Source organism: Anastrepha ludens, chromosome 5, assembly GCF_028408465.1.
Source record: "Anastrepha ludens isolate Willacy chromosome 5, idAnaLude1.1, whole genome shotgun sequence".
Classification (NCBI taxonomy): Eukaryota; Metazoa; Arthropoda; class Insecta; order Diptera; family Tephritidae; genus Anastrepha; species Anastrepha ludens.
The window spans coordinates 24,765,387-24,897,272 of NC_071501.1; the positions used below are offsets into that span (position 1 = coordinate 24,765,387).

At 39.5% G+C, this 131,886-nt stretch overlaps 2 protein-coding genes across 4 annotated transcripts; one reads left to right on the top strand and one right to left on the bottom strand.

Annotated features, from left to right (window-relative positions):
* Nucleotides 1-11,763: 11,763 nt before the first annotated feature.
* Nucleotides 11,764-15,020, bottom strand: LOC128864018 (zinc finger and SCAN domain-containing protein 2). 2 transcript variants are annotated; one of them, XR_008454644.1, is made up of 3 exons: nucleotides 14,602-15,020; nucleotides 12,302-14,536; nucleotides 11,765-12,229 (listed from the first exon to the last, which is right to left on the bottom strand). XR_008454644.1 is itself a non-coding variant. In XM_054103485.1 (2 exons), exons 1-2 carry the CDS (start codon nucleotides 14,812-14,814, stop codon nucleotides 12,701-12,703), a joined length of 2,049 nt encoding a protein of 682 aa, XP_053959460.1. In that variant the 5' UTR covers nucleotides 14,815-15,020; the 3' UTR covers nucleotides 11,764-12,700. The 2 variants fall into 2 exon arrangements, 1 of the variants encoding a protein (XP_053959460.1); XM_054103485.1 differs by having other exon boundaries at nucleotides 11,764-14,536.
* A 51,203-nt stretch (nucleotides 15,021-66,223) lies between these two features.
* Nucleotides 66,224-121,600, top strand: LOC128864307 (myosin-G heavy chain). Of its 2 annotated transcripts, none has more exons than XM_054103909.1 (8): nucleotides 66,224-66,801; nucleotides 66,885-67,174; nucleotides 100,649-101,235; nucleotides 101,331-101,924; nucleotides 101,994-102,701; nucleotides 112,740-114,348; nucleotides 114,507-114,658; nucleotides 120,547-121,600. In XM_054103909.1, exons 1-8 carry the CDS (start codon nucleotides 66,248-66,250, stop codon nucleotides 121,027-121,029), a joined length of 4,977 nt encoding a protein of 1,658 aa, XP_053959884.1. In that variant the 5' UTR covers nucleotides 66,224-66,247; the 3' UTR covers nucleotides 121,030-121,600. The 2 variants fall into 2 exon arrangements, with proteins under 2 accessions (XP_053959884.1, XP_053959885.1); XM_054103910.1 differs by lacking the exons at nucleotides 66,224-66,801; nucleotides 66,885-67,174 and adding exons at nucleotides 72,271-72,571; nucleotides 73,961-74,247.
* Nucleotides 121,601-131,886: the final 10,286 nt, after the last annotated feature.

A 131,886-nucleotide genomic window follows, 5' to 3' on the forward strand; every position in this document is an offset into this window, starting at 1 on the left:
CTTGACTAAAGCAAGCACGAATTTCCAATATCTTAGTTGATATAGAGACTAGGGTTCAAAGAGCCAACACTACATTGTACACATGCAAAACAGCGATCGGAATCAAATGGGAATTAGCACTTCGTATTATCCAATGGAATATTTGAGCCATCGACTCAAAACGCAAGTTATATGAAACGGCTGATTAAGATCCAAAAAACTGCGTTTCTATGCATCACCGACGCTTTAAGAACTACGCCAAGAAAAGCGATCAAGTTGCTAGTCAACTTTCCTGCTCAAAATCTGGTAGGAAAGCAAGATGTCCGGGCTTCAGAGCTCAGACTTAATAGAATTACGATATGGTGACCCGACGGCTCGGCCGCGCTTCTATTTTGTATACTCTAAATAGGCACAATCAAGAAATCGACTACTCCCTTCCTAAATCCACCTTCAACAAGCTCTTCAAGACTAACATCCCATCAAGAAGAGAGTGGCAAACTCGACTAAACTATGGAAAAATAACTATGGGTAAATAAGTTTGTATACGGATGGATACAAGCTAGAAAATAAAGTCAGCTATGCAGTTTTTTCAAAAGAATTAGGACGAGAATTATTTTTCCGTCTTCCGGACTACTGTAGCGTCCATCAGGCAGAAATCTTAGCCATAAAGGAAGTAACAGTACTTCGATAAGTATCTTCTCAGATAGCCAGGCGGTCATGAAATCAATGGAGGCAGTTATACTAAGATCAAAGGTTGCTCAGGAATGTCTGGCAGCGCAGTCCGTCTTCAAGGTCAGTCTTATAAAGGTTGGGGGACATAGAAATATTGATGGAAATTGCAAGGCCGATGCGCTAGCCAGAAAGCGGCAATATTGGAATTCTTATGGCAGCTTGCAAATCAGGGATAAGAAAACAATATTCTCCAGGAGGTCAAAAGATCATGGAGAGAAGAAAATATTTGCGTACAACCTCACTAATTTGGCCGCAAATAGATACGAAAAGGTGAGGAGAATTGCTGAACCTCTAATGAGAGAACATCTCGAAGCTCGTGACTTGTGCCAGCGGTCATTGCCTGTTAGGCAGGCACTCTTCTAGGCTAGTAGTATTTTCTCATGAATACTGCAGAAGTTGTCATCTGCGCCATCTATCTCTATCTAAGGCTACCTCCATCCACCGCCGCACATTTAGCTTTTCAAAATCAACTTCCACGTCTTCGGGCCATCTCTTTCTGAACTGTCCTCCGAGGGAGAGAAAGAAACAGTGGAACATTTCCTCTATTACCCATCCAGACTGAAATAGAGCAGAGGAAGTGGAGATGAATTGGCCATACTTTTCGAAAGGATCCCGCTGGAATATGCAGACAAGCACTTCATTGGAATCCACAAGGCAGTTGAAAAAAAGGCGCCTTAGGCGCACTTGAAAGATAACTCTCGAAAAATAACTTAAGGCGGTAGGTAAGTCTTTCAAAGAAGTCAAGGACATCGCGAAGAATCATGACCGTTGGGAGCGATTTGTAGGGACCCTCTGCGCCATCAGGGCGGACGGAATTAAGAGAGACGTCCTCCGTAATTGTCCAGCCTAAGCTAGGAGTACAGCAAGGTTGTTAGGAAAACACTATTTGAACTCTCTTACGCAACTATCCGGTGTTGGGAGCGAATGCCAAGCGATCAACCAAATCGGCTAGAAGGGGAAAATGATCGTTGAACCTTCCCCTTACACTAGAAGCCGGTCCCAGTTCGCTGGCAACAGCGGTGCAGTCAACATCGCTCCGCGCGTGAAAGCTGTTTAAAAAGTGTTTTAAGATTTTGCAGTGGCGAAAATGCAGCGATCGTTGGAGCAACGTTACTCGATCAAATTTTGCGTAAAGCTAAACAAAACGAGTACCGAAACCATTGGGTTACTCAAGGAGGCTTACGGGGACCAATCTCTGCCCAGTGCCCAGGTAAAACGGTGGCACAAGTCGTTCAAGGAAGGCCGGGAGGCCGTCGAAGACGAACAGCGATCTGGAAGGCAAACAGACGAGGCATCGTCCAAAAGGAGTTTGTACGTCCAGGATGCACTGTAAACGCGGCATTTTACAAAGAAGTGCTCCTTCGGCTGAAAAACCGCGTTGCTCGGGTTGGGCCCGACCTTGTCAACAATTGGACCCTTCATCACGACAATGCGCCGGCGCACATCGCCTTCCTCTGCACCTCTACATTGACCAAGATGGGGGTTCCGGTGCTTCCCCACCCTCCCTATAGCCCAGGCCTGTCCCCTCCGGACTTCTCCTTGTTCCCGCGCCTGAAAAGAAAGCTGATGGGGAGGCGTTTCGTCTCCATGGAGGCGATTCAAAAAACTGTGACAGCCGAATTGAACGCGATTTCGGCGGATGAGTTTAAGAAATGTTTCCTGCAGTGGAAGCACCGCTACCAGCGGTGTTTTGACACTCAAGGGTCCTATTTGCTTAAAAAAAATAAGGCTCATTACTTTTCAATCAAACCCTGCATATCCATCACTCTTGTTTCTGAAAACGGAGCTGAATGAGGAACTAGCTCTGGTCGCTAGTTCGCAGTCGATATGGGAACCCTCAACCTCGTACAAAATTGCCAGAATTATGCTAAGGGCTTGGAATACGAAAACTGCAAACTTTATTTTATCACTCTCTAGAAACTAGACTGCAAAATATTGGTTGGAGTACAGACGGGAGGGACGCTGTTTCACTCCACATCACGCAACCAAAATGGGATTAGTCCAGATGATGCGTGTAACACATAAAACGAAGCGAATGCTAGGGGTACTTTGGAAGACCTACTTTGCCACTGCCCTGCTCCTTGTAGGACTCAACAAATGTGCCCAATGGATCAACACATTTTTCATTCATGAAAGATGTTGCAGACAAAAAGCTGAACGGCTTGTTAAAACTCGCGAAGACTTGCCTTAAGAACTACCTAAATTAATAATTCGACTCCAAATACATACCACTGATATTACAATGTACCCTAGAGGCCTAAGAGAGATGTTCTTACAGATCAGTTAGTGCTACCTAACCTAACCAAACCTGCAAATAAACTAATTTTCAGAAAATTGTAAGAGCATGTCCCAAATACTTGGATAATTTGACATGGAATCGCTCTAAGATACTCGTATGACCATTGGATTTCATCACTTTTCAACATAGAAACTTCAGTCTTGGCATGCAAGCCCTTAAACTTGAACTTACTGAAAAATTAAACCTAAAGTTTATCTTCAATTTTTGTAAGGTATGTAATGTCAGTGCAAAGTTTCGATTTACTGTTGTTCAATTAATATAAAAAGTCTTAAAAAGTGTTTTTTATTGAATTGACTAAAACTCCATAAGAACGCGTGCCAGGGTCATATTAAGGTATCCGCACCACACAGAGAATGAATAATTGTTTGAAGACGCAACAATGGCAACACGTGGAACAAAACTCAAATGCTTGCAACAAAAACTTCAAGTTGCCACAAAGTGTAAACGGCAATGATTTTTCTCATAACTCACAAAACAAACATCCTCGCAAGCTACGTAGCGCCGCCGTCTGACTCATTGTGTGTTTTTGTGTTCACAGCTGCGATTTTCCACTTAATTTATTTAACACAAAAGCCCAAATTACTTTGAAAAGTCAAACATTAAAAAGTTATGATAAGATAAAAAACAGGATCTTGAGGCTCGGAAGTAAAGTTTGCCTAAAGGTTTTGGTAGTTAAGCATTTGGGGATAAATACCTGTTCTCTGATACCAAAATGTATAACTCTCAAACCTTCGCAAAGTCTGGCAGAGTTAGAATCCGTAGCTATCCACAATAGTTCATCATTTATTAGAGAGACAAAGTGGGTTCATCACATTGAGAATTATACGGGGAATTTAAGTACAAACTCGGAATATCAGAATATACCTGCAGGCCAAAGTATATAGAGCCTTCCACGTTCTCATGAAAAATGGAAGCTACCGTAAACTATCCTAATCTTTCAAACGAGGAATTCAAAGTGCTTGAGCACACCTACTTATGTATGGTGGAAAGAAATTCTACCTTACATCCGTCTGGATTATGGTACCCTACAAAACGTAAAACAAAGTATTTTTTTATAACTGAGTTAGTCAAATGAGCCAAAACTGGCGGAATTGGAAAAGGCAGCAGCAGACAGTAGAAGGACTATGAGGACAGGGTCGTTGTTAGGATTAAAAAGTGAACAAGCTGAGTGTCTACTGCACTGTATTCGGTTAAATCTGCTATAACTTGGAGGTAAGCTGGGCATATTTGAAGGCAAACCCTACTGAGTGATTCTGAAAAAAAAATTATAATATGTATGTAGGTCAGTATTTTTTTTTATTGTATGTATTTTTTTGTTTTATTCTTATTTTTTTATTTTTTCTTTTTTTTAATGAATTTTTTTTTTTCTTGTTTTTTATTATTTTTTTCTTTTTTTATTGAATTTTTTATTTTTTTCTTACTTTTTTATACATTTTTTTCTTTGTTTTATTTATTTTTGTTTTGTTTTTTTGATAATTCGACCTAAAAACACTAAAACTGATAATTACGAACTCTAGCCACCAGTTCTAAACATATTTTTTTGAAAATTTACTATATCCTGCACCTTGAAGGTTTGCGGGAGAGAGCCATACGAACCATACCACTCCTCATTTCATTGAGCAATGCTTTGAATTGCTTAATAAGCTTGAATTTATTGCCAATTTACGAATATGTACCAGAATGCCAAAAACAAAACATTAATTTGTAATTCTTCAATGAATGTTAAAACGCAAGCAGGCAAAGCTAACCGAATTTCCCCTTAAAACTTCTCCTATTTGCCATTATCTGACAGAGAATATCTAGATAGGCAAGCGCTTTTTCTAATTATCTGTCATTTATCTAGTACTAAAAATAGTTGAAGCTCCCTGGAAAAGCAAATCCTTGTTGCTGAATTATCTACGTACACCAGATAAAGAGAACTTTTAAGAAAAAACTTAAGAAAAAAGTTCTCTGCTTGAATACATCAACGCGTGTTCTCCATCCGCCAAACAGAGAATATCCGGAATAAGACTACAATAAATTTATATTTTATTACCATTCTCTGATAAAGCCAGTGTTACACACCTTTCATGGCGACATCTGTTGGTGAAACGCACATCGCTATTTTCTTCTAACTTCCCTTTCGAAATTCTCGATAATGGTGACCAGAGAACGTTCTCTGTGGTGACTGGGCTGAGGTAGGGAACTTGACTAAAAATGGAGATAAGCACAGAACGTAAGATGAAAAGGTGAAAAATTGTGGAATGCATGAAAACAAACCTGAAATAGAGACCGTAAAAAGATGAAAGGGTCAGAGAACGTAGCAGAGATAAAAAGGTGAAAAATTGTGGAACGAAAGAAAATCAATCTGAAGCAATGAACGTAAAAAAAGTTGAAAGTCAGAGAACGTAAAAAACCAGAAAGTCGTAGAACGTAAAAAGGTGTGTAGGCGCAAATATATGGGTCATGAAAAAAACCAATCTGAAATAGAGAACGTAAAAAATAACTGGAGTCCACCTCCGATAAGTTAACATTGCAACAATTATTTAGCAGAGGTAAAGTAAAAAAATATATTATCAACATTTTTTTTGGGCATTCGCAGTAGCAGAAAATTTTAAGTAACAACTAATTTGTTAACTTCGCTTAACCCTTTCGCGATATTGTTGCCATATGGCAACAGTAAACTTTAAAAGGCCGTCAAAACTCTCTTGTAAAAAATATCAACTTTTTTGTTACATATTTTCATAAATTGAAGTTTAATGGTTAAACAGAAATAAAATAAATAATAACCGCCCATTATATATCGGTAATATAACATTTTTAAAGAAAGCCTTCTGGCATATAGCACTTCACTCTGAAATTTGTATTTTGGATTTTTAGATTTTTGAGACATTTTGGGCAAATGTTTTCAACAATTTTTGAATAAAGTATATAGAAAAATTTTCAATCTGTCATTTGGCATATAAATATTTTTTCGCTCGCAGCTTTAAAAGCTGTGCTAATTTTTAAAACTAAGCTTGTTGCCATACGGCAACAAATTTCTCGTAAGGTGTTAACTTGCATTAGATTGCAGAAGAAGTTTATTTGCGATTGAAACTGGTAGCAGAGTGACGTGTTGTTGTTTGCCGAATATTATTTTCAAATATGGCAAGAAAAATTAGCGACAGCGTTATAGAAAAGATTTTGGAGAATTTCGAGGACTCAGATCTCTCAGACTTTGAGAATTCGGAATGGGAAGAAATATTAGAGGATTTATTTAAGGCATTTGACAATAATGAAACTTTTATGATGTAGGAGCTTAGTCGTCAGAGGTAGTTTTGATTACCGCATCGAAAGGGAGGACAATCTTTATGTCATAAGATGGCTTGATGGAGGTGTTGTCCAATTGATTTCATTAATATATGGCGAAGAGCCGCTTAAAAATGTGCAAAGATTTTTAGTTGAAAAAAAGACGAAAGTTGAAATAACTCAGCCCTACATTGTGGCTGTGTACAACAAGAATATAGGAGGAGTTGATAAAATAGACTTCGTTCTTTCATTGTATAGAATATCGATACGGTCAAGAAAATGGACACTTAAAATATTTGACCATTTTATTGACCTGGCCATATGCAACTCATGGCTGGAGTACAGGAAGGATCATGAGGGTAATAATAAAGGCCAAAAGCAGAAACACATGGATCTGCTTGAGTTACGCAACGACATTGCTGATGGTCTGCTAGCGCAAGCAAATAAGGACGCATTTTCTCGCAAACGTGGACGGCCAAAAGTCTCTTTGAATGAAAACATCGACAGTCCATCAACTTCTCGAAAGAGATATGAAACAGCACCATCAGTTTCTGTCCGATGGAAATCAACATTGGGTGGAGTACACTGAGAAAAAAAGCAGATGCAAATTAAAAGGATATTCAGGATTTTCCAGATACAAATGTTCAAAGTGTTCGGTTAACTTGTGTCTACCCAACGGAGATCGCGATTGCTTTAAGGATTATCACTGCAGCGACTAAATTCTTGGTAAGATACTTCTTTCCTTTGTATTATTTTAAGTAATTTTTATAGCTATAGTTTTCTATAATACTTTTTAAGCTAATATTTTATGTTTTTAGTTTATATCCTTGTTCACTTTTTAATATGTATGTACGTGTATATTTATAGTATTGAATGGATTTTTTTATTTTAAATATTTTGTTATTGTTGGAACTTCTGTTTAGAAATCTTGATTTATAAATAAATTGAAATTTTGATGTCAAACCAAATTTTAATAAATGTACGAACCTTTATGCAAAACCCAAAAATAAACTGTTTTTCTTTACCATACAAAACATTTGTTGCCATATGGCAACATTAAAAAAAAAGCACTTAACAAAAAAATAAAAATTTATTTGTATTGTTATTGGTCCTAAAATAAATACTCAGACAAAAATTTGGATTTTTTGGATGGCGCAATAAAAAGATGTAGCGAAAGGGTTAAACATCTAAAAATTATTTTTTTTTTAACTACGACGCCAAATCAATTTCTATAAATCTCTTATTGAATCGACATGCCCAAAATTTCATTCTACAATATATTGAATGGGGAGCTCTCTATACGATTTCATAATATGTACATCAGAGAACTGCACCGGCTCAGTGTAAAACATTCATACGCTTCGCTTGAACAAAAAAAACAGGCCTTTGCGTTCAAACGATCGAACTTGTTCAAATAAGTTATTGTCATTGTTTATTTCAGCTCAATCAAATCATGTGCTGCGTTTTAGCTCTCCGATGTTATCACCAATCGTCTTCATAGCAGCCGTTTCGGGTATTTGCTCGTTCGGCTATACATTCATTTTTTTGAGCAAGAATAAAAGGGCTATAGAGCCAAATGAGCCGGTTTGAACACGTATGATCCCGCATGAGTTTTTGCTTGTAACTAACGATAGCAAAGTAAAAGCAAAATTTTAAAGCAAAAACACTATATTTTCATATTTGTTTTTTTTTCTTAAAACTTATAATAAAACACGAAAGAAAATAATATAAATAAGGAAACATTGCTGAAACCAACTAATCCTTTCAAATACGAAACGCAATTTACAGCGTACATCGTACGCCAACGCTCGTTTGCTCGAACATGTGCTATTTACAATAATGACAATTACTTCTTTGAACAAGTTTGATCGTTTGAACGCAAAGGCCGATGCTAATTTCATTCAATGCTGCTTTTTGTTCAATGATTAGATTTGAGCCGAAGACATTAGATCATACGTGTTGACTGAGCTGAACTACGCGTTCGCCAGCATGAGCTGACTGCACTTGACCAAATATTTTGGTTCAATTGATTGAATGTGAGCAAGAAATTTAGCGTATGAACAACTCAAGAAAACAGTGAGCCATGCAGGTCTCTGATGTACATACAAATGTATGAACGAGAACTGTGCTAAGGCAGGCACTTCTAAGTGCCCACGACAGTCGGTTCTACGTTACTGGAAAGACCCGGATTTATATCCGGCCAAGGACTGTCGTTTCAGCGCTTCGTTATGCTACAACAACAACAACAAGTGGCACATTAACACACCTTCATCCTGATGCCGGTAACGCTTGAGCACGATGACCAAGTGCTTTCGCCTGTTTAGCCAAGGTGTTATGTCACACTGTGCTCATTGAATGGCTTGCAGCCAAGAGGCAATTCGGTTGCTTTAGATCGGCGTTTCCCCAATACCAGGCTAAATTGAAAAGTAACGGTTTCCTTACCGCGGACCAGTAAGATCACAAGAAAATGTGGAGACCGCTGATTGTGGATTGTGCCTTGTCGAGCAGGCAGTCGTACGAATAAGATGAGCACAACAACAATAACAGCAATAGCAATAATAATAAGAAGGGCAGTAGCAAGAAGCAGGTTAAATACCACCTCGCAAGGCTCTGGAAAACGGAGACGTCGCTCTTCCAGGAATACGCTGGCGGGAATGATGGACCCTCTGTCAGCTGGGTAGTTTGTCACAAACCTGCCCTCGATGTTGCCAGACCAACACCAGGTGTGAGCTAATCACCACAGACTCATCTTCCAACTAAGGAAAGTGAGATTACCCTCGAAGACCAGCAACTGCTATCAGCGGTCGGGCTAGTCACCGATCAAGCAGTTCACGTCAAAGATCGCCATCGCCGCGCAACCGGGCAAAGGACACACAAAGGGGCACAGCTATTGATAGCGGCACGTCGGTCTAGTGATCACTGATCAGACAGATTTAGCTCCCGGCAGCGAGAGCGGGCATTTTAGGTCCGAGGACCACGCGGATAAAAGTTCTATGTAAAAAATGCTACAAATTTACGAAAAACCTTTAATATCAATGTTTTTAAGGTTCGATAAGTTAAATACTTACATATATAACATAATCCAGATAATCGCACGATTTTTATTCCAAATTTCCTCCTGCGGCATTTTTTTTATGTTTATATTTTCAAAAATATTTCTCAATACCAAGCTAAAGCAAAAAATACTGCAGATTAACAAACAACCTTTCAGTGAACGTCTTTGCATGCGAACTTCGTTCTTATTTTAGGTGTCAGGCAACATCAACCTCCCGCTAAATTACACAACTTTAACCATAAATTACATAAAAATTGTAAGGCTCCAGAGGGTGCGGTTTTCAATTTTAAGATGGGGATGCAACCCTCAACCCCCCTCTACAACCTTTTTTTTCAAAGCGTGAATGATAGAAACAAGATTGCGCCCATCAGAGATTGCGTGACGTCGCATTAGCTGAGTTGTGCAGTGTTGCCAATCATTTGCAATAAATTGAGTGGTTTTTTATAAACAAAATGCGAAAATTTGTAGTACACATAACAGAAATTAAACTTTCAAGGCAAACAAAGAAAGAGGGAGAGACCCGAGAAAGAATGACAGAGAGAGAGAGAGAGAAAGAATATATATCTAAAAAATTCACAACATTTGCAGAGAATACAAATAGACAAAATTTACAAAAAACGGAGAAGGGTCGACCGGTGTATGTAAACGCCGGACACAAGCCGTGGCAACAACGCGCACTACTCCGAGCGTTTATCATCCGCACAAACGCAGCGATCCCAGAGCCGCAGCAACGGCACAAATTACCGCAAGGCGATTCCAATAAATCCGACGCCGGAATGGATAGCTCTTTATAGTACGCACAAGCACTAGCCAGGAAACGGAAATAAGCGCCAAAAAGTAGGCCCCACAAAAACGCCAAAAAATTGGGGCCACAAAATGCCCCAAACAGTAGGCACCAAGGAAATATAACGCCAAAAAGTAGGCACCAAAAATATATTTCCTACAAGTTTGCACCAACAAACAAGCGCCAAAAAGTAGACAGTGTTATTTTTCACTAGAAATTAGCAACCACAAGGCAAAATTCAAAAACAATAGCCCAAAGTGTATCTAAGATATATAATATATAAGGTATAGCTCTCTCTCTCCTTTTCCTCTATGTTATATCATTTTTCTCTCTCGCGGAACGAAAATGCCCAAAACGTTGCATGGTCGTGAAATTTCCCTCTCCATTCTCGCTCGTCCATCGACGCCTAAGAAGTTTCACTCAAAAAAGAACTGTATTATTAAACAAAAGACGGTTAATCAAAGGGCTGGAATTTATAAAAATGTCTATTTAGCAATTTTTGGCAAACTATAATGTCTTTATTAATGAAACTTGGTGGAGATGTTAGTGAGGTGTTAAGGAACACTCTTTATAACTCCAAATTATTCGGGAAATAATAGTTTCGGAATTATTTGCCTTCAAAATGCCCTCGGGGACTTCACTATAATTTGGCACATTACACTATATATTTTTTTACACTTCACTAAAATACACTAAGTATTCACTCACACGCGTGTTTTTACTTATTTTTATCCTTATATTCGAATTATTTTCATTAAAATAAAATGCAAATGCATTTGTCCATACAATCACTTTCCAATTTTAAACGCGAATGAGAAGAAGATTGGAATGACAACAGTATGGTGCTGCCGGATGCCTGCAAATGAAAACAGAAATTAAGTATTTGAGTTTAGTGTTAATGATGGGGATGGAGTTTATTGTGCCTCCTTACTACATACACGCATATGACATTTTAATTTTGGTGCTCGCGCCCCTCTTTATAATTCATCGACGCCGCCCCTGTACTTCCAATTGTCGTTAAAAAATAAAAAAAAAATAATAATTGGCGCGTACACTTCGGTTAGGTGTTTGGCCGAGCTCCTCCTCCTATGTGTGGTGTGCGTCTTGATGTTGTTCCACAAATGGAGGGACCTACAGTTTCAAGCCGACTCCGAACGGCAGATATTTTTATGAGGAGCTTTTTCATGGCAATTGTCGTTACAGCTATCAAATTTATATTCACACTCTCTCGTCACTGCAGTTGTTGTTGTCGTTGCTAACGTCGCTATTGTCTTCGCTGGAGCTCCTGTTTACTTACTTCCACTATCTTCGCACCTTTCGTTATGCATTGTTTTTGCCCAATAAATTACAGCATTCGCATACGTTTGTCAAACTATTTTCGCTCATTGTATTTTTGTCCTGCTATTTCAGAAAATCATACGATATGTGACCTTCATATTGTAACATTGTTTATGAGAACCCGTTTGTAAAACTGATCGAAGCAATACAATACACTTATAAACCGTAATTTTTGGCTTTTAATTACTTTATTATTTTTGGTGATACGCTTAATATCATTGTTTTTAAGTTTCGGTGAGTTGTATGTTTTTATTTTGAAAAATATTTCTCAATTTTAAATTACAGCAAAAAATACTGCAGTTACACAATGAACCTTCCTCTGAACATCCCGGCATACGAATTTGGTTTTTATTTCAGGTGTATGGCAACACCAACTTTTTGCTAAATTACAGAAATTTAACATTAAATTACTTAAAAACTATAAGCCTCCGGCAGGTGCGGTTTTCAGTTTTAAGATAGGGATACACCCTCCGATATACATTATACTAAATATTTCCCAAACAAAGTCTCTCTGATAAGATTTTAGTGCTAATTAAAATTTATTGGTTCTTATAAAATTTTATATCTTAAAAGTGCAAATTTAATTGTTTACTCCTTTTGAGGTTACGCAAAAATATTACATATTTTTTCTCTCAGCTCTTCTTAGCAGTGAAAACCTTTTTACAGATTTTAAAAGGCGTTTGAATTTACTGAATGCGAATTAAAACCATAGAGGTGTAATTATTTCTTCCGGTCCTCAATCCTTGGTAGACCATAGGGCATCAAGAGGTGCATTCTTAGTAAAAATAAGCAACAAAATACCTGAAACTACTGAGAAACTATAACGATATTTTTACAAAAAGAGTACCTTAGCTTGTGACGTAGGCCACTCCTTATGAATTCTTGTCATCATATTGTCCACTATCAACCTTGATCACAACCACGAAACTCGGTCACACAGAATTTTATGGTCGGCTCTGGAATTTTTATTATTTTATTACAAAATTATAATTGCGCTCTCTTGAGTGTGAGAGTGATTGAATAAAATGTCTCGAAATCGATAGAATTTAGATAATTATAGAAGGAATTTATTTCATGATATATCATGCATACCTATATAATTAAGATAAATGTTGTCTTCTGGATAATAATTGAAAAAAAAAAACCAAACAGTTGACTATGTCTAATTATTAAAACTAACAGTTTAACGTACTGCCTACGTTTCTATAATTAAATGCGATTCATGTGCACGCCAACACTCCTCACTCTATATACCATTACGATCTTCCGGTCGCGTCTCACTATAAAATCCCAGATTCATGGTTGGCACCAGCTGGCTGTAGAACGACATGTCGGCGGCTGATGGTCGATGTTGTGACACTGACATATCTTTTGGCAACGGCACCGGCGGAGGTGGCGGGCAAACGCCAGACGCATTTGTGACTAAATTGATAGCGCCAGCAGTATTGGGGCCACCTGCCAGGCCGAGAATATTACTTGCGGGCGCTCCCCCTATGCCCGATGTGGCACTGATGGCAGCTTGTGTAGCCATAACCGCATTCTGCTGCAGTTCATGCATTTTCATGTGTCTCTCATATTCGTCGCGCTTTGAGAATTGTATGCGACAGACATCACATGGATATTGGGGCGCGTGGAATTCCAATTCGTGGCGTGCGAGTTTCTCGCGCCTATTGAAACCGATGCCGCATTGCTTGCACGTAAAGAGGGTGTCCAAATGTAGTGCCTGATGTCGCTGTAAGTCACGTTCACGTGTGAATGACTTCTGGCAAATCGTGCAGGTGAAATTGCGCGGATGCGATGGCTTATGCGGCGGTGGCTTTGGCATCACCGGACGCTGTTGTAACTGCGCTGCTAGTATGCTATGCTGGCGATATTGATCTTGTGGCGAGGACATATTTGCATGCGGTGGCTGTGTTGATTCGGGTTCACCGTACGGATTAAGAGCAACAACTATATTTTCTGTTTGACCAATCACACCACCACCACCACCACCCTCTTCACTTTTATTATTACCGCTTGGTGGTGTATCATTACTTTGATTGAGTAGAAATTCGGAGTCACGACGTAGGTGCGTTCGCTCGTGCAGGTGTAGTTTGTCTTTACGTGCAAATGTGCTGGGACAACGACTACACTGGAATGGCTTTGAATTGGTGTGTGAACGTATGTGACGCATTAATTCGGACGCACTTGAGAACGAACGCGGGCAGCGCGTACAAACGTGTGGCTTTACACTGCTATGAATGCGTATATGTTTGGTTAAGTTGGTATTGCGTGAGAAGCTCTTTGCGCATACTGGACATGAGAATGGGCGTACACCTGTGTGTACGATTGTGTGTTTCTTCAAATCCGAACGCCGACAAAAACCTTTTTTGCAGAACGCACACACATATGGTCTTTCTGGATCGTGTAATTCTTTGATGTGATAAATCAAATTTTGCCGACTCGATGTGCGTTGTGAACAGAAGCTGCACACGTAAGGCGCTGCACTATCATGTTGTGATTCATGATCCTGACATTCAGATTGCGTTGTAAAAGCCATGTCGCAATACTGACAAAGGTAGGTATTCTTTATCACTATTTCACCGGTAACAAACGAGTCGCCACCTGGCATTGGTGTGCCGGAGGGTGTTGTTTCCGGAGCAGGCAGCGAAGTATCGAATTTTTGCGCTTCTCCCGTTGTTATTGGTACGGATGTCGTTAGCGTATCGGTAAACTCATTTGTTTGCTGCTGTGATAACTTTGATCCTGCATTTGGTGTATTTTGCATTGTGTGTGTGGCTGACGTCAGCTGCTCCTCGGTTTCAGAATCTGATTCCATGGAAAACTCATCTTCCGAACTTTCATAATCTTGATTGGGATCCACTTCGGTGATTATGCAGTCAACTTCAGGCTCAAATTCTCCTGGATTACCATTCAAGCCCGCACGTTGATCGTCACTATCTACTATTTTTTTGTTATGCTCCAGCCAACGCTGCAACTCAGTCTCGCATCTCTGCACATTTTCACGAAAATTGGTGAACGCCTCGATCATTGCAAAACAACGCTGGCAGATACTACTCGGCAAGGACGCTGAATGCTGAAACTGTAACGTTTAATTATGTATATTAATAAAGCGCCAATAAAACGATGAAAAATCGTTTAACATACCTTTACACCCAACAAGTCAAATAGCCGTTCCACCATTGGCATTTTTTTCGATGCACCCTCGGGCAAAGGCGCGTTTTCTGCAGCTGGCTCCAATTCTTCCTCAAAGATATTCACAATCGTTTTATCGTGACGCAAACAAAGGCGGCAGAGTCCAGTGGCGCTGTTCATAGCTGAAGCCTCTGCTGGCGCAACTACCGTCTCGAGATCAACCATGCTATTATGGATACGACAAACTCGTTTGGCGAACAGTTGTTTTTTTCTTTATTATACAATTTTTCGAAATGTTGCTTTGTTCCGAACGGAAGTCATAAGCTCCTAAGATGGATTTTGTGCAGTAAAGTTCCGAGATATAAATTAATTATGCGACGCTCAAAATACGGCAAAATTACGCGAAAAGCAATACAACAGGGTTGCTTAGCGAAACGTAGGGTTGCATTCAAATTGTGTCAAGTGTTCTTATGCCACGTTTACGTCTGACTAATTTCATAACTTATCAAGGGCAATACCTGCTGGTGTGATCTAGTGAGTGGCTATTAATTCTTTAATGGTGTTTAAGCACTGATTTGTATAAAACTAATTTTTAAAAATTAATTTGTAAATATAAAAAATTTTAATTAAGTCAAAAATAAATTTAAGGTTAAACCAAACGATTTTTAACTTGTTTAGCAAGTTCGTTGAAGCAGGCAAATGTTATAGCGGCCGCAGCAGCCAAATGAGTGGTGCGGGACCAGCGTTCGCGTGTGCGTAGGTTCGAATTTTCGTGCATGAAACAGAAAAATTATAGAAAAATATTTTCTAATAGCGGTCGCTCCTCGGTAGGTAATAGCAAACCTCCTAGATTATTTCTGTCATGAAAAAGCTTCCTATAAAAAACAATAGGAGTCAGTTTAAAACTGTAGGTCCGTCCATTTGTGGAACAAAATGAAGACGCATGCCACAAACGGAAGGAGAAACTCGACCAAATACCTAGCAGAAGTGTGCGCGCCAATTATTTATTTTCCATAGAAACTCCTTCACCTCTAAAGTTAATTATTCCTATAAGTTTAAACCAGCTGTTTTCTGAGTTTTTGATATTCGTATATACCGACAAGCAATCATTTTTATACCTAAGAAGTTAAATTATTTGCAGACAATGAGAACGAGGGGACCCTGCATTCTTATATCACGTTCGTAACTCCGAAAACCCAAAACCAACTCAGACTTCATATTGAAGACTAAAAGGTTTTTGATAGTTTCGTTAACAACAGATAACTCACCTATAATTCTCTTAAAAAATATTAATCTATTTGCAGCCATTGTCATATATTCACAAAATCAAATATCTTGAGGTATCTCAACGGGTTCCTTACTATGAGGCATTCTATCTCAGCATCAGAATAGGCCGATCTTGTATAATATTATCTCCCTAATGTCTATGACCTCCCCAAAAGATAGAAGTACTTACACTGTTCTAGGTATACCTAATCCACGCGTTTATTAGCCTCCGAGAACGAGACCAGCCAGGCATTCGAAACGGTGTTCTGTGGTTTCCCCTGCCAGTGGTCGATGGTTATCGTAACAGTTCATTTATTAACTTTCGAAGGGCTTAAGCTGGGTACAGTTGAGACTGTTCTCAGACTGAATCAGAGAAATAATGACTATGATGTCCAGACTCAAAACTATGATGCCCTACTATATACTCATTGAGATAGAGAGTTTAGGTCCGTACGTACCTGTGTAGTTCTATCGTCCATTTTCGATTTATGTGTATACGATTGTGTAAAAATATGTACGTAGGGCAAGAGTTTGGTTCCCAATTCTCCAGTTTTTTTTAATCTGATATTTTTTTAGGAATCTCTTGCCAAAGAAAATTTCTTTAATCATTGAACGGAAAATCATGTCATCAGGGATTCTGCTCACACACATTTTTTGTTACTCCCTGCTTCAGATCCCTTGAAGTTTATAATAACCTTGGTATGGCTAACAAAATTTTTGGATGGAAGAGAAGATAACCGATTGAAATATGTATCTAAACGACTCTTGGCGTATTGAAAACTCACAGCCTTCCAGTTAAGGTAAATTTGAAAGTAAAGAAAGTTTGCTTAAAATTTGTAGGTCTGGTAATATAATATTAGAGAAAAAAATACTCTTACCTCGGGAAATGGGAGAGACACCGCCCACTATTAAGTAAATAAAGTAATACGATTTATTTGAAGTTGGCGCAAAATTAATCATCCCATTTTGTTTTATAATAACTTTTTTACTAAACTAAAAATAAATGATTTTGAGTAATGGAAATCTTTAGTTTGACCTTTACGCACTCTATCGCTTATCTGTTTGTACACTGTAGCTGTCTACTTCACGATTGCCAAATACTCGTATGATTGGCCTTCTACGCCATTTGCAAAAATTACAAATCTTTCGATACGGCGATTAATTTTGTGTAGCCTTGTACAAAACTCAATAGCTCATAATTACTTATACTTTCAATATAATATTTTTTCGATTTTTCTCCGCCAACACAAAGGGACTATAAGAATTTTGTATGTAGGTTTATGATTTGGCCTCTAGTCGTAAATAATTACTTCTTTCTTCCTCTCTCGACGATCAAAATTAACACTTTATGAGGCTCTCATCATACCCGTCCTATCGTATCCCTTAGAAGCTTGGAAGAAGACAGCATTCGATGAGGCGTCCCTTGGAGTATTTGAGAGAAAGATTTTTGGACCCTTGTACTTTGACGACGGCGAGTATCGTAGGCAATGGAACTAGGAGCTACATGAGGCACAGTGCAGCGAATGAAGATCCAGCGGCTTTGTTGGCTAGGTTAAGTCGTCCGAATGGATATACACGTTCCAGCTCTGAAAGTATTCGATGCGGTACCAGCGGTATGTTGGAAAGATCAGGTAGCGATGAACTTGGCTTCACTTGGTGTTTCCAATTGACGCCGGTTAGCACGAGAAAGAAACGACTGGCATGCTTTGTTACACTCGGCCAAAATCGCGTAACCAGTCGAGAAGAAAAAGTTTATGAATTGGCATTACGAAAAAACCATATCCGATCGAACTCATCACTGGAACAAATCTTGACCGATTGACTTGAAATTTTATTTTATTTTATTCATATACCCTTATCATCCGTTATTATAAATTGGAAGTGCAATTGAACTTGCGGTCCCTTCAAATAGGTAGGTAGGTAGGTGAAATGGTTGAAGTGCATGTCTGACACTCCTCTAGTAGCACTGAAGCGCCGTTTTGATACCATTATGAGACCTCCAAAAGGCAGATATCTAGATATAATGGAAGAGATTGATGGGATTTAGGTTGGCGCACTGCCCCAGGCTGTCAAAGAAAGGAGCACCCAGTGATGCTAGTCGATTATGCACGGAAGAAAATGCTCCGCTGCGGCAGAGCCGGCATACCACGGTAAGGCACTTGCTACAGCCGATCTTGCCTGGGCATCGGAGGGGATCTTTAACGACTGGTTATTTAGTCACTACCAGTCATGCACCTCAACACCTTAGCTTAAAGTGCAGACAATATTGTACCGACTTGACTTGGTCGACAGAGCCTTGCTTTGGTTGGGCTCCAAAAGAATATGCATAAGAGTAGATTGAGTTTCTGTTATGTTACACATGGGGCCAACCCCCAAATGCGGAATGACACACAAGCACTTCAAGCAAATGTAAGATTATGCACTGTTAAGTGTTGAACGCTCCAATGACGACAGTGTTCCCATCGTCACGAAGCCGTTTCTGTTTCACTCAGCCTCTTATCGTTGAGTTAACTAAATAAATAACAGGCTGAGGTGTGGTTTTGAGTCGCCTCTTACGACAGTCATCCGTTACCTCGGGCCAATTCTAACCCCCTAACCCGCCGCTTAAAATAAGACTTTGTTGTTTTTTTTTGTTTTTTTTTTTAATAGAATTTTTAATTATTTCATTTTCCCACTGAAAAATTCCCTATAGTTGTTTATTTTTACCACCGTTTCCGTGACCTCTCCTTTCCTACGACTACAGTGGCATTTACTTTGCTACATTATCAGAGCATCATAATTTTCTCAAAGAAAAACGAAAGCACAACTGTGTGGCAGCACCGTGTGGCGTCATGTAGCTGCCTGCCTGCAGGGGTCGCTGTTACTGTATGGCACACAAAACCGTTCAATACCTTTTCCGTTAAGTGCCGGAAATGTAGTGTAGTGCAACATGACAAATTCTTCAGACACATTCCATGGAGCTGCGTGAGGTCTATAATCATTCTTGGAACACGTAGTCCGCATTGCAATGATCTCGTTCAGCAAATGCATTGCACTGCACTGGACACTTCACTGGTAAATGTGTATGAATGTAACAATATTGTTGTCGTATAAAACCGCCTGCACGCCCATTCATTCCATTTCTCATGCTCGCAGGAATGCTGCAACGGTGAATAAGTTAATTGCACTTACATACAAGCATCTTGTGGTATGTACGTACGTATGTATGTAGTTCGCGAACACGACCGATATAGCACAAGAGTGGGCGCGCACATGACTACAGTTATCTATCCATCATATCAGCGCTCGGTAGCCAGTGTTCAGTGGATAGTACGGCAATGCCAATGGACTGATCAGAAGCTGCAACAAGTGGCTGTAGCAAGTGGCCACAAGTGACGCAATTAAATGCTACGCACGTTGTACGCTGCCCAGCCATTTAAGGATTTTGAATTATAATTCGATTAAAATGCTTCACACATAGCCACGATTATGGAGCAAACAGGTATGCCATGGCAGGCACCGCAAGAAATCGAAGCATTAGCGGCAGTATCCTGCTGTGCCATTGCGCACACGTACACACATTCACCATGTATGTATGTGTGTATGCGTGTCTACATCTATAAGAAACCTACATGTCTTCCGTTCATGTGCGCTATCGAAATTGTTGACGAGCGATAAAATTACGCTTTAATGTTGTCACTTTGAGTCAGGCTGTAAATGATTGTCACGTTGTTCTGGAGCATCGCAATTTGGGCAGATGACGTATTACTCAACGCCCAGACGACCGGTATTGTGTATGTGCGTGTGTATTAATGAGCTCGGAAATGTGCATATTGCAAGTAATTAATATAAAATTTTGACTGTTGCAGCGATGACAACTTCATTATGCAAGCGTGAGAATAAAAGATGACAAAGACGAAAAGCGAGCTGACCGTTGAATAGAGGGTGCAAAACACGGTTGAGAGAGCGCACAAGGTTGCACGTATTGCGGTACGTCTTTGGCTCTCAGTGAATTTGATAGAACTGGGTGTTGAGCTGACGTAATTGCATTTGTGCACAAGAGTATTACCTATAATTTTGTTCAGGAAACGGTTGTATGCAAGAGTTCTAAGGAATCGAGATCGATGGATACATATACAAAAATACTAAAATGATCAGAACGATGAGAGGAGTTGATTTAGCCACGTCTGTCCTTCCGTCCGAGCCAATGCAACGTGGAACATACATATTACTCCTTACTCAAGATATGTTGGCGTTGAAAGTGGGCGGAATCGGCCAATAACCAGGTAAATTTATTTAAATTTGGTAGAAGCGGTCTCCGTAGCCGAATGGGTTGGTGAGTGACTACCATTCGGAAGATGTAGATTCGAATGTCCATGAAACACTAAAATAAAGAGAAAAATTTTCTAATAGCGGTCACCCCTCGGCAGGCAATGGCAAGCCCCCGAATATATTTCTGCCATGAAAAAGCTCCTCATAAAAACCTATCTGCCGTTCGGAGTCGGCTTAAAACGTAAGGTCCCTCCATTTGTGGCACAACATCAAGACATACGTCACAAATAGGAGAAAGAGCTCGGTCAAATACCCAAAAAGTGTGTAAGCGCCAATTATACAAGGTGAAGTCCAAAATAAACAAGACGGAGCTAAAATAGAAACGCCAAATGCAATTTTTCGAATAGGTAGCACTCACACGGGGCCATATCAGGCGAATACGGTGAGTGATTGGTGGTTAAAATGCGATTACGAATCAATCACAAGAGTGGGGTTATCATGCGATATGCGCCCGCTTCCTCCTTCACGGTATTCTGGGCGATTTCGAGGAATGCGATGCAACAAACGCTTCAAAACGCCAACATAGAAAATTGCATTGACGGTTTGGCCCATTGGCACGAAATTCTTGTGGACGATTCCCTTGGAATCGTAAAAACAAATGAGCCTCGACTAGATTTTTGACTTCTCCAAACGCGGTTTCTTGGGTTGTGTCTCGCCTGGGTCGTATTCTATACCCTCTTTTGGGTAAATACGTTTTTGTTTTTCATTTGCCAAAAGACTTATGCTGAAAACAGTGAACGACGTAAACGCAGTCCCCTGTCAGCTGTTACGATCAAACTAATGAGAACCCCATTTAAATGAAAAATTCCTTCCTTCCGTATCGTAGTATCGTAGATTTTAACTAAAAGAACGCAGTTGTTCTCTACGGGATGAGTTTTGCTCAGTTTTGTGCTCATTAGGGGTTGCGGTAAGGAGCTGCGTACGTCGGTCACTGTTTTCAGCATGAGTCTCAGCACCTTCCCGTCAGCAGAAAACTGCAAACGGGAATCGTTTCACGCCGGAAAAAGTCTTGGGGAGACAAATGAGGCTTTGATTACAAAGGTTTTCTGAAAGCTACATGCTTCCGCAGTACTCCTAACCTGCTCGCAAGGCAAGGAAGACTTAGACTTGGCTCAAGAACTACCTTCCCCACTATTGGTAGTCGGAGTTATAGCTCCTTCAATCCAAATGTACTACGTAGTTGAAGCAAAGGATAGCGCGAGTCCTCAAACGCTTTAGGACACAGCTAGCGCAGATTACACTGTGCGACAAATTTATGGCATCTCAAACTAATGCGGACTCTTTTAATATTTTCTGAAAGTATACATGCATATATATTTATATCCATCCAGTAATAAAGCAAGTGAAGGATTTGCAAAAGTTAACTCGAATTTTTTTTTGGTCTACTAAAGTTTTCAAGTCTTGGCATAAGCTGTTTTTAAAAAAATGCAAAAAAATTTTAAAATATATTATATATCCGAGAGAAATTACAGGTTAAGAAATATAAAGTAAAATGTCATGGAAATTTTTTTCATAGAACATTTTAACCCATTAGCGACCAATTAAAAGGGTCGTTTTCATTCTTGTTGCCAGAAACCACTTAAAAGAAATTTAGAAAGTCATTAGAGGATTACATTTTTTTACAAAATTATGAATCGGAAAAATTTACTACATGATGACGAAGATATGAAAACTTTAGTAGGCTGTAAAAAAATACGGGCGCACTTTACAAATCTATCGAATATTTTAGTATTTACTTTCAGAAAACGTTTACAAAGTCTGGGCTGATGTCGCTTGTTGCATAGTATTATATTACTAAAACTGTCGGAGGTTACAGTGAATAATTTTCTACCACGATATACGAGGGCTGTTTGAAAAAGGTCGTGCAAAAATAAAAACTGCATAAATTTTTTGGGGTAAACCTTTTTTTATTTTTCCATATAGTCTCCTTTTAGGTTTCTAAACTTCGTGCAATGCTGTTCAAGTTTGTTGATCCCTTCAGAATATAAGGATTTGTCAAAGTCTGAGAAATATCCATTCGTTTCTGCAATCGCCTTCTCGTTTGAATAAAATCTTTTTCCCACCTGCCATTTCTTCAAATTCCGGTACAAATAGTAGTTCGAGGGATCCGACGGAACCAAGTCTGGAGACGTCACGCGACTTCCTTGATTCAAACGAATGCCAAACACAAAGAAATTTACCGAATTGACTGAAACTTGGCGTGTGTTGTTCCAAGGTATGCTACTGACTAAACATAACCTCGATACGCGCCAGTATTGCCATCTCTCTGACTTTGTGCGGACTTTTCAACTGTACGAAAATGCGTGCAATTAAAAATCTTGTTGACTATAGTAAATATCCATCAGTTTTATTTTTAAGTTCAATATTCTGAATCTTCCCCGGCGTTTCTGTATAACTAGGAATTTTTTGAAATCTTCGTCCCTCCTGAAAGAGTCTCACCACAACACCTCTGCATAAAATGCAGCCTTCTTGGTTTGCTTGGACTATTGATTTTTTGTTTTTTATTGAATCATTCTGAGCAACTACAATCAGCGTCGTGCTCTTTTGCAGGTTGGTCGCAAACATTTGTCTAGCGAGTCGCACATTCAATCCGGATTGGCGCAATCGTTCGCACGCATGCGCGGCTCTGAACTTAAATTCGCGTTTATTTAGTTGTGCTTGGTCGAATCGCGGAATACGTAATTGTTTATACTTTGTTTACCCTTCAGTTGTTTATTTTACTGTGGCGTTTTGCTGAACGCGTGGTGGTTTCGTGTGACACTGATTTAAGGCTTACACACATCCATATGCACAGATGTGTCTTTTTAGTGTTGTGCCACCGTTTTGTCTCTTAAAATGCGTCGACATTGATTGTAATTGAAGCGCGGATATAATGTGGTGTCATCAAGTGTTTTGAGAAGGTGATATGTTTTTCCAAAGAATTAAAGTGTATTAAAAATTCATACTGAAATGGAAATGCTGGAGGCGAGATGAAAAAGTGTACATGTATATACATAAATAGTGTGCGGAAAAAAGTGATAGGTTTCATGAAATAAAAATATGGAACAGGCAAAAAATACGTCCATATATAAATTAAATATAATTTACGGCAAAAAATCATCATCTGAATTTTTCAGGTTTTCTTACAATTTTATGGTGCCTCCAAGAAAGCGAAAATAACAGCAGATAAACAAATATTTTATGCTGAGTTTTTAAGAAATCTCTTTTTCTGTTATTCACTTGTTCAAAGGAGATTTTGATTATCATCTTATTCTGAGCAATATCCCCCGGCGGGTCAGCGCTTAGAATTTGCCCGGAGTAAGGTATGCCTGTCGTAAAAGGTGACTAAAATCTAAGATTAACTGGTAGTGTCTTCGGGTACAAGGTCTGATCGAAGACTTAATCTCGGCTCCAGGGGGAACAGAAGCCCTCAGAGTTAGCTCTGACCTGTTTTGGGGGCCGGTCCTTCGCAGAGGCTTTCGTGGTGGCTGTGGTTAATACAGGATTGCTCATATTCGACGGACCCGACGGATTTCGATGACTCTTTGGGCCCATTCCAATCGACGAGGCTTGTCCGCAGGCAACAATCTTTGCGTCAATTGAATCTTATACGGGAATAAATGCAAATCAATGCGGATAATTCGTTGTAAAGTGGTCCGAGCAATGCCCAACTGCTGAGAACGGCGATTTTGGGATGTCCTTGGCGACGCCTTGGTCGGTTTTGATTTGGCCTCTTTGGATTAGGAAGAGCATCACCAGTCGAAAACCTTTCGTACAAACGTTTAATGGTGTTCTTAGAAGGCGCACTTTTCACATTATTTATTTTTTATACGCACGTTGAGTTTTCACAATTGACTTCTTTTGTTAAATGTAAATTTCAACAATTTGGTAGCGCTCGCGTGGCGTGTACTGGTGCATGGTAAAATTTTGCTTGGACTGACGCCTCCAACGCGGTATGTCATTAAGCGATCTAACGTCTCTGTCAAAAGATACAGGGTTGCCAAATGGGTCCGTCGAATATTGGCAACTCTGTACCTACTTAATGTGGAGTTGCATTGCAACTGAGTGCCGGTACCCATAGAATGACCACCGTACCAAGAACTATAAATACTTAGAACAATAAAATAACATTTCGAACAGTAAATTGATACAAAATTAAATGAAAGAAATTTCTTGGGCTGTAATCAATAATATAACTGATCCGTGTGCTTTAGAACACCGTGGGTTTAGAGCGTCGCCGGCAGGTACTCACGTAAAAGCATCGAATGCTGTCCTGAGCGATTTTGATGTGTATTATAAGTCCGAAACGCGGCGATAAGCTAGAGCTCTATACCAAAGACTATAAAAGTTGTCAGATAAATAAAGCACTGAGAGTTATATCGCCTGGGAGGCTTAATATGGAGTTTTGTTTCCTTAAGTTTCCCTAAGCCTGATAAAGAAACGAGGCGTATAGGCCTGGTGGTGAAAGAGAAGAAGTCAACGTACCTTCTGTCATCAAACAAGTTGTCATCGCATTCGTGACTTGACACCCATGCCACCATTGACAGTTGTAATTTTAAGGAAGGAAGGGGCTTCTCTAATTTGCTTACCAGCATAAACACCAAATTCCAAGAGAGAATCTGCTTTCTCAACAAGTTATGATTAGTCAATGTCTCCTCTCGATGGACAAATATCACACTCTGTAACTCTCTCGTCCTGCACGGCGTTACCAGCATAAGGCATAGACGCTTGAACGCTGACAACATCCGACGAGACGTACCAAGGAGTGTTCAAGATAACTATCTGGTGAAAGAAAGAAAATTACCTTTGGTTTTTGGCGACGGAGAATACTGCAGACGATCGTACAATGAGCTATATGAGCTCTAAGGAGGCATAGGCAAAGTGAAGTGAATAAAGATCGCGGTTGAATTATGTGGACCGAATGATTATAAGTACTCCAGCTGTGAATGTATTCGGTGCGGTGGCTGCTAGTCTTCGCAGAGAAAAAGAAGACTTTCTCTCTCTTTTTCCTTTTCTTTGGCGTGGAAAAATCAAGTGGACTTAGGTAGTAGCTTCGTTTGGTTTACTCAACTGGTGTCGGCTAGAACGAGAAAGAACTGAGTGGTGATCTTTGTTGAACTCGGACCAAGGCGAATTTGTTACAGGTGACAGCAATCGCATATAAGTAAAACCCTACATGTATTTGTTGTTGCGTTTGGTGCAACCATCACGACAAAATCAGCAAGCAAATGTAAACATACGAATGTAAACATACCAATCATACAAACAAAGCATATCATTTTGACGTAAGCCATACCTACGGTGAAAAATTCAGCTGGGTGAATGCTGTCACCTTAATAAATCCACCTTGACTCGGACAATATTACTTGAGCGGATATCACGCTAATCAAGAAGGGAAATAGCCATTATGCCCTTTTTCGATTTCGATTTCCTCCTAGACTATTCCTTACCTTCCATTACGTAGACTATTCCATACATTGCCTTGTGTTGTGTTGCTATGGTACCGAATTTCTTGAACAACTCCATCATCATCATAGCATCACAGGTTGGAGTGAACGATTGCTTCCGTTACAATTCGCCTCCACGAAACTCGGTCTTTAGTTTTTTTTTTACAAAGTTCGCATATCTTCTAAGTTCTACATCTTTTTCTCGGCAGTCCTCTGCTTATATCGCTTTGTGGATTTGTTTCGAAGAAAACCTCTTTTACAGTTCCCTCATTGCTCTTTCGTAGATATGGTCACACCATCGAAATCTTCGCGCTCTAATGTATCTGATAACATTTACACCCCTGTTAAGTGTGTCTAACTCGTCATTGTATCGGATGCGGTCTTCAATTCGTACGGGGCCATATATCTTTCTGAGAACCTTTTTATCGAAAGGAATCATTTGATCGACTTCATTTGATTTCAGCACTCAGACTTCGCAACCGTAAGTGACTGTAGGTTTTGTACAACAAGGAAACGTAAAAAGTTTTGCAGGAACATCGTGGGTGTACACCGAAAATATTATAAAAAAAATGAATATATGTATATAGGTATATGATTGTGGATGAGGTAGGGCGCTCAACGCACTACAGTAAAACTATTTTTTAAGAACTTTGTCTGTCTGTCTATTTGAAGGCTCTAAAATCTGCTACGCTATATTTGAGTTCAACTGGAGTTCACTGGTAGGCAGAATAACTTTCTGTGAGAAATCTGTAATCGGAACAACCCAATCGGTCTATATCATTTGTTTTACTTGGCCGAGCCTCTGAAGTAGATCAGCTAAGACCACAAAGTAGTTTCGACATCAGTTGGTCACCGAAAGAAGCTCCTATTGCTAACGCATAGGAGACCGCGTTTCCTGCAATCTCGCAGAGGCCAGTTACATACCTAATGCCGTATCACTGTATCTTTCCATTTGTGGGTCGCCAAGAAAGGGCTGGGTGCATGTTCTCTGGGAATGCCCGATGTGCTCAGACAGAATCTTGAGGTGATGGACGGTATGATGTGAGAGGAGTAATCTCCACCCGTCAGAATATCGAGCTGTTAGGTCAGTATGCGCGTGAAGTATTTAGAGGGCGAAGAATTCAGCTGATTAACTTAAGTTTGTGTAAGCTGTTGTGGGATTTGGGATAGAGTCCAGTCCAGCGCTGTATGGAAGCTCAACTGGTAGTAGTCTTGTTTACGAAGTCTGCCCGGAGACTTATGCAAATCTGGTACCACGGGGAACAGGAGCGCTCGGAGCTTTCATGGAGCTTCTCGCAAGGTTTATGCTAACGCAGAATATGATTGCTCGATTCTCAGCCAGAAATGCGGAATGTCATACGTCTAAGGCATTGAAGAGTTCAGATCCAAGTCAATATATACTTGCACCCGTTTGCTTGTACATTTTTGATAAATCTTTAGTACACAGAAGCGCCCACGGAAATCCTCTCAAAAGCTGGAGTCTCATTTATTCAACCTTCTCGGTGTGGGAATCTGAGAAGGAATGCCCTGCGAAAACAGATTTTTATAGACATTAAACTAAAAATTTGGTACCATTGCATTTTCTTCTATTCAAAATGTTTTCATTTGCCTGCGTAAATTTGGTCCAATTACGGTCTAGCTACTGTAGCAGACTAAACTCCTACCTGTTCAGAAATGACCCCGACATACCCAACATATGTCCAGCATGTGAACATACACCGCACGATACTAACCACCTTTTCACATGCCACATTAAACCTACTCACGAAAAACGCCTCGCCCTCTGGAATTAACCTGTCGAAACAGCACGTTTCCTGGGCCTACCGTTAGATGAGCTAGGCGAAGAGATCCGGTAACTACATTGCACTGTTAGGGTTTAGTAAGTTGCTACAACTACAACAACTGACTATGTCTGAAGGATGTTAAGACGCCTTACCGTATTTTTTGTGAATGCCTTAACCTTAACTGATTTTCTTGAAGAAGATGCCTATCTTATAATTACTAGGAATGCTGTAAGGAAGGACTTGTTTGCCTTTTACGGGAGTCTGAAGTTGCTTTCGGTACTAGGGGTTAGGGACATTATATTGGGTTGCAAAATATCTTTCGCTCAGGCCGCAGCGTTCCTTCCTCCTCATGCCCGCCCATATCTTATTTGAAGGAAAGAACTTTATGCTCAAATCTTTTTAATGTCACATACACACATACGTGTATTTGACCTCTTACTAACCTCTTAGGAAATATTTGAATTCCTTTCTATAAGTCCTCGTCTACACGTCCTTCGTACAAGCAACGACTTAAGTGAAGTGAGTGATGAGTGCTTAACGATTTGCTGAAATGATCCAATTTATTGCGATGACAAGCAACAAATACCACTGCAGCGCGCGGAATTTGCACCGCCAACAAGCCAAAAAGAGAGAGAGAGAAAAAAAAACAAAATTCTGCGCGCGCTGCATTTAACCTTCCGCTATAGTTTTGTACTTACTGGCATATGAGTGGACCCTGAATGCCCATGCAAAATACTCATGCAAACCATGAAACGAAATAAATATAACCATTTTGCTTTGTTTGTCCACATTCTCCCACTCTTCACCGAGGCTGTGGCCACCACTGACCGTTAAAGCGAAACTGGCAATGCCAATGAGTCGTGGCCAAAAAGATAAACGGTGTGACTCGTTTGCTCGTTGTTGTCGCTGAATTTGTCCTAGCGTAGTTTGTCGTGCCGCTTACGTGCTGTACGCGCCGCGATGCGATGTGGCGGCATTAAATCACGCACGCGATATATTGCGCCACCGCTTGTTGGGGGTGCGCGCGAATAGCGGGTGTAGTCGGGTGGCGCGCCAAATTTGTTTGTCCATCTTGAGCGCGAACAGCCGCGTACGCCACACTGCAGTTCGTCAGCACACTAAGTAACAGCGCGCGCAAGTCAGTGCGCGGGTTCATGACAAAGAGAAATGCAACAAGCGACACAAAATGAAGGAATAACTAATGAAAAATTGTTGGAATAAAAGCAGAAATGAATAATTTATTGATGTGATAGCATGGCTGAGTTGTGGGCGCGCGGTTGTGATGCGTGGCGCAAAAGCGCTAATGCTGCTGCCGACTGCTTACGGAATGTTTGGCATGTCAGGGGGCGGGCAGGAGGGTGGTGAACGGTACGCTCTCGCCAATCTGCTGCGCCTGCGTATTGGAAATTTTGAAAATATTTTAATTTATTTTAGTGAAAAAAACGTTGTTGTTGTGCAATGTTGTTGTCTCAACGTCACTATTACGATGCAACGTGCGGTGGCGCGTAAAGCATGGCGTGTCGCAAATCAAAATCGACGCTACTGTGGTTTGCGTGTTCATGGCAGCAGTTGCTGTCGCGCGTTTGTTGTCAACGGTAGGTGGTGTGGTCGGTCACATTGTTGTTTGTTACTGTTGCTTTTCGTGGCGTTGCTACAACATTTCATGATTATTGATAAGCAACCAGCCAGCAACAATGTGTTGCATGCATCCCCACAGCAAACGTGGTGGCAAGTTGGGCGCTATTTTTAATTTCTACACCAGAGATAGTGAGAGAAAATAAATACCGACTGCAAAGTGGCAGATATGCAATGAGAGAGGTAGAGGGCGAGGGAGAGAAGGAGTGAGAATAGGCGCAAAGTGGTGCGCGTATAAAAAGTCAATTTGCCTGCTGTCAATGTGCCAAATATACATATATACATACATACAACCAAAACATATCTGCTCAAAGCGCACGCGAGTCTCTCGTTGACACGGAAAGTGGGCCAGTACGGCAAGAATATTTTCAACTCTGATTGGTGGCCGAATTGAGTTGTGGGAACTGACAACAGCGGCAGCAACAGATTAACGAATTTGCCAAATCGTTAAAACGGAAATGTTTGCTGGTTATTGTTGTTGTTATTATTGGTATTGCTTTGCTTCTCAGCTGGCAGCAAACAAATTGCGTTTGGTGATTTATGTGTGTATGCGTGTATTTACATACATACATACATACACATTTAGACGTTATTTAACAAAGTAACAGATACCTAACCGCGCCCACATTGGCTCCACTTCGCTGCAGCTTAGACCATACTTCTGTGCGCTGACTGTTTGCCCGGCTGCCTGGCTGCCTGCCTGCCTGCTTAAATGCGGCAGAACAATTGGAAATTTCGCCTCGCCTTTGTTTAAGGCTCCAACTTCATGGTCAAGCGCATGAAGAGCTACATATACATACACACATACATGCCTACATACATACATAGTTGTAGGTACAAGCACTGTGGTACAGATACACACATATTTTAACAGGGATTACCTTGAGGCTATTAGCGATTTAGAGGCGATTAATCAAAGAGCCGATCTGAGTAAAAAAGAAAAAGGCAGAGGCTACACTGTAAATTAAAATAACTAGGAGGGAATTTTTTATTATTTTACTATATACCTATACATATAAACACTTACAACATTTTGCGGCAGATTTCTCCTTTCTTCTCTGTACTTCGTACAGATCTTTCGATCGGCAAACTGGGTTTTTAAGGGTTGTGTTAGGGTTTTGGGTTTTGAGGGTTGTGCTAGGGCTATCTTTAAAAGCAGGCTAGACTGGGAGGAGGGGAGACTCTGCATGGACATAGGCACCTCTGTTTTCACCGACGGATCCAAGAAGGAATCTGGAATTGAAAAGGGTGTTTTCTCTAAATTAGCCAATATTTCAGTCACCTTTAAATTGCTCAGAACGCGATCATGCAGGCATGCAAAATGCTAAGGGATCGTTTTTGACAGAGCGACACAGATATCTTTTCAAGCTACGACTAAGTCCTTGTCGTCGCCATATTCCAGCTCTCTTCTGGTCTGCTCCTGTAAAGAGATCAAACGTCTCGAACACGCAGGACACATTTCTCTTATCTAGGCTCCAGGGCACAGGAACAGCAGAGGTCTTCAAGCATGCAAAATTCTTAGTGATCGCTGTTGGCAGGGAAATTTAACTATCTTTCCCGATAGTCAAGCTGCGATTAAGGCTCTGTCGTCGCCATGCTGCAGCTCTCTTCAGATCAACTCCTGTAAGGAGGAGATGGAATATCTCGAATGTGCAGGAAACACTTCTCTTATCTGGGTTCTAAATCATAGAAACATAGAGAGAAATGAAATTGCCGATGAGCTTGTTAGGAAGGGGGCGATCGAAACGACTTCAGGTGTCGCAATCTCAGATCGGTGTCCCCTTGACCGTTGTTGAAACGGTGAAACTGCACAATTTCTTACTTAAAAAAGCGCAAGACAGATGGGCTCTATCTCAAAAACACTTTGGCCTCAGTACGACAGAAGCTGGACGCTTAAAAAGCTGGGAATCCCCAGCCATTCAATTTCGAAACTCATAGCGGTGCTCACCGGCCACTGGGTGATCGACACTCGTGCGGAGATGCTTGAACTTCCATTCAACCCCCATTGCAGAGCTGTGGAGATCCTGCAGAGAAAGAAGCTGTTAAAAACTTTCTTTCCAAATATCCGGGATTGGAGGTTACGCGCTTGAGGTTTCTTAGTGTGTCTTTGGGGGATAGCCAGAGCACAGTTCTCCAGCCTAGATCTCTCTCCTCCATTACATCAATAGCACTGGATGGCTGTGGATGGTTTGTTTTATTCTTCTTTTAAGTTTTGAAATTTTTCGCAGTTAGGGTCTCATCCGTGGCTTTGTTTTCATTTCCATTGCGGAAACTCAAACTCAGCGCACAACCAGATATCCGAGGACAAAACGAAATACCTCCTGTCATCAAACAAACAGTTGCCGCAGTCACGTATCAGTACCCATGCCACTCTTAACAGTTATGATTTCGAGGAAAAAGCAGGCGGAGAAAGACTTTGCTTCACTTGGTGTGTCCACTGGCACCGGTTAGCACGAGAAAGAAATGACTGACACGCTTTGTTAAACTCGGCAAAAATCGCGTAAGTGGTTATCGCGCCAATCAAGAAGAAGAGACGTTAAGTATCGAAATGGCACTCTAGTGCTATCTGTAGGGAGCCTGTAGTACTCTTGCCATCTAACCTTCCTACCTATACACACATACATTAGGGCGGGTCGATTTAAAAATCGCTCATTGCTCTGTGAAAATCGTATTCTAGGGATCAAAATAAGAAACTTTTGCCGAAGGAACCATACCTCTAAAACGAATTCTGATGTCCCCCAATTTGGGTCGAACGAAAAATCCCACTTTGACCCATTTAGAGTGATCCAATCGAGTCCAAATGTATGACCGACCCCCATTAACTTTGGACGGCCGATCCACCCATGCCAGTGGCACACCCCCTGGAACTCCCCTGGGGGGTTCCCCATACATTCATTTCAAAATATCACCATTTTTGGCCTTTACATGAGAAAAGAAACTAAAAAGTTCGACCCAAATCGTAAATAAAAAATTAATTTCTAAGTGTTCCAAGTTTGGCGGCTTAAAACGTTTTCTTTTCAATTTGATATTTATGAAAAGAAACTCTATGTATATAAAGCCCAGACTTTTAGAAAAACTTGGTTTCATCAATTCGTCAGAAAAACTTTAAAACGTAAAAAACTGAAAATATTCTGTACTGCAATATTCAACATATTCTCAGCTCCTATGAAATTCTAAAAAACATTATGCATAGTAAAATTTTGGTAAATGAAGGGGAAGAACAGAAACAAATTAAAAAAAAAAAATATGTAAAAAAAATAAAAATAAATAAATAAAAAGCTGTAAAACAGAAGTAGCACATATAAAAAGACGTTCACAATAACACTATGCAACGAAATCTAACTTTTTTTAAATAACAGTAAATGGCCGAAATATAGTAAATTCAAACAAACAAAAAATATTTTTGTAATATGCAGTGTGTTGAATAACTACAGCACAGGGACTTATTGACTAGTTTTATCGATTTCATCATCCACATCATCATAGCTTTAACCGCGCGAAGTGGCCCAACGCTTCCCTTACTATTGCACTTCATACGTCTCGGTTCATTACAAGGCGTCTTCGTACGTTTATGCGCGCAGGTCGTCGTTCAAATCATCTGCCCACCTTCTTGGTGGCCCTCCACGCATTCTGCTGCTCAAAATGCGAGAGTTTCTTCAATTTTGACAATCTATTTTGCTCCAATTAACTTTAATAATATTCTTTTGAAAATATGGCTAATTTTCCTACGAAAACCATGATTCAAATAATAAAAGGTTTGCTCAGTAAGCAGCTTTCTTGTTTCCTTTGGACAAATCGGCTCCCTTAGCAAGGCTTTGGGTTGCTCAAGAAATGTTTAGTAAAAGTGGAGGAAAAGTAAAATTTGTAGAAAAAAACATTTCAATTTCAAAATGGTCTGCTTACGAGCAGCAACTCGTTCAAGAGTTTGTATTGGTATGGCCAGGACTAGTATGACATGGAATACATTTTGACATACCGCTTAAGTCAGGAAATGATACAGTAATTGAGGCAGACCGAGATCGATACATTAATGGAGAATTTGAAAAGCTTTATTTTTTAAGATGTGATTTTGAAAGAATTTATCCTTTGCACAGAATTAGCATTTTCCAAAAAGTTACAACAGGGAGAATAATTGGATAGTCCCGACGCGGTTAATAACATTACGGGTTTTATAATAAGAAAGTTGGAATTGACGAAACTTGTTTCCAATGAGCGGGTAGATGAAGTGTTCAGAGCCGGCTTAGCAAAACACATTACTTGCTTTCTGAGTATTGCTAAAAAAAATTGAGCTAGTATTCAAAAGTTTTAACGGTACAACTATTCGGCATGAGGCAGTTACTGGGAACAGCTTATTGCGTGTCCAGAAAACGCGTGAGTACAAGAACACGCGTTTTCTGGACATGGAATGGAGTTAGTAATTTAAGAATAATTGTGATTTAGAGTTCAAAACTTCAAACTTAGGTGGGCAAAGCCTAGTAAAATAAGTAAAAATACTTTTACTCTTGCTAGCATTTTTATTAAAAATGATTTAATTTTTTCCACTTTCTTCACCTTCATAAATTCAACCTTTTGTAAGGGAGCGTCAAAAATCTAATGCGACAAGTGAACAAACCAAATTACAAAAATGTTCGCAGATTTTCAAAAAAATTTCAGCCTTTTTAATTTCTACCCCTTTTCTGTGTTGTTTTCCTCCGTATAAAAAAATTTCGCGCATTCGTTATATGGAAAAATTCCCAGGACCGCAAGCAAAAAACAAAAATTGTCAACAGACAAAAACCTTGCATTTTATTGTACCAAAATCCAATGAGTCCTCGAAGAAAAAAAACTAATTGAGTTAACGACACACACTTAAATGAGCTAACGCAATTGGAATTTAATAGCTGAACAAGTTTTGACTTGGTTTGTGAGAATAGAAAAAGGGAGAGAAATTTAGTTTTAATAGAAAGTTTAGAGAGGCATTCGCCCTATGCTTTAAGTAGAATTCATCATCATCATCGTTTGGCGCTACAGCTTCTTGTAAGCTTTGGCCTGCTGAACAGTAAACCTCCATGCTGCCCAATCCATTGCCGCTCTCTTCCAGTTTTTTAGATTAAGCTGTTCCAGATCTTCTCTCACTTCCTCTATCCACTTCGATCTTGGTCTTCTTCTTGCTTTGGCTCTTGCTTTTGCTCTTACTTTTGCTTTAACTAGAACTAGAGGATCTTATAAATACATACTTATATACATATGTTCTGCATCTCTGCGCAGATGTGCGCATTTTTCCGTAGGCCACGCATCTTCTTCTGACCACCAAAGGCAAAAAGCTATGCTCCCCTCATTCCTTCCCGAGATCTTCTTGTTTTCACTTTTGATGAAATTCTTTGAACAATTTTAAAAGAGTTTGATAATTGGATATTAAAAAAAGCAAAATTTCGCAAATTTTGTAAAATTTTTGTAAAATAAAAATAGTTTTTTTCTGAAATTTCCTTAGCATAACCTTTCCATCTACTTGTTTTCTCTTTTTTCGTTTCATGATGTTTCATTTTTTCATTGAACATATTTTCCACTAAAAAAATTCCACATGGTTGTATGAGAAATTTGACTCAATTTATGAGCGAATAAGTATTAAGTGAGTTCTTGCATGGTTAATCGTGGCTAAATTAAAACCTATGCATGTTTCAACATAGCATAAGTCTTTATATATATGTTTTGGTTGCCTTTTTCCTATTTTTCCTGATGTGGGCAACAAGGTCCCATGAGTGAAATGTATACCGGGTTAGGTTAAGTTGACCTGGCTGTATGAAAGGTATCACATAGACCTCCTATTGGTCCTTTGTAGTACTAGATGGACTTGATCTTTACGTTTCTTTGTAGTAGACTGCCGTAGTAGACGAGCCTCCGTCCTTTGCGATTCTAAGTAAGCCTTGAAGCTCAAACCGCCAGAGGCATTCTAACGTCTCAAATTGCAGAGCTCATAGGCATTTCATTCGGGTTCTAGCTAATGTAGGGCAAGAACATAGAAGGTGTTCTAGAGTTTCCTTCTCTTCCAGTTCATTGCAAAATCTGCAGTTGCCGTTGTTTGCGATTACTATCTTGTAATCAATAGATGTGCAGCCGTCTGTCTGTAGCCAGTCTCTCGATGGCTTCCCTGATCTTAAGAACGTTTTTCAATGAAATGATCTTATGAGTTTATTGCCTTTATCGCTGCTTGACTATCAACGTATATAAGTATATTTGTTTTAGAGTTACTCGATGCCTTTGCGAATGCTATTTCTGCAGCCTTTTCTACCGCAAAGACTTCTGCTTGAAAGATACTGCAGTGGTTAGGGAGCTTAAATGGCCACTTGATGTTCTGCGCAATAAATCCATGCAGCTACTCCATCCAATATTTTTGAGCCGCCAGTAAAATATGAAGCGTATGGGAGCTAGGTTTCAGACCTTTTTTCCACACTTCTTCTTCTATTGTTGTTCAGAATCTCTTCACCCAGTTGCATTTCGGAGTCATGCAATCCGTATTGACCCTAAAACTCATGCCTATTGATCTATGATATGTTCGAATGCTTTGCAGGTAAATTCACCCGTTGTGTTGAACCTTACGTCAGATTTAGCTGCTAGACATTCTGCTGCAATGTCAATCGGTGACAGGTTGAGTATTCTTTTTGGGGGTACAGGGTTAATATGAAAAATATATACAGGGTTGCCCATATTCGACGGACCTATCTGGCAACCCTGTATCTTTTGACAGAGACGTTAGATCGCTTAATGACATACCGCGTTGGAAGCGTCAGTTTAAGCAGATTTTTACCATGGAACAGTACATGCCACGCGAGCGCTCCCAAATTTCTGAAATTTACATTCAACAAAAGAAGTCAATTGTGAAAACTCAACGTGCGTATAAAAAATTAAATAATGTGAAAAGTGCGCCTTCTAAGAACACCATTAAACGTTTGTACGAAAGGTTTTCGACTGGTGATGCTCTTCCTAATCCAAAGAGGCCAAAACAAAACCGACCAAGGCGTCGCCAAGGACATCCCAAAACCGCCGTTCTCAGACCACTTTACCACGAATTATCCGCATTGATTTGCATTTATTCCCGCATAAGATTCAACTGACGCAAAGATTGTTGCCTGCGGACAAGCCTCGTCGATTGGAATGGGCCCAAAGAGTCATCGAAATCCGTCGGGTCCGTCGAATATGGGCAACCCAGTATATTCTTGCTGCATTTCACATAAAATTGTTGTACAAATTTTCTACCTCACATGTAAGGAGTCTGTGATTTCGTACGCTATTCCACCTTTGGGAGGAAATATTTTCACTCCCTCTGAAAAATAAAAGACATTCAGAAGTAAACCGATACTAAGCCGCTCTCATCATAAGCCTTTGCCAGAACCTGTTTTTGTTTTTGTTTTTTTGGTGTTGTGCAGTGTAATCTAGTCAACTATTTTTCTATTCTTTTTTGTTATAAAAACAACAATCCGGTAAAACGTGTGGAAATCGGTCGATGTGTACCCACACGCAAACACACATTTGTATGTACGTATATGTACACACATAAAAAGTGGCAATAAAACGCAAATACATTAAAACCAATAACAACATAATTAGCAAATGTAAAAATTCAAGAAAAAACAAAAATGAAATTGGTCAGTAGGGCGTAGTTGGCAATCACCTGCTGAGTGCTGAGTGTTGAGTGTCGATGAAGTGTAAGAAGTGTTGTTGTTGTAAAAGAGTAAGAAGAAATGTCTTATTTCACATTAAATGATGTTAAAATGATTTATTGTACAAACTTCATACGGGTCTGTGACCTGCTGAAGTATACATACATACATACATACATATTTATACATATTTATATAGAAAGATTGGGAAACATTTTATAGACTGCGTCAAGGCGCTTTCATTAAAGGTGGTGGCACTAGACCAACAACAATGTTTTGTACGTTTGATTGTCACGGCAAAGTATTGGAAAAGTCACATAGAAAACAATGAATGAACTTAACTTTTTCATTCTGCGCTGACAGCCACATGAACACGGCGAAAAAAAAGCAACAAATCAGCTGATTTACCGTTACCACCTTTAATAGATTCGCCTTGGACTTGGTTAATTTTTTTACAATTAAATGATAATTTTCGATAAAATTTGGTAAAATTACAACAACAAAAAGTAATAATAACAAATACAGAATCTAAATTATAAATTTTCATATTAAATTTTTTTAAATTTAATTTTCACTAATTTTCGATGAAAATAAAATTAATTCTTTAATAAAATTCATATGGCTCAAAGTTCCAAACTTTGCACGAAATCTAGAAAACAATCATAAAATTTCCATACAAATTTCCAACTTTTTCAGTATCAGCAAGTATTCACCTCCTTTTGTGCTTCATAAAGCACGCCCAATGGTTCAATCTTGAAAAAAATATAGCTACAATAACAAAGAGCCAAGATAATAAGCCAAACTGCATAAGTGAGTATCTATGCTCACTATACGTAAGCTGGCAGTCACCCTAACCTAACCTAACTTCACTAGGGTTTTCAACGTATTTCGCTCTACAAAGTAAAGGGTGGTTAAGTTTTAAGGGCCGGTGTTGATTTTGAATAAAATACAATTCTTTCAGCAAATTATTATCATTTCTCTTTATTATGATAATTTTTGTACGACTCAATTAGGTATGGAACAAAATATTGGCCAAATGGCCGCCGCGGTCTCGGCGGCAAACTTCCATCCGAGAGTCCGTATTTTCGATGACGCTGAGGCATAATTGAGGTTCTATGCCGTTAATGTGCCGAATTATCTCATCCTGTAGCTCTTGAATTGTTGCTGGCTTATCGACGTACACCTTTTCTTTGAAATAACTCCAAAGAAAGAAGTCAAATGGTGTCAAATCACATGATCTTGGCGGCCAACTGACATCGCCGCGTCGTGAGATTATTCGGCCATCCAATTTTTCGCGCAAAAGAGCCATTGTTTCGTTAGCTGTGTGACAATTGGCACCGTCCTGTTGAAAACACAAATCGTCCACATTCATATCTTTCAATTCGGGCCATAAAAAGTTCGTTATCATCTCACGATACCGAAAAAATACGGCCCAATGATGCCGCCGGCCCTTAAACCTCACCAAACAGTCACTCTTTGTGGGTGCATTGGTTTTTTTTTTAATAAGCCTGAATTCATGGTTCAAATTGCGTTAGTCTGAAATTAAAAAATGTCAAATGAAATGCAGAAAAAAATTGCCTTTAGGTGTGGTTCACATTCAACATCGGCCCTTGAAATTTATTTTCGAAATGATAGGCATGCAAAGCAAGAATGTGAATCTGGGCGAACACAAGAAAAAACTCATACTAGAGATATACCTCTGCGCATTGCCAATTACCATAGAATCAAAGATTTGGCTATGCGGAGGAAAATTTTGAGAGTAACTTTGGCTGCTACGCCGTGGGCGACTTGTCAGCTCTCTTGTGTCCACTCGTTTCATAAGTATTCTTATGCTCTTCTAATGAATCGCTGTTCAAGCGGCAATGAAGGTCCAAAACCTTACGCGGAATCGTTCTCTCAAACACTCCAAAAGGGACGCCCCATCGGATATTGTCATCGTCCAAACTTCTGCACCATACGCCATACGCTAGGACTGGCATGATGAGAGCCTTGTAGAGTGTTAGTTTTGTTCATCGAGAGTGGGCTTTAGTATTCAATTGTCTTCTTATTCCAAAAGTGGCACTTGAGATTCTCCTTTGCAAGCAAGCTTAGTTCAAAGTGGCAGAAGAGATTCTGGATTTTAGGACTCACATTGTGCTCGGTGTTAGTGTTGGTTTCTAGATAGATGATGTCCCTTAAAACCTCGAAATCTTAACTGTCAACAGTGAAGTGGCTGCCGATGCGCGAGTGCACCGAATGCTCTTGTTTGATGTTTACCATTAGATACCAGCAAGTCAGCTGGTTCTTTGAAGTTCGCTGAGAGCCGTTTAGCGGTTTGATGTTGGCTCATGACGCGTTTGCAATGGTGATAAGGCGATAATAACAGACAATGGCACGATAAGCTAAATTGATTCAAATGCTCTAATACCGTAAGTACTCGACGCGCCATGTGGCAGTGCTAGTAGAGGAAGAGGAATGTCTTCTCTCAATTGGAAAAATCACGTGAAGTAGGAATTAACTTTACCTGGCACATCTAACTGGCACCCGCAAGGAGCAGCAGGTAGCCGAAGTGAAGCAGGGTCGCTTTGAAGAAAAAAGATGCTATTAGCGGAAGTGAATGCTCAATAGGAGGTGGTTTCTATTACAGTTGATCCACGCTACCGGAAAAAACCCGGAGTTATGTATAACTGGCCAAGGACTGTACATACGGCAGCACCCCCACTCAACTTTGGAGAGTGTTTTATGCTGAAAAGACAACAACAACTTAGTAACGGAGTTGCATAAGATTGATTGTTGATTTATGGAACTCGGCGACGGTGGTAATACAGAAATTTGAATGTCTACCGAAAAGTTTATCAAGCTTTAGTAAAACGTGGACAGAGTTTAAGTAACCAAACTGGTGTATACGTCCACGGGCTAATCCATCTAATATGAATGAAAACCTTCCAAATGCTTCCACGCTGCAACTAATCCAGAACCCTGCGGTACCAGAACTTGAGAGCTGCGGAACAACTTACGCCTACGTCTTACATTTTGATCTTCAGGGTTATTTTTTGTGCCGTTTTCTAATAGGAGGAAAGCGTCAAAAGCCTACTTGGACAGTTCGGACAGGCCGTCGTTGTGGAACTTTTATTTAACTAAAACCTCCTCTCGTCCGAACGGTTGCTCCTTCCGGAACTTTGCCGTTAAGTAATGCGTCGGGAGGTCGTTATCGAGTGCTTTCACTCAAATCTTTAGTCTATGTCAGTACCGATAACTGTCCGGTGTTTACGCTACGACGGTTTGTCGCCGTTTTCAACAGTCTGCCCCGCCATTTGTTGTTGTCTGAAGTCCCCTTCTCGGACACAGGTCTTCTCACGCCTTATCGCACCATTACGCAGTCTTACGCGCCGTTTTTCTGGCTTATCGCACATTTGCGCTAAGAAATTCACTTCTGTTGTGAACTCACCGAAGGCCTTGAAGAGCTCATTTCTTTCGTTGTCAAAACGTGTCTTGCACTTTCTAATGGACAAAAGAGGTCGTTTTCCAAATGAAAGCGGTGCAAATATTCCTTGAAACATTCATGGCCGCTCAGCAGCTTGGTTACATAAACGTCAACCTCTCCGTGCTTTCTACCAAGCCATTTCGCAATGTCCGGTATTAGATTATATGTAGGTCCAGCGACCCTTTGTTGAACACCCCCTGCACTGTTGCCATTCTCTTATGGTACGCTTCGTCTACTCTTTTTTAAAGCCGCGTGATCTTTAGGCGTTGAATCTCTTTAAGCAGCCACTAATGAATCTAGATTCAGATTTTTTTAAGTGTACCTATAAAGTCCGATAAATAAATCCATACTTCACCCGACTGCGATTCATTCGCAGCATTCCACTTACCTGCCTACCAGCCTGCCAACTCGTGTTCACAGATTCACTTCAACGCCAGCATTCTTGACCCTACCAGCCAGTCAATCTGTAGCGAATGTTATGCCTGGCATCAAGCAATTTAGGAAACTAATTCGCTACGAGGTCAGTCATGGCTGTCATCTTAACAGAGGATCATAGCAACTATTATGGCAATAAGGAAAATAAAAATACATAAACAAAAACAACTGAAATACATAAAAAAAGAGTCAAGAGCTTAAGACAAAAGAATTTGAACTAACTCACAGATTTATTAGACCCTGCGTTATGCGTCGGTTAAGTGTATATATGTGCGTGTGTATGTATGCATGCCACTTTTATGTGGGCAGCTGCGCATGATTTCTACATATCTAATTGTGAATGAGAGCATTGGGCACATCCTGTGAGGAGGAGCGCAAATCCAACGAGCTTAGCGTATGCAGTTTACAAACATCGCAAAGATACATACATACTCGTACATACGTGCATACATACTTACACATCCATAAATACACAGCTCACTCGTTGCACGCCACTCACGTGATTTTTGCTGGCAGCGAGGCATGCAGCAGCAAAACGTGCGTCTTTAGGTCTTTGTTGTCGTTGCGCGTTTGTCAGATACACATCAGAAATGACAACACGAAGCCCCTCAGTGCGCAAGCGTGCAGCAGCACTGGCCAGTGGAGGGGCTAAGGACCAGCGTAGAGGGCGAAGTATTTGTGCGGGTGAGTGTGCGAGGGCGTGCCTCTTTGAAGTTGAGCTTAGTTTTGTAAGAGTGACTACGTATTGGCAATACTTTGCCTTACAAGCGGATGAGTACGAGCCTGCAATTTAACATCTTTTGCCTAAGGATGTTCAAAATCAATGGATAATCATGTAATTTCTATAATGTTACTAAACAACAACGACAACAACAGAGGCTGAAATAAATGAGCCGAGTGGAACAACAACGACCACATTGTAGCAAACACACGAAGCAACATCAGCGTTCGAGAAACACATATCGATCATAGTGGAGCGGTAGAAGTGCCCAGTCGAGAATACAGTGAGACGAGGAGGCAAATATTGTGAGGAATTATATTTTTCTGAGTCACTAAATCGCTGAAAATTTAATACTTTCTTCGGCAAAAAAAAAAAACGTTGTATTCTTCCTAGAGTTCCAGTGTGGAGCATAGGGTCACAACGAATTTCTTCCATTCGGGTCTGTTTTGTGCCAATCTCTTAACTTCATTCCAGCTAAGCTGCATGGCGAGGGTTTCTGACTCCAGCTGTCGTCTCCAGGTATTCGCTGTTCTTCCACGTGATAGGCTGCTTTTATAGTTTTTTATGTTTTCCCAATACGACGATTTCTCGAATACCTCTTATGTTTCACCGATAAGCGATTTAAGTTGCGTAAATTTCTAATCGTTGAGACATTTCCTCTCAACACATGGGCTGAAAAATTCCGGTCCTAACACACAAATGGCACTAGTTTTATTGCATTCACTTATTTTTCAATTACTACTAACCTTAAAAAGACAGCTGTTAAAACCGCATGATATTCTATTCATTAGTTCGTGATTTAGTGTGTTAAGAGTGGCGCTACTTTTGTTATTTTTAAATCAACGGATCAAAATCAATTTCGTGTTTTAATTTTACACCGCTTCTTGATGGGGCGCAAGCGAAGCAATGGCTTGAAAAGTGTTATGGAACTCCTTTTCATCAGAAAAAACAATAAAATGAAGATTTGCTGACTTCAAACGTGGTTGTAGAGACATTGATGAGTCACACCGCAGTGGACGTCCAAATGTGGCGGAAACACCAGAAAAAATAAAAAAATCCATAGAATCGTTTTGGATGATTGAAAAGTGAAGTTGCGTGAGTTAGCTGACATCATAAAGATATCAGAAGAACACCTTAGCTCTATATTGCATTAGCATTTGGCTATGAGAAAGCTCTGTTCAATGGTGCCGCGCTTGCTCAGTGTTGACCAAAACCACGACGAAGTCCTGTGGCATAAGTCAATCAAGCCAATGGCAAAACTCATCAGATTTGGCTACCAGCGACTACTGGCTGCTTGCAGACCTAAACAAAATTCTCGCTGGTAAGAAATTTCGTTCGAATGAAGAGGTTATCGCTGAAAATGAGGCATATTTTGAGGCAAAAATTAAATCATTAAAAAAAAAATTGGTATTGAAATGTTAGAGCGGCGCTGAAATGATTGCGTTGTTCTTGATGGAAATTTCGTTGAAGAATAAAGCTAATTTTGAACAAACAATCACGTGTTTTCTTTGTTAGGCCCGGGACTTTTCAGCCCATGTGTTATGTGAGAAGAGGAAATAGTCGCAGCGGGTTAAATCTTAAGAGGCTACAAACTTCTCAGCTATCACAAATGAGATCTCGGTCAGAACTGAGTTGTGCCAGTAAAATTACAGTAGTTCGAACTCTCAGGAGCGTTTGAATCCTTTCGGGCGACATGACCAAGCCAACAAGCCGCTGGATCTTTATACGCTGCGCTCTGTCTATGTTGTCGTAAAGCTCATACAACTCATTGTTGCATCGCCTGCGATGTTCGCCGTCGGTCACGTGCAAAGGTCCAAAAATCTTCCGCAAAATCTTTCTCTCAAACACTCCAAGGGACGCCTCACACTTCTGCATTCGATTTAAGGGATTCTCAAAGCATATGTGTCACTCAGAAGTGGATGCCTCAGGCTGCAACAGCTGCTTCGGGTGCTGAAAAACATTGACCTCGTATGTTATTTTTGATATTGGGGTGGGATCATTAAATGCCATATCAGGACTGTAAGGCAGATGACCTATTAATCCGATCTTTTGAGTGTTCAAAAACTCGTGAGCCGATACGTGAGAGCTCGTATTATCTTGAATTATTCAATGTCATTGAAAGATGACTCGTAGGTGGAGCTATATTAGTTTTCCTTAATTCTCTGAAAACTTCTTCAAACTCGAAATACTTAAAATTGGCGCCGAATCGATCCAACAGAAAAAAAATTTTGGTTGTAGGGGCTTTGCGTGTTTTAGAATGACACCAAAAGGTTCGATGTGCATTTGGAAAACTCGCAAGCTAATAAAGTCAAAAGAGAAGCTCTGAATCTATTCAAGCTAAGCCATTCCTTTTTACATTTTGCATAAAATATCACACATTTCAATCGAACACGCAACACTTAAGGTAACAAACTGGATAAATAGCGAAAGATATCGTGGACTGAAAGATATCAGGGTCTGCATTGACAGCCAAGCTACTCTAAAGGCCTAAGAACTCACTCACACCTCTTCAAAAATAGTTCAGATATGTAAGTTAAGGCTGCAGCCGCCGTAGCCGAATGGGTTGGTGCGAGACTAGCATTTGAAACTCACCGAGAGATCGTAGGTTCGGTAAAACACCAAAATTAAGAAAAACATTTTTCTAATAGCGGTCGCCCCTCGGCAGGCAATGACAAACCTCCGATTGTATTTCTGCGATTAAAAAGCTCCTCATAAAAAATATCTGCCGTTCGGAGTCGACTTGACAACATCAAGACGCACACCACAAATAGGAGGAGGAGCTCGGCCAAACACCCAAAAAGGGTGTACGCGCCAATTATATATGTATATATATATAAGTTAAGGTTTAAGTGGGAATAAGCTTGAGCTTATTTAAGTGCTTGATGAATTTGTGAATGGAGGCAATTTTAGGTTCAATCTTAGCGAGAACAGTAGAGTAATCAGGGTTTTCGGTAATAAAGCCCCTGGTTGCCTTTGATGCCGTACTGACATCTGCACAGCAACCAAGTGTTTCTTGAAATGGTCTGACCGGCCTTCAGACAGAGGAGTGAACCAATAGCTCTGACAAGACTGAGTATGGGCCATAATCGATAGGCACGACATGAGGTCTACTGTTCACATCTTGTTTGGAGGATGAGATTACTACAGAGTAGTAAGACTTAGGTGGTATATTTTGGGATCGAATGTTCTAAGAATGGACGAGCTACATTCCCTTTCTTCGATTTCGGGTTTCTAATACAGGGTTTGATTGAAAAGTAATGAGCCTTATTTTTTTTAAGCAGTTTTATTAAGCCTTTTGGCTTATACAACTAATATTCTTCAAAATAGGACCCTTGAGCGTCAATACACCGCTGGTAGCGGTCCTTTCACTGCAGGAAACATTTTTTTAAACTCATCCGCCGGAATCGCGTTCAATTCGGCTGCCACAGTTTTTTGGATCGCCTCGATGGAGTCGAAAAGCCTCCCCTTCAGCTTTCTTTTCAGGCACGGGAACAAGAAGAAGTCCGGAGGGGACAGGTCTGGGCTGTAGGGAGGGTGGGGAAGCACCGGAACCCCCGTCTTGGCCAATGCAGAGTTGCAGAGAAAGGCGGTGTGCGCCGGCGCATTTTCGTGATGAAGGGTCTTTGACGTCCTCCCGGCTTTCCTTGAACGACTTGTGCCACCGTTTTACCTGGGCACTGGACAGAGATTGGTCCCCGTAAGCCTCCTTGTGTAGCCCAATGGTTTCGGTACTCGTTTTGTTTAGCTTTACGCAAAATTTGATCGAGTAACGTTGCTCCAACGATCGCTGCATTTTCGCCACTGCAAAATCCGAACACACTTTTAAAACAACTTTCACGCGCGGAGCGATGTTGACTGCACCGCTGTTGCCAGCGCACTGGGACCGATTTCTAGTGGAAGGGGATGGGCCAACGATCATTTTCCTCTACCAGCCGATTCGGTTGATCGCTTGGCAGACGCTCCGCGCGGGAAGGCTCATTACTTTTCAATCAAATTCTGTATTTCTAATAAAGAGTGTCCCAGGTAGTGGTTCATTTTTGATAACTTCTTTGAATTCTTAAAAAAACCACTATACTCGTACGTCATCTTGTACATAGCTTAGATGACCAGTATTGCTTGTCGTTTTACTCCAATTTTGGAAATTTACTTGTAGTTCCCTGCTTAGAGAGATCGAATTCCACCTCTGCGTAGTTGAGACTCTATTTTTCTGTTCGTCGCGAAGCTCCTCCCTCCACTCATTCTTCTCACAAATCATGCGATCCATTCAATTGCAGTCGTTCCACTCAACCTTTTCGGGGTTTTTCGTATTATTTTTGATTCAAACTATGAAATAATTAATAATTAATAATTTTTTTTTTAATTTGTTCATCATCAGTTGTACCTGCCGTTTGCTTTTACTTATTTTTTTTATGATATTTGTCCTTTTCATGACATTTCTGTTTCTCATTAAACAAATTTTGTTTTTAACATTGAAGATATTTCACAGGTTGCATTAAGTATTGTACTATTGCAAGTTATTAATTAAACTCTATTCAGCTCAATCAAGGCCTTAACACATTGAGTGCCTAGTGGATTTAACGAAAATCTTCACCGGATGCCAAACAGGTTTTTCATTAGAAAGTGGAGAGGAAGTAGTTTATAATGATTTCTGAGTGATTTCCGATCAGATCTGATGTTTATTTTGGGTTTTATAACGGTTTATATACTATATGTCGCATGTTTTCCTGTATGATGGAACTGGAATCGTGAAACTCATCATTGGGCTATGAAAATAGGACACAAATTTCTAGGAAAAATTAGTATACTCTAAAAAATTTCATGGAGTGATGTCACTTAATGTGTTAATTGGTTAAATTTCTTAATTTCATGTCTGAACATACTTTATTACACTTTATTTCACTTCTAAATTAATGGACGGCTTCCCTTCGAATACATCTGAGAATGAAGGAATTTCCAGAAGCACATACGATTTGCGTGTGCTGTCCTTTGTATGCTTGGTTGGTTGAAGTGGTGATTCATCCACAATCCAACTAGCGTTTCCGCACCATTTTTTTCCACATCCTCGTTACCAATTTGTTTAACGGTTATTTACAACATGACTGTATCTGCTGATATCTAAGCCAGGCAATTGTCCGATACTGGTTTTCCCAGGATTGACATTCTCCTCTTCCGTGGGGCAGGGCATTCACAGTGGAAATGGAAAATCGGTACTGTATAGTTTTGTATTTTAAAACAATGCTCCCATTCTCAACTTCCAAACCAATGCATTGGAGAACGGCATTGGTTATCAACTTGAGGACTATGCAGAAATTCAAAGCTCGGAAATCCACTTGAATTATAATTTTCTCTATTCTGATTTATAAATTTTTGAAACTTTGGAGATCCACTTGAGATCATATCCCCGTTAAGTATATTTTTTCCTTTGTGATTTATAAAAAAAACATCATCGACAGACCATTTGTAATAATTTTTATGTTTCCGCTGTTCACCTAATGGTCACTGTACACTCTTCTTACCACCAAAGTGACCGCCAAAGGAGGTGAGCGAAGAGTTGAGGCGGAAGATATCCTCATCTCTGTAAATGCGGATTGGCATGAGAACAATTCTCAAAGCATGTTCCTGTAATTTTTGCGCTTGCGATTATACCTATAGGACATACATACATACATACTCGCATACTTGCTGCGTGTTGTTTTCCTTCTCATCTTGTTTTTTTTGTTTTTTTTTTTTATTTTATTTTTTTGTTGATTTAACTTACGCTGCTTTGTGTTAGCTCATTGAGTGGATGAATTGATGTTTTATTCGTGCATAATTCCGGCACATGCACGGCGTCCGTGTGCACATTCAAGCGGGTGGGTTGGACCACACGATGGCCACACTAATCAATTTGATGCCGAGTTGAAAACGTTTTGGTGGTATGCGCGGGAAAAGAAGAAAAATCAAATGAAATGAAAAAAGCAAGAAAGTATTGGCGTATTATCTAGTGTACTTTTGGCATAGAAAAATCACTGGTATGCAAGTGAGTGAGCGAGTGAGTGAGTGGTTGAATGCAATTACAGTTGCTTGCAACCACAAATTAACAGCCATAAGAATTTCGATTTGTCCGCCAGCCATTCTGGGTCGCTTTCAAGTGTCTTCTTAAGCACTGAGCCAACGAAAAATTCGCTTCGATTGAATTCGCATTACAGGCGTGAGTATGCGTATAACCCATGCACACCTACAACTCGCTACAAATGTGGCCCGGGAATGCATGCATGGTTCCGGCGACTGCCGACATGTGGCAAGCCGCATCCAACACATTGAATGATTTATTCGTGTTGTTTGCTTTCGATTTACATTAACTAACTATTAAACGTCTTGTATTTCAACAATTCGAATCTGCACTTAAATGAAATACAAGCAACGAGCGAAGGAGCGCCTGGCGGCGCGCAGGGCGCGGATCATGTCTAATTGCCATGGAGAGTGTGAATTTTGCAAAGTGACTGCTTAAATTTGCAACTTCATCAGTACTTAACACACAATGAGCTTCCGCCACTATGTGCCACTCCACAGTGACTGCTAAAAGTTCTCACACACGCTTGTCAGCAGCAACACGTGTTGCTTGTGCTGCAGAAACAGCTACTCATGTACGTACACATCGTACATATGTATGTACATTTGTGCAGGACAGCAAACCTGCCGCCGTCGGAACACAGCTTATCCAAGTTACCTTTGACTGTGAGGAGTACAGTGGTTGATAATAATATCTGAATCGAAGTGAAAAATCACTCGCGCTTTTTATTGCGGGTAACCGCGGTACGCCCTGTTTTAGTCTTTTTGCAAGGTGCCGCAAAATAAATCATCTAATTTTGCTTTTAAGGGGTTAGAGACCCGAAAAAATGATGATTTTCAATAATTTTTTTTGCTTTGTTTTACAAAAATGAAAACATCGCATTAATACATCATGTTTCGACTTGACTGTAGCAAAATTTCGAAAAAAATTAATAATTGTAAAAGTTATCACTGTTTGTGTGGAGCCCGTTTCTCCAGAAGTCCCTTGCGTTGATCATCACAAGTCCTTGGTGATGCATATGAAATCAATCGGGCACGAGAAATTAGTTTTATTAATAGATAATCTTGTGCCTGATCGAAGCTTTTTTTCAAAATTAACAACATATCGGCCTCAGGAAATATTTTTCAGATTTTCGAAAAAAAATCGACACTTAATTGTTAAAGAAAAATCGAAGTTTTTGAAAAACAAAATCCTTCGATCAGGCACGAGACTTTTATGTTTTTCAAAAGCAGTATACATTGTATTGAAATCTACCAAGTGGTTTTTGAGTTACAGTGATCACCAGTTCAAAAAACATAGTCTTGAGAAAAACGCATTTAAAGTTTTGCGAACGCTTCAGTGCGCCCGAGCGCCCTTTGTTAATTGTTGAATAACACGAAAAGTATTTCTCGGATTCACTTTAAATTTCCACACAATATTTTTAAGATATTATACATACTTTCAGAAAATGCAAAAAAATCCAATTCTTTGAAAACTCTGACTACCCGTAACCTCTTAAATAACATCTTTTTACTGATTTTTATACTGCAGCTGTCTAACTCACAAGTGCCAAATAGATATAATTGACGTAAGACGTCATTTGTAAAAAATTTGAAATCTTCCGATAGGGTGAATTCTTTGCGCCACCTTGTTAAAACAATATCTTTTTGGCTTAGTCCAAGAACATAGCGCCATAAAGGGAAACCATGAGGTAGATAATTTGGCAAGAGAAGTCGCTGGGAGAGTACAACAGGAAAATACTCCAGGCACTTATTAACTTCTCTAGGAGCATAATTAAGGATTTTGCCAGGTATTTTAATAGATCTACGAAGACCGAGAGAATGTCTAATCCTCATTCTAAGAATTCACCGCAGTGAGTTCTGGTCATATACTTTTGAGCTGGCTGGAGAATCATCCTGGCTCACCAATCCTGAAGCTCAATTAATTGCGTTCGATATAACTGAAAACTCTTCTAAAGTTTTGTAAGAATTCATGGCTTGACGAGGTATAGTAAAGTAAATAGAAGGTGGGATAATAAATCTCAAGGTCGCAGTATACGTATCTGAAAGCAGCATAAAACTGTAGAATACTCCTTTTAAGAAATATCATCAAAGCACCAAAGTAGGGGAAAGAGTACACCGCCTTGTGGGCAACCCTTCTTAACCTCAACCCTGGCTCCTTCATCGCTTTCTCTATCCATGGTAAGTAGTCTTTTTGATAGCATAAAGTGGATCCATCTGACAATGATTTCTTCTACTCCATACCTTCGGATAGAAGAGCACATGGAGTCAAAGGTAGCATTGTCGAAAGCTCCTTCAATGTCCACAAACACACCAAGAGTGTACTCTCTTGTTTCCAGCTTTTGTTCGATTATGCTAACGCACCCGTGCAGAGCCGATTCGCCAGCATACATCTTGATAGAAAACTCACATGGAAAACCACATATTTTCACCAAACGGAAGGCTGTAGAAATAAAACTCAGAAGCCTACTAGGGGTGCCTTTTATTTGGCAGGATTTGGCAACCCTGGTGTTGCAATCTGGCAACTGACAGCTGTATCGCAAAGTTTGACATTTTTTGGCTTTTACGTACTCAGAATGTTTTGAAATACCAGCGCTATTTGTGTTGTTTACAGTAACTTAAAAGATTCATCTCGGTCAAAAAATGGAATTAAATCGTGAACATTTTCGTGCGATTATTTTTTACAATTTCGACGTGGATTAACTCAGCAACATTGCATGGATGAACTTAATTCATTTTTTGGCGATGAAGCTCCATCAAGGACCAGTGTTTACCGATGGTATGGTGAATTCAATCGTGGTCGTAGTTCACTCCAAGACGAATTTCGTGAAGGTCGTCCAAAATCAGTTGTTGTTCCGAAAACTATTGATGCTGTGCGCGAACTGATATTGCAAGATCGTCATGTGACCTATCGTGAGATTGAGACAATCTTAGGCATTAGTGGGGCCAGCATACATTCAATATTGCATAAACATTTGACTGTCAAAAAAATTTGTTCGCGTTGGATCCCACACAATTTGTCAATCGCTCAAAAAAAGGCTCGTGTCGAAGGAAATGCTCAAAAAATACGATCGCGGGGCTTCGAATCACGTCTATGACATCGTGACAGGTGATGAATCATGGACTTACGCGTATGAGCCCGAAAGTAAACAGCAGTCGACTGTATGGGTGTTTCAAGATGAGCCAAATCCAACAAAAGTTGTTCGCGCACGAAGCACTTCCAAGCAAATGGTCGCCTGTTTTTTCGGAAAAACTGGACATGTCGCAACCGTACCACTAGAACAACGCAGAACAGTAAATTCTGAGTGGTACACAACCATTTGTTTGCCAGTTGTCTTCCAAGAAATTAGGAAAACCAATCGCCAAAGACGGATCACTCTTCACCAGGACAATGCGAGCTCTCACACATTTTTGAGCACCCAAAACATCGAATTAATGGGTCATCCGCCGTATAGTCCTGATTTGGCACCGAATGACTTCTTTTTATTCCCGTACGTAAAAAACAAACTGAGAGGTCAACGTTTTTCGACACCTGAAGAAGCGGTTGCGGCATTCAGAATGCATGGTTTGGAGGTACCTCATTCAGAGTGGCAAAAGTGCTTCGATAATTGGTTCAAACGCATGCAAAAGTGTATAGATCTTCATGGAGAATATTTTGAAAAACAATAAAGTGATTTTCGATGGCTAAAAATTTGTTTTTGTTCTTTAATCCCGAAATATAAAAGGCACCCCTCGTATATCGGTTACTACATCGAAATTCTCATATTTCTTTCGAAAGTTCGCTCTCACTTTACTCAGCTATCTTGAAACCGATATGCACATATGACATTCAATTTTGGGGCATTGCAGCTAACTTAAGCATCGAAATACTTCAAAGAAGCCGGTCGAAAAAGCCTCAGAATGATCTTAAGCACCCCTTAATATCACAAATGCACAAATTCATCGTGAGTTCAAAGTACCCGAAATAACTGAAGAAATATGAAAATATGCCACTTCCCATAACACACGACCCCACTTGCACCCAAATCTTCTTGCCATAGAAGTAACTGGAAATCCCATAACCTTTACCAGACTCAAGAGAAAGTCAACAATGGACAGAAATATTAATTTTTTTTATTTATAATTTTTCTTTAACAATTAACAACGTATATACAATTATTTTGGTTTTAAATCCTTTCCATATAATGTGCATACATTCTTGTGCTGCATCTTTGGCAAGTCTGTTGGCTGAACCTCTTCTCCAATTTGTAATGCGCGTCCTGATGCTGCTCCCCTTCCTCTCGGCAGACAGATTTTATAAAAAGTTTTTTTCATGGCAGAAATACACTTGGACGTTCGCTCTTGCCCGCCGAGAGGTGCCCGGTTTAGAATAATGTTTTAATCATTGGACTCTTCATATCCAGATGTAGACGCGCACCAACATGCAATGGTCATATATACAATAGGATGTCAATATGATGCTTGTGGAGGTGGTTCGTAGTTTTTCGAATCTCTATGGCCGCCACTGTATGCACATACAAACATACGCACACATCCAGCTAGGCTAAATGATTTTATTTCTCCGGCAGTTTGGATGTCTTGCTACGGAAACGCCGTTATTGTATTGTCACGCCAAACTGAAACACTTACACATACACATAAGCATAAAAGCACATAAACACATACTTAAACGCCGCAAGTCTTACAAACCCAATACTACGAGTCATTGCCACACCACTGCCGCCGAATACTTACATTCAAAGTTCTTGCCGCCAACTCTTGCCGCATTGCTTACCTACAGTTATTGTCATGCGCCTCATTAATTCCCATTGTGGTGCTCGTATTCACTGTGGCACGGAAAAGTCGCAAGGCGTGATGGTAATGATGCTGTTGACGGTCTTAGTGGAAGTGTTAATTAATTGCTTGCATAACAGCAAATGGCGAAAAGTACGAATGTTGCATAAAAATACTCGTACCAAAATATTTGTTTAACCGTTAGGAGGTGAGGGGAGGGGTGGCTGTTAAGTTTTCCGGGCCCACGCAAGTGGGAGGCAATTCCTAACGCACCTTTTTTGCAATAAGTTTTTTGTTTAAACAACGGCGTGTTGAGAACTGCATAGAATAACACAAAAAAAATAAAACATCGCCAATTAGCAGAAGCCGAGGAAAATGTGTTTATTGACAAATGCAGAAGCCAAACAAAGAAGCAATACTTTGATGTACACGCAACTACATACATAAATAAGTGCTTGCAGCGCTGAAGAACAGCGAAAGGCTGCAACTTGATGGACGGCTCGCGCTAGCACCGGCTGAAGAAACTTGAATTTAAACACAGCGGAAACATCTGCTTATGTAGGTGACGATCTGTCAGCGGTAGGACTTGCGCGCACGCACTAAGGTCTGGTGGCGCAACCGGTGTATAATGTGTCAATCACATATGTTTTGCAAGATGTCAACGCCAAGCTGTTGCTCCCAGCTCTACAAGCAAGTACGTATGTATGTGCCTACAACGTTTGTACGGCTGGTTGTTGCATGGTAGTGGTAGGAAAATACTTTCGTCTGAAAAGTCTCAATATGAAGCACAGTGGATTCAGGAATGATAGCAGAGGAGATCACGCAGATTCAGGGACAATTTCACCGTGAAAAGTTTTGAGAGAGAATTAAGAAGAAGTGCCAAAGTAACCAACTTTTGTAAAAAAAAAAATAAAAAGTTTGGTTAGTTTCACGTAAACATTGGAATTTACTGCAAGTCAACACAGGGGAGTGACAGTATCTAGTCACGTACGCAGATGACGACGTGATCTTAACAACGGGTCTATTTACTTCCATTTAAATTGTAGCAGGAGCTCTGGGAAAGCTAAGTAAATTGGACTACAAGCAGGTCTTAAGGTTAACCTAAGCGAAACCCAGTTTGTGTTGCTTACAACTAAAAGTAAGATACTACAGTTTAGGCTACCGCCAATCAATGAGGTTGAAATTCCGCTTTCAGACAGAGCTACTCGTCCCTGCTTGACTGCAGTGAAGTTAATGCGGTGGCAAGAGGGGCTAAAGTCGCTAGATTTGTTCATAGGGGGACTCCGCAGGGTGGTGTCCTTTCCCTCCACTTTGGCTAGTTGCTATTGACGAAATTCTGATAGAGCTAAATAGAGCTAAATAAGGGTGGAGCTAAGGCAGTAGCATGCGCCGATGACTTGGTCCTGATGGTGTCGGGACCCTTTTGCTCATTTATAGCTGAGATTTTGGCTATACTCAGTCGCTGGGCTGCCACTTGGGGCTTCCGAGTCAACTCTGACAAAACCGAGTTGGTGCTCCTCCATCCTTCTGACTTTCCAAATTAAACAACCACGTTCTCCCGCTTTCATCGGAAGTTAGGTATCTTGGAGTGATACTCGACTCCAAACTCTATTGGAAGTTACACATTGAAAATCGGGTAAAGAAGGCTATACTAGGCCTTCTAATCCTTCAAATTTTTGTTCGGTAAAAAATGGGGACTCAAGCTACAGGTAAACGCATGTCAATTTTAACGTATGGATGCTTGGTTTGGTGGGAAGCTCTTCGAAAGGGCTATAATATCACTAAACTGGGGAGGGTGCAAAGGACTGCATACATTGGCATCACCGGAGCATGTAAAACTTGCCACAGTGCTGCCCTGAATGTCGTTCTGCACTTACTTCCCAACGACTTTTACGTTATTTGCATCGCAGCACAAAGTGCAATCAGGTTAAAGCAGGTAGGCCTCTTTAGGCAATCTCTCAGGGGGCATGGCAGTTAACACTGTATTTCTCCGCACTTCGAACAGATCTCTCTATTCGCAAGCTGGAGTTTGAGCGTCGTGTTAGGGCAATCTCTCCAAATTGGCAATATTGGATAGAGGGGAAAATCTGCACCGAAGCTTGCACCTCTGTTGTCACTAACGGCTCCAAGATGGAATCGGTAGTCGGGGCAGGGGTTTTTCTGTAAATCAGACAATTTATTAATCTCCTTTAAACTGTCGAATACTGCTGGTGTTTTTCAAGCAGAAGTCTTTGCCATTCTGTATACATGCAAAATGCTTAGGGAACGCGGGAGCGAGGGAGATATTAACATTTTCTCCGATAGTCAAGCCGCGAACAAGGCTCTGAAGACGCCATGGTGCAGAACGAAACTAGTAAACTCCTGTACGAAGGAGATGAAATATCTTGGGTGTGCAGGTAACATTTCTTGGATCTGGTTTCCAGAACATAGGACCACTGAGGGAAATAAAATTCTTGATGAGCTTGCCACGAAGGGGACTGAATTGGTCTCAGAGACCTCCTACCCGGTCATCGGTATCCCCCAAACAGTTTTTAAATGGGAACTACACAAAATATTTCTCAGGAAAGCGCAGAAAAGATGGAGTTCCATTTCTTCATGTGCTATTTCGAAAACCCTTTGTCCCTAGTAAAATATACGAAGGACTTAGAAAGTGCTTCGGACTTCTCGCCATTCAATTTCCAAACTCGTAGCTGCGTTTACCGGTCAGTGGACGATCGGCACACACTCGGAAAAGCTAGGGTTACCATTTAACCTTCATTGCAGAAGCTGTGGGGACCTTTCAGAGAAGGAGACTGTTGAGCACTTTCTCTGTAATTGTCCAGGTTTGACAGCTAGACGATTAAGGTCACTGGGTTCTCCTTTCTTCGACAGCCTGGGGCAGTGCACCAGCCTAAATCCCATCAATCTTCTCCATTTTACCAAGAGCTCTGGTTGGCTGTAGATACATATCTGCCTGTTGGAGGACTCATAATGGTGATGATGCTAGGATGTTTGGTCATAATACTATTCCTGATAGTTGAAAGTTACATTACCGCTACCCTAGACTTTATACTAGTACTTAAGACAATGACGAAGATACCACCGCATTTTATACCGATGTAACCAAGGTGAATTGGGGCGTCGCCGCGGGGTATATTCCAAAGACCTCGAAACTTTCATGCCCTTCGCCTAGTGAATTGGAATAGCATGTTGCAAGCAGAGGTTCTCGGGATAAGGGAAGCTTGCAGGAAATCAGAAATCATCCACAGCAACCATCAGGTATCACGTATTTTTACGGATAGTCAAGCAGCCATCTTAGCTATAAAGTCACCAACAACCAATTAAAAAATCGCCAGACAGACATTACTCTCATCTGGGTACCTGGCCATAGGAACATAGAAGGAATGAGAAACTGATGAGCTACCAAGACAGAGAGCTTCTTCTAGAGTATCCGAAGTGGTAGCAGTGGGCTGCCTCCTAACCGTCTACAAAAGGAAGACCTGTTTGCATATCCGGAAGTAGGCTGTTGACAGATGGATCAACACCGATACCTGCAAAATAGCAAAGGAAACGTGGCCAGATTACAATAAGTCCAGAACTGTTGAGCTGTTAGAGAAAGGCACGAGCGGACATATTCAGAATTATGTTACCAATAACCGACCATTGGCCTTTGAGAAACCTTGCCAGGAAGATGGGGTGGCCGCACAACGATAGATGTAGAAGCTGCAATAAAGAAAAATCTAAGGAAACAGTCTTTCACTATCTGTGTGAGTGCCCGGGTCTGGCTGTTCTACGACATAGAATACTGGGGAAAATCTCAATGAAAAACTCGGTAGAAATTGCGAGAAATAAAATAGAGAAAAAAAGGAAGAGTGAGCTGCGCGCTCTGATAGGATTAATAACGGGGCACAATTCATGGAGACGATATATGGCCACCAAATACATCAACAAAAATCCACTACATATTGTTTAGAGGATGAGATATTTCGAAGCATTTTCTCTGCCACTGTTCGGCTTTCGCTAGACTTAGATGGTACATTTTTGGTTCGGGTGCATTGAGAATGGACGACCTACATTCTCTTTTCCCTCAGCCAACTACTAAGCCTCATAAGAAGTTCAGGGAAGTTTACAGAAAAATAAAGAATCTCCACCCCCCTGTCTCTCGCTATTCATTAATCCTATGTCTCGGCCTTAAGTGCATTGGGAAACAATTTTAGCCCTTTTCACAATTAATTAATTTTATTTTTTTAGGTGCGCTAGGCTTCCTTTGCACTTACAGCGACTGTCGTCTACTGTGTCGAGTGATGTGCCCACTAAAACAATCCCTCCCCTCCCTCACCCTTTCCGGGACTACTTTCTGTATTACTTCGGGAAGGCCCAGAACGGCATCCATAAAGGACCAATTCTATTCACCCACGCCTTGGCCCACCATATTTGTAGCCAGCTTTCATGCTAATAGGCTCGCCTTATTGTGTCTCTATCTGTGCGGCTTCACTTTGTTGCACTGTGTCGAGGTCTATTTTTTTTTTTGTAGTACGTTCTTGATATATTTCTTTACCGCGTTCCAGCTCTCCTCGCGTTCTAGCTTTTTGCAGATTATATTGCTCGGTGCGATGTCGCCAATAACTTCACTCAGCGCATCACTTTTCACGAGCCAACTGCGCAACTAAAAGTCGTGTGTTCAGCTTCATGGCCCGGCGCTTCACATTATATGCACTTTGGATCGCTTACCTTGTCCCTGCGGTACAGGTATCTCTGGAAGTATCCGTAGCCTGAGAGGAACCGAGCAAGAAGTAGTTCACTACCCTGAATTTCCTTCGGATCTATTTGCCTATTGATGGAATAAGTTGTGCCGTCCATCTGCCACTCGGTTCAGTGTCCTATTGGTTTTGGCGCTGCAGCATGGTTTGGCATCTCCGTTCCGCGACGCTAGTAATGACGTATTTCTTCTTGGAGTCCCACGCATCCATTCGTTGCCAGTTCATGAGGTCGAGGGGTATCTCTCTGCAGATCACAAAAACTGCAGCGCCAGCGACAGTGTGGTCGAGGCAAGTCTGAGTGCAGTTGTTCGTTGAACAACCTCCAGTGCTTTGCGCTTGGCTTTGCGGTTTAGCGCGATTCCTCATACTTCGCTGCCGTACAGGAGAATTGAGTTTGTGGCTGTCATAATTAGCCTGCTTTTGCTCTGTGTTGGCCCACCGATGTTTGCCATTAATCTACTTAGCATTCCCGTGACCTCTGCCGCTTTGGTAGTCGTATGCCGTATCTGGACCCAGAAAGTAAGCCCACAGTCAAGTTCCATCCGCAATGCCATGCCATGACTCATTAAAACTCCCTCGCTATAAGCAATACCTCGACGACCTAAAAGTTGAATTCTTTACTCTTTTTTTAATTCCTTACCCTTTTAACCGTTTTCTGTTTTCTTGCCCAAATATTCGACTGTGCTCTACTGTGCTATGAGGCATGTTTTATTCAAATATGCTGCTGGAACACAAATATTCGAAGATGCAGCAATGTTTCAACTGTCTGCGTTTTGCATGCCACGCTTTTTCTCGCGCACTTAATTCTCTACCTGACAGGATCGATTGTCAATCACAGCCTGGCTGACTGGTGGCCGGACGGATGTCAGTCAGGCTAACACCAAGAGGCGGAGGAGGCGATACAAGAGTTGTATGCAGATTTCTTCGCCCTCTTTCTTTTCCAGCCAGCACATTGATTATGCTGCATATCTACTTTACATATTGAGACAATAGTTGAAAATTTACTGTCTAACATTTGCATGTTTACGGCAGCAATATTTTAGGCAACTGTTGAATGCGAGTAGCGGACCAAGTAGGTACCAGGTTTGAGAAGAATTTAAAAAAAATAAAAAATAATTTTTTTTGTTTTGCAACTCAAAGTTTCGCGCTGCTGCGGCATTAGTAGTGATTGCTGAATTTAATGGCACGATTGTTTGCCAACAGGAAATTAACTTGTTGCATTAGTATTTACTACTTCTAACATCCAAGCCAACTGAGCTAACTGAGTATTTATTGCATGGGTTCCTTTCAAATTTATTTGCTTCCCAGTTGAGTGAGTAATGATGCGATTGAAAAGTGCCGTACACAAGCGGAATTGCAGCAATGTGGCATGCACATATCTGTGTATGTATACGTGTGTGTGTGTGTGTACATTTACAATAAAATGTGTCGTCGACATTTATCAGCTGGCAGACAAAGCGCAATTAAGTTTAGCAAATCGCTAACACATCGCTGCCACACCAGCATCAAGTGACACTGCCACACGCAATAAATGCTTTGGTAAGTAGGCGAAAAGATCACGGTGCAAAAGACTGAGTAAAAATAATGAATTTAATCAAATAATGAAGAGCTGGATTGAGAAGTTATTATTCCTACTTGAGGCCTTGGCATCCCACCAACCAGTTAGACCCCACTGTGGCAAATGATCTACTGCTCGTTCTTCTCTTCACCAAGTACAGATGTATCTGTGTATGCACGTAATTTTGAATTTATGATTTCGTTTAGTTTTATTGGGTAATGCATTTAATAATTCAACGTAAACGTTGCAGATTTTCGCAGTTTGCTGGCGCCGCAACATCTACTCTGCTGGCGCAAAAACAATGCCAAGCTACCGGCTGCGCGCATAGCGGTTTTTGTACCTACAAACATAGTTTTTGCTAACTAACATAAATACATATGTACATACATGCCTCCATACACATACATACATACATTCATATGCACATAAATGCATAAATTTTGTGGCATCACCTGCTCTTTCGTGGCTGTTCATTTATGTATTTGCCAGCACTTTAGCTTTGTTGGTGTATGTTTTACGAGCTTTGCTGTTGCTACCTTTTGCCCGCTTTCTGCACTTTTATCTTTTATATGTGCCACATGTTGTAGTGTTTTTACCGCTTGCAACAAGTTGAAGTTATAATTTCACTTTGGTTATACTATCATATAGCGTGCACTGTGGGTCATGCTCGTGTCAACTGAGCACAAAAAATAAATTAATTAGTAGTTCGAACCTCTTTGAAACGCTTTTCTATTGGTTAGTCCCAAAGCAAAATCTCTTGAAGTAAAATTTATTTACTTCTTCTTCATCTTTTTGGTGGGCACCAAAACTGTAGAAGCTATTTCCGTCAAGCTCAACAAAGCGCGCTAACCATTTCTTCATTTCCATATTCACCACTTTCCCCCCCTTTTTATCTGATGCCCGGTAGGTCGAGCTCTCACTGTGCCACCTCACCTGATTAGGTTGGGCTGAGTCAAGGTGGGTGCGCCGCTCTTAAGTTCTCAGTTCTCTCAGTGGCCACAGAAGCCCATTTGGGTGCCTAGAAACTATTTCATCTGGTCCATCTCCAAATGTTCGTAAGCCAACCCCATCTTTAGGAGAATACAATCAGCTCCACTATTGCAATTGCGTCTCAAGCTGTTCTTCTTTTTCTTCTTCATTGGTGCGATAACCGGTCACGCGATTTTGGCCGAGTTTAACGAAGCGCGTCAGTCGTTTCTTTCTTCTGCTAATCGACGCCAGTTGGAAACTCTAAGTGAAGCCAAGTCCTTCTCCACCTGATCTTTCCAACGCAGAGGAGGCCTTCCTCTTCCACTGCTACCACCAGCTGGTACCGCATCGAATACTTTCAGAGCCGGAGCGTTTGTGTCCATTCGGATGACATGACCCAGCCAACGTAGCCTCTGGAACTTTATTCGCTGCGCTTTGTTTATGTCGTCGTAAAGCTCATACAGCGCATCGTTCCATGGCCTGCGATATTCGCCGTCGCCAACGTGCAAAGGTCCAAAAATCTTGCGCAAAATCTTTCTATCAAACACTCCAAGCTTCGCTTCATCGGATGTTGTCATCGTTCACGCTTCTGCGCCATACGTTAAGACGGGCATGATGAGAGCCTTGTTGCGTGTTAGTTTTGTTCTTCGAGAGAGACTTTACTACTCAGTAGCCTACTTAGACCAAAGTAGCACTTGTTGGCAAGAGAGATTCTCCGTTGGATTTCAAGGCTAATTTATTGGTGTTATGTATATATAAATAATGCTGGATCCTAGATAAACGAAGTTTCTTACAACCTCGATATCATATCTGCCAACAGTGTCGTGGGTGCCGATACGCGAGTGCGCCGACTGTCTGTTTGAAGACAGGAGGTACTTCGTTTTGTCCTCGTTCACCACCAGACGCTTTGCCTCTTTATCCAGTTTGGTTACCAGTATTATGCTATGCAGCTGAATCGTGGACGCTAATTGAAGCAGATAAAACAAAACTGCAAGCCTTCGAACGAAAAGTACTCAGAAGAATTTTCGGAGCAATCAAAGATCACGGCGAGTGGCGGATAAGATGGAACGACGAGCTAGATCAACTGATAAAAGGCGAAAATGTTATACGTTTCATCAAAGCGCAGCGGTTAAGATGGCTGGGTCACGCTACAAGAATGGACGGTATAAGGGCGCAGAAGAAAATCGTAGAAGCCAGAGCGTTCAACACTAGAGCAAGAGGAAGGCCAAGAACAAGATAGACCGACGAACTAGAGGACGACATCAAGAAACTTAGGATAACGAACTGGAAAAAAGTCGCAAGCGTTCGAGACGTATGGAGGTCCCACGTGCAGCAGGCCAAAGCTCACAAAGAGCTGTAGCGCCAAAAGATGATGATGATGAGTCCATGGGGTCAGCATATGATCACCATTGGAATCATTGAGGACCCGATTTATCTGTCTGGCTTAGAGGAGGCGGTTAGCATTGAATATTTTCTCTGTGAGTGCCACGCATTTGCTAGAGCAAGGCAGCAAATTTTGGGTTCCAATGTCAGGGGAGTAAAATTCGTTCTCTCAAACTGGAGGATAGTTTCTGATTTACCGAAGAAGCTGGAAAATCTCACAGGTCTAGCTACCTCTATGGGTCTTTTATATCCAATTTTTGCTTCTGTTATTTCTCTCTTTTCCTCCTTAACTATGAACCCTTTCACTTTCCAGAGATTTAAATACAATAACCTTTTTAACCTGCGTGTTTTAGGAGTTACCAAATCTCTCGGTGCTTCTTGGCTCGACTTTTCAAATTTCAATTTCAATACATAGGTAGTAGCGTACATATGTAAGTAGGTATTTTTGTATTTTATTTTGTAAGATGTAGAGAAAAATATAGTAAATGGTTGAGGTAGTAATCCACAAAAAATGAGAATTTCTCTCAACAATCCATCTACATTCAAAAAGGTTCTTGAGAAGGAAAATACCGCAAAATTTTGTGTTATCAAGTTGCAGAAATGTCCCAACGTGCGCAAAGTGTTGCTTCTATTTTAAACAACAAAGAAGGTGGTGCAAGCACTTCAGGAAGCGGAAAAGCACACTAAATCCACGCGGTAGGTGGCCGTTTTGAGATTTATGGAATAGCGTATGCGCTCGCATGAGATTAGTAGAATTCCAGCTGCTGCCTTAGAACAATGCAAATGAAAATGGGCTAGCGTCGTGCAGGTAAAACGTGTTGCATTGAATGAAGGAGCATGGCATTCGGAAAGCTTTGCCATTTCAAATAATCATTCAGCATCAGCCTCATTCACTCACTCACTCATACACTAAAATGGCGCGATTCGATTACTCCACTTCCTGCTGTATTTCTCGAGTTACATACCAATTTTTATTGAGCACTTGGCGAAATGTGTCCCAAACTTGTTTGATGGCTCCGCAAGTGTTGGTGATGCTTTTAAGTCAACAGCTTTTGAAGTGTGGCACATTTACCGCTGCCGTATCGTATAATCTATCATTAGCGTTGAACGCTGGCAGTAGCCAATGCACTTTACCGCATTTGGCACGCATACAACAGGGCGGTGCGTGCATTCGTGCACCAATTAGCCATCGAACTAGTTAAATATAATTGCAATTCATTCATCTAAAGCAATGCGTTTCCGCTACCAATGGAATTACCAAACTTCTCCTCATCTGCTTTTCCTCGCTTCTCTACAACATTTTGTGACATGAGCGAAAGTAAATGAAAAGTAAATAGTTGTTGTTGATGCTGCACTTGCAACTGCAACTGTCACATTTACGATATGTCTACAAACATACATATGTGTAGATGTATGCGTGCACGTATTTCTGTAAACGAGGCCAATCCACGCACAACTTTCTTTGACCATCACTCAAAATGCGCACACAATCGCGGCGCTCTCGGAAATTATGCACGCTTGTCTGTTTGTCTGTTGGCCGTGACGCCACTTGACATACGACGACTTGACATGCGCCATGGGAAACAACATGTCAACTGTTTTCGTGTAAGACGCGCCCGTGCAGCGACAAACACTTCTTCGTTGCTTTTTGGCCGGTTGACTGGCGTTCAAAAGTGGCAGTAAATGGCACTAATCTCTGTGGCAAAGTAAACAAAAGCAGTCGAAGCAAGTACAACACAGTGTTGTTGTTGTTGTTGTTGTACGAAGAGAAAACGAGTTTTATTAGTTGCATGCAACAAGAGCAACAACAACAAACTAAAACGACATTGTCACCTTGCGGCCACAGTTGCAGCTACTTAAAAAACGATTTTACTGCCAAATGTTTGATTGCTGCTGGGGACAGCGCGGCGCGTCGCCGCATGGCGACTTCGGTGTCGGTGGCGACTAATGTGGCGTGCCTGATATACCGAGATGCCAACCCGCCAGTATGTAGATACTATTTGGCCACAAACGTGGCAGATAGAGGACGCTGCTCTTAGACGCAGCAGTTGGCAGACTCTGCTGCTGTGGGCGTTGGCAAGTGATAGGAAAATGTGTCGATTATAGTGGTTTGGCTGCAATATTTGCACTCAATGTGTTTGCTTGTAAGTCGCATTGCGTGGCAATTTAAAAACGAAAAAGAATGCACCGAAAGGCGTCGAACAAATGTGCCGCTTGTAGTTTTATGTTGGCACAAGTTAATAAATTTAGACGCCTGCCGGGACCACACCTGCGCGCGCATATTAATTTCACTTCTAATGCGACTTATTTATTGTTAGTAGTGAATATAAGTTGAACAGATGAGCAGATGCTTAAAACAAATTTACGCTTATTTTCTCTTTTAATTGTTGCCAGTCAACTTGCTTAGGTTGCATCTTGCACGCCGTGATTCCATGATGAGTCTTCTTCTTTTTAATTGGCGCGATAACCGCTTAAGTGATTTTGGCCGAGTTTAACAAAGCGCGCCAGTCGTTTCTTTCTCGCGCTAACCGGCGCCAATTGGACACACCAAGTGAAGCCAAGTCCTTCTCCACCTGATCTTTCCAACGCAGAGGAGGCCTTCCTCTTCCTTTACTACCACCAGCTGGTACCGCATCGAATACTTTCAGAGCCGAAACGTTTACATCTATTCAGACGACATGACCCAGCCAACGTAGCCGCTGGATCTTTATTCGCTGCGCTATATCTATGTCGTCGTAAAGCTCATATAGCTCATTGTTCCATCGCCTGCGATATTCGCCGTTGTCAACGTGCAAAGGTCCAAAAATCTTGCGTGGAATCGTTCTCTCGAACACTCTAAGCGTTGCTTCATCGGATGTTTGTTGTCATCGTCCACGCTTCTGCGCCATACGTTAGGACGGGCATGATGAGAGTCTTGTAGAGTCTGAGAGAGAGATGAGTCAGCTGTAAATAAAATTAGCTACCATTTCTCTACCTTTTTCACTTCTATTTGTTTCGAAGTAGGATGGGGTCCAATCTAATTAAGTTCCACTGTCAGCTTCGATAACCCTAGTGAAATTCGAAGTAGCCCAATTGCTTCGCTGGTATCACTTAATCGAGCCATACCACAGTGTCATATTCTAAATAACTTTTTTTTCCTTGTTCACTCCTCTCGGCCCCAACAAGACTCTTCCATCGTACAAGGTTCTGTGTTTTTGCACCGTCCCATGTGATGTCGGCTTCTGCTAGTTCGCACAACATCGACCTTCTCCAAGTGTTTTTTGGTCGACCGCGACCTCTGCTCCCTTGCGGGTTCCAGTTCAGTGCCATTCTCGTGATGCTATCTGGTATTTTTCTCAACATGTGGCCTATCCATCGCCACTTTCTGCATTTGATTTGCCTAAGAATGTGTTCCTCATTCGTTAATCTCCACAGTGCATCGTTATTGATGGTGTTTGGCCAGAATATTCTACAGATGATCCGGAGGCATTTGTCGGCCAAATATTGTAGCCTCTGTGTGATGGTGTTAGAGACCAGCCATGTTTCGCTTCCGTACAACAGTACGGACTTCATGCTTTAGCCGAATATTCGTAGTTTAGTGCGCTTGGAGATTTGCGAACTCCCTCATTCTGTATGCATTCGCCCGAATGTCGCCCTTGCTTTGTTTAGTATGCAGTTGACATCTTCGTCTGCTCCACCATCTGCCGTGATGATGCAGCCGAGGTAGCAGCAGCTTTCGACAAATTCCATCGGGCATCCGTCAACCAATATCTGCTTTACGTTATTGTGGTTAACTCTCATAGCCTTGATCTTGGCGATGTTGATCTCCAGTCCGACAGTGCGTGCCAGCGCGACTAGTTTGTCCGCCTTCGCTTGTATGTCAGAGATTTTGTGAGAGAATCGGCGAAGTCCAGGTCCTCAAGATATCTGGTGAAACTCCATACGATGCCTTTTTTGTGCAGGGTCAGTTAGCTCATGACGTCATCAAGGACGGTGGTGAAGAGAAGTGGCGAAAGAGGGCAACCTATGCCTGCGTTCGTTGTGAATGGATCGCTGATATCGCCTTTGTTCAGAGTTCTCGTAGAAAACTTCGATGAGGTTATTATCTTGGCGGGAACTCCCTTTCTACTCAGTGCTAGCCTCGCCTCGCGTCTCGTTTGATAGTGTCGAACGCTTTCTAGAAGTCGACGAACAGCATATAGAACGGGGAGCGCCACTCAACTGATTGTTCTACTATAATTCGAAGTATGTAAATCCATTATTTTTGCGTAAAATTCAAAACCTTATTTAAGTTGTTTCGGCTTGTCCGATTTGGGTCAAATATGCACCGTTGCTGTTTGTTGCAGAATTTGTTGCCATTTTAAAGGTAGCTTCATAATGCCTCTCTCATAGAACTTTTGGCCCTTATCGACGAAAAACTCTACATAATATTCGATTTTCATAATCTTCTGCTGTTACGAATTTCTTATCACTCAAAAAGTTTGGCAATGAGAGAAAAAGGTGGTAATCGCTTGGTGCCAGGTCCGCTATATGGCGGATGCATTAAAACTTCCCAGCCCAGCTCCCGGGTTTTTTGGCAAGTCACTACAAACATCTGAGACCTTGCGTTGGTGAAACACTCTGCCCAGCATGTGGAGAGGAGGATGAGATGGCGGATCACTTTCTGTGTAGCAGCATTCGCTCGAACCAGGCTTGAGGTCTTTGGTACTGATGTGTTAAGAAGCGACCACCTTGGCTCCTTGGCACCGCAAGATCTACTCAGATTTCTTCGGAGGTCGGATAAATTCAAATAAAATTAAAAAGGGAACCCCAGTCCAGCACAATGGACTTAACGTTGGCTGAGTGCTGTACTTGCTAGTTGTCCCGACAAAAAACAAAAACCGGGATAGAGTTTGCGGATATTTCCACCCTTCGTATTCTCTGCACCGTGCGCCTCTAGTTTATTTGCTTATGGTTTGATAGTTCGATTTCCGTCTCTCTAATTTCATCGCCATTTTATTGATGGAATACGGAAAATTTTTATTTAATTACCTGGCCCTGCCCGCAAGGCATCCTAAAAAGTGTTAAGTAAATTACCGATGTCGCGTTTTTGCTGGTGTTCGGAAGTAGCCGAGATGGTCGGAAGTAGCCGAATGGCGGGCGCTCTCCCCCTTCTTCCTATCTCTGCAGCTACGGCAAAAGTCATTTGAAAGAAAGTAAATTTTCTTGGGGTGAATTCCCAGTGAGCAGCGTTTCATAATAAGAGCTTTAGTGTGTCAATGGAAGAATGACAAAGCGAGGTCAGAGATTTAGATATTTTTTCATTGATACTTCGCCAAAGCTGCCTTGTGATAGAGATACTTGTAACATCTTTCATGTGTTACTTCAGTGATAGCCAATATTTTAGGACAGATTTGGGTCATTGTTAATGATACAACTAACGCAATCTTGTTTTTGAATTACGCTCTTATTATTAACACCTATTTTTTTCTAATTTTAAATAGATTTCTATAAAATAACATTGCGGCAATCTTCGCAATCAAAATGATATGTTGCTCCCGGATGAGACTTATGACGAACACGGCATACCTGAGACTGCACCCATAGTCGAACAACAACCACTAGATGAGTGTGCAACAGTTATCAACAACACCAACAAAAGTAAATGTTCCAAAACCAAAGTTAAACTTCCGCACAATCCACAGCAACGCAAAGGCTCACACTCAGGGAGTGCAGGTGCAACCAGCGGTAGTGGCAGTGGCAGTGCCGAGGGTAGTAGCGATGACAGAATTAGCGGCAATGGCATCGTATCATTTCCATATTCCACATCGAGTTTCTTCACCAATATTCTTGACACCTTGGGTGACATACTGCCGCAGTGCGAAGAATTTACACAACAACCTCAGGCGGGTCAAAGCGATGGCGAAGCGGCTGATAGTCCCAGTCTCAGCCTCAGCAGCAGCGACAGCGCGAATGGTGGCGATTATGGCATTCGTGTACGATTGACGGCGAACCCGGACATGCTGCGCGTTGTTTGCGATAATTTCCTGCGTCGGCATCGCATACGTCCGGACTTTTTCTGCCAGTATCAGCAAGCGATCAGGTGAGTTTCATTCGGTGCACTCTAAAAATGTACTAATGGGAGTTTCAATAACAAAAAAAAAATTGCTATGATTGTTTTTTTAGCGCTGCTGCATTATTGCAGCAACCCAAGCCAAAGAATGCAAAAACAGCGACTGTAGCATGCCACCAGCAACCCGTCACTGTAGCTGCTGAACAGTCTGTAGTTGCAACGAAGGCCGTAAAGGTGACAATAACAGCCGACGATGAGACGGAGCTGGAGCAGCAACAGCAGCAGCAGCAGCAGCGAAAAAATGCAGAATTGCGAAACCTTTATACATTGCCGCTGGTAAAGCACAAGAAAGCATGCAATACCACAACAACAACAAAGGTTTTGTCTAATGTTGCTGCCACAGGTAAGTGCAATACGATCGCGTGTCAAAAATTTAGAACAATAGCAGCCATGATGTCAGAGTATTTTAATTGCAACAACGTGCTGAAATTCTCATGTTATTACTTTTTTGCTATTAGCTTTAGCCATTCATACGAATTCTTGTCAATTAAGTTACAGAAATATCTGCTATGCGAAATTCGAATCGAAAGTTGTGAGAACTTTTTTGATGGGAAAATGTTTTTTGGGATAAATCCTTATGAGGTAAAAATGGATTTGGAAATGGATTTCCATAAAAGCTTCGTAGTACTTTTTTTATCAAGAAATATATTATACTAGCAACTGTTTCGTATAGTAAAGGGTCTCGCAAAAGTGACGCCTAGATGTCAGTAGTGAATAATTCCTAAACAGTACCTTTTTTATGGCATCTTTGATATTTATCAAGTGGACAGATATACAATTTTATATGATTTAGAACAACGCGTTAAAATTAGTGAAATTTATTATGAAAATTACCGATCTTTAAAAATAAAATCGCAAAATTAATGATGATTTTGCTGAAAATAATCGCCCGGGTGAGTCGATAATTTGGAGGTTGCCAAAAAAATTTCAAAACACTGGTTTTTTCGAAGATAGAGAAGGGATTGCTGGAAGTTCTTTTGAGAACTTTTGCTGCTGTAGCGCAAAGATTCGCTGAGTAAACTTCATTACTTAGCTCCCATTACTTAGTCTCTTAATGAAATTAATAGAATTTTTTATAGTCCCCGCCTTCATTTTTCGTTACCAGATCTCTGCTTTCCTCTAAGCGGAACTCATACTACTTTTAAGTTTTTTTCTAAAGTTGAGCAACAAGCGAGATGTAACCACAAAACCTTTGCAATACATTTCTCGTCGATGAACCTACATTTCTAAAGTCCCTTTAAGTCCTTTTTACAAGTCTATTTCCAAACATGGGCAAGCATGTGAAAAAAGGACGTACTCTGAGTGACGCCATAAATGAGGTGTGGTTATTAAATATCAAGAATGTCGCTGTAAATATCTTATTTTGATTTAGTACGTATTTATTTCCATCTTCATTGTACTAACGTCTTCTAACATTCTATCTAATCTAGAATGTTCTTTTCTACTAGTGTTTCTTTTAACACAAATATCATCTTAAGAAGAAGTTAGCAGTCAAGCGGCACAAGATCGGGCGAATAAGGCGGTTGATCTACCACTGGGATGCTGTATTTGGCTGTTTATAAAACCCTTTACAACATCATGACGCTCAAAAATCGCTGAAAAAATGTTCAGCTCTCAAATCCTTCTCCCCACTATATCATTCAACAAAGAAAATTTCTACCATCCCGGCTTTTACCCTCAAATTTTCACTCTATTACGTCCGACAACGGAATTTTGCAGCAATTTTGCTGTACTAATCGTATCGAAATCTGTTTAGGAAAGTTATTCTGTCTAGAACTGAGACCTTTTCGATAAGATCCGAATAAAATTATACGAACTTTCCGATTTTGCAAATGAGTTTGGATTGTTGGTTTAGATTATGTTTGGTTTTTTTTTGTAGTATCATATTTAAGTCGGGCTATAGGCTCAACCTCACTTATGGGCATTCAAGCATCCTTAGAAACTTTGGGTTCATCCCCTGTCAACGGATCAATGTCTCAATATGTCAAATGTATGTATCAATATATACAACCGAAACTTTCTTCACTCATATTCCATCAAGGGAAGAGTGGACGAGATGCTACACTTGGGGACAGGGCCTGGTGAACTTGTTCACGGATGGATCGAACTTGGAAGGAAAAGTTGGCGAAGTTGGAAGGAAAAGTTGCGAAGAGCTCCCCATCAGACTCAAATTCAGGTTACCGGACCACTGCAGTGTGTTCCAGGCAGAGATAGCCGCAATCAAGGCGGCAGATGATTGGCTGTTCACATGCGTACTAACAGTCAGGAAAGTATATATTTACTAAGACAGCCAAGCGGCAATAGGCACCCTCGGGTCAGTGATGGTGCATTCGAAACTGGTCAACGAATGCCAGGCCTCACTTTCGTCTGCGTCCGAATTCTTTGACATAAGCCTCATATGGGTTCCTGGTTATAGCGAGATGGGGGGAAACTGTGAGGCGGATAAGCTGGCCAGACAAGGGACATGTAAGGGGATTTCTCCGTGAAGGTAGAGAATTGGGATCGGTCTGCTCCTGGAAATATGAGATTTACGCTAACTCAGCAAGCGCTGGTTAAGTACACACACTTGTAAGGTCACCTCTCAAATCTTGCGGGAGACTTGGAATTACCTCGAGTCGTTTTTGCGTCGAATGTATGGAGGATGAGGTCGAATCATCTCAGCATCTTCTCCTTAGCTGTCCTGCTCTGGCTGGGTAAAGGTCTAGAACCACACTCTAAACGCATCCTCCTAACTATCCCCCCTATATTATATATATACATATACAGGGTGGCCCAAATAAGACCTGTTAAGCACAAATAACGTTTGTATTTTTTGACATATTTATTTTTCTCTTTTTGTATTGTAGGTTATAATTGAATTGTTGGAAATTTATTATGGAACCCTACAGTAAAACACAACGCGTTAAAATTATCGAGTTTTTCTATTCTTACACAATTAGCCACACAAATTGATTTTTTAAATAATGTTTTGATGTCGGATGAAGCGCATTTCCATTTGAATGGTTATGTCAACAAACAAAACTGTAGATTGTTGGGCTCAGAAAATCCAAGGGCAACACACCAACATCAGTTGCACCCATCTAAATGTACTGTTTGGTGCGGTGTTATTTCCACTAGAGTTATCGGTCCATATTTCTTCGAAAATGAGAAAGAAACGCCTGAATCGATTTTAGGAGCTTCTTACAGAACATTGATTGAAAACTTTTTGCGACTAATAACGGGGCAGTAGCCTAATTTGTGGTTTCAACAAGATGGAGCAACTGCGCATACTGCTAGGCAGTAGTCTTTAGACATTAGTACTTCTTATTTGGGCCACCTTGTATATATTTATATATATACCCTTTTTGGGTGTTTGGCCGAGCTCCTCCTCCTATTTATGGCGTGCGTCTCATTTTTTATGAGGAGCTTTTTCATGGCAGAAATACACTCGGAGGCTTGTCATTGCCTGCCGAGAGGCGACCGCTATTAACTTTTTCTTCAGTTTTGATCTTTCACCTAAATTCGAACCTAAGTTCTCTCTAAATTCCGAATGGTAGTCATACACCACGCCGAATGGATACAGCGGCCACAAGGTATTTCTTTAGTAGTGATACTATTGGCTTATAACTAGAAGCCCGCATAGGTTAACTTTCTGCGGTAATTAATTTGCAGTTACTCTTGTAAGAGCTCGGCTCCATTTCCAATACCTAATCTGGATCCATTGGTAAGATATAATATTGTTTACTATGTAGGCTACCAGGAATTGGCTCCTATCTAGCGAGAAAATGAAGATGGAACGTCGTATGGAGGTATTAGGTGAACTGAATCGTGTTATCAGTTAAATTAGACTAGATTCCAAAAAGTCGAAGCCACTTAATTTCACTTAAGATCTTTTTGTCTCTATGTCTGATTGATCCATGTGACATCAAAAACCTTATAAGTCGAATTATTCTGATCCTTATATTCCTCCAATTCTCGACTAGTTCCTCTCCTTGTTTAGTGCTCTCCGCCGGACCACTGTGGCCTTATATAGTTTGTCCCTCCGCTGGCATAATCGTGCCGTCAAGCCAAACTGTACCACTTCAGTTTGTAAAGTATTCGTTGCGACTTCAGCGTTACTGGCATGAGGAAAGAATAGTCGCGTCTACAATGGGAGTGCAGCGTAAATTCTCAGTAGGACCGAGCTCTAAGTTCTATTTTTAATGCTGCCTTAAAAATAAAGGGACTTACAGTTCTATGTCACGTCCGATTGGTAAATGGCGTTATGAGAAGCTTTTTTATGGCAGCGATACCATTGTCTGCTGTTGCAGGCAATCTATCATTTGATGTTGCAAGCTCACAAATGAACCCAGAGCAATATAATGGTAATCATGCACAAGCCCACTCGGCTACGGCGGTCGCTTTTAATTTTTTACAAGGAGCAACGCCGTACACCTTCACCCGGCATTGTTAGACAATAACTTGACTCAACTTCCAATCGTCCACGAAACTGATTCCCTCAGTAACACTCTTAGGTATATCAATTCGTCTAGAGCTTCAGCGGTTTGACCGCTTCTCTGCCCTCGGGGGATCATCCCCGTGTGCCATGTCGTTTTCTACTTCTCAAAACACGGGCTCTTTCTGGCCGTGGCTGCTATAGACAGCTACATTCTTGAGAAAGATTTACCTAAAACTTCGTTAAGGTGTAGATCACTAACTTCGCTTGGGGATAAGCGACTATCGTGCTTTGTTGACCTCCTCAATTTTTGCGTAGTCTAGTCGTTAGAGTAACGGAAGAAGAGGAAATAAGTGAAATTAAAAGAAGCGAAGGAAATACAATTGAAAATGCATCAACTAATAGATGTTGAATCCTGAATTCACCTCAGCAACATGATTTTTTATCACTTCTATTTGCGAGGGTGTAATGATCACAACAAACGTCACAGTTAGGATCGGTAAAACGTTGCATACTTATAGGCACTTGCAAGTGAACTCGTAGTTTGTTTGAGCTTAGTTAGAATTTCATGAAATCAGAATTAATGCAGCTGATTCCATCACTACCACACATACAGCCACTAGACCATTGTTGTGCTCCACGTGCAACAAGCAATCGTTTGCGCTCTCCCCATGTTGTTTGTCTATTAAAAATTGCCTTGACTACCTGTTGCCAATAACCACTTCGAGCTCTGAGAGCTTATTGTGGCCAGCAGCCTAAGCATTGCTCTCCAGCACTTTGCATCACTTTGGTTGGTTTGTTTGCGGTTGACGGTATGGGAGTGTGCGCGCTCAGGTGTTGTGACGAGAGCAGAGCCAATGGCGCATGCACGACCTGTTGCTACAGCTCAGCGTAGCGCTCATGGTGGTGGTCGCGGCACAAAACGAGTATTTTGTGGTGACATTGCGCGCAGGTAAACATTTTTGCCACAAGAGAACTAAGCCAATTTGCGTTTTGTTAGTCTTGAGAGAGCAGTGAGAGTGTTAAGATGTGCTTGACGGGTGTTTAATTTTTGAGTATTTAAATTGAGACAAAAAAAAAAACAAATATATATGTATGTACATATAAATGACAAATTAGTTGCATATATGCAGATAAATTGAAAATATTTAGTGAGCAAAAGTGCGCTTGAGTATTGTGAGAAAAAATTCATTTGAAGTGTTGAATGCAAAGTAGCAGTAATTTGCAGCATTAAAGTGCTTTAAAAAATTTGAAAATTTATTACTTGGAAAAATTTATATCCATCGCTTTGCATATACACACATAGGAGTATCCACAAAAGTGTCCGTATGTATGTGGCTGTGTATGCCATTTCAATGGTGTGTGGTGGCGGTGTCCAATATGCCAGTTAAGAAGAGTTCGCTGGCGCATATAAGTATGTATGTGTTTGTGTGTGCGTGAGTTGTTGCCCGTTCGGTGTTGTGTGTATCCGTTGATCGGTTTGCCTGTCTGATCGGCAGCACAGCGCAGTGTGTGGAGCTGCCGGACAAGTTACCAGTTCTGAAAAGTGTTGCTAAAACAAAAAGGTGGAGGTATGAAAATACAACAATAACAAAAACAAAGCACGACTAATCCTACAGCGAAGACAAAGCAAAGCAGAGCGCAATAAGCAAACAAAGAAAAAAACTAAACAACCAAAACAAAAACAATAACAATAATCAAACGTAACGAATAATCAAAAGCATTACTGCAATCAAGAAAAGTATTCGAGGTAGGCAGCAAACGTCCAGACGCTGCGGTATTTCGGATTCGTACGCCACCCGCTCAGCCGCTTACGCTTCCCACGTCCTCGTTTACGATTTAGGCTATTTTTGTTTTTTTTATTTTATTATTTATTTTTTATAACATTTTTTGTTGTTGTGTTTTTGCGTCGCACAGTTTGGACTGTCACTCGTCGCGCGTCTGCATCTTTGTTGTTGTAGTGCTTTTGCTCTCCACCTTGCAACTGTATTGGTGGTGTTGGCAGTTTCACTTGTTGTGGTGCATCACTGGAGGCCATAAGCGCACAAATTCCTGTGCAAAGGAAGCTGGAGCACCACAAGCGACACCAAACAAAACAAAAAAACAATAACAAAATTAACAACAACAAGGCAGTGTTCATTTGAGGCAACCGCGCGCGTTGCGAGTAATAGATACAGTTTGGCAACTTCCGCGCCGTCGCCGCTGCCACCTATCCCGATCACTCCTATTTCAGCACCGCTGTTGTTGTTGTTGCTTACCGATTTTATGTCTGTATGTATGTGCGCGGTCCACACCATGCAAGTATAAACCTGTTCTGTGCACAGCGCCTGCAACAACGACATCAATGTGCCACATTTTCGTGGTATCCACAAGATTTGAATTCACTGTCGCGCCGCGTTAAAGTTAGCTAAACAGCCGTGTTCCAGTCGCGTACGTATTTACTTGTTTGCTTATTCCCGTTCGCGCTATTGCAACACATTGCGCGTCGTTGCCTTTGCCGTTGCCGTGGCCGCCCTTTGCTCGACGCCGTGCGCAATTTGTGGTGAATATTTTCGAATTCCATTTCGATTCTGCCATTCCATGCGATACTTATACGAGTTCTGCCCAATTTGAAGGCGCCACCACCACACAACTACGCTACCAATCATTCGCACACACACACACACACACACATAGTGAATTTTCACACTACTCGTATCTTCTCATCCATAAAAGGCTCATCAGCAGTTACGGCGCAGGAAAGGAGTGCAATACGAAAAAGCAACAACCTGATTCCTGATTCAAACCTATTCTACTAGCGCGATTTCTGTAGTCGTATATGGGCGCGCATGCAGCTGTGTGTGTTTTCGCTTGCGTCGGTAGTAGTGTACATTCACAACGTGACAAAACTGAAGACAAATGTTAATCAACGATGGCCACATTAGGCCTGTCAAAAGTTTTCATTCTGGATAAATATTTCACCGAATTGCAGAAGTTTTGGGAGACTGAGAAGAAGTTGCAAGGTGAGTTCCAAGGCAAATACTTATGTGCATGTGGGTTTCTTATGTTAGAATTCCTTATTAGAATGTATCGAACGAATCGAATTACTAGCAGAAAAATGTATAAATATTGCATTCGTTTCGATAAGCTCCATTAAAGGGTGAGTTGTAGCGGCTGAAAGTTTAATTGGTAGATGTACTAGTATACATAGTATCTTTACTAAAATTTGTTTTTTTTTTCGTGATGCTATCCCCTAAATTTGTTTTGAGTTAAAAAAAATGGGATACCTATTTTTTTAATTTTTTTTTTAAATAAATTTTTTTTTTTTAATTTTTTTTTTAAATTCAATGTATGTATATCCGAGCCGTGAACGCTTTACATATTAGTTTGAGGGACAATAAATCCATTATTTTCTCAGTAGATGGCTGTAGTGATCGATATCTCAAAAGTTTAGGAATTTAAAAATTGTTGGAAAAAAAAATCTAAATTTTCAAATGAAGTCGTGAAAAAGTTTTCATGTGATAAAATTATTTCTTACCCAAAAATTCATTTATACTTCCTTGCAGGATGCAACTGCTAATATACCGTTAAAGTTTCAAGTCCACGGGTAAAAATTAATTCGGGTTATAACTGCTGGCCGGGTTGAAAAATTTCATTTCGGGGAAAGCGAGCTTCATACGGTACGAATTGGTGCAGAAGACCCCTGCGCCAGAGTTCAAAATAGATTTATTTAGAAATTTCCCCCACATAAATTCTTTGAGTATGTCATTTCAATTGTGTCCTGGTACGATACCAGTTTCCCAAGACATCTTGAGGCCTGGACTGCGCCGATGACATCTGTCTCCTCTCTCACAAACTCTCTGACATTCAAGTGTAGGCGGAGAGACTAGTCGCACTGGCACGCACTGTCGGATTGGAGGTCAACATCGCCAAGACCAAAGCTATGAGAGTTAACCATAATAACGCAAGGCAGATATTGGTTGACGGATGCCCGATGGAATTTGTCGAAAGCTGCTGCTACCTCGGCTGCATCATCACGGCAGATGGTAGAGCAGAATGCATACGGTAAGGGGAAATTCGCAAATCCCCATATTCGACTCATGCGTAAAGGCAGTATTGTTGAACGGAAGCGAAGCATGGTTGGTTTCTAACACCATCACACAGAGGCTACAATCTTTCGTCAACAAATGCCTGCTCATCATCTGTAGAATATTCTGGCTAAACACCATCAGTAACGACGCACTGTGGAGATTAACGATTTAGGAACACATCTTTAGGCAAATAAAATGCAGAAAGTGGCAAAGGATAGGTCACACATTGCGAAAACCACCAGATAGCATCACGAGAATAGCACTGGACTGGAACCCGCAAGGAAGCAGAGGTCGCGGTCGACCAAAAAACACTTGGAGAAGGTCGATGCTGCGCGAACTAGCAGATGCCGACATTACCCGGAATGGTGCAAAAACAACAGCACAGAACCGTGTACGATGGAAGAGTCTTGTTGAGGCCCTATGCTCCCGGGAGTAGTAAACAAGCACATCTTTTAAGCAAAACCAAAAAAAAAATCTGAATTCTTGAAATTTCGTCATTGGTCCAGGTTAGGTTAGGTCAGGTTACAATGGTTACCTAGAGTGTGGACATACGTGGACGAAGAAATCAAATTTATTCTTTGCGATACGATTGTAAGGAAATCAAGGTGAAGGAAACTGATAGAACGAAAAGAGAGAGAAAAAAGGGTGGGGCGAAGGAGAGGAGTTGCGTACATGTGGATTCCGAGCGATGACTGAGTTACGGTTCTGTTAACCGCTGGTGAAGGTCATCCAATTTTTAATATCCTTCGATATTATCGAATCCTGCAAGCCAGGCTGATCAGGCCGCTGAAATGTTGAATGGTGTTTATGGTTCCGATGCTGTGACAGCTAATTACGTGCAATTTTGGTTTCGTCGATTCCGCTCGGCCATTTCTGATGTTAAATAAATAAATAAAATAAAAAATAAAATTTAACCGGCATATTAGTACTCGTAGTATCGCCCAGGAGCTAAAGATCGACTATAAAACAATTTTAAAACCATTTGCGCAAAAGTATCACGCAAAAATAATGGATATCTTTTCCCCTAATATACCTATGTACATGTTATGTATACATACAAAAGATTTTGGAAAAGTTTATTTAGTTTACTCAAAATTTCAGGATGGCGGTCCTCGACCTTTGAATGTTTTCTTTTTTGCACGATTATTCATGAAGTAAAAAAATTATGTACAATACAAAACTCCGAGTCGAAATTACACAATAAGCTGTAAGTTATTCGTTGTCGATTATAGCCTGGCATTTTCTTCATGCTTTGAACCAGCTTTTCTGCGTAGACTAGATTTTGCAAACTTGACGCACGAGTTGCTTTAAATCATGGACTGGTCTTCTGGCAAGATGCGTTTTCATAGTTCCCCACACATTTTCAATGGGGTTGTCATCAGGGGACTGGGAAGGTCAGTCCAATACTGTGACGCCATTTTCTTGTTTTGTTGCTTCTCAATTTGTTTTTCCGTGAGCAGTGGTTTTGATGATGTGGGACGGTAGGATTTGTTCAGTCGACGTTCGATGATGTTGATACTCACATCTATCCCCTTTTCAGCAAAAACTGGGAACTTTGCTTGACGTGGTCACAAAGAAGAGTCCCGCTTAAAAAGTTGGACGAAAGTGATCCTTCTTCTTTGTCGTCACTCGCTTCAAGCCGCGCTCGGAAAAGTCATCAACATTTTTGTACACCTTATTCCGCTGATTCCACATCCCAACAAACTTTTTTGATTTTTTAAACTACTTTTGCAGCCATGGTGTAAGATAATTTCGGCCCTCTCGTATGCGTGCAGAAAAATACCGCCTCAAAACGCTTCGCGTACTACTCACTCATTTTTGTTTGGTTGCGTTTACGGGAAAGTTTTGAACGACACTAACCTACCGACACTATTATGCAGCAAAAAGCAGAAAGAAATATATCTTGAAGTTACAAAAAAAAAACCGGTTCTTTTCTTTTGACACAGACTGTATATATACATATATAATTGGCGCGTACACCCTTTTTTTTGGGTGTTTGGCCGAGTTCCTCCTCTTATTTGTGGTGTGCGTCTGGACCTGCAGTTTTAAGCCGACTCCAAACGGCAGATATTTTTTTATGAAGAGCTTTTTCATGGCAGAAATACACTCGGAGGTTTGCCATTGCCTGCCGAGGGGCCACTGCTACTAGAAAAAACTTTTTCTTCATTTTCATTTTTCACCGAGATTCGAACCTGCGTTCTCTCTGAATTCCGAATGGTAGTCACGCCCCAACGAATTTGACTATGACCGCCATAACGGTCGTACCATAATTTGCCTTCGCTAAAGTGCAATGGTTCAAAATTCCTTAACAGAATCTTTCTCTCGAACAATCCAAACGATGTCATCGTCCAATATTCTTCTGCGCCATATAATACAAGTAGAATGGCATGATTACAAAACTAGAAAGTGCTATTGTTGTTGATCGAGAGAGAAAATTACTCCTCAATTGCCTACATACTTAGTTCAAAGTTGCACTTGTTGCCAAGAGAAGATAATCTCTAATCTAATCTAGGACTTCAATTAATAGCCTACATCAGGGATTTTACCGGACGCGTGAAGCACTGCCAGCAAAGCCGAGGCGGCCATATGAATGAAGTACTGTTCCACACATTATAACTTGAAGTTAGCTTTAAAATAATGACACTGTTGTTTTATTTACAATAAATTTGCTTTCTGTTAAAATTATATGGCCACCCTATTACATTACGTTACAAAAGTTACAAAGCGCCTTTGGTGCGATGAATAAACCAAAGTGCATAGGTAAATTATATTCACTTCTTCAGTTTATGTCAATATTAATTATTTCTTATTCGTTTATAAATAGAAAATAAAACTGAACACCGTTAAATGCATTAAAGCGTGAAATGAAAGTTGCTTAAGCAATTCAAATATATGGGCCAAGCTAAAGGTTATTAACTAGCATTCGAATGTATCAGCTTTCATGTCCACTAAGAGGTTTTACTATTTGATTTTATGTGCTTCATGGCTTTTCCAAACTAACACCTCAATTTAGCTGGGTTTTTAAACGCTGCAGGCGATCTTTTACTCCAAACCGAGTTTCAAGAGAGCACACATTAATGTTTGTATTTTTGCGTGGAATAAATTAGTTTTTGTATGTTTCTAATATAATGAAGTACATACTTATATATAAAGGGGTTTTCAAAAGACGCCACCAGATATTGTTTTAAGGGGTTAGGGGTAGGCAGAATTAAAAAAAATTGAATTTTTGCATTTTCTTAAAGTATAATATCTTAAAAATATTGTGTGGAAATTTAAAGTGAATCTGACAAATACTTTTAGAGTTATTCAGCAATTAACAAAAGCCGTTCGGAGCGTTCGAGAGCAAGTAGCAAAACTTTAAATGCGTTTTTCTCAAAACTATGTTTTTTGAACTGATGATCACTGTAACTTAAAAACCGCTTGGCAGATTTCAATAAAATTTATTCCGCTATTGAAAAACATAAAAAATTCATGCCTGATCGAAGGATGTTTTTTTCAAAAATTTCGATTTGTTTAACCATTAATTGTCGGTTTTTTTCTCGAATATCTGAAAAATATTTCCTGAGGCCGTTGTTAACTTTGAAACAAACAAAACAAATTCTTCTTGTCTGATTGATTTCAGATGAATCTCCAAGGACTTGTGATGATCACCGCAAGAGACGTCTGGAGAAACGGACTCTACACAAACAGTGATAACTTTTACAATTATTAAATTTTTTTCATAATTTTGCTAAAGTCAAGTATTAAAGCCATGTTCTTACTTGTGTAAAATAAAGCAACTGACTAGCAAAAAACAGTGATTGAGAATCATCATTTTTTGGGCCTCTGATTAACCCTAACCCCTTAAAATAAAACATGTACAAATTTAGATTCTTTTACACAGGTTTTCATTCAAAATACGACTCCTAACAATTATATGAGAAAAGTGACACCATTCATATGTCTACCATGAACCCCTCTACCGGTATCCGCCTATCCGCCTATCAGTCGATTCAGAAAAGCCTAATTGTAGAGAACGTCGAGATATGGAAGTTGAAGGATGTTCGGCGTGCAGTTTTTGGTATGCCAATCCTTTTTCTATCCTCGACAGAACCAGTTCTGCAGTCCTTTCTCTTTCTAGTTCCGGAAAGAAAAAAAATTTTTAAAATTTTTTAATAATTGCTTTTATTAAACTTTCATTAAAAAGGAATACCAGAAATATGAAATTCAACTTGAAGAAATCGCACACCACACAGAGTGCCACATGTGAATCGGAGTCGTTCGAGGGTTATTCTGAGGGTGACAAAATCTCAGCTCTCACATTTTGTAGGCATCCTCTCCTTTTCGTCCTATCGCTTTCCTTAACCTCTTTTTCCCCCTTGCAATGGTATCACAAAGATGAACTAAACTTCTTTCGCCCAAGTGGACCCACTTTCTGGACAGGTTTCTGGAGTAGCCCAAATTTATATTCTTGGAACTAAGACTTGTTACACCTTTCTTCTGGAAAAATCCTTTGGAATAATAATGAAAGCGGTCCTTAGGAAAGGAAAACTTTCCTTAGCCCTACATGGAAAACTGAACTTTATAAGCATGCGAATCTTTTTTAGGTAATTTTGGACATCAGAATGCTACTAAATTTACTAGTGCTTGTGAGACTTATCACACAGATATGCTTATTGTTATACGAGGACGGTTAATATTAGTTTGTGGAAAAAGGAACCCATTATTTTCTCGGTATGGATGGTTGGCTGTAGTGATCGATAAAACGAGGAATAAACTTTAAATTATCGTTGTCAAGGTGGCATTTCACACTAAAAAAATTCTTTTGCTGTTTTTTGTGAATTGGAAGTAAATGGAAGTCAACAAAGAGAAAATTCGGTACATTTTATAGTTTTTCTTTGATAAAGGCGAAAAGATGAAAATGCAAAGCAGACCGTTGAAATTGTGAATGGTATTTATGGTGCCGATACTGTAACAGCTAATTACGTGCGATTTTAATTTCGTCGATTCCATTCAGGCATTTTTTGAAGTTAAAGAAAATGTCGAAACTTAAAATCACAGAAATAATCGAAGTTGATCGGTATGTTAGGAGTCGTAATGGATTATTATATATTTTATTATTATTATATATATTATCACGAAGATGGAAATCCTTAGAACGCGGCGAATCCCCTTAGACACGAGTGTTGTACCACTAATTAAACTCAAAAATGATTTGCCAGGATATATAACTGACCATTTTTGGTAGATATTGGCATATAACAGAGTAATCTCATATCGACACCATTATTTTGAAAATATATATACAATACTCTTTGACCCTTAAGAATCTAAGTTTGAATAATTTGACGGTTATATGTATGAAAGGTTGATCTAACTGATCTATGATGTGGAATTTCTGTCAAGGACCAATGAGGACTCAACCTCAAAGGTAGACAACGCCTCGACTGCCGCCTGTCGCTCAGAATGGAAATTACTCATTCCGGAGGTTTCTGTCTAAGTTGATCTTTGTACATAGACAGATAGCATACACTTCCGCTTTGAGGATCCTGCAAACACTACCCATCGGCACAGACCGCTTTGTTTTGGACCCATATACTCCAGCACATGTGCTTTCTGGTGTCAACAGGAGAGTAGATACCAAGAAGTAACCGAGGCTGTGGACTTCTCATAATGAATCGAAGCCAAAGAAGACCGAGATGGCTCTATTGGTTTACAAGGACTTGACGTGATGTGATAGTTAATGTGAATGATCGATTACCTTCAAATCGACATATGCTTGAATTATTCAGAGTAAGAAAAAAAAATATTTTTTGATGCCGAAAAAAGGTCTATTGTATCAACACAACTATCGGTCAGTCTATAAGTTCGTGCGTATTTTACCCGTAATCTCAATTTTGTAGGATTTTTGCATACAAAAAATTATTCGCGGAATATAACGGAACTATTTGATATATTGTGCATTCAACAAGTGATTTTAATCGAGGATAGAAGCACGTGTTGTTAAAAAATAAAATGGAATCTTCGAACGCGTATAAGAGGCATATTTTGTATTTTTTTATAAAAGTGGTAAAAATGCAACAACTGCTGCTGCAGAAATAAACACTGTTCACGGTGGTTTTCAAAATTCCGAAGTGGTAACTGCGACGTGGAGGATGCCCTGCGCTGGTCGCCCTGAAGTCTTTAACTCCGACGCCTTGCACGAACTCGTGGAAGCTGAGCCAAATTTGACAGTGGATATGATAGCTCAGAGGTTAAATTCATCGCATGGAACAGTTCACAGGCACCTGGTTCAGTTGGGAAAAGTTTCAAAGCTGGGGAAAATGGGTTCCGCATAGACTTTCCGTCGCCAACCTTCAGCAGAGAGTGAATGTGTGTTCTCAGCTGCTGCAACGGCTTGAAAGTGAAAGTTTTTTGAACCGTATCGTTACTGGTGATGAAAAATGGGCCCTTTTCAATAATCATGTTCGCAAACGCCAATGGTTAGATAAAGATGAAATACCTAAACCGACCCCTAGAGATGGCCTTCACCCCAAGAAGATTCTCCTCAGTCTATTTGGTAGGATATGGCCTGTATTGTTTATTATGAACTTCTGGAACCAAACCAGACGATAACTGCTGATTATTATTCCCATCAGCTATCAAACCTGAATGAGGCACTTAAGAAAAATCGACCGTCTTTGGTGAATAGACGCAAAGTTTTGTTTCACCACGACAACGCAAGACCTCACACCGCAAGGCAAACATTAGGCAAGCTGAACGAGCTCGAATGGGAGATACCACCATACTCTCCGGATATTGCTCCTTGTGATTATCACCTTTTCCGTGGACTTCAATCCCATATGAGCAACAAGAACTACTCCTTAAAAGAAGCTAAAAAAAGGGATATCGAAGCGTATTTTGCCTCCAAGGGCAAACAATTTTTTGAGCAGAGAATTAAAAATTTGCCTAAACGTTGAGAAGGCATTGTAAATAATGAAGGAAAATATATTATTGATTAAAAAATACTTTAAACATCTTTTTTATTAATTTTAAAACCACCTTTAAAAAACGCTCGAACTTATTAACTGACCTGGCGACAATGGCGAACAAGTCTGCAGTTGTAATGGAGAAATTTGCCTGAATTCGTATACGGATCGCTCGTTCGTTCAGCAAAATCTTTAAATGTATGCAGATTTAATACCAAGCCACTATTTTCTGTTTCCAAATATGAAGAAATATTTCGGCGGGAAGTGATTTGGGATGAATGAAGAGGTCAATAAACGCCAGTTGTAGGGGTCTTATTCTCGAATAATTGTTCACTGCGACCTCTAATATGGTTTATTGAGCCTCTAATCGGAAGCTTATAATGAGTTTCAGCACTTTCTCAGACTTTTTATGCCACATCATCAATGGATTCAGAGGCGCACCTAGGTAGTCTATGTGTGTGAGTGCTCCTCTTGCAATGGCTCGAAAAAACGGCTAATTTCTACTAATGCTCGTCTCCTGAAAAGATAGGGTGGACCACAATGTCTCGTATAGAGTTCGTAAATCCTTTCTTTCTTGGTTTAGGAGCCTAGTTGACGCTGTTCTAGAAGGAAATATAAATTGTTTTGCCTGTTTCTGTCCGCACATTCTGTCTATGACTTACTGGCCCACTCTATACATTCATCCATTTTCAGTCGTAAATTTCACATTCAAATTCATCAACACTCATATCTACTTTACCTCGCAGCTCGACTGCAAACTTTAAACTTTTTCTGCAAATCTGTGTGAAGAAATGTTGAAGTCTTAAGCTCAATAATTAACTGCAAAATTAAAGTTTATTATTATAAAAGATACTTACTCTCAAAAAGATGTGTATGTGTATGTATATATTCATGCTTTTTACAATAGAAATCCAGTATTTTTACGGTTACCCTTTTTGTATACCATTCAAGTACAAATACTTGCACAATTATCAATATGTACTAAAAATGAAATTTCAAACGTACATACTCGTACCTACACACATACATGCACAAAACCTCCTATTTTACTGTTCCCTAATATTTTTTTGCATTAATCACGTTTTTATAACTGATTTCTTCTCACTTTTTTGATTTGATTACCTTTGTTTTTAGGGACTAGAAACATACACACCTACGTACATATAACAGATCTACCAACTGCACATAAATACAGACATATAAACCGATACATATATTCTTCATATATACAGGGTGCATACGGTAGTTGAGGAAATTCATATACGTTGCTATAACTTCCCGAAACCATTCTTTTTCTTTTTGCTCGCTTTCAGAAAAGACATGGAGAGCTACAACTTAATTCAAGAAATGAAGAGATATGCAGTACCGTTATGTTAATCGCACCGATTTAGAAATCTCTAATTTTATTAAGTGCGCCCAGCCATTCATTCTTAAAGATCGTCGTGAATTGGAATAATCGGGCAGCAATGCAGAATCTGTTGCAAAACGCAAAAAACACGAGGAACGTCCGGATACTATCCGATCTGCAGGATTTATTCTTTGACGAGGATCCTTCAAAAACAATCAATGAGGTCCCTTGTGCAGGAGTCTAATGCTTCTGAGTGGCTTATCCTTCCAGTTGTCGATGAAGATCTCCGGTATAAATCCTCCGTTATGAGCTGAAGATAGTTTAAGTCGAAGCAAACATGAGAACGGCGAGTAATCCGACTGAGATGTTATGATTTTTGCCGAACGAAAAATATGTTGACAAAAGCGAAACGATCTACCTCAGAAATCGCAGACGGCTGTGCTTCAATCCTATAGAGGTTCCTGTTGTCATACACATGAAGTTTCCAGCCACGTTTATGGTTTTAGGTGTTGTGAATTCTGCTGCATATATCACAGCTTGAGAAGAATACTGGGTTCAGTACGAGAAGAAAATGGTCTATATCGCATCAGATATATAAATAATAATAAGCTAGAGGAATTTCTACAAGGGGAAGCCACCGTGCGCTAGAATCGTTTGCAGATTGCCAGATGAAAAAGTCCTTCGCTAGGTTTCGGATGTCCGCACGAATGGTGAAAACCTAAGAGGGCGACTATAGAAAAGATGGTTAGACGACGTTGAGGACGATCTGCGAAACATAGCAGCGATGAACTACTGTAGTATGGCTACGGACCGAGATGCATGGCGAAGAGTTGTGTAGGAAGCCAAGCCTTACACCAAGGCTTTTTTTTATTTCTGTTTTGGTGGGTGAGATAGGGTTCAAAATGCCTTCGCACTTACAGCGACCGTCGTCTACTGCATCGCGTGGTGTGGTCACCGAAACAATCCCTCCGCTCCTTTTGGGGAGACACCCTTTCCGGAACTCCTTTGGGAGGGCCTCGAACGGCATCCATAAAGGACCAATTCTATTCACCCACGCTTGGGTCCACCATATTTGTAGCTAGCTTTCATGCTTTAGGCTCGTCTTCTTGTGTCTCCATCTGTGCGGCTTCGCTTTGTTGCACTGTGTCGAGGTCAATTTTTTTTCCCGTAGTACGTTCTTGATGTATTTCTTTAACGCGTTCCGGCTGTCTTCGCATTCGAACATTTTGCTAATTATATTTATCGGCGCGATTTTGCCAATCTACTTCTTTAGAGCATCTCTTTCCGCGAGCCATCGGTCTCAACTGGAAATGTGTGCATATGCACTTCGCATCGCTTACCTAGTCCATGCGATATAGATGTCTCCGTAAGTATCTGTGGCCCAAGAGGTACTGAGTAAGAAGTAGTTCACTTCCCTGAAGTTCCTTTGGATCCATTTGCCTATTGATGGAATCAGCTATGCCGTTCATCTTCCACTCGGTTCAGTGTCCCGTCGTATTTGCCACCGCTGCATGGTTTGGCATCTCCTTTCCGCGACGCTAGTGATGACGTGTTTCTTCTTGGAGTTCCACGCATCCATTCGTTTCTGGGCCATGAGGTAGACGGGTAGCTCCCCGCTGATCACAAAGACTGCAGCGCCCGAGACAGTGCGGTAAGCTGAGGCTAATCTGCGCATACACTCCCGTGCATCTTTTAGCATGACTCTGCAAAGCGATGGCGCCACAAGATTAGATGGCTGAAAACTTCCATGGCCACATAACACCGAACTTATGGCGATTCAACTCTCCAAACCTTAATACACTGGATTACTACATATGAGACGGAGTTGAGCGTGAAACTAATAAACCTTCTCATAGCACCATTTCTTCTCTGAAGGCTGCAATTAATACTATTATGGTTAATATGTGTAAAGAGCATTTAACTCGGGCATGCAACCGTTTCCGAACGCGAATCGAGGAAGTTATTGCAACTAATGGAAATTTTATTGAATGATTTTATAGGCATAAAAAAGTTTATGTTGTATAAAAAATTCGTGAAGTTTCATTAAATTTTGTTCAAAATACAAGTTAATTATTTCTACTCTCAAGTTGTCTAATTAAAAATACTCTCAAATTGCCCTCAATTACCGCACGCGCCCTGTATTAGTCACTGAAAAATATTTCGCTGAGCTTTATGTGGCCGCGAGATTTATTGTCTTAAAGCAGCCCCTCAACTCTGATCTCTCATTTGTACACACACACACACACACATATATATATATATATATACAGGTATGTGTTTCATATTCCCCATTTTCTTTTTCGTTGATTTTCTATTCCTCAAAGTGGCCTCACGGTTTGTTATTGTAGTCATGGCATGAATGTTCATTGTTGTTTTTGTATATATATGTATGTATATAATAGCTGCTGCTGCTTAGCCTGCGGCTTAATATGCATGCATTGTATGACTGTTTGTAAGCTATTTTTTTTGAACATTTTTTGGAGTTATTCTTTTTGTGCCAAAAGCGATTTTCATAGTCGAAGTTGAAGTTTTGTTGGCTGGCTGGTCGATCTCGTTAGCTTTGAAGCTATTTTGTATTTGTATATGTAACTGTGTTTCTTGGTGTGAGAGACTGTGCATGCATACACGTACATATGAACATATACATACATACCTGCATATGTGTTTTTGTGGCATATTGAAAAAACTGGTTCTCGAATGTTTGGAACTTTTCATTACATTTTCTTTTGCTTTTACTAAAAAGTTATGGACGCAAGACGGGCTTCGAAAATGGATGCTACAAAAATGGATGTACCGGTATATAGGATTAAGGCAAAATAAAATCAATAGATTGAAAATCATATTTTTAATAAAACTCAACTTCGATAAATTTTAAAGTTGTCGAACTTAAACTACTGGCAATAGAAACTCTGTGGCAAACTCCAACCTTCGCTGCAGCTGTGACTCAAGGTGGCCTCAATGGTGACCATATTTTCGAGAAGTACTTTTCATTTGCGGCTACCAATGCTAGGTGAAGATTGGCGTACGACGAAGTAGGAAAAACGAAAGCGGCATGGAGCTTGAAGAAGCTGGCAGAAGGAGACTTCTAGTTGATTCCTACAAAAAAGATTTAGATATAGATTATAATAGAATAGTGGATACAGAATAAAGAGTGTTTATTGAATCGCAAAAACCTCGCCGCAGGTCCTGCTATTTCCAAATTGAATGAATCGGATTGGCTTGGGGGTGGCGTATAGAAGCAAGACGAGTTATCTTCTGCCAAAGAACAAACAATCTGCATACTCGCAAACAAAGCTCCCACATCAGTGTTCACTTCTATAATTTTGAAGTAGTAAAGCGCTTTGCTAATTTGGTAATCTGTATTAACCCCGCCTGTTTACTACCGCTGCTCTAGATTTTATGATAGAGCTTAAGGTGGTCTAGAAATATCAAAAAATCTATTTTTTGTTTTTTCGATATTTCGAAAGTATAGTATCTTAAGACTATCCTGTGAAATTTTCATGCGAATTAAATATTAATAGTTTCTACAGCCCATTAACTAAGTAGAGAGCGGTCCGCGCGCTTTTCGGCTTGGTGTTGTCAAAAAAAAAAACCTATTCAACCGAATCGTCTTAAGATGTTACTCACAACATCAATGGCTATCGCCCGTACTCGAATCATATTAATATTTCAATTATTTAGTTTTTTTTTTTTTATTAAAAGACTGAAAAAAAATCAAATTTTTTGAGTGTCAAATTCAAAACCGCGTCACTTTTTATAAATTTTTTATTCTAGTAGCGGGACATAGCTACAGTCATACTGATTAATAATTTTTTTTTGGTTTTTGTATTTGAGATAAATAGAAGAGCCAAAATCGGTAACACCGTCCAGGCCCAATTTTTCGGGAGGCTCAACTTCAGCGGCTATTTTTAAATTATTAAAAAAAAAAAAATTAATTTTGTATGTAAACGAAGTTAAATAAAAAGCCGAAAAAATGTAAATATCGTTTTCCATTTTTTTTATTCTAAAAAAAAAAAATTCCTGAAAAAAACCTAAATTTTCGAGCTCTGGATCACCGGCACCCCTTAAGGTAAAGTTCCCCACTCGAAAAGAATGGGATTTGAATTCAGTAATCAAATAGAATACAACTGCATTTTACACCGACAACACCGACAGAGCTTTTCGCCACTTCAGAAGCAGGGCGCTGACAGATGGACTAACACAAATACCTGCGAAATAACTAAACAAACGTGACTCAATTTCAACAAATCCATAACTGACGAGTTGTTAAGAAAGCAGAACTGACGAGTTATTAAGACATGTTCAGAATTACGTCAACAATAGCCGGCCACTGGCCTTTGGGAGACCATGCCAGGAAGGAACGTTGTGTGATCTTACAACGATAGATGCAGAAACTGCAATCAAGAAAAATCTAAGGCAACATTATTTCACTATCAGTATGAGGGCCCAAGTCTGGGTGCTTTACGACATACATAGAATGCTGAGGGAATTCTCGATGGTCAATTTGAAAGAAATGGTGGAAAAGAAAATAGACGACATGACACATTCATAGTCAAATTAAGATGGTTCGACTAAAGAAAGCAGGGGTTCTGCAAGTGGTATATCAAAATGGCATCTTTTTTGCTATTTGGACTGGGATGTGTCACTCAGATAGCACCTCCACCACCACCTTTATTAGGACCGTTGGTATTGACAGTCTTGAAGTCCAAAAGAGAAATTGTCTCGCTTATAAGTGGTACTCTGAACTGAGTATGCAGCTGAGCCGTGAACTCCTCTTTCAATGAACAAAAATCTCTCTTCAAAAGTTCCTTATCATACCGGCCCATTGTTTCATTTGTTTTATTACCAGCTTCATTGATTTTATCTAAACATTTTTCGTTTACTATTACTTGTCCATCGTTATTTTCTAGTAAATTTCCTATATTTTTATGAATTATTTCTAAGTCATAATGGTTTCCTAAGTCATGATTGAGGAAAGGATGTAGTGGATGTTTGGTTAGGATATTTTGTGCGATTATATTTTCAACATCTTTCACTAAACCGTCATACATTTTCGTGCCTATTATACTTATGCATCATTTTAAATGATCCTTCCTGTATTCTTGCTGTCTCGTCCTTCAAAGGTTTCTGCGTAAGCCATGGAAGCAAAGATACTGTAAAAAAATTGTAATTAGACCTGTAGTTATTTAACTATTTTCTAAATTTATATCCTTGGCCTTTGGTATTTATAACGATTTTTCCTACTATCTAAACATCGAACGCCTATCGTATTTTACTCTATTTTTCCTACTATCTAAAAATCGAACTCCTATGGCATTTTTACTCGATCTTTCCTATTAGCTAAAGATTACACTAATTTTTTCCAAATTAAATTTAATCATATTAAAATTCGTTTCATTTTAATTGTTTCCAAATTAAATTTTGTTTAATTTCTTCAAATTAATTTAATTCGTTGAATGGGAATTTAAATTAATATGAAGAAATTCAGTTGAAACTTTCATTTTTGATAATTACACATTTTTTTCTTACAGAGTAATCTTTCGTTTTTTTCCTGCTTTAATCCAGGTCCTTTGCTTTCTTCCTTGTAAGTAATTCTAAATTTTGCAGCCTATGTCTTTCTATACTTTTTTTCTAGGAACTAAACTCACGAGGGTTTCCTGAAAATTCTCTTATTGTCCTAGCTATCTCTGGGACACGATCCAAATCTGTAGCTCCTTTTGCAACTACAGGTTCGCCTCTCGAAGTAAGGAATCCATAGTTAGGGTTCACTATATTGTTCACTAGCTTCTGTCCTTCACTATGGAAAAAATTGTTTGACTACCCTGCGGATTGTCTCCTCTAATATTGTCATTGCACTGCTGCTAGCCGCGGTGCCAGTGTTACGCATGGATGGTCTGTGGATTGAAGGTATGTTATCATCGGGCATTTTGGTATTTTATTTATTTATTTCATTATTTCTGTATACTTTAAAATTCTGTGGAGTGTCCCCCATTAGGAACTGAATCGCAGAGATTTTTATTAATTATAAGGGGGTTTGAGGGCCCCCCGAAGGTGGTGGAATCCCAGCTTTCAGCTGTATTTGGTAATTGGCTGTACAGGCCATATGTTAGAACTAGTATGTATAATTATTATATTTCGTTACTCCTTCTAGGAAGGAGGGATTTTCCACTGTAGAGGGTCCCTGGTGTTGAAAATCGCAGAGTTGAACTTTTATAAATTTTCATTTTAGTAAATTATTGGCTGTCTTTAAATTCTTCACTTGATTATAGAAATAATTGTTTTTTATTTTTAGATTTTTTTCACTTTTCACTTAATTATACTAAATTTAATAAACATAAAAAAAGTGTGTATAGCGTAGTACTCAAAACGGAAGTGAAACTTTCAAGGCAGACAAAGAAAGAGGGAGAGACCCGTGAGAGAATGAGAGAGAGAGAGAAAGAATATATCTAAATAAATTCACAACATTTGCAGAGAATACAAATGGACAAAATTTACAAAAAAAATGCGGATGCAGTTCAATAATCACAGAACACAAATTTTAATAAATATAAATAATCACAAAACACAAAAATTAATAATAATACACGTGGTATATCAACTGCGTATATATAGCGTCAGTCGCCAACGCGTACTGCCACAGCACGCACAATACGATCTGTCATATTCTAACTATACGCTGCTCTCTCTCACTCCGATGTATTAAAGTGGCGTTAGAACCGTGCATACATATTGCGTCTAACACTATAACGTGCATAGACAAGGCACGCGCATACGCAATACTATCTGACCTATTCTAACAATATGTTGCTCTCTTCCGCTCTACTATAGTAATATGGCTTTAGTGCTGCAGGTTTACCCTTCACTCTCTTTCTCTCTCTGTTATATTCTAACGCCTTGTATATAAAATATATGTGGTCCTATCTTGCTCCTACAATACGAGTAATGTCGTACGACTTAAACTAGAGCCTTAGCGTAGGAGTCGATGAAAAGACGAAGGACCACACAAAAGGGAGACGTGAATAGCCTAAAGTGTAGATAAGATATATATAGGGTATAGCTCTCTCTCTCCTTTTCCTCTAAGATATATATAAGGTATAGCACTCTCTCTCCTTTTCCTCTACGTTATATCTTTTTTCTCTCTCGCGGAACGAAAATGCCGAAAACGTTGCATGGCCTTGAAATTTTACTCTCCATTCTCGCTCGTCCATCGACGCCTAAGAAGTTTGACTTCAAAAATTAAATTCAGCTGCACCTTGTGGGGACGGGGTTCTTCCCTCGTTTTTTTCGAGGGTTCTTCCCGCGATGACTCTGGATCCTGTATCCGCATTCGCTTTGCGTTCACTGACTGAAGCGTTTCTCTAAGATGTGTTGGTCCAGTCACGTACGACTGCTTAATTGGTGCTGAAGGATGGGCCTTGTGAACTTTTCCTCTTTTTTTTTTTGCTCTAGCGCCGAAGGATCTTCTGCCGCTGCTTGAGGGGCCATGTGAACTTTTTTTGTTATTTTTTGCACTAGCGCCGAAAGATTTTCTGCCACTGCCTTTTGAAGTTTCCTTCGTTTTTGCACTCACGACTGGGTCCCACGTTGGGCGCCAATTAAACTACCCAGCTATAGTGGTTAACCAAAAAAATGATTCGGGACGAGCCCGCTCTTTATTTGTTGTTTGATATTTTACAACTGAACTTACAAACTAGTTTAATTCTAATACTAAGACTGAAGGCTAAACCCGTGTGCTTGCAACATGACCGGTACTTTGGGTGAGTGGGAAACGCCAATCGCTGCTTTGGTATTTCCTCAATGACTTTTTGGTTGCACGTGTGGAGTGTTAGGTTACTGTCATATTTTGGTTGGGTTGTGTGAAGTTCATGCGCCGAGACCTCAGTTTTAAGTCATAAAAAGTTCTACGCCGTGAGTTATCTTATTGGGATTTAAATTTTTATTCATATTAAGGCTTTTTAAGCCGATGGACTCCTTTCTCCCCATCTTTTACATTTGGCAAGAAACCGGTACCCTTGGCATGAAAGTACCCTTCAATAACTTTGATGATAGGAAGAGTTTATCGGCTCGGTTGGTAAAGCTTACTTTATTTGTCAGATAGGACATCATACAGATTTTTGTGCAATGCTTCTTTTCAATAAACCTCCGGTCAAAACACGCCTCTAGAAACACGACAATAAGACTAAATACTTTAAGAAAGTGTTCAAACACTCCTACGGCCACGGAAAGATCCTAACTGGTATTCCCGGTTTGGGGGTTACGACTCTCGATCTTACCCCTAAGGGAAGACAACAAAAGAGGGCGTTGTAAGGCAGGTCGAGTCCTTCCATGTACTCAGCCAAAAGCCTAACTTGTTCTTGGTGTATTTTCCGCATAGCTAGTTTTGGGCTACCCGACTATTGCAGTATTTTTCGGGTTGAGCTGATGGCAATAATTAAGGTCGTGATACTGGTACAGTGTGATATGATACTTGGCGATGATATTTACATTTACACTGACCACCAGGCGACTATGAAATCTCTCGCAAAGCAGTCGACAACCTCCAAAGTACCCATACAATGCAGCACCCAAATGTAATATGCATTCCTGGTCATTGTGACATCGAGAGGAACAATAGCCTAGATGTACTAGCGCGACTAGACATAAAACTGCCTCACGAGTGCATAGTCAACCATATGAGTATAACCTCACCGGCATGCCAGCTACTTATTTTTGAAAAAAAAAAATTAAGGAAAGCAAAAGAGAGATGGTGTCAGAAACCCAATAGCAAAATGTCCCGATAGTTTAACAAAGTGCGCCAGTCTTTTCTTTGTCGGGCTAAGCTGAACGTATTAAGCGAAGCCAAGTCCTTTTCCACCTGTTCTTTCCAACGCAGAGGAGCCTTTCCTTAAAGTTGGTACCACATTGAATGCTTTCAGAGCAGGATCGTTTGCACCCATTCAGACAACATGACTTAGCCAGCAGAACCGCTGGATCTTAATTCGCTGCACTGTGAGTCTAAATCCTCACTAGTTACCCGGCTAAATTCTTTCAGTTACAGTCCTACAACTCACTCAGTTTTTATCAAATTTGCTTGAAATTTTGACATAATATTACGAAAGCCTTAGCCTTTGTAAATACAGGGTCCGACACTCGAAGTGTAACCAATTAAAAAGGCCACCAATTTTGTTCGGGAACTTACTTTTACTCAATTCAAAGTAAAAAACGTATGAAAATAATACAAAATTAAGAATTAATTTACTTTTGCTCGATATAACCACATTTTGCCTTGTCTATGGCCTTAAGACGATCCAGAAATGAATCGCAAGCTGCCCGAATGTGATTTGCATGTATTTTGGTCCACTCGCGGACAATGGCTTTTTTCAGCGCCTCGAGACTGATGAATCTTTTAGTTCGAACCTCGCTCTCCAAAATAGCCCAAAGAGAATAGAGGATAATCCATCGGATTCGTGTCTAGTGAATTTGAGAGCCATTGTGTTGACTTGATGAAGGTCGGAACGTTGTGTTTTACTCATTCTTGGTTCACTCGAGCTTTGTGGGACGGTGCCGAGTCCTGTTGAAACGTCCATGGTCTGCCACCGAAATGTTTGTCTGCCCATGGCTTTAAAGCAAACTCCAGAATACTTTCCCGATAATATTTCGCATATACCTTGATCGATGAAAACGATTGGAGAGCGCCCATCTGCGGTTACAGCAGCCCAAACCATTACCTGTGGCGGGTGCTGCCTCTTGGTGACCAATCGATGACTTAAATTCTCGTATGAACAGTCGGTCAAATAAACTCTATCGTTTTGGGAGTTTACGAATTGCTGAATTTGAAAAATTTTCTTATCAGAAAACCCAATGTTCGGAAATTGACCGCTTTCGGCCAAGTGAAGCAACTCCTTCATTCTCTAAGTCTGACTTGTTGCTGCTTTGGTGTGAGATCATGCTCATGGATCTTGTACGGCTTAACTTTGAGATCATTTTTCAGTATGCGACGCATGCTACGGTCAGATATTTTCAGTTCATTCGCCACTTGATTGGCACTTCGTCGGAATTTCGCTCAAGTCGCTTCTTCACTTTTTGAACCATTTCACGTGACATTGCAATTTTTTGATGACCACTTCCATGACGTTTCGCGATGCTACCAGTATGATTGTAACGAGTAATGGTGCGATAAACAAAAACTTTATTTACTTTAAGGTGCTCGGCTTGACGAAGAATCGCTGGTTGTGATTTTCCAGCCAAATGTAATGGAATCAGTCTTTTATGTATGAAATCCATTACTGATTTTCTTTTTTCGCGTTTACTATCGGCAAAACGCTTCCGCGCGCTTGTAAACAATACTCTGGACTGTCATTTAGCCATCTAACAGACAACTGAGGCTCGTGCACCCGTATGCAAAAAACACCAAATTCGTTAAAAAAAACAGAAATCGGTCAAATGAGCCTAAAGCCTGTGAAGCTTCTAAAGGTTTTGTTCAGTTCACTTTGGTTTCAGGTGAGACCAAGGTAAGTTTTCCATGTAACATCACAGTGAGCTATAGACCTGAGTGTGTCCCACAGTGAACCCCAGCTGCATGCCTATGAAAACCGTAATAACTAAAATGAAAATAAAAAAAAAAATAATTCACTAAGTTTCATCCAAAATAAAACAAAAAGTTAAGTGTGGAAGTTTTTAGCTCATTTAATTTCAGTACGAATTAGTGCAAGTGCGAAACCACTACTCTGAAGAATTAATGAATTATGAGGTTTTCCGCTCAAAGCCTTGCGCATTTTCTCCAAACAAATAAAATACGTACATGTACGCGCATACTTACATAAATACATTCGCAAATAAACAATTCCTAACAACAATTGAAAAACCAACAGCACTGGTCACTAGAAAATAACAATAACAAAACAGAGAAGTTGTTATTAATGCAAACGAAGCGAGCACTATGAGTTTACCTCCAACACCGTTTACCCACACAACCGGAGCGAGACCAAGAGCATTGACTTTAGTGAAGATTTGCTGAGACAAAAACCAACAACATAAATCCGAATCGAAGTCTTCATAATTAAGCTTTAGCGGCACGTATTCGTGTGCGCAACTCAACTGAGCAGCAACAAGCTGATATTCTCTCAGTTCTCACTACGCTCGGTTCACTGTGCGTTTGGCAATTTACCTCTGATGATCGCTCAGCAGCATCTCAAGTATTTATGTTTATTCTTATATCTAGATGTTTTTTCTCAAATTCATTTCGTAAAATTGGAAAGTTGGCATAATAAAATTGTGCGTTTTGCCCATTTGTTCAAACGATCAGCTGCGCTTCGTTAGCTGGCCAAGACTGCGCACCTGCCGCAAGCGTCTAAAGCATAATTTTACAAAATTTGATTTGGTATGTAGATAGGCGCTTTTATGCTAAACTCATGCAAATTCATTCCGCTTCTGGGCTAACAGACAAGCAAGTTAGGTAGGCATAAATCAAGAGTGAACATCGAAACGCGAAACACAAGTCGCGGCACAAGTTCAAATTTAAATATTTTCGCATTCAAGGCAAAAACGTTGGCCAAAATGTGGTAATGAAGATATAAATACCAACTAATCTCCATAGCGGCCGCTTTTAACTCCAGTTTGATGTCAGCAGATAAAAATTGACGTTAAGTAACTATAAATCTATTTCGTTGAAAGCATCACACGAGTAGACGAGTATGGGTAAATATATTAGCATTCGTACCGGTAAAGATGTACCTATGAAAAAAGAGCTGCAAACATAAAACCTAAAGAAGAGTAAATTCAGTTCGAATCAAATTTTATATAACCGAGTAAATTTTAGTAAAATTTAATTTGTGCTGGCTGGCATCAGGCAGATGGACCGATAATTTTTTATGCGGGGGTCGTTATATAGGCCTATCAGCCTACTTCCATGCCTTTCGTGGCTTGAAAACCTTCTTATGCTCAGACTTAGGCCTCATCTACTTCTTCTTCTTTTTGATTAGCGCGATAACCGCTTACGCAATTTTGGCGGGATTTAACAAAGCGCACCAGTCGTTTATTTCTCGTGCCAACCGTTACCAGTTGAAACACCAAGTGAAGCCAAGCCCTTCTCCACCTGATCTTTCCAACGCAGAGGAGTTCTTCTTCTCCCTCTGTTACTTGCAATTGGTATCGCTTCGTATACTTTAAGCGCCGAAGCGTTTGTATCCATTCGGGCGACATGACCCAGCCAACGCAGCAGCTGGATCTTTATTTGCTGCGTTATGTCTATGTCGTCGTAACGCTCATACAGCTCATCGTTCCATCGGCTGCGATATTCGCCGTTGCCAACGTGCAAGGGTCCAAAAATCTTCCGCAGAAACTTTCTCTCAAACACTCCAAAGGACGCCTCATCGATCCACTAATTCATCATATTAGCCCAATTCACCACGAAACGATCGGACAAGTAAATCGTATGACATCTGAAATCCGTACGGCGTTTGAGCAACGAGTGAGCCAATATTACCAATATTCAGGCGGTATTTTTATGCACGCATTCGAAAGGGCCGAAATTATCTTACGCCATGGCTGCAAAAGTAGTTAAAAAATCAAAAAAGTTTGTTGTGATGTGGAATCAGCGGTGTACAAAAAAGTTGATGACTTTTCCGAGCGTGGCTTGAAGGGAGTGACGCCAAAAAGCAGGATAAAGTGATCGTTCAACTTTTTAAGCGGAACTCTTCTTTGTGACTACGCCAAGCACAGATCCCAGTTTTTGCTAAAAATGGAATAGATGTGAGTATCAACACCATCGAACGTCGACTAAAGGAGGAGAACATATCCTACCATCCCACATCATCAAAACCACTGCTCTCAGAAAAACACATTGAGAAACAACAAAACAAGAAAATGGCGCCACAGTATTGGACTGGCCTTCCCAGTCCCCAGACACCAACCCCACTGAAAATGTGTGGAGAACTATGAAAACGCATCTTGCCGGAAGGCCAGTCCATGATTTAAAGTAACTCGTGCGTCAAGTTCGCAAAATCTAATCCTGTTTGTCGACGAGCTACGCAGAAAAGCTGATTCAAAGCATGAAGAAGATGCCAGGCTATACTCGACAACGACGAAGAGTACACGGCTTTTATACTTCATGAATAATCGCGGTTCCTTTTTTCTGACACAGACTGTACATATGTATATTGGATGAAGGTGGAATCCTCTCACCTCTTGTTGGGATTTTGGCGGTAAAGTGTCTATTGTTGACCCAGGAAAGAGGGAGTTGCCACGTCACTGCTTATCCTAGGCAAATATCCTAAACCCTTATGGATGTTCTGCGCTCTAACATGGCCACACTTAGAAGCTGGACTGAGAGTAGGGGACTCGATATAAACTCCGCAAAAACTGAAATAATTCTCTTTACAAAGAAGATAGGCTTCCTATAATCTTCCTGCTAATTTTTAAGATTCTTTTGAGAGAGAATGTCAAGTACTTAGAACTCATATTAGAGGGCAAACTCACGTGGAAACCTAATATTGAGGAAAGAGTACAGAAGGCCAATGTTGCATTATATACTTGCAAAAAAGCGGTCTGTATTAAATGGGGGTTAACACCTCACGTTAGTTAGACCAATCTTAATATATAGAATATTTGTATGGTGATCATCTACTCAAAAGGCGAGTTACGCTAAAATGACGAGTAAGGTCCAAAGAGTAACTTTTTATGCATCTCTGGTACTTTAATGACTACCCCAAATAAAGCGCTGGAATTGCTGATCAACGTGCCTGCACCATATCTGATAGGAAATCACGTGGCCACCACCTCGGCGCTTAGACTCAAAAGTATGGCGCTATGGAAAGGCCAGTGGTTTAGCCACGCTTCTATTTTGCTCATTCTAAATAGACACAAACAAGAAATTGACTATTCTATTCCTAGACTCACCTCCGACAAGCTCTTAAAGACAAGTATATATACCGTCAAGAAGGGAGTGGCAGACATCAAAGCCAAGGAGAAGGGGGAATTCAGTTTGTATACAGATGCGTCCAAACTAGACGACAAGGTTGCCTATGGTGTATTTTCGAAGGAATTAGGACTGGAACTATCTATTCGACTACCAGACTACAGCAGCGTCTATCAGGCAGATGTTCTAGCTATAAAAGAAGTGGCTACATATCTAAATACGCTTGCCGTAACAAAAATTGCAATCTTATCGCACAGCCAGGTGGCTATTAAATCAATGCCTTCTTTGGGTTCCGGGGCACCGAGATATTGACAGCTAGGCTACTATGGCCGCAAATAAACAAGAAAAAGACAAAGGAATTGCTGAGACTCTCAAGAGATGATATCTCGGAGGTCGTGGCTTGTATAACCGGCTTATTGAGGTCATTGGCTATTTAGCAGGTATTGTTTGAGAGTAGAAGTTTTCTCCCATGAATATTGTAGAAGGCGTAGATATGAGGAAGAGGATGAAACAGTTCAGCACTTCCTTTGCAATAGTCCAGCTGTAGCTAAAATCAGAGCAGGTTTTCTAGGTAGATACATTTTCAATTCTCTTACAGAGCTGTCTGGCGTGGGATCAATCCTGCGCTTCATAAGAGCCACAAAATGGTTCCACGAAGAAAAGTAAATGAGGTTCCTGTGCAGCACAGTGGTATCACAACGGACCTCTAAGGTCTAAGTAAGTTGGTCGTACAGACCGACTATCATTGTAATCTAACTTATATTGGATGTTTTTTAAGAGGTTGTGAACTTAAAATGTAGTCAGCATTACTATATAGTCATTCAGCGCTCGCCATTCACAGTAACGTCGGTCCTTCGTCATTTTGGCAGTAATAAGGGCCGATGACTCCACCAGTGCTTTATGAACCTCGCGAAAAGATTTATTTTTTCAAAGTAAATTTCCACAATTTGGAAGCGTTGGCGCTGGCGTCAAATGATTCATGATGTCTTGCCGAACTTTGCTGAAAAAAAATGCCAAAACAGGTCGCCATTCTCAGCTGTCAAACCATAGTTATCGATATCGATAGCTCGTATGCAGCTAAAAAAACATTTGATATTTAAATTTTGTTTAGTTTTCTCGGTCCCTATAAAAATAGTTTAAGTAATTTGTTTTTTTTTTAAGGTTATTAATTAAAAGAGTAAATCGGAAGGAAAGTAAATAAAGGAAATTTAAAGAGTAAATTAAATAATAACCTATGCGAATTCAAAGGTAATTTTCAAAACGTTGGCTACACGGGTGCATATTAAATAAACAAAAAAATTGCTGGGTAATTTTTTTAGATATCGAACAAATTTTTTCGGGGATATCTTCTTGCATTTGTTGTGGTATCCTAATTCACAATTTCTGCGGAGGGGTATTTTAAATGTTTAGTAAGTACACTAAGTAAGGACCGCCCTCTCCATACGTCTTTAAACATTTAACTTCCAGTTCAGCTACATGCCAAATGTGTCCAATACGAATTGCAAGTACTTCGTCTCGAAGAATTATGTCAGAATCGATCAGCTGCGTACTTGTATGCTATTAATAAACAGCATCAATCACGCTGTGATTGTCCCCGCATTTCTCGGCCCATAAATGTAACCTGTACAGAGCCCCCTCAAGAATTTGACTAATAATAGGGGGCAAAAGGGCTGCTACCAAGGATGATAGACTACAAAGTTTGACCATCCGAAGCAGAATTATGAGAATAACTTCGGCTGCCACGTTATAAGGGATTCGGCACGCTAATTTCACAAGTATTCTTACGCAGTTTCAATCAGTGCTTGCTCAAACGCCAATGAGGAAAATGGGTGGAGGTTGCGTTGATTTTTTCTTGTAGTACCAATACAATCTCAGCTTTGTCGTAAACAAATCGCTGTCACATCCCCTGTTACGTCAGCAAATCAGCTGATTCCTTCAAAATTGCTGAGAGCCGGTTAACGGTCTATTGTTGATCGCACCTTCTGAACTCTCACCAATGGGAATGGTTGTACGAGTTACGCTAAGCTACCACTGATCTATATATATCTGCTACCAGATTGATCTATAGTGCGCCCCTAATTACTTAATTATAATTATTTAGTATACCGAGGAATCGAATAAGCTCCTTAGGGGGGAGCAATTGTAGGTCTCCCTCCTCTAGTAGGTACGAGCCAAAGATTCTATGTCTCCTGTAGCCTAATGCCACGCAGTTGGTGATTAAGTGTTCCATAGACACCTCTTCATCGCAGCAGAACCTGCATAGTCTTGTACTAAATAACCCTATTGTGTTAGTGTTTATTACACCCAAAGTGACCTGTCAGTGCTCCACAGAGTCTGAGGCCCTTTTTATCTAGGGTTAGAGCATATTTTGCTCTGTTGGCATTGAAGTTCAAAAACTTTTTGGAGTGATTAAGGCCGCTTGTTCCGTTCCAGTGTTCCCTGATTTTAGATTGGATCTATTTTTTGGTTTCTTATATTATATTATTTTTGTTAAAGCCGAAAAATGCGGTTGGTCCAATAGATAGGCGTTCTGCCCTTTTTGGCATAAAAGTCTGCCTTCTCGTTTCCTTCGTGTCCCTCATGTCCAGGTACCCAAATTTGTGAGACCTGATTATGAGTGGCCAGTTTGTTCAGCGCATTAATACACTCTAGACGTAAATGTGAAGCTATGCAAGGCTTTGAGAACCGATTGGCTGTCCGAAAGTATTTTAATTTTTACTTTCTCAGAGACTCTTTTGGATATGGTGTCCACTGTTTCCATTGTGGTAAAGAGCTCCGCATGGAAAATCGTGGTATCTGTAGGCGGATACTCTCACAACTAAGCCAATTGATTTTTTTTAACTTATCTTTTGTTGAGTTTTATTGAAATACCATTCAGTACCATAAACTGGGGGAAGAGTGATGGGTTTTCTCATTGAGGAGTACCACTGTTTGCATGGCGGGTTATTGTAAATTGACTATCAGTTGATGGTGTGGTTAAAAATAGAAATACCACGAAATGGGGAAAAATTTAAAGTTTATTAAAATTAAGCGCGCTATTGAAACACCCTATATTTCTTTTAAGCAACTGAATAATCACCTTTTTATGCATTTATACAAAGGAAGCTAAGTAGCTAAATATTGAATCTGACACTTCTCTTCCAGACGCATCCTCGTCCAATGAAGCCGTGCACTTGCAACAGCGTCTCAAAAGTCTTAGCACTGAATTAGTCACCCTGCGCAATCGTCTGCATGTTGGTCAGGGACAACAAAGCACTAACAGTAATAATAGCAACAGCAACAGCAATAATAATAGCAACACAACTTGCAATGTGACATCGGTGAGTACTGCACAGCAGCGCCAGCAACAGCAACAACAGCACGGCACCAACACAGCTGCACTAACAGCCATCAATTTGAATGCCTCCACACCGAATTTACACAGCAGCACGCAACACCATAGTCATAGCAACACTACAACAACAGCAACTGGCAACATTACGAACACATTGCAACAACAACAGCAACAACATCAGCAGCAACAGCAGTTACAATTATCACACTCAACATTGATTCCCACACTCGGCGGCAACGCCATCACCAAAGGTAATACCGGTAATAGTAATGGCAGCAACAACAACAACACCAGCAACAGCAGCAGCAGCAATCACAACAACAATGCAGCCTTGACATCATGTAATAACGCTAACAACAGCAATCACACATTTACGCATATCAATAACAGCTCCAAGGTGAGTAATCGTCGGCCAGCCAATCGCTATTCATAGCAAATTACTATGCAATTACATTCAATTACATATCTTTTCTCTGCTTGTTTTCGCATTAGTCACATTTGCACACCTACATCCATACATTGCCGCACAATTCAACCATATCCGCTGCCAGCGCTGCCACTTTGCCAACCGGCGCTGCTGCTGGCATCGTTTCCACACGCAACACTTCCATACCACACCCATTACCGTCGTCTATACAACACCAGCACCAACAACAGCACCAGCACCAACAGCAACAACACCATCAGCAGCAACAACAACAACAACATTCCTCGCACACACTTCCAATGCGCTCCGCTGGTGTTGGCTCGCATGTCCAACACTTAAGCCATAACTTGCCGCCCTTCGTACCGATCGCACCGAAGCAATTGACCGCCAGCCATGGCAGCGGTTACAGCAACACCGTCGCACCTTTCGGTTATAACTGTACAAATGTCGAACAGCGGAATGCCAATAATCATTTCTTGGGTGGTATGCAAGCGCATACCGGGGGTGGCGCCAATATCCACAGCATCAGCAACAACAATGCCACCCGTGCACACAAACAGCCCAGAGAGATTGAAGATTTGATTCATCTGCCTGGACCGTTGACCGAGGATGCTGTGATGCGCACGCTGCAGGCGCGCTTCAAAGCCAACTGCTACTTTGTAAGCAAACGAGGCTTCTTAAGCTTCTACATCCACATATTTTGTAAATTTCTGCTTTTCTCCTTCTAGACAACCGTTGGCCCCATATTGCTGGCTATCAATCCCTACCGTGATATTGGCAATCCTCTCACGTTGTCCTCCACACGTTCGTTACCATTAGCACCTCAGCTGCACCGCATCGTACAGGAAGCTGTACGCCAACAAACGGAGACCGGCTATCCGCAAGCTATTATACTCTCCGGCACTTCTGGCGCGGGTAAGACGCACTGCTCGATGTTGTTGCTGCGTCAACTGTTTGCTGTGGCCGGTGGCGGCCCGGAAACGGATGCTTTCAAGCATTTAGCTGCGGCGTTCACGGTGCTACGTTCTTTGGGTTCCGCCAAAACGACCACTAATCCGGAATCGAGCCGTATTGGCCAATTCATTGAGGTGCAGGTTACAGATGGCGCGCTCTACCGCACCAAGATTCATTGTTATTTTTTGGATCAAACGCGCGTCATACATCCGCTGCCGAAGGAGAAGAACTATCATATTTTCTATCAAATGCTGGCTGGTCTGAGCAGAGAGGAGCGCATCAAATTGAATTTGGAAGGTTATTCGCCAACGAATTTGCGCTATCTGCAAAGTGGTGACATTGCGCAGAATGAACAGGAGGATGCAACGCGCTTCCAGGCATGGAAGACATGTTTGGGTATTCTGGGCATACCGTTTTTGGATGTGGTGCGTGTGCTGGCAGCCGTGCTGCTGCTGGGCAATGTGCAATTTATAGATGGGCAGGTGAGTTCGGATAACAAAATGTTTTCATAATTAAAACAAAAAAAAAAATTTGCTATAGTTTGAATAAGAGTAAAATATGTGTGCAGTTACAACTTGCAAAAGTGGCGCAAAATTAATCATCCAGTTTCGTTTTTAAATAATTTTTTCCATACAAAATTACTGAACTTTACGTCCTCCATTGCTTGTTTGCTTACGTACTGCAGCTGTTCAGCTCTTAAGTGTCAAATATGATTGAAAATAATAAATCTTCCGTAGAGGGATTAATTTTGTCCCGTTTTGTTCAAGTAGTACCATTTTGGATGGACAACTGTGTCGATAGATACTTCTTTAAAACTTTTTTTTTGAGATAACATAATTTGTTTTTGTTTGATTGCCGATTTATTGTAAGCGATTTTTTTTTTGTGGGGACAACTAGCAAGTACAGCACTCAGACACAAATAAGCCCATTGTACTGCACTCGGATCCCCTCTTCATTTTCCATGAATCTACCCGATCTCCGAAAAAAATCTGAGTAGATTTTGTGGTGCCAAGGAGCCAAGGTGGTCGCTTCTTAACACATCCGTGCCAAAGACCTCAAACCTGACTAGCGAAGGCGGGGCAGACACACAGGAAGTTGTCCGCCGTCTCATCCTCCTCTCCGCAGGCTGGGCAGAGCGCAGTGTCTGAGATGCCTACCTTTTCCATGTGCTTCGCTCTTAGAAAGTGGACCGTCATCAGTCCAACCAGCTTTCAGCAGTCCCTTCTGCTTAATTACAGGAGGATTTTCGACAGTCGATCGGACATGATAGGTAACATCAGTTTAGTCCATCTGCAGCATCTCTCAGCCTGCCAAGCTCGCTTGTGGGTTGTAGTAACCCATTTGCTAACCGTGGCTTTGATGGCTGCAGAAGCGATTGGCAGTATGGGCTCTGGGTCAAAGAAGTTGGCCTCAGAGCCCATCTTTGCTAAGGAGCCAGAGGTCACGTTACCCACGATACCCACGTGTCCCGGGACCCATGTTAGCATCAGGCTATTATGTCTACCGACATAGTTCACCCTGGATTTACAGGACTCGACTACCCCTGATATGGTTGGGGGCCATGAGCACAACTTCCAAGAGCAAAGTGCAGTTTTGTCCCGCTGGATTCTATGTAGACCCCAGAGCCGGAGCTGTGCTCGGTCCTGGAGCCATCCGTGCAAATGCGAATACAGTGTTTGCCGGGCTCCTTTACAGAGTTTGACTACAATTGAGCCTCTGGCAGCATCACGCTGTATCTATTTTCAAGTACGACTCTTGATGGCATGGAGTAAGGGTTGACATTCTCTGCTTCCATAAGGCAGGGCGTTCACAGAGGAAATGGAAATTTGTTTCCTTTACTCCGGTTGTTTTCAACAACTGTAACGGTGAGTGTATGTTGTGAGCGACGCCCATTTTGGCTGCTTGTTTCCCGATAGACCAAAAGCCAGTTATCACTGCCGTGAGTCTGCAGGCATCCCTTCGCTTCATATTCATCAGTATTGACGTTTGTTTGTTGTTGTAGGCGGGTCAAAACGTTCTGCTAACTTTACATGTTGTCCAGTCTCTTCATCTGTACTCCGCGATTCGGAGATATTTTAAGGAAATTGCATTCTTGATTGCACCCAGTGATGTGGAATACCGATTCTGCAAGAATCATGACAGATCCCTCTCTTGCCAGTTCATCTGCTTTTTCGCTACTTTCAATGTTCCGATGCCTTGAGACCTAGATTAAGGTGACGTTATGGTTTTCACTCAAGGTGGTAAGGCTATTCCTACTTTGTTCACTAGTTTAGAGGTTGTTGTAGCCGTATCCAGTGCCTGGATTGCAACTTGTTATTCGAAAGAATAGCGATATTGCCCTTAAACGAGAAATTCGCGATTAGTAACCTGCAAGCTTCCCAATCTCCTTCCTTGTGATATTAGAAGCACGGACCTGTGTTGCAACAAGGTAATCCCAATCATCTGAAAGTGTTGTGAAGATATGCAGTTTGTGTGTGGTTAGCGCCAGCACAAAGTAAATCCTCAGTATTTGGTCATAAAAACTTATAGGAAAATATCTTTATATAAGTACAAGGCAAGGCCAAAATAAACAAGACTAGCGTCATAAAAAAGTTTTTGATAGCGCCTTCTTTTTAATGAGTTAGTGCGTTGGAAGTTGCATCCCTAGATGAATTCCAGTGAAAGGAGACGAAAAAAGACGAGAACTTCCTTTACAACATTGTGGCATTCGGTTCAGTCGAAGGGAAGTTATTGTGCCTAAAGTGTCAGTATGTTTGTGTCATCGGTACAAGAATGAGTTTCGAACCGAGAGCTAATATCAAATTATGTTTTAAAACATTTGAATTGATGAACAAAGTTTATGGCGAAGATTGTCTATCTCATGCTAGAGTTCATGAATGGCTTAGACGTTTCAGAGATGGTTGTGAGGACATAAATGACGGGGAACATACGGGCCGCCTAAAATCAGTAATCACCGAAAACTCCATTAAAATTGTTCGTAAATTTATCAGAAATGAACCGAAATCATCGTTGAAATTCCTGGAATCGGAGTTGAATATCTCCAAAACATCAATGTATCGCTTTTTAACTGATCATTTGGTCTTACGAAAGGTCTGTGCACGTTTCATTTCGCACAAGCTAACTGAGGACCAAAAATTGCTTAGAATTCAACATTCGAAAGACCCCATTAAGGAGACGAAAAAAGACGAGAACTTCCTTTACAACATTGTAACTGGTGATGAAACGTGGTGTTTCCAGCATGAACCTGAAACCAAGCGTCAAAGTTCCGAATGGTAGGCCCCAGACTAGACACCACCCAAAAAATCGCGTCTGGAGAAGTCAAAAATCAAGTCGATGCTCATTTGTTTTTACGATTCCAAGGGAATTGTCCACAAGGAGTTCCTGCCAATTGGCCAAACCGTCAATGCAATTTTCTATCTTGCCGTTTTGAAGCGTTTGTTGCATGGCATTCGTCGAATTCGCCCTCAATACCGCGAAGAAGGAAGCTGGCGCTTATTACATGATACTGCACCATCTCATTGATCCACTCCGGTGACTGATTTTTTGACTAGAAATCGCATTTTAACCATCAATCACTCACCGTATTCGCCTGATGTGGCTCCTTGCGACTTCTATCTATTCAGAAAATTGCATTTAGCCTGGAAAGGAAAACGTTTTGCGTCCGTAGAGGTTATCCAAAAGGCTTGGTCGATGACCTAAAACACTCTTTCTTTAGCTTTTAGATCGAGCATAACGGTATTTCGGGGCCAAAGGGGAATATATTGTATAAATAAACTCGAAGTTATCAGCACAAAGGTCCTGTCGTTTCTATTTTAGCTCAGTCTTGTTTATTTTGGACTTCACCTTGTGCGTGATGGTCATTAAAATGATTTTCAATGACTTTTTGTATTCGATTTAGCATAGAATTGATAATCCTACGGGAGTGACCATCTGGGGAGTGAAATACCATAGTTCTTTAATTTTTTGCCATACATTTTTCTTATTTTTTAATGTTTCCTTCCGGATTCGCTTTTAAAAATCTCGCTAAATGTTTCCAAAAGAGTTTAGATTGGGTGATTGGCTTGGTCAATTCATAATTTTAAAATTATTTTGTAAAAACCGTTCGACGTACTAGCATTGAGGAGTGTCTTGGGTCCTTATCATGCAAAAGAAGCCACCGAAGCGGCATATTCTTCTCAGCAAATGGTAGCATCACTTCTTGAAGTGGCTCCTTGAAAATGAATTTGTCCATTTTAATGGTTATGCGGTGAGTAAGTCCTATTCCATTATCAAAAGATGCATCTCCAAATCATTACGTTGCCGCCACCTTGCTTAATGTTTTTGTGAACTTCTGTAAAAATCTTGCCCTGTAGGACATCTGACATTTCGCCCAGCGTCATTTCTAAATGAATTTACAAAACTTTTGCTCTTCCATAAATTCGTTTGTGTCAACAGAGGCACTTTATGAGCTGTTCTGCCTCGTAGGTGCATGTTGTAAAATCGACGCCGCACAGTTCTCGGCCTTTGATGACTTGAAAGTATCCCTCTTGGCAAGAGTCACAATTAAATGATCAGTTCTGTGGTTTTTTTGCGCTTAAGGGCATTTACAACAAAATTTTTGTACCGTCCAAGTGACTCGGCGATAATTTTTACGATTTTGTTTATATTTTATTTTGAAGATTGACGATAAGCCTCCGCTCCCCAACTCACAGTGCGGCCGATTCCCGAAAAGCTGGCCAAAACTCAAAAAATTAAGTAATTGATTCAAAATTTCTTACTCGGGGGTTGTCGGGGTCGCTGATTACGAATTTGATCTTAAAATTTTGAAAATCCATCCCCTTCCACCCCTATTGGCCACCCCCCCACGTGAAATAGCGTATATTCTAGAACATAATCAAGATTCATGTAAATGTATATGTTTTCGGGGTCGCAAGGTAGCAAGTGGTAGCAGCTGAATCTTGTTTTATTCAGTAACCATTACTTTTTTGAGTAGCCTTTAATAGGTTTCAAAGCAGCATATGACGGCGTTGTATTACTATACAGTTTGAAAATTCAAATTTTATAAAAAAATTGCAAAAAATGTATCTACGTATTGCTGCAGCTAAAAATTTTGTGTCGAGGTATTGATATGTACTAAAGATTTCTCGTATTTTACTAACCTTCCGAAGATGATTCCATTTGGTTTTGTTCAATTTACTCCATTACAAAATCTTTCAAATGTGTACAACTTTCACTATTCATCGACAGTAATACGATGCTCAAACGAAGGTCACGTTGCGACTGAAAATACAGAGGATACTTAGGGTACAGGACGTTGCTATGAACGGTTTTCACTACTCAAGGCATTACTGTAGCCAACCCAAAGACAAAAAAACTCTATCTAGAAACTTTTTTTTTCGACTTTTTGGCCAGCTTTTTGGGAATCGGCCGCACTGTGCAACTGTGCAATTCCACGCACGACTCATCAGAAATTCATATTAATTCTCTGGCTCCACCACAAAATATGTGCATACATACATATGTAAATAAAGTTCAGTTGGGACAGGGTGAACTTATGAAATGCTGATATTTTCTCCGAGTTCCTTTTTTAGTTAATTTTTCATTTCACAGATGACTATGCTCAATCTCTTTTTAGCTAAAAGCTGGTTTTATTTTAATTTTTGTTATTTTATTGCCCACTATCGATTAAAATTTAGTTTACATGACATACGATTATAACTACATTTGTATCTGCGAATTTTAAAAATAGTATGTTAACGAAAATATAGTTCATTGGCACTTGTGACATCCTGTGTTTACTCTATTTTTAGTCAAAGTGCGCTAGTAGGTTTGTGTCTGTGCTATTTTGTATTAGGAGCTCATTACAGTTATGCACATAATTTATTTATTGGTTGTGGTGCAGCGCGAAAGCGTTCCGTCAATTGATGTATTTTCGGGAGTTCAAATCCCGTTGGTTAAATGGTCTACCAGTTTTTCTCGTTATGATGTGTTTATTTGGGTAATTTACGCCTGAATGCGATTTTGACTCGCGTATGTTGCGAATTTTCATGACTGAACGAGAAAAATAACAAAATAGCTTTTTCCGGATTAATTTATTTACTTTGTTGCTGTATTGTACAGTAATTGGTTTAATTTAATTTAATACAATAAGTACATTTACATTTTTTGTTATCAGACAGCAGATGGCCCATGCTGCTAGTGCTGCTGCCTCCTTATATTTGTATAACTTGTTATTATACAAATTTAATAATAATATTAATAATTAATTTAATACTTAATTTGGCTCCGACTGGACTTATTTTTTTTTTTATTTTATTAATTTTATTTATTACTAGCTTTAACCGGCGACCCCGCTCGCGTAGGAGTAGTTTTGAGGGATTTAGGATGTGTATACAAAAGAATTACAAGCAATAATTTCATAGAAAATATTTTTTTATTAATAACCATAATATTACAATACCCGGTATCCAGGCATATCAACCCTCGTTGAATAAAATCAAAACAACCAATCAGAAAAATATCAAGCAAAATTATTTTTATTAATTTTCTATCTCAAACCGTTTTTTAACTTTGCATTTTGGTCATAGTTGAACAGCTTATGCGGATTATGAAGGCCAGAGTGTGCTATAGATAGTGGGAAATAGGAAAAACTAAGATTTTTTAGATTAAATTTAAGCAAATATTCGATTATTAGTGACGAGTGAGAGTGGTGGCGCCGCCGGGGGGCTGTGGGAAGGGAGTTCCATCATAAAAATATGCCTATAACCTTCATTGGGTGAAAATATGAATATATAAGAATTTTTACGTCATTTGGTGTTGTCGTTGCGTAGTGATGAGCGGACAACGTACAAACATTCACCTTTATAGTATAGAAGATTATTTTATTTTAATTTATTTTATTACACTTGAGTTACCCCGTGCCAAGTGATTAAAGTAATTGGACACAGTCGTTAATTTTTTTAAAAACTGTTTTATTTGTAGGATTGAGTACAATAAAAAGTAAACTGTAAAAATTTTGAATAAAATTTAAACAATTTGAAATTTATTCAGTGCTAAAAATTTCGGTATAGAGTTTTTAAAGTGGAATCTCCTCATGGGTTTCTTTGAACATTTTTATAAAAATTTTCCTTTTATATTTTAGGGTAAAATTTATTTTTAAAAACATTTTTTTTCAATTTCTTTTTCATTCTTTTGCGATAAAATATTTATACTTAAAAAAATTGTTTAGGGAAAAATCAAGAAGACTTTTTTTTAGCAAATTTTAGAGAAAATTTTAGGAAGAAGTTTTTTTAGGAAATTTTAGAGAAAAAATGTTATATATTTTCTCATTGCAAATTTTTTTTAAGTGTTTTTCTTTTCAATTTTTAAAGAAAATATAATTAATTTTTTAGAATAAAATATACTTTTTAAAATTACTTTTTTTTATTTTTTTCGGAAAAATATTTACTATTACAAAGAATTGTTTAGGGAAAATTAAGAAACCATTTTTTAGGAAATTTTAACAAAAATCACTCCAAAATTTTGTTTCATTTTTTGAAGAAAATGTACTTAAAAAATTTTTTTTTAAATTTTTAGGATAAAATATATTTTTTAACTGTTTTTTCAATTTTTTACTATAAATATACTTTAAAAAAATTGTTTAGGAAAAAAATGTAAAGGAAAAAATTGTTTTTATTGCAATTTTTTTTTTAAGTTTTATTTTGTCATTTTTTCAGAACCCATAAAGTTTCTAATCTTTTTAGGGTAAAATATACTTTTATATGCATTTTCTTTTAATTTTTTAGAATGAAATACACGTTTTAAAAATACTTTTTTTTCAGTTTTATACGAAAATTAGGTAAAGATTATTTTAGGAAAAGTTTTTTTTTTAACCAAAAACTCTTTTTCATGCAAATTGTTTCAAAAAAAGCCTTTTTGTCATTTTTGAAGAAAATTTTAAATATTTTATGGTCAAATATTATTTTTTAAAATATTGACTTTGCTTTTATTTTTAACGATAAAATATTTATATTTAAAAAATCGTTTAGGAAAAAGGTTTTTTTAGGAAAAACAAATAGTTTTCACTGCAAAATTTTTTTTTGTCATTTCTAAAGAGCACAGAAACTTTTTAATTTTTTAGGTAAAATATACTTTTAAAAAATTGTATATTTTTAATTTTTTGGAATAAAATATATTTTTTAAAAATACTTTTTTTTAATTTTTTAAGACGGAAAAAGTGATTTTTAGGAAAAGTTATTTTTAGGAAAAAACAACAATACTTTTCATTGAAATTTTTTTAAAAAGTCTTTTATAAAAGCCTTTTTCTCATTTTTGAAGAAAATGTTTAAGGATAAAATATTAAAAATAAATATAAAATAAAATATTCTTTTTAAAAATACTTTTTTCAATTTTTTATAATAAAATAATTATACTAAAAAACACTTTATAGGAAAGATGTGTTTTTTTAGGGGAAAAATGTTTGTAATTGAAATTAAAAAAAATTTTTTTTTGTCATTTGGAAGAACACGCAAACTTTTTAATTTTTTAGCATTTTTCTAATAGCGGTCGCCCCTCGGCAGGCAATAGCATACCTCCGAGTGTATATCTGCCCTGAAAAAGCTCCTCATAAAAATATCTGCCGTTCGGAGTCGGCTTGAAACTATAGGTCCCTCCATGGAAAGAACATCAAGACGCACACCACAAATATGAGGAGGGGCTGGGCCAAACACCCAGAAAGGGTGTACGCGCCAATTATATATATAGTATATATATACTTACAAAAAAATAGTTCTACGATAAAATATTTATACTTAAAAAAATATTTAGGAAAAAATTTAGAAAAAAAGTGCTTTTAGGAAGAAAAAAGTAATTTTTTTATTGCAAATTATTTAGAAAAGTTTTTATTGGAAATTTTTGGAAAAAAGTGGAAAAACACACATAAAATTCTTAATTTTTTAGGATAAAATTTACTTTTAAAAACCTTTTTTTTTAATTTTTTCGCACATGCTTTTTAAAAATAATTTTTTTCAAGTTTTACGATAAAATATTTATGCAACAAAAAATTTTTTTATGAAAAATTTTAGAAAAAAGTTTAGGATTTTTAGGATTTCTAAGTTTTAAAAAAGTTGTACTTGTCATTTTTGAAAAACACACAAAATTTTAAATTTTTAAGGGTAAAATATACGTTTTAAAAATGCTTTTTGTAAATTTTTTACAATAAAATATTTATAAGTATAAAAATGTTTTTTGGAAAAATTTAGCAAATAAAACATTTCTTCATTGAAAATGTTTTAAGAAAGTATTTTTGTCATTTTCGAAAAACATACAAAATTGTTAAACTTTTTGGGCTAAAATGTACTTACTCAATTTTTTTTTTATTTTTTTACGATATAAGATATATATATTACTATTTGAAATTACGATAAGATATTTATAAGTACAAAATTATTTTTGGAAAAATTTAGGGGAAAAAAGTTTTTTTTCACTCCAAATATTTTTAAAAAAGTTTATTTTGTCATATTTGAAAAACACACAAAATGTTTAATATTTTAGGGAAAAATATGCTTTTAAACACATTTTTTTTTTAATTTTTTAGAATGACATATACTTTTAAAAATTTTTCTTCCCCCCAGCGGTGCAGGGGTTAGAATATGCCCGAGGTAAGGTATGCCTGTCGTAAAAGGCGACTAAATCTAGGTTTACCAGTGCCTGAGTAGTATGGGTGCTCAACTGGCAGTGATTTCGGGTACGATGTCTTACCGGAGACCATAACTCGGTACCACGGGGAACAGGAGCCCTCAGAGTTCGCTCTTACCTGTTCTTGGGAACGGCCCTTCGGGGAGGTTTTCGTGGTGGCTGTTGTTGAGGCCTAAAGCGCGGGTAGAGCCTTTTGGCTCGATGTAGAGTTGCATTGTAACCAGGTGCCGGGACCTTCAGAACGGCAGAGGGTTAGATAGACCTCGAAGCCTACCAAGGTGGTTAGTGTGTCTATGCCACACTACCAATTGGTACCTTAAATGCTTTTTGCATTTTGGGGCGCTGATCACCGCATTGTTTTGATCCGTGTGCCTTTGGGTACCGCGGGTTTAAGCTATCACCAACAGGTACTCACGTAAAAAAAAAAAAAAAAAATTTCAATTTCTAACGATAAAATATTTATACTTAGAAACATTCGTTTTTATAAAAAAATTAAAGAAAAAATTTTTTTTTTAGAAAAACTAAATATTTTTTTTTTGGAAATTTTTTTTTTTAAGTTTTTGTTTTTGTATTTTGTAAAAAAAACGCCACTCAAACTCAGTTTTTTACTTATTTTTTTATTGAAAGCTAAGACTACGCTCAGTAATCCCTGCTGGTTTCATAATGGATCCCATAACTTTCCGAGTACCATTCAAATATGTACCGCAAGCTACTGCAATGCTGCTCCTTTTTGTTTTATTTTAATTTACTTTTCGCTCTTCTATGTTTATTTTCATTTTATATCATTCCTTATTTATTTATTCTATTTTGCATTTTATTTTATTTTGACTATTCATTTATTTCACTATTTTCATCTTTTTGCATAGAGCCTCGAAGTGGACGTAAAAGGCGAATCAGAACTGAACTCCGTCGCAAGTCTCCTGGGCGTACCGCCGGCTGCGCTATTCCGCGGCCTCACCACTCGCACGCACAATGCGCACGGCCATTTGGTGAAATCGGTCTGTGACGCCAATATGTCCAACATGACACGCGACTGTCTGGCCAAAGCGTTGTACTGCCGCACCGTGGCCACCATTGTACGCCGCGCCAATAGCCTCAAACGCTTGGGCTCAACACTGGGCACACTCAGCTCCGATTCAAATGAGTCCGTACACAATCAGGCGGACGTCGCATCGCAACACGCCTCCACTATAGGCGGAAACGCCGGTTCCAAATCGATGGCTGCACTAAATAACGCGGTACGTCATGCCACCGACGGTTTTATTGGCATATTGGATATGTTTGGCTTTGAGGAGCCATCACACGCACAACTCGAGCACCTCTGCATTAATCTGTGCGCCGAAACGATGCAACACTTCTACAATACACACATTTTCAAATCCTCGGTGGAGTCGTGCCGTGATGAGGGTATTATCTGCGACACCGAAGTCGACTATGTGGACAATGTGCCTTGCATCGATCTAATATCCTCATTGCGCACTGGACTGCTTAGCATGTTGGATGCCGAATGCTCGATACGCGGCACGGCTGAGAGTTATGTGGCCAAGATCAAAGTGCAGCATCGCAACTCAACGCGTTTAGAGACCAAACACTCGAGCGATCCATACGATCCGCGCATGTTCTTGATACGCCATTTTGCCGGACGTGTTGAATATGACACCACCGATTTTCTAGACACGAATCGTGATGTGGTGCGTGACGATTTGATCGCCGTTTTCTATAAGCATACCTGCAACTTTGGCTTTGCCACACATCTCTTCGGCACCGAGCTGAAAGCTTTGTACGCTTTGCAAACTGTGCCGCGTGGTCTCAGCTATCGCATCTCGCCTACATCACACACGGATTTCTTGAATGGCATGGATGAGCCCATATCCACGCTCACACAAGACTTCCATACGCGTCTGGATAATCTGTTGCGCACGCTGGTGCATGCACGTCCACACTTTGTACGCTGCATACGCAGCAACGCCAACGATACGGCTGGCAGCTTTGAACGAAAAATGGTGGTTAAACAGATACGCTCGCTACAGGTGCTCGAGACGGTCAATCTGATGGCTTCTGGTTTTCCGCATCGCATGCGTTTCAAGCAATTCAATGCGCGCTATGTGGCCATGTTGGCACCATTTCGCATGCACCGACGTAGCGAAGATAAAGCAATGGAGAATTGCACTCACATCTTAGAGTATGCCATGGAAAATCCGCCTATATTGGACGGTTCGGTAACTTTGGCTTGGGCGCCTGGCAAGCGGCACGTGTTCATCAGCGAGGGTATGCGTCAGCATTTGGAACACCTGCGTGCGGACATACGCACAAAGAGTGCCACACTCATACAGGCCACCTGGCGTGGCTGGCAGTGGCGCAAGAAGATGGTCAGCGTGAAGCGCACGCGGGGCAGTAGTGGCATTATGACTAAGTTGCCAGCTGCAACTGCAACGAAACTGACGAAATTGCTGCCCAACAGCGGCGCGAATTCGCGTAAGTACTGGCGGCGCGCTTGAGTAATGTAGTGAAGCAGTGCGCTGTTGCGTGGCAAATGCAATAATCAAATTGAAATTATTTTTTCTCTTCTCTTCTCTTTTATCATCTTTTTTTCTTTTATTGTTTTTTTTCTGCTCGCCTTTGCATGTGTGCAGTGCCACGCTTGTCGGCTAAATCCACAAATCTCATGGGCACCGTGACGCGTCCACGGCCACAACCAATCGCCGGCACACCACCGCCAGATCCAAATGAGAAATGTGACACAAAGATAATCCAGCAAACTTGTAGTCTATTCGGATTAGATTTGGTGAGTACAGCTTTCCCATTTCAGTCTTTTTCTTCTTACTTGCCGCTTTTCATTCCATAATTAAACTTTTTCCTCCTATTTCTTTTTTCTATGCGTCTTAATACATACTTACATAAGCCACACATACGTAACTTGAAAGCAGTGCTACCGTTTTTGAGATTTTCCTATCAACATTTTGACGACTTTTATCTCTTTGTTGGTTGCTGGTTAGAATAAGGCGTAGATTTTGGCGACAACAAGAAAAAAATACATACAAAAAATTTGTTTATGTCAGCAGAGCAGTTTTTTTTAATTGACGAGAGGGAAGTATCGAAAGCCTTCCCTGTCAGCCGAACTAAAGCTTCTACCGTCAGTGTACTCATCCCCTCCTGATACCTCTTATTCCTCTTGATGGGCGCGATAAGCGCGTAAGTGATTTTTTACGAGTCTAACAAAGCGCTTCAATCGTTTCTTTCTCGTGCTAACCGGCGCTATTTGTAAACACCAACTGAAGCTAAGTCCCTCTCAAGCTGATCTTTCCAACATAGAAGAGGATTTCCTCTTCCTCTGCTATTACCAGCTGGTAGCGCGAATCTAATATTTTCAGAGCTGGAGTTTTTGTATCCATTCGGACGACATGACCCATCCAGCGTAGTCTCTGGATCTTTATTCGCTGCGCTATGTCTATGTCGTCGTAAAGTTCATACAGCTTATCGTTCCATCGTCTGCGATACTTCCGGTATTACCGTTAAATAAATCACCGGAAGGCGGTTGAGATTTGTTACTGTTACGGCTTTTTAAGTGGCGGGTCCCAAACCCAGCGCACAACCAGCTATCCTGGAATGCTTCGCCTTCTCAAGTTAGTTCACTCCCGAGCGGGTGTTCGGAAGCTACTCAGAGGATACGGGGGTAATCGCGGACGTTGTGAGCTGATTGATCCATATGCAGAAGAATCCTCCTGGCCACTCCCAAGTGAATGGCGATCAGTAACTTTTTTACCACTTGCGTGGACTTCTACACATGGAACCATCCTCCTTAACAACCGCGTTAGTTCTGCCTTCTCCAAACTGGATAAAGAGGCAAAGCGAATGGGTCTAGTGGTGATCGAGAACAAAACGAAGTACCTCCTGTCTTCAAACAAACAGTCGACGCACTCGCGTATCGGCACCCACGTCACTGTTGACAGTTATAATTTCGAGGTTCTAAAAGACTTCGTTTATTTAGGAACCAGCATTAACACCGATAACAATGTCAGCCTTGAAATCCGACGTAGAATCTCTCTTGCCAACAAGTCCTACTTTGGACTAAGTAGGCAACTGAGCAGTAAAGTCCTCTCTCGACGAACAAAACTAACACTCTACAAGGCTCTCATCATGCCCGTCCTAACGTATGGCGTAGAAGCGTGGGCGATGACAACATCCGATGAAGCGACGCTTGGAGTGTTCGAGAGAAAGATTCTGCGTAAGATTTTTGTACCTTTGCACGTTGACAACGGCGAATATCGCAGCCGATGGAACGATGAGCTGTATGAGCTTTACGACGACATAGACATAGCGCAGCGAATAAAGATCCAGCGGCTGGGATTAGCTGGGTCATGTCGTCCGAATGGATACAAACGCTCCGGCTCTGAAAGTATTCGATGCGGTACCAGCTGGTGGTAGCAGAGGAAGAGGAAGGCCTCCTGTGCGGTAGAAAGATCAGGTGGAGAAGGACTTGGATTCACTTGGTGTGACCAATTAATACCGGTTAGCACGAGAAAGAAACGACTGGCGCGCTTTGTTAAACTCGGCCAAAATCGCGTAAGCGGTTATAGCGCCAATTAAGATGAAGAAGAAGGCGGTTGAGCACTAGACTCTACGTCAGTTACGCTTCGCACGAGGTCCGTCAAAAGTTGCATGGAGTTTAATCCTCCCACAGTTTTTTTTATTTCCGAAGGAAACTACCACAGTTGGGCCTGTCCACCCATCCCACTATGATTGTCTCATGTCGACTTAAGAGCCCGTTTCTTTATCCGTCTGGTACTATCGGATCTTCTGATGTAGCTAAATCACCTCTGATAGTCGTAAATCGTGGGCGTACAAAGAAGGCATGCCTCGCATCTTTCTCTTCATTACATCCTGGTCGTAAAGGCGACCCACCTACCCTAAAGCGATGTATCCGAAGAAGTTGGTGCGTAACTACCATTTGGAAGTGCATAGGTTCGAACATTCGTGCATGAAACACGAAACGAAAAAGATTTTTCTAATAGCGATCGTCCCTAGGTAGTCGCAAACCTCCGTGTGTATTTCTTCCATGTAGCAACTATGACTTTCCAAGAATTCTGCTAGCTGAAAATTAAGCTCCCCATAGCTTCGATTTAACTATTGTTGATCGATGTTTGGGATTAGCGTATAGGTCTATCTTCCTGTTGTACCGTTTTTCCAAAGCTCCTGCCTCTTTAGTAAGGATGTAGCCCTCTCGTTTTCTAGCATTGCTGATATGTTAGTGTGACCCTGCTCTTTTTGAATGTACTCTCTTACTCTTTCTTCCGCGTCATACCTGCGATCAACATAGCGGCTTCGTCCGAGGTGGTTTTGCTTGCTCTTCGTCTGTCAGTACAGCATCTGTCGAACGATATGTAAACAATAGGCGAGCAAGGAAAAATAATATAAACTCAAACTTCGGTTAGCTGTTAAAACGAATGTATAGAGTGTGTGTTGAAAATTTACATTTATTTGTATTTTTTTTTTGCTATTAGAAGAAGTAATTTTTTTTATATAATTCCATTAAACATCCGGCATGAGCTGCTCTGCCATTGAAGCAAAGTATACTTGACACATGAGAACTATGAAGAATTTAGTTAGAAATGCATCGGTTGTGATTTCTTCCGGTTAAGATTTCATTTGATACAATAACATATTTTGGGTCTAAAGCTGTAAATACTATTGAGAAGATGGTCACAATTTTCTTGCGAATATTGACCTTCAGAGAGTCGAGTGTTTGAGGTTTATTAATATACATCTTTCCCTTTAAGTAGCCCTACAGGAAAAAAGTTGGCGTTGCCAAATCGAGCGCGCGAGGAGGCCAGTCGAAATCGCTATTCTTCGCAATGAGCTGACGAGGAAGTTAAGTTTGGAGTAAGTTCTACCAACTGATGGTGGCAAAAATTATGTGCCCATGGACCGATATCGGTCACCGTTGACAGTCGGTGCTAATTGTGCTCGTTTCAAAATTTATTTATCTTGAAAGGGATATATTCATTGAACCTTATGGCTCGGGACTCTTAATAAATGTTGTGCATTACATTGGCTCGGCAAATTAAATGATGAACAAAAGGACAACTTGCATACTTGCACTCGGGAAGAAAATTAAGCGGAAGTCCGGATTAATGATTGGCGATTGACGCTTACTCTGGTTGAATGACCAGTTGCACGGTCTAGCAATTTAGATACCCTACTAGAAAATTGTTCAGCACGGAAATCTATGATTCGGAATGCATTGTTTTTTCAACAAAATTCAACAGATACTTCCCTAGACGATGGAAATTTATCGAAAAAAAAATTGAAATTTGAATAGGTCGAGGCATAGAGCACCAAGAGATTTGGTGGCTCCTAAAACACTTAGGCTAAAAAGCCCATTGTATTCAGAGCTCTGGAAAAAGGGTAGATGGCTAAGGGGAAAGGAAAAAAGTATCAGAGAAAGAGATAAGATATAATAGAGACAGAGACAAAGGAAGTTAGTCTTGTGAGAATTTTCCAGATTCTTTGGCAAATCTGTACATATCCTACAAATACTCCAGTTTTAGAGAACGAATATTACTCATTCTCACGTCATCGGAACCCAAAACTCGTAGCCTTGCTCCAGCAAATGCGGCATACTCACAGAGAAAATGCTCAGTGCTATCCGCCTCCTCCAAGCAAGACAGGCACATTGGGTCCTCAATGATTCCAATAGTGGTCATATGTTGACCCCATGGGTTCTGTCCTGTAATAATACCGACCATCAACCGAACGTCTTTCCTTCCAAGTTTAAAAAATAAATCGAAAGTTTTCTATTCGGGCTTGTCAGAAAACACTTTGCAGTTCTGTAGCGTTCTAGACCGCACCGTCGCTCTTTATGTAAATTGCATACATAATCGCTGATCCAGTTCATGATTCCTGCGCAACTGCTTCCTATTATTGGCTCTGGTCCCAGTGAGGGAACCGCTGATCCGCGGTTGCCCAATTCATCGGCAATTTCGTTTCCCTGAACATCGGAGTGTCCAGGAACCCATATAAGTACAAGCCTGTTCTGTCTTACGACAGAATTAAGCTTCTTCTTACGTTCTTGAACAATCTTTGAGGTTTGCTTCGCGTTCTCCAGGTCCTTCAGTGCAGTCTGACTGTCACTGAAAACTCCAATCTGTTTCCCGCTCCATCTTCTCTCCATTATCCATTCGGCATTATCCAGATGGCAAAAACTTCCGTTTAGAAAACAGTTGCCATTTCCCCCATAGCATAGTGATACTTATTACTATCGTTTAAGTACCATCCGGCTCCAGACCCTATTTCATTCTTGAACTCATCGGAAAGAAAATATCCGTCAAACCTCCCTGAATGCCTTCTGGATTGCTCCATTGCTCACGCAATAGAAGTCTGACATCAAATTTCCTTCCAAATGAAGCTATGAGTATCAGGTCGTCTTTAGGTGCCAAAAACAGTGGATACTGCTCAGATAGCAACTTAAAGATATCTCTGTGTCCCGAAGTTCCGTCCTCATACCAGAAACCATATTTATTGCTTATTGCTTTCTGTTGTATCTTAAGATCCAAGAGAAGCAAATCAAGCATAGCATTTAGAGCTTCACCGGAGGTTGTACTCATGGCACCCGTAATGCATAAACATAGACTTCTTTGCAGCCTGTATAGCTCCCGGAGTGTGGACTTAACCATGCTCCGTCGCCACCAGACCACAGAGGCGTCAGTGATGATTGGCCTGATAAGTTCTGTGTATATCCGTAAGACCACAGCAGGTTTCAAACCCGAGGTTTTACCAAAGGCTCTGCGGTATTGCTGAAAATCCTCAATGCGCGATTCACCTTCAGTGAAACGTGTGTCTCCCAAGTCAGCTTCTTATCCAAGATTACTCTTAGATATTTAACTTCATCGGAATGACCAAGTGTCACACCTTTCAGTGTTGGAAGATTAAGTCCATCCATAGTGTAGTAGTAGAGCAAATCCGCAGAGCAGCTAGGCGATCACAGCACACGTCAACTTTTTTGCTTTTTGCCCCGCCCACTCATCTGCCTAAACATTTAAGGTTCAAGGGCAGTAGCGTATAAAATTTGTCAGGATACTAAAACTCAATTTTTCAAATCAAAGTATTCTTTTATATTTAAATTGAAACTAAACTTATCAAATAACCATTTTTGTTGGCATTGTTTGGCTTTCAAAGAATTCATTCCGCTTTCTGTACACGTTGACCCCTGCACTAAGCACGTTTGTGTGCCTTTTCCACTTTCTTCAACTAAAACTAATTTTATTTTTTACTTTTTGCTTTTAATTTGCTGCATGTTTCCCACTAACTCCCCCTTACCAACCCGCTTCCTACTAATCGACTGTCCTCGACGTCCCACATCACTTGCTTTCATTTATCCATTCATTGATTCCCATTATGAGCGGCAATAAATTTGTTTTCCTCCGCACTGGACATACTTCATAATTCATTGTTTGTCAAATGCCTTTCAATTGAATTCTTTTCTTATCTCTATGCCGCCTTTGTGCGCCGCTGCCATGACATGTTCTCCTGCCTAATGCCGTTATGCTGATGTTGTTGACGCTGACAACGATGACGTCGATGCTGATGTGCACCAACAATTACCACCAACAACACAACTTTACACACTCTACACACTCGCACCATTTGTTCCTTGTGTTTGTGCTGTATCTGTAGGAACGTCCGCCACCAGTACCACCATCGCGTGCCTACACCATCGCTGGCAATTTGAAGCTCAGCTATCCGCAGAGTCGCATCATGAAAATGACTTTTCCCGAGGATCCACCCATCGTTAATCCGGCCGAACAATTGCAACAACAATTGAAAAAGGGTGAAGCCGTTAGCGTGGTGGGGGCTTCGACATGTCGCGGACACTTGATTGTCGAGCACAAAGGTCAGAGTTACCACGTACCGTTTCAGTATATGGAGTTGTTGCGTCCTGCTGCTGCTGCCGGCGTGAGCAATAATCCAAATAATGCTGCAAGTGTCAACAGCAACACCAATAACAGCAACAACATCGCTAATAAGAACAGTAGCAGCAGTACAGGCAATTTGGCCAACAATTGCAATGGCAACAACAATGTTGGTGTAAACAATGGGAACAACGGCAGTACAAGCAACAACAATGCCAATAACACTTCGGCAGCTGTAAACATTTGAGGAGACCAAGCGGAGGGGAAGCGGGGAGAATAACTTCGCTGCCTAATTGAGGAGTGCGAGAGGTGTGCGCGACTGCAACCACAAATACAAATCACAACAGCTTCCGATGCAGAAGATTTTCGCTATATGCGCGAGCAAACATTTCCGTTGGAAAGCACTGGGGAAACGATGTTGGGATTTTGTTTCTTTTTCTCACAAAGACTGTAAATAGTAACTATTATAAATTCGACTAGCCGTGAACTTGCATACGTAGGGATTGTTTTCAAAACAGACAGAAACAAAGGGAGGGGTAACAATAGCATAACAATTAAATAATATAACTGCTAATATAAAAAAAATAAAAATAAATAAAAAATTGAAGACAAAATATAAAAAAATGTAAAAAAATGGAATAAAGTAGTATTAAATAAAATAAGGTAAAATAATATAATATAAAAATAAAATTTAAAAAAGTAATAAAATAGATTAAAATAAGATATAATTATATAAAAAATACAAATAAAAAAGGAAAAAAATATAAAATAATAAAATATAATTTGAAAGCTAAAATCAAATGCAATATAACAAAATAAAAGAAGTAAAATTAAGTAAAAGTACGTAAAATAATACAAAATAACGAAATTGAAAAAAAATGTCAATAAAATATAATAAAAAATTAAACTTAAAAGCAATGAAATAAAATTTAATACAAAAAATAAATAAGAAAATAAAATAAAAAAATTAATTAAAGCAAAACAGATATTAATACGAAATAAAATTAAATTAAACAAAATTAAATTTAATTAATTGAATGAAATAACGTAAAATAAAATAAAACAGAATGACATAATTATACAATAATAACATAAAGTATAACGAAATTAAGTAAAGTAAATAAGTAATTAAGTAAAGAAAAATAGCATCCAATAAAATAAAATAAAACATAAAACATTAAATCAAATAAAAAGAAATGAGGCGAAAATAAGAACAAAATGAAAACAAATAAAATAAATCTAAATAAAATATGGCAAAATAATAACTCGAAAAAATAAAATTGAAATAATGAAAAATTAATTCAATACTGTAAAATGAATTAACATAAAGTGAACTAAATTTAAATTAAATAAAACCAAACACAAAAAAACAAAATAGAATAAAACACAATAAACATTTTTGAAAAAAAAAAACAAAAAATTTCATAAAACAAATCTCCACTAAAAGATTCAGTCTCATAAAATAAGTTTAAGTAAAATAAAATAAAATTGAATAGTATAAATATAAACAATAAAAGAGAATTGTTTATAATAAAATGCAATAAAATAAAAGAAAATAAATAAGTATAATAAAAAAAAATTTCGGAAATAAATTAAAAAAATAATGATATAAAAATTAATTAAATTTCAAATAGTAAGTCAAGCAAAAAGAAATAAGAAAAAAATTAGAATGAAATAAAACTAAATAAAATAATATAAGGTTAATTGTGGCAAACATATGAAAAAATAAAACTTACAAAATCAAAAAGAAAATTAAATAAAATAAAATTAAATTAAATAAATTTAAATAAAATCAAATTAAACTAAATGTAACCAAAATTAAATTCAAAAAATCATTAAATAATGAAAAAAATTAAAAAAGTAAAACATACAATAAGAGAAATAAAATAATATAAAAAAATAAAAATAAGAAACAAAAACAATAAATAAAGTCAAGTCAAACAAATTAAAATAAAATTAGATAAAATAAAAAGAAACAAAATAAAATTAAATGTAGCACAAAAACAAAAAAAAATCAAATTTTATCGAAATAATTAAAAATTCCAATATAGACATCTCAGAGAGTTAAAAGTACAACTCATAGATAAATATATAGATGAATATAAAAAATTTAATTTTTATTATTAATTTATACAAATGTCTAACGATAGATCAAAGTATGTGCCTATAAATGTAATATACAATTCTGCATCTTCTAATTTAAAGGAGTTTTTTAACAAAATTAATAGGCATCTATCAATTAATTAAATATTTATATACATATAGATATTTTAATATTTATTAAAAAAAATCAAATTTTGTTTTTGTGTTATATTTAATTTTATTTTGTTTCATTTTATTTTATCTAATTTTATTTTAACTTGTTTGGCTTGAATTTATTTATTGTTTTTGTTTCTTATTTTTATTCAAATTTAAATTTTGTTTTTGTGTTTAATAAAAAAATATATAAACTTAAAACAAAAAAAATTTAAATATAAACAAAATAAAAAAAAATTAGAAAAAATTTTTAACTCAAAATAAAAATAAAATAATAAAAAAAAAATAAAAGTAAGAAAAACAAATAAAATAAAATTGAGTCGAATAAAATCCGATAAAATCAAATTAAACAAAAAATAATAATTCCAACGCACAAAAAATTATTAAATAATAATGAAAACAAAGAAATTTAAAACAAAAATAAAATAGTACAAAAAAGTAGAATAAAATAAAATCAGATAACATAAAATAAAGTGAATGAAATAATAAAATTATATAAGTAAACTAAATGTAACAAAAATAAAAAATTAAGAAATAATGAAACAAAAAGAAATAAATTTAAGAAAGAAGAAAAATTAGCAAAAATAAATAAAATATAATTAAATCAAATTAAAAATTAAAAAAAGAAGAAAAAAAAAATAAAATAAAATCAAGTCAAATAAAGTAAAATTTAATCAGATAAAATAAAATGATACAAAATAGAATTAAATCTAACACTAAAGAAATTTAAAAAAATGATCATAAAAAAGATATAAACTTAGAACAAAAATAAAATAAAATAAATAATAATGAATTAAATGAAATACAATAAAATAAAATCAGATAACATAAAATAAAGTAAATGAAATAATTAAATTAAACTGAGTGTAACAAAAATAAAAAATTAAGAAATAATAAAGCAAAAAGAAATAAACAAAAAAAAAGAAAAAATTTAAATAAATAAATAAAATAACATAAAAAATTAAAATAAGAAAAAAAAGCAAAAAATTAAATTAGGTCAAATATTGTAAAATTTAAATAATATATATTAGATAAAATAAAATGATTCAAAATAAAATTGAATCTAACACTAAAGAAATTAAAAAAAATTATAATAAAAAAAAATATAAACTTAGAACAGAATAAAACCAAAATAAAAAAATAATAATTAATCACATAAAGTTAAATAAAATCAGATAATGTAAAATTAAATAAAAAAGTATATTAAATAAAAGAAAATAAACGTAAATAAACGAAACAAAATAAAATACAATAAAAATAATTTTGAAATTAAAATAAAATTGTATCAAAATTACTTATACGCATACGAGTATTGATAATTCATAAGTTACTAATTAAGACTTCACACACTCCACTAAGTATTAATGTATTTAGACACACATACACACCTACAAATAGTATCTAGAAACATACATAAATAAATGTGCCAATTCTCTCACTAAGTTCTTCCATTCCGCACACGAATCGAGTACTCACCAACAACTGACTTCCCACTGATGTAGTTGTTGGTTTTAGACTGTAGCTGCATATGCATATACTTACTCATACTTATACAAATACTATAGCGTTTACTTTGTAATTGTAAAAATCCCTTGTAGTTGGTAAGAAAAGTACCCAGTTGCATTTAAATGATAAAAAGCCAATTATTAACGGCATTTTAATTTACCAGCTGATATCGACCCCATAAAATTTCGTGAAATAAATTATGTAAAAACAGTTTTTCATAATTTAAAAATTTATTAATTGACTAGCGCAAAAGTGCATGTGCATACATACATACATAACTGCTGCGCTAAAAAATCGATGAAATCGCTCAACATAAAAGCAAAATGGGGGAAAAACGATATATATTTGTATACGCATATTTTTTTATACTTATATGTATGTATGTATGTAGATTATATGAAAACCAGTTATTGCATAACACAACTTCTATATTCTCGTACAAAACACGCATACTTTTACAAATAAGCACGCATACGTACATACAACAACAGACATTGTCTGCTAACATCACAAGCAATAAGTGTTCAAAAGTGCAACTTTTGTATTAAAATAAGCGAATAAGTTTATACAATCGATATTAATTGCAATAAACATAAATAATTTTCGAAAAATAAATACATCTTTTTTTTTATTTTAAAATAAAGGGAGATCTGATTGGAGGTACTTTTTTAATGGGGTTTTCTTGACAGAACACGCGTGACTACTGTCAAACCAAATTCATAACTTTTTTCAGTATTCATTGACATTTTATCATGGAAAGATTTACGCTTCAACAACTTTTGCAAATCGGACAATTGAATTACACAAATCGACGCTCTGTTAAAAGTGTTCGCGCGCTCAGGTCAACTTAGCGATGTTCAGCGAAGAGGCCCACTTTTGGCTTAAAGACTACGTCAGTTAGCAAAATTGCCATATTTGGGTTAAAGAGCGACCCGAAGCCATTCAAGAACAGCCGTTACATCCATTGAAAGCAACCCTTTGGTGCGGTCTATGGACTGAAGGAATCATCGCCCCATATCTATTCAAAGACGAGGCTGGCGACAATGTAACAGTGAATGGCAAACGCTATCGCGCCATGATAAACTACTTTTTCATGACGAAAATTGAAGCTCATGATTTCTGCAACATTTGGTTCAAAACTAACCATTTTAGTGATATTTATGTTGGTTTCTCAGTAGACAAATCCAGTCATAACTTCGAGCGGGTATTTGCATTTCAACGCCAGTTGTTATGATGAACCTGGTGGTGAGTCCAAATATGTCAATGAGTGTCATTCTTTCGCAAGTTTTGTCAAATGTGTTAGAAGAGTTGTTATGTGGGTAGGTCTCTTAGTGCAATCAAAAGCCATTTTTTATACAACATATAGAAGTGGTGTTAACTTTTTTTGAAAATCTGGTACTAGCCTGTGTTAGATAGGTTACAAACCGAGCTCCCCTCGGGGAAATCGGATAGCATCTACAAACGGATGAACGAGTGGACGCACCCATTGACAAAACAGATGGACAAATGGACTGTGTAGTCCGACACTAGCGAACTGAGGAAGTTCGGAACTTCCTCAGAGGACGAACTCTTGGTCTCCAGTCAAGAGACCGTTGATAACAAAGCTGTGGGCCACAGCATGCCTACCTAAAATCAACCATCCACATCCGCTGATGCCAAGGGGCAAACGCGTGAAAACGTAAAAAAAAGGCCCGTCCAGGTATAAGCTTTACCAGAGGTCTCTGGCTATTCTCGCCAGAATAAGAAAAATGAGGCCGAAGGGAAAACTCATCCAAAGGACGCGGCGGGCCTGCAAAAAGGAAACAATTTTGCATTTCCTCTGCGAATGCCCTGCGCTACGGAAGGACAGAATGTTAAACCTGTGAAAACCGCTGTTCTAGAGTCTCGCTCTGGCTTAGATGTCAACAACCTGATACGGTGCCTGAACCACCCAGACTGGATATAGTCGTACTGTAAATAACTGGTAAGCAAGTTGGTTAACGAAGATGTGACAGCGAAATGGTGCGGAAGAGCTTGTTGGGTTCTGGACGAATCACCACTTAAATGAACCAACCAACACAAACAACCAGTTTTTTTAACAAATTAATTACATCTCTTCGGCAAACCGTGAACAAAATGTCTAAGCAGTAAGTCCTGAATTTGAGGGTCTGAAGTCCATTGTTTGAGGGCCTGGAGGACATCTCAAAAGCGGATCTCCGAGCTCTTCTTAGATTCGCCAAAAGCGTTGACATCCTACATGATGTCTACTTTCAGTATTCATAGAGGTCGGTGTGCATCTGGTATCGCTAGAGACCAAAAGGTCTCTGCGTGGCTTAATGCCAACCTGGCTAACCTAACCTGTACTATATTTTTTATGCAATGTGCTTAATCCAGCCAAGTCATAACTCGAGAGTTCTTTGGAGAAAAGGAAGGGGGAAAAAATACCAAACAACCTTATAAATATAAAGCCAATTCGTTGATTACAAAGTTTTTGGTACCTTTGCTAGCAGGTGGACAGTGGAGATGAACTGTTTTAGACAAACCGACGACAGACACAGACGCTTAAGCCAAACTCTCACAACAGTACCGAACTGAAGACAAAACAATAGTTTATGCGTATCGGACTATTGCACTTTCTCCGATGTTTAACTCCCCCACAACCGCTTTCGAAGCCAGTGGGAGTAGTGAATACTATCGATGGCATAAAATCTCAATATGCCCACAGGAGCGGAACCTGGACGCAGGAACCTGTTGTGTCAATAGACATAAACGTAGCTCCAGGGTGGAAATCAGCCGAGGAGGAGGAATGTTATAGTGTTAGTGGGAGCATGGCCCACATACCATTGGTGTGACGGCGCCTTTGATGATGTTTTAGACATTTTGATTTACCTCCTGACTACAAAAAAAAAAAAAAAGAAAAAAAAAAGGCTAACCTAACCTAAGTCCTGAATGTGGAGAAAATATTCAAATTGTTGGTAATAATAAACTTCTCTGTATTTTGTGGCCACCAAAGAGTCGCTCATAAAAAACATGTGCCGTTCACAGGCAACATAAAATAGTAGGATCCTTGATTTCCCGGTTAAATTGTACGAAAAGGGCGCTCAAGAATGCATCCGTCATACTTACTTTTCTAATTACACTTTCCAATAATTTCTCAAAAATGTTATGCAACAAGAACAGACGCTAATAACCGTGAAAGAATGTCTCCAGGATCAATTTTGCCGAAGATACTACTAGTCCTGAGGGCCTGAGTTTTTTTTTTTAACGGAGGATTAAGTTTTATAATTTTGGGTGAAAATGTGATTAGTTTAAGGAAAATACTATGCATAAATCGACTTCAAATATAATTTCCGTCGTCAATTTTCTATAACAGAATTTGAGGAGCATTTGATTTGTCACACATTTTAACCCTCTACCTCCTACCTAAATGGGTATTTTTACCACTTTCTCAAGAGATATATAACGAAAGTGCATTAAAAAAGGCAGTTAGGGGGTTAACAAATTTTAAACACACAAATTTAGGGTCATTGAAGGCGTACAACTCGTACGGGTTAAAGTGCGTGCGCAAGAAAGCTTCATACAAGCTAATGCTGGTCCATTTGGTAAATTTGGATTGTAAACACATACAACTATGAGCATTAGGGAGGATTGATTTGTACGGAACCCACTTTTTTTACTTACTGTATCGCACAGATCTTCGGCAAAGTTGATCCAGAAGATATACTGTTTCATAATTATTAGTTTTCGTTCGTGCTGAGTAACCAGTGTTGTACAGCGTTATATTTATCGATTTATACTTACTTTATTACATCCAAAAAACCAAAAATCGCACACGGCATCCTTTTTATACTATACCTGCACATATACTTGCATGTGTTTGTATGTGTGTTGTCTGTTGATACGCAATATCGTGCCTTTTTGCGCCGGTTTAAAGGATCCCGGTGGTCTAGAGCGCGAAAATTTAAAGTATTTTCAGAATTTTTTTTTACAATAAAATGTGAAAAACGATATTCAATTTTTTTTGGCTTTTTATTTAACTTCTTAACAACTTACATACATTTTACAAAAAATTTTTTAATTTTAATATTTTTAAAAATGGCACTGAAGTTGAGCCTCCCAAACAATTGGATCTGGACGGTGTTGTCTATTTTGGCTCTTCTATTTATGTGAAACACAAAAACAAAAAAAAATTACACAGGCCGACAAAATTTAACCAACATTGAGACCCAGAAACCAGACTATATATTTCCGAAGGTTTATGATGCGCTGAATCCAAATCTGGCCTCAGAATTGCTCTATTAGTTTGAGTTTTCGAGATATCCTAACCTAAAAGTGCAAAAAACCCCATTTTTGCCCATATTTGAGGTTATGTAGCCTTGCAGATGTTTTCTTTCACCAAAATTAAAGGATGGCATCTTTAAATACAATCCTTCTTTTTTCAAATGGCGTTTTGTTTGCTCAAATATCATTTTTTTTCGCAGAGATATCGCATTTTGAAATTTTCATGTTTCGAAATTTTCCTACACCTGAAAATCGATTAAGATAACATAGACATGATATATTCGATTACTAATTTTCTTGAATTGAGTCTTATTTTTCTTAAAATTTTGTCTCACACCATAAGTGTGCTGACTCACCACATCCCTACACTATCTAACCTTTGTCACACACAGCCCTAACCCCTAGAAAACCTCCCCTATCATACCGCGAGCAGGCTAACCCACATAACCGCAAGCAGGCTTTCCCACAAACTCCAAATTTACATACTATTAATCCATATATTTCAGGCCCTCAAACCCAAGAAAATTAGTAAGCGACTATATCATGTATATGTTATCTTAATCGATTTTCAGGTGTAGGAAAATTTCGAAACATGAAAATTTCAAAATGCGATATCTCTGCGAAAAAAAATGATATTTGAGCAAACAAAACGCCATTTGAAAAAAGAAGGATTGTATTTAAAGATGCCATCCTTTAATTTTGGTGAAAGAAAACATCTGCAAGGCTACATAACCTCAAATATGGGCAAAAATGGGGTTTTTTGCACTTTTAGGTTAGGATATCTCGAAAACTCAAACTAATAAATTAATTTTAGTTATCAATCCGAATTTTGCATGGACAGAGAAGCAGATATTAGTTTAAATTATTTCGGATACTTTTCCTTGTAGACTAGTGTTATTAATCAGTATGACTGTAGCTATGTCCCGCTACTAGATAAAAAAAAACTGACAAAATGGCGCGGTTTTGAATTTCGCACTCTAAAAATCGGGGTTTTTTCAGTTTTTTAATCAAAAAAATACAAAATATTTGAAATAATAATATTATTCTAGTACAATAAGTAAAATCTCAGACGATTCGGTAGAATAGCTTTTTTTTGTGACAACACCAGGCCGAAAGAAATCGTTTTGAGATAAATGAGTTTAAGATTTGAGGTACAGGAGCGCGCGGACCGCTCTCTGCCTAGTTAATGGGCTGTAAAAGCTATTAATTTTGGCAATTTCCGCATGAAAGTTTCACAGTATATTCTTAAGATACTATACTTTCGAAATATCGAAAAAATAAAAAATAAATTTTTTGAAATTTCTAGACCACAGCGGACCCTGTGTGTAAGGTTTAAGTTTTCATTACAGGCTACCCCACTCCCATTTGTGGAGTATTCAGATTTCTGCACGTTCATACGCACATATATGGATACATATATATATATATATATGTGTGTAAATTTGCATGAATTAGCTTGTGGCAACAATTGCTGCCAATGTTAATAGGATATAGATGTTCAATTAGGTCGGCTAATTAATTGCGGCATACCAAACAACAAAATGCCAATAAAGGTGGAAACGAATTTAGGTGATTACTACAAATAAAATGCGTAATCTTTTATTTGGAAAAATTTGGGCTGTCGCGAAATGGAAGGCGCACTGGAGGTAAAGTTAATGCGTGAAGGCATGAGTAAATGCTAGCTTTGAATTTTTTTTTTTATAAGCTTGATAAATATCTAAATATGCCAGGGACGGTAGTTATATGAGGCTCGTTTGGAAAGTCGGTACAAAAATAAAAATTACTTAATTCTCTGGGGTAAACCTTTTTAATTTTTCCACTAAAGTTTATACACTTCGTCCAACGCTGTTCTAGTTTGTTGATCCTTTCCCAGTAATAAGATTTGTGCAAGTCTGAAAAATACCTTTCGTTCTTACAATCACCTCCTCGTTTGAATAAAATATTTTTCCCGCCAGTCATTTCTTCAAATTTGGGAAACAAATGGTAGTCCGAGGGATTCGAGGCAGCCAAGTTTGCAGAATAGGGAGGATGTGAAACGAGTTCGACTTCTCTTTCCATTAACTTTGTGACCACAACTGCTGAGGCGAGAGCTGGTGCGTTGTCGTGATGGAAAAGCACTTCTTTGAAAATCACTCGACTTCCTCGATGAAAAACACTAAGAAATGTACCGATCTGGCTGCAACTTGGTGTATGTTCTTCCAAGAGATGCTACTAACTAAACATAACCTCCATTCGCACCAGTAGTACAATTTCCTTGACTTTGCACGGGCTTTTCAAATGGGCCTCATATGTATGCAAGCAAGAAAACTTCCGTATAGCCATCTCTCTCAAAAAAAAAAATTTAAATTTGAATTGGTCGAGCCAAGAAGCACCAAGAGATTTGGTGGCTTCTAAAACACTCAAGTTAAAACGCCCATTGTATTTAAAACTCTGGACAGAGGGTAGATAGTTAAGGCGGTAAGGAGAAAAGTATCAGAGAAAGAGTTAGGAAAGAAGAGAGATAGCGACAGAGGTAGTTAGTTCTGTGAGAATTTTCCAGATGTTTTGGCAAATCTGCAAATATCCTCCAGTTTTAGAGAACGAATATTACTCATTCGCATGACATCGAAACCCAAAACTCGTAGCCTTGCTCTAGCAAATGCGGCATACTCACAGAGAAAATGCTCAGTGCTATCCGCCTCCTCCAAGCAAGACAGGCACATCGGTCAATAGTGGTCATATGCTGACCCCATGAGTTGTGTCCTGTAATAATACCGCCCATCAACCGAATGTCTTTCCTTCCAAGTTTTAGTAGAAAGTTTGACAGTTTTCTGTTCGGACTTGTCACAAAACACTTTGCAGTTCTGCAGCATTCTAGACCGGACCATCGCTCTTTATGTAAATTGCATACATAGTCGCTGATCCAATCCATGATTCCTGCGGAACTGATTCCGATTATTGGCTTTGGCCCTTGTGAGGGAACGGTTGGCCAATTCATCGGCAATTTAGTTTCCTCAAACACCGGAGTGTCCTTTAACCCATATAAGTACAAGCCTGTTCTGTCTTGCGACAGAATTAAGCTTCTTCTTGCATTCTTGAACAA

Bases quoted from the DNA above. Each gene is read 5' to 3' on its own strand.
- LOC128864018 (XM_054103485.1), bottom strand. From the start codon at position 14,814: ATGGTTGATCTCGAGACGGTAGTTGCGCCAGCAGAGGCTTCAGCTATG. The intron at 14,537-14,601 runs GTATGTTAAACG...TAAACGTTACAG, and splicing joins TTGACTTGTTGGGTGTAAAG to TTTCAGCATTCAGCGTCCTT.
- LOC128864307 (XM_054103909.1), top strand. From the start codon at position 66,248: ATGTTGCTCCCGGATGAGACTTATGACGAACACGGCATACCTGAGACT. The intron at 66,802-66,884 runs GTGAGTTTCATT...TTGTTTTTTTAG, and splicing joins CAGTATCAGCAAGCGATCAG to CGCTGCTGCATTATTGCAGC. The intron at 67,175-100,648 runs GTAAGTGCAATA...CTTCTCTTCCAG, and splicing joins GTCTAATGTTGCTGCCACAG to ACGCATCCTCGTCCAATGAA.